Raw genomic sequence first — 134,897 nt, forward strand, 5'->3', positions numbered from 1 at the left:
AAAATAAGGGTATAATAGTCATTCATTGCACATAAGTTTTTCTTTTAATGAGGATAATTAGATCGGAAATATAAAAAGGATTTGAGATATATTTAAGACGGACAGTGACATATATGATATATTATCTTATTTTTTATTTTATAAAATTAATATATAAATAGTATATTAATCATGGGATGAAATGAAATAAAAAAAAGGTATAAAAAATGTAATAAATAAAATTACAAATTTGAATGGTCATGAAAACCACAAAGATTCGTGAATGCAATGTGAGGGTGATGGTTCAAAAAAGTGGTCATATTCTTGTGAGCCTTATCCAATTCAAATCTTCTTGAGGTTTCCATCAATAGTTATTTTCATCTCATAATTTAAAAATAAAAATAAATTATTAGTAAATGTTTGAATATGTAATATTTTTGTAAGTGGATAATAATTTTAATTTAAAAAAATGTTTTTATGGCAATCATGAACGATTTTTCCTTAAATCGACAAACTTAGAATGAAAAAATAAAATAATATTTCATATTTCATTCAATTTTTTTATTTAATGCTTAAATCTTATTCAAACTAACGAGGGAAAAAAAAATCAAATCCAATGGTATTTGATAAATTAACTTAATAACTTAAAGTAATTTGATAATTTAATTTAAGTCATTAAATAAATTAACATATGTTTGATAAAATAACTTAATGGTATAATTTAAAATTTAAAATAATTTTAAGTGATAAGTAAAATTAATTAATTTATTCTTAAATCTATATATTTATTTTACCTTTTTACACTTTTTTACCTTCGATTGCTTTAATTACTTTCACGATCTCTCTCTTTTATAATTTTATAACATTTATTATTATTTAATCTCATTTTCTTTAATTATAATTTATAAGAATAAATATATTAATTTAATAATTTTAAATTAATTTTACCAAATAACCTTTATACTTAAAAATAATAATTAATTAATAAATTTTAAGTCAATAATTTAAATATAATTTAACTTAAATTATTAAGTAATAAATATTAAATTTTATCAAACGTCCAAAACTAATACGATGTTATTTTTATTTTCTTTTTTTCGTGTGTATGCAAATATGTACTCATAATTTGGAAATAATTAGGCCAAAAAGAAGATATTTTCACGCCCACAAAAAATGCAAATTTAACAGCAATTTCTAGCATCTTCCTCGAAAATATCTACAAGTATACAAAGAAATTATCAAATGTCAAGTTGTAGGACCATCCCCACCAGTTTCCTTCCCATACCACCTTCCTCCCCTTTTGGAATATTTTAAATACAAACTTTCACTTTCAAAAGTTAATTTCTTTTCCTCATTTATTTGGCCCTTGACTTTTTTCAGTGGATCCAAGTGTTACTTCCATATCAATATATGCCCATGTCTATGCCCATAGCCCAACCTCAAAATATTTTCAAAATCAGTGGCTTGAAATTGATTTTCAGAGTGTGCTATATATATAAACAGTCTATTTTTTTCAAAATAAAAAAACCAAAAAAAATATGTATAATAATAAAAAAATATTTTTTTGTTTTTATTCTTAAAAATGAAAATTAATATATTTTCAGATAATATATTTTAATTATAAAGTATTAAATATAAAAAATATTTTTAAAATATATTTAAAAATATTAAAAATGGATTAATAACATTTTACGTCTCAAATATTTTTGTTCTATAAGATATAAAAGAATAATTTTTAAAAATTATTTTTAAAAATAGTTACTAAATAATGCATTAAAGTTTTAATGTAATTTAAAAATATATATATTTTACAATCAATTTAAATAATTTAAAAAAAAATGATTCTTAAAAATTTTACGTCCTCTAAACTACAACAGAGACATGACTTGGGATTTGATGTTGTGCCATTGATAATATCAAGCCACAAAACAACAAGCTTATGTGGCTGATTCCACTTTATCCAACGGTCCAAATCAAATGGGACCCACAGGATTTTATCACCACCCCATGCCACACATTCCCTCGATCGTCGAACCTTTCGTAGTCCGCCACCCATTCCTCTCTGCAACACTATCATCACCACTGTTTGTGGCCGTTATTTTCATGCGCTCCCATACCTCCACGACAAAGACGATAACGGTGTCATCTTACGTTACGTATTCGTGAATCGTGATGGCGTTGACGTAATTTCGATTGGGATTTGTGGGCTTTTTGTTGGGTGGAAAAAGTCTTAATTTATTGAATTTTTGTATGGTGGTGAGCTGCTGGGTTGGGTCGAAGATGACGGCGATGGACTGTTTGATCGGGGTAGGACCCACGTGGCTGGCGAATGGACGGTAGACTTCTCTTTTCTAGAAAAAGAGACCTGTTCGGCGGTTTCCTCTAACGTCTATGCACTCAGATGAAAGTTTTGGTCAGCATGTTCGTTGACACGTTGCAACTTTCTATTGGGTTATACAGATTCTCCCTTCAGTCAGGAAAAAAAATCATTCTTTATTTTTATAATATAATAAAAATAAATTTTATTATAATAATAAATACCCAACCGGGAACTTTGAAACCAAATTTCACCCACTTACAAGTTACAACATCCCCAGTACTATAACATAAACAAATCTATAATATAGCAAGGTTTTATAATTTTAATAATTTAAAACATGAAATATTTAAAAAAATTAATCTTAATTATTGAATTGGGTCATTTATAACAATATAGTATACAAGTTCCTTCAGGTTAAAGTTTTGACGGTCCAAATGTGTTGAAGACAGCTGGGGTTTTGAAGAGCTTGTGGGTCCCATGACCTCCACAAGCCTCCCAAACAAATACTTAAAAAAATAATACACAATATCTTTAGAATCTGAGATTTGATTGATCCTGGGCGCCCACCATTTTATTTTCAAATCACGTGCGTTATATTAGGCACCGAGGACAACTGTGAGTTTGGAAAGTGACATAAAGCCTGATGGCCTCAATGAAACTAGGCAGAAATGAATTGGCATTATGGAAGTTGAGGTGTGTGGGAACATAATGGTCTCGCTTTGGAAGTAAGTCTCGTAACCCACTCAAATGATCTTTCTTGAGTTGTCTTGTCTAGGTGCTGCTCGAATGATCCTTTTTTAAATTGTCTAAATGTGGCATGTGAGTTTAGAAAAGACTCAAGTTTTGATGTTTTTATAGAAAAAAAATATAAATTATTTAGTTTAATTATTTTTATGATGAAATAATTGAAAAAGGAAAAACGGAAGGAAGTAATCGAAAGTAAAAAAAAAATTATTAAAAAAATAAAAAAATAAATCTTAACCCATATATCTTTTTAGTATATTCCTCCAATATTAGTGGAATTTGTGATATTAATTAATGTAAAATAAATTGGATTTTGGTAAAAACCCTACATATGAGTTTTCTTTTCTGATTGTCAGTTGTTATACTTAATGAGTATTGTTTGATCTTTGTTTTGCTCTTTGATATAAATGTAATGATTTTATACTTGAGCTAACTTTATAGCGCACTATTAATTGCTGTTAAGGTACGATCTCATTCACGTTTCGCTTAGTCTGATGCATGATTCACTTTATTATTTTATTATTTCACTAGTATCCATTGATTTTCCCACTAACTGTCACATCTATCTCACCTTATTTAGTAGAGACCCGTTTTTAAGACTTAGAGGGGTGTACGGTCTTTACCGTACCTTCCTAATAAGTAACCTGACTCCCGAACCTCGATTTGGTTTTTCACATACCACTCTTTCCAAATAAGGAGTCACACTTAAGATTTTTTTTTTCTTATTTTATTTACCCTTTAAAAATAAAACAAAAATAGGTGACTCCAAATCATTTTCTAATAAATAAATCATTTTCAAATAAAAATCGAACTCACCATCGAATGGAAGCGCATGAGCCGAAATGCAGGGTCCATAATTAGTCCTTTGTAATATATAAATAAAAAAATTTTAAAAACATATATTTTAAAATTTTAATAGAGTTCTCTCCTACTTGTCAAGGTATTTTTTTTAATAGAATTATTTATGAGAATGCGATTTGACATTTTATGTTATGTTGTCAATGCTCACAATTTCAAAATGTATTTACCTAGAAAAAAATATAAATTATTTAGTTTAATTATTTTTATGATGAAGTAATTGAAAAAGGAAAAATGAAAGGAAGTAACTGAAAGAAAAAAAAAATTATTACAAAAATAAAAAATAAATCTTAACCCATATCTCTTTTTAGTATACTCCTTCGATATTCCTCCTTTGTAATATATAAATAAAAATTTTAAAAAACATATATTTTAAAATTTTAATAGACCTATCTCCTACTTGTCAAAGTAATTTTTTGACATTTTATGTTATGTTATCAATACTCACAATCTCAAAATGTATTTACCTAGAAATTTATTACATATATAATGTCATAAAATTTTTTTCTTATCTTATATGAAATGATGTATATACAAAATATTAAGATGGTATCATGTAAAGAAATCGTTACAAGCATAAAATCTAGTGTATGTAAATAAAATAAGAGGCTTGGATCCTCCACCAAGGACTTGGAGGGAGTTGGGGGATGGACAACTATGACTTGATTAATCAAATACCCTTGTGTTCCGACTTTGGCATATCCGTGACTCAGCCCATCATATTTGCTTTGAAATTTAAGCCAAAAGACTTTGTAATTGTGGGGATGACATTTGCTCGTTCATTTGTCACTATCAATAAAGCATGAGCGTGGTGATAAGTACTTGGGCTTGAGGCCTCTCTGACTCTTGTGAATGAAGTTGGTGTCATCTTCAAACTATTATCAAACAGAATGGAAATTATTTTGTGAGTCTATGTTTTAAAAAATAATTATATAAATATAAAAAAATGGTTAAAATTAAAGAACCTTAAACAAAGATTATTTTTAAGATATATTTTAAAATATAAAAAATATATTAAAAATATTTCAAATTTTCAAATTGACTTGTATTCTATAAAGTATTATACAATCGTCATAAAAATTGTTTTTCTGAACCATTTTTTTAAAATACTTTTCAAACAAAATCCAATGTTTTATTTGTTAAATGTTTTTAAAAACAATTTTTTGTTTTTGAGAGAGAGAAAAAAAAAACATGATTTATAATTAGGAAATAAAAAATATATTTTTACTTTTAAAAATAGAAAACAATGTGTCTAGTGAAAATATTTTTTTTAATTATTTTCAAAATATTTTCATTTGTTTTTTGAAATTTGTTTTAAAAATAAATATTTATATAAATATAAAGCATAATTAAAAATAAAACACTAAAATAAAAGTTATTTTTAAAAATATTAAAAATAGAAAAAGCAAGTTAGAAACATTTAAGTTCCCTACCAAAATTTTATATTACAAAACATTATAAAACAATTTTCAAAAACTTTTTTTCATAAAGGTTTTCAAAAACACTTCCTAAGCTTATTTAGAGTGTGTTTGGAACCCAAGAGTTCTCCTAATCATGTTTTGATGATAACAAACTATGATTAAGTTATTAATTGGTTTGAACTATAAAGAATTTCAGGTGTTAATTTGGAAATTCATCAAATGACTTAATGGATGCAAGATCAAGACTTTCGAAAGACCTTTTAATCATAGGAAACATTGTAAGATGAATGCATGGGTGCACTTAGGCTTTACATATCATCTCATGCATCTTTGAAAAACTCGGTTTATGCTTTAAAGTTATATTTCCATCAAAATCCGAGTTCTATAAAATGAACCTTAGGCAAAACGTTTCAAAATTGACATATTATTTTACCTAAAGACCTTGCCTAAGTGCTAGAAGCAAAAAGACCAGAAAAAATAGGTTTTCAAGCAAAAAATGGTAAACCGATTGAGACACTAACCAACTAACTAAGGTACTGGTCGACGTGTTACTCCTTCCTAATCGAGGTTCAGTCGAGGTCCGGTTGAGGGTAGCAGTCACCTGCCAAGCATTAAATGCTCCAATGGTTAATGAACCGGTCGACCCCCAGCTCGACCGGTCGATGCTATTTTTGGTTTTTTGGCTCCCAATGTTAGAAACCTATAAATTAAGAGCTCCACTTCATTTATGAGTAAGAGAACACCTGCATTTATTTGTTTACCTACTTGTTATTGCCATAAAAACTCTCATTCATTTTCATTTACATATTCTTTGGTGCACCCTTGTGATTCATTCTAGCCTTGAGTTATATTTGAACCATTGTTGAGTTAGGTTGAGAGACTCATACTTGTTAATTGAGTGTTAAAGTCTTCAAGTGAGTAGAGACTTGAAGAGATTGTGTAAGAGCCCATTGAAGCCTGAATCCAAGTGTAAAACGTTATTAGAAACTTGGTTGAAGTTTAAAGTATAAGTGGAACTCTCACTCGATTAAGAGCTTGAGAAGAGTGGATATAGGTAAGGAAGTGTCAAACCACTATAAATCTAAGTTTGTTTTCTATATTATTATCTCTTTATATTTGTGTTTCTTGTGTTTATTTTATTGTGTTTAAATTTTTTTTTTTTAAAACTCTAATTCACCCTCTTCTTGGGTTTTTTTATCCTTTTTAGACTAGTCCTTTATTTTCTTAGTAATGATTCTAAAAAATGTTTTTAACCATTCTAACACTTAAATAATAAAAATTTTCAAATATTAAAAATATTAAAAGTGTTTCTTAGAATCACTGTCAAATGGGCTCTTAGTTAGACTTTAGACTAAAAGAGAAAAAAATTACATTGACTTCTTGTTTTTATTTTAAAAAATATAAACTAGCAATTAAGAAAAACGAAAAAAAAAAAAAACTATAGAAAACAAGAAGAAAAATACATTAACAATTTTCCTCTACATTTTTCTTTAAGGTAGATTGAGAAGAGTTTGTTTGATGCACCTTCCTCGAGGATATATTTAGTCTCATGAAAGTTTGAGGGTAAAAAAAATTTGGGAAAAAATTGGAAATAAAAAGAAATAATAAAAAACTATAAAATTCTTCTATTATTTTTTTTTCATAAAAAAATTCAATAAAAGAAAATTAAATTATCAAGAAATACAATTCTCTTATTTTTTTAATAAAGAAAATAGATTTCTTTTTCTTTGTTATTATCATTTTCATAATATCAAAATAAATAAAATAATTTTCTTTCATATTTTTTCTTCATTGAGTGTTACTTTTACGCTATATTTAGTTTATCAACAAATTCGAGAGAAAATATAAGAAAAATATAGAAATATATATATATATATATATATATATATATATATATGTGTGTGTGTGTGTGTGTGTGTGTGTGTGTGTGTGTGTAGACCCCCATTTTGGGGTGTATTTTTGCAGGTTAATTTTTGTCACATGTCAAGACTTTGGGAGCCACGTATCGCCCCAGGATTGGTCATCAAGTAATGCATCTTGCTTGTTGGGAGAGAAAGTGGTTTGGCTGAAGGGGGAATGAGAGGATGATAGGTGTTATGGGGAATATTCAGAAACGGTTTTTTTGGGATTTGGGAGGAACGTATTTGGACATGGAGACAGTAAGGCCGTTAAGGAGGGCAACCTGTTGGTAGCTTGGAGAGGAAGATAACTTGAGGAGGAGGGGGGGAGGGTTTTGTTGGTTTCAGAGAGAAGCGTAGGGGGGTTTCTGGGGATTCTTTGGAGGTAGTTACAAAAGGAGCGTAGGTTTTTGGGCAAGAAAAAACCAGCTGAGAATGAGAGAAGAGGGAGAAGTATGAGCAGAGGAGGGGAGTTTTTGGATGAACAAAGGAGTGTGTCTTGTTGTTAGATGAGCAAGGTTGCTTAAGGAGGAAGAGAGTTTGAGTAGAGAAGAAACTGAGGAAGAGGAAAGGAGCGTTCTCTAGTATGATGTTGTAGACTCCCTGTTTTTCTTTATCATCTTACAGTTCCATTTCTTTTCTTTAGTTATTTTTTTGGTTACTTTTTCTTTGATTTAGATATGAGTAGCTAGTCATTTATATGTCTTTGGATGAGGTCTAAGTTATCAATGGGCTTTGATATTGTTGATTCATGTTTTGTTCATATAACTCTGTTTGTGTGTCACTTGGTTTTGCTAAGATTTTGTTGGAAGTTTTGCTACTGTCAGTATTATCCTTAGATCTATTTTGATGTCCCCCCTGGTTCACAAGCTCAAGATTGCTTGTTTTGGGTTTTTTTTTTTATTTTATTTTATATGCGTCCTCCCTTACTTTGGTTTCTTTTCTTTCCTTCCTTGGAGTATGTTGCAAATAATATTTCCCTTGAGCCTACTGCTCTAAATTGTAGTTGCCAAATAAGCTTCAAGGTCTCTAGGAAGCAATGTTTTAAAAACTAGACCAAACCGGCCGGTCACCGTTCCGGTCCAGCCCGGTCATTCGGATCGGATGGGGATCGAACCGGGGTCGGACCGCTTGAACTGGCGGTCCAACTGGTGAACCGGACGAACCAACCAGTTCAATTTATTTTAATTTTTTTTAAACAACATCAAAACGACGTCGTTTTGATGCTTCTGGCATCAAAATGACTCCGTTTTGGAGTCCTATTTAACAAAACAAAAATCTCCAAGCTGCGCCGCTGCAACCTTTCAAACTCCAACCCTTCCTTCTCCGCCCGCTGTCGACGCGTCCCAACCATAACACCAAGGGTCCAAGATAGATTTCGTCGACGGCCTGCAACACCCACACAAGTCTCGTCGGCGGCCCACGACACGCACACTGGTAGCTTTCCCCATCTCTTTCGCTGCCCGTCGACGCATCCCTGCTGCGACACCAAGAGAGATCTCGCCGACGGCCTGTGACACCCACACAAGTCTCGTTGGCGGCCCACGACACGCACACTGGTAGCTTCCCCCCTCTCCTCTGCCCGCCGTCAACGCATCCTGCCGCGACACCAAGAGAGATCCCGTCGACGGCTTGCGACACTCACACAGGTCCCACCTAATATTTTGTAATATTTTATGCCTGAAATTGTTAAAGATTATTACCAATTGTAGCCTTAAAAAAAAAATTAGTTGTGTTTATGTTTCTAGTTGAACATTTAGTTTTACACATCGGTTACCATCAGCATTCCTATGAAGTTTGTAATGTTTTGGTACATGGCAAATTTTTATTGCGGGTCTCCACTTGGGAATTTTATTTTTGAAAAATGAAGAAATTGGAACTCAATGATCATTTCCAAGGAGCATTTTGTTGTGCATTAAAGGCCATGGTTCTTAAAGCAATATTAAGTGGCTATCTTCAAATGATTAGGGGTCCTCCGGAACTTGTCTGAACTTTGAAAAGAGGGAAAATCAAGTGGGTGAACTAATATTCTCCTTTGTTTCTATGCTTGAATGATGAACATATTCTTGTTTGGATTTCATTTACGGCATTCTGCCAAGTGGTGAAAGCCATAATCAAATACTGTTGTATTGCACTTTATTTTTGTTGTTGCCGCTGTAAATAGGAGTAGAAATCTGCATGTTCAAACTGGAAACTTAATGTCTTAAAATTCCACGCAAAAATAGAAAATTATTCAGCAACTTAATTTTATTTAGAAGTTGTGATGGACGGCTCTTCATTTTGAAAATGGAGAATAATTTTGGAGTAGAAACCCCAATCAAGATGGGAGAGAGTAATTGCAGGCTGTCCAAATGGGTTGTGTCTTACATTAAAAGGAACATAATCAGCATCCTTCAGTCCCTCTAAGTACTGTCGCGGTTCCCCACCTGGTCCTAAACAAACCCATTAAGTTGTCGACTTCCAAGTAATTTGTAAGCAAAATTATTAAATGTTTTTACCTAGGGTTGTATCATTGGCATTTCTGTCGTGTAAGGAAAAGGAAAAATTGCAGTACCAGCCAGCAATAAGCCAAAAATAGTAATAATAATTAAAAGTTCACGGAGGTGTATATGCTTGTTTAGATATTTGTGGAGTTTGCCCATCAATATATCTCTACAAAATTACTTTAGAATTTAGATAAATTTATAATTGGATCAAAACATGCTTGTTATAATGACCATTATTCCTTTAGATAAATTTACCCATTAATATGTGATTGTTATAAATTGTTGATGACTTGATTATAAATCATTAAATTGTTGATGACTTGATTATAAATCATTAAATTGTCGATGACTTTCATTCTCTACGTTAATGTGAGATTTTTGTTTCTAATTTGATAGAGAAATAAAAAAATGGAATCAAACTTGACTCCATCCTCTGGTCAAGATTCAACTACCGATTCTCAATCAACTAGAAGTAAGACCGATCCTGCATGGGAGCATGTTTCTGAAGAAAGATATGCAAATGGAAGGAAATCTCTTATTTGTTTGTATTGTAAAAAGATTACAAAAGGTGTGGGTATTCATAGAATGAAACAACATCTTGCTGGAGTGAAAGGAGCTATAGGTCCATGTAAATCGGTTCCTCCTGATGTAAGATTTCGAATGGAAAATTCTTTGCAAGAGTTTTTGAATTCTAAGAAAGCAACCCAAGAAACATATGAATGTAGAAATCTTTATGGTCTTAATGTGTCACAATTTGAGGGGATATGGTAGAAGGTGAAGAAGAGGTTCAAGAAATGCAAAGTCCTATGGCAGCTAATAGTGGAAAAAAGAAAAAATCAACAGTGGATAAGTACTTTGCACCAAGAAATACTCAATGAGCTCAACCTTCCATGAGGAGTGTACTAGCTGAGAAAGAAGCTATTTGGAGAGCGGATATGGCAGTTGAGAGATTCTTTTATGATACATGCATTCCTATTAATGCAGTGAATTCCTTCTACTTCAAGCCAATGTTGGATACTATATCTGCAATTAGTCCTGAATATAAGGGTCCAAATTACCATCAACTACAGGTTAATATTTTAAAGGATGCCAAGAAGGAAGTTCAGTTACTTGTTGACTCTTATCGTGCAATTTGGGCAAAAGTTGGGTGTACAATAATGGGTGATGGTTGGACAGATAATAGACAAAGAACACTCATCAACTTCCTTGTGTATTGTCCTGAAGGAATATCGTTTGTGAAATCCGTTGATGCTTCGGACATTGTCAATGATGCAACTAATTTGTTTCAGTTATTTGTTGAGGTGACTGAATGGGTTGGTCCACTCAATGTAGTTCATATATTCACTGATAATGCAGCAAATTATGTGGTCGCGGGGAGATTGATTTCTCATAAGCATAAACACATTAATTGGTCACCTTGTGCAGCTCATTGTCTTAATTTGATCTTTAAGGATATTGGTAAGATGGACCATGTTGCTGAACTTGTAAGACGTGCATCAAAGGTGACAATTTTTTTTATAATCATGTTGCTTTGTTAAGTTGGTTGAGAAAAAGAGAAGAATGGACAGAGATTTTGCGACCTGGTGCAACTCGCTTTGCTACTACATTCATTGCACTCAAGAATTTTCATGATCATAAACATGACTTGCAAACTTTGGTGACTAGTAAGTTTTTTGTGGACTCTAGATATTCAAAGGATTATAAAAGCAAAGTTGTAGTTTCCATCATCTTGGATAATAGATTTTGGAATGATTGTTTGATTGTTGTGAATCTTATGTCTCCACTGATGCGCTTATTGCGTATTGTTGATTGTGATGAGAGGCCTTCGATGGGATATGTGTATGAAGGCATGTATAGGGTTTGTTTGGGCATCAAGAAATTGTTTAACTACAACGAAAGACTATACAAGCCTTATACAAAGATCATAAAGCAACGTTGGGATCAACAACTAAAGAAAAGCATTCATTTAGCAACTTATTGGTTGAATCCATGTTTCCAATATGATTAGGAAAACTTTTGTAATAAGCCAAATGTTATTGGAGGTGTCATGGATGTTATTGATCAGAAAGTTCTGAAAGGCAAGCTTGAAACAATGAATAAAATGAAGTTATTTCGTGATCGATTGGGAAGTTTTGGAAGAGAACTTGCTTATTCTTCACATAAAGTACTTCAACTTGGTAAAATATTATTTTCATTTATTAGTATGTTTATTCTTTTTTATTAGTTACCTACTTACTATTTAATATTTTAAACTTGCTAATGTGTTTTATTTTTTTCTTATTTTTAATGTGAAATGGTAACTAGATGAATGGTGGAGGCTACATGGATATAGTGCACCACATTTGCAAAAGTTAGCCATTCTAATATTGAGCCAAATCGCATCGTCTTCTGGATGTGAGAGGAATTGGAGTGTCTTTGAACGTATACATACCAAAAGAAGGAATAGATTGGAACATCAAAAGCTTAATGATCTTGTATACGTTCATTACAATTTACGCCTAAAAAATCGGTATAAATGATTTCTTAGTTGTTTTGAATTTAAATTCTTCTATTCACAATTATGAATAATTATATGCTCTTTTTTTTTTAGGTTCTATAACAAGAAAAGAATCTATGATCCCATTGACTATGCATGCATTGATGAGACCGATTTTTGGGTAGTTGATGACGATCACCCAACAGAGTTAGATGTTGAAGAATTGGAAAATCTTCTATATGAAGAAGAGTCAATTCCAATAAATGAAGTGGAAGGTTCAAGTTCTCACATTGGTTAGTAAAATATTTAAACTTATAAAAGTTCAATAATTATATTTTTTTTCTTCAAAAATGATTTCTTATTGATATATATTCAATATTTCTGTAGATGATGAAGATGGTGGTGACGTGGCTATAGAAGGGCTTGATGTGGAGAACTTTGGTTTTCCAAATGCTCATGTTCAATCTCCATATTCCAATTTCCAAAATGAATGAAGACATGAATTTTATATTTATTAGTATGCAAAAAACTTCATGCATATTCAAACATTGACATGTTATATTTTTATTTCGAGTAATTATTTAAGTGTTGTGGACCTATGGTTGACATTTGTATTATCTATTATGGACAATGTGTTAAGTTAACAACTCTTTGATAATTTGGTTATTATAGGATAGTAATGGTTTGATTATTTGATAAATATTGAGTTTATTGACATTATGAATGTATAACATCTTATATTGTGTTATAGATATCATATATGATCATGAATGACTTCTACAGGTAAAAAATTTTGTGACAAAACTCAACAAACAAAGTAGATGCTGTCAAAATTTACATAGAATTTATTAATTTTTTAATTTTTTATAATATATAAAATAATAAAATATATTTATGACGTCACAAGTTCGATAGCGGTTCGACCGCCGGTCTGATCGGTGAACCATGAACTGGTAACTTTTCCGGTTCAGTGACCGGTCCGGTTCTGAAAACATTATTAGGAAGGGAGTCATGTTATCTAAATCACCTTCGACATATCAGAAATGGCAACACCCCAGCTCTTGACCACAACACTGCCTTTGTTTCTGCTAAGTTGGTTGAGACAAACAAACACCCAGAGATAGAAAGTGAGTAGAAAATAGGGAAGAAATGTGAATTGTGGGATGATTTCGCTCTCAACAATGCCTTTGACCACACTATGTCCTAGCACAAGATAATGGTTATTTTGTTGTAAATGATGTTTTCAGATACATGAATGAAAGAGAATCGCTCATGGTTGAAGCCATTGCAGTTAATGATGTAAATGAAAATGCTCTCAGTAGCAACAGTACCCCACTAATAATGGTGCCCATTGTCAGCAGTCGATACCCATTCTACTACCTCCTCCCATTTATTCCACCCCAAGTCCTCATTCTACAAATCACCATATCCTAACCTTTGTGCCCCCACCTCCAACTTCATGCTCCACCATACTCATAACCATACCCCTCTTTGCCACCATACCCATATCACTATTTTTTAAATGCCCACTCGCCCATTTCTCTCACTAGCTTCTTCACCGTTCCCACCCGCTTATTTTTTATCTAATCCTAACACAGGTGACCATTGCGTGTATGGTCATCCAAACTCTTTCAAAAGCCCTCCGCCAAAGCCTTTCCTCTGTTAAACCCATATCTCAAGCCAATCTTTTCCATGTCCAACATTTTAGGGCAAACCCACCATTCGGTCATCCTTGATGTCCATCAAACTCACCACCATGCTCCTCATTTTCGTCCCATATTCGACACCACATCCGACATCATCATTTTTTTCAAGCGTTGGATAGGAAGTAGTAATGATTTTCTGGGCATGCTCAGAATGGATAGTCAAATGAAGAAGTAATTAAATGACATAGTTATGGATGAGTTGGTACCAAAGAAACGATATGAAGAATGATCGGTAACGACGGGCAAAGATTCTTCTATTATGCGTGATGAGAATTTGGTTGCCCATCATGTAGATTCATTGCACTCATTAAAGAAGATGCATCAAGACATGGTGATCACACCGAGGCTCATCATGAACAACTACAAAACAATCGATGGGCGTAGGGTCAATGTCCACATTGCTAAGGGAGTATGCATCACTATTCGTTTTGTCACGATTGTTATAATTCATGGTCTTCACATTCATGACTGCAAGCCCATTGTGAACGCCATGGTGAGGAGTCCACCAAGTCACTTTGTGGTAGAGGGCGGCCAGTTGGTTTCGAAAGCAAGTAAAAACAGACAACAAGGTTGGGGAATTCAAGCAACGGGTCTGCTATGTCTAATGGTATAAATTTCACGCCTCATATTATCACTGTTAATACTGGCTAGGATGTTACTATGCAGCCGATATCATTTTCTCAACAAGGACCTTGGGTTGTTTGTACCCTATCGGCTAATGGAGTGATTTCAAATGCTACCTTCGTCAGCAATATTCTTTTGGGGATACTTTGACTTATGAAGGCCGCTTTGAAATACCTTCTTTGACTAAATCATTTGCCCCTACTGAAAGCGGAGAAACAAGGAATCGAGCCGATGAGATGAAATGTCTCTTTAACAAGTCCAGGTGGTCAAGTTGTTGGGGAGGATTTGTTGGACTTTTGATAGTTGCTAATCCTGTTCTAGTTGTGGTTGGGAATTTTTATTTTTTTATCGGGCAATGCACAAGTACAGAAGCCAAAGAAGATGAAATTTGTTTCTACACAAACACCATAAGAATGTGTACACCTTAGTTGTTTGTGTGTTCTACAACGACTTATAGCTTCTGGTTGGTTACCACATTATGCTGGAGCTCTTAAAAGCAGAGGTTTGGTGACAACGTGGGCCAGCTTCTCAATCTGAACCATGTCTCGCCATTGAAATCAACTGCAGTCAGTGACCAACCTCTAAGGCAAACACATGCATGACCTCATTTTTGCATGGCCACCTTTGGGCCACACGCCATCTTCCATTTCTTCATTTTGGAATTTTAAAAATAATTTCCCAAATCCCATTTTGCAAAATAATTCTCCCAATTCAAGTTTTTTTTTTCAAATAATTTTAACTCTTCAATTTTTCATCCTTAGATTTTTTTTTTTAGGTCTTAAAAATCCATTTTTCAATAAAATTTGTTGTCATTTTCTTCAGCAAGCAATTTTCACATTTTCCTTGGTTTTTAAAATGTTTTAAAATAAGCGCGAATTTAATTTCATAATTCTAAATAATGAAATTTATGAAATTAATTCATGCAAAAATAAATCGGGCTTTAGTAGGGGCCTAACATCAGTGAATGTTTGCTTTAAAAATAAATTTGAGTGAAGCGTCATATCTGTTAGTGATGACCTCTTACTTTGTTTAGTGGCATGTGTGACATACTTCGTGTTCATTATTGTGCACTAACCCCATTTCATGATAGCATGTTATCGTTTGCTGCTAAGGTACGCATGCACTCTCACTTTGACCATTCTCTATGCATGTTTGGCTTCTAGTGTAATATCATTTTGGTATCTCTTGATCTACTAACCAATTGTCATGCTTACTTCATTTTATTAGTAAAGACCCGTTTTTTGGGACTTAGAGGAGTGTTACAGTCTTTAACGTACCTTCCCAATAAGTAACCTGACCCCCAAGCCCAGATTTGGTTTTTCAAATACTGTCTTTTTCAAAATAAGGAGTCACACTTAGAGTTTTCTTTCATATTTTATTTACCCTTTAAAAATAAAATAAAAATAAGTGGTGAATCCAAGTCATTTTCTAAAAAATAAATCATTTTCAAATAAAAAAAAAAAAGAGTTTGTCATTGAGTGGAAGCGCATGAGCAGAAATACATGGTCCATAATAAGATTGATCATAGATTCTCATTTCACTCCTTTAGTTTGATGTACATTTCTTGGTGTAGAGAATTATATATATTAGGTAGAAAAAAATCATAATTATTTTTTAAATTAAATAAAAGATAATTAATAACAAAATAAGATATGTCCCGCATTAAAAACACTAACATTTTTTCTTCAAAATTTCAAAGATTAAAAAAGTTAAGAAATTTTATTTTCTTATTTGGATGTCATGCATGGAGGTAAAGCAAAAATAATAACCAAAATTTAAGTGAAAATATTAAAGCATTTGTTTTCATCTCTATTTCCTTTAAGAAAATATGAGAAAAGTATGAAAGAAATAAAATCTTCGATAATTTAAATTTTCTTCTCTCAATATTTTTTACTTTAACATATTCATAACCTAATCTATCAAACATAGGGACGAGGACAAATCATTTTGTTCCTAATCTTGTCTCATTTATTTATATTTATTTTTATCCTCACAAAAAAAGAAAAGAGTTAAATTAAAAGTGGAATGGACAAGTGTAAGAGATTCCCTTACCCACGTCTTGCTTTGTTTAATTTTATTTCAATTTTAAATTTTTTTAAATTGCATTAAAAATAAATACAATTTATAAATAAATATTATAAATATTTTTATAATTTATTTTTATGAAAAGTAATATTTTATATATGTTTAAAAGTTTGACTCATAACAGATAATATTTATTCATATCGTTAAGAACAATCGAGTCGATGGTTGCAATAAGATTATATAAAACTTGGATAAGGTAAGATAGACCCAAACCCAAACTTGCCTAGAACTCTAACCCAAATTTAATTTAATTTTTTTTTTAAACCCATTCTAAATCCGCTTATATTTATCCCAATTTTATACTACTAGGTAGGAAGCGTACACGTGAAGAAAATTATCCCATTGTCATCATTGATCAAGTAATATAAATCACAAGAATTATTAAATTTAAAATATTACTTTATTTGATTATTTTCTACTCGAGAACATGAAAATCAAAATCAAATCAACCAAATCGATTTTCGCGATTCTCAAATTCAACCAAGTTTCATGATTATTAAAATCGAATCGATTAAGGGAATTGTTACGACCCTATAATTTATAGTATATATTTATATATATAAAATAGGAGACTTGGATCCTCCTCCAAAGACTTGGAGGGAGCTGATGTAATCAAAGGACCTTGTATTCTGACTTTGGCACATCCATTACCTAATGCATCCTATTTTCTTTGAAATTTAAGCCAAAGACTTTGAAATTATGGGGATTACATTTACACGTCTGTCACTACCATTTAAATATGCTTGTGGTTGGTTACATGTATATGGTCATGCATGTATTTGGATTTAGGGCTTTTTCTCTAGGGAATGTACTTGATCTTATCTTCAAAGTATTGTCAAAGAGATTGGAAAATTTATAAGATATTACGATGTCTTGAAAGGAGAAAAGCTTCCTATCAATATATATATTGATCGTGTTTAATAGATGATGTTAAATTTTAATTATGCTCATTTCTTGCAATTAATTTGAGATAGCTTGGATTATGAAAATTCCCCGAGAAGGTAAAAATGTAGAACGGAATCTTATGGTATGTCTATGAGTTGTTTTGAAAAATAATTTTTTGTTTTTAATAAAGAAAAAACATATTAGAATATTTTAAGTTCATAAATAAATTTTTATTTTATAAAATATCATAAAACAATTTTAAAAAATTATTTTAAAAAATAATTCTCAAACAAACTCGTTTTAAATCTTCAATCATAAGGAATATAACCCCTAGCAACCGTAACAAATATTCTAATGGAAAATTATTTTAAAGATACTTTTCCATTAGAATATTGCATGAAGGTGGCTAGTGGCTGCCTTCATTATGATACTAAACAACTCATCTCAGGAGAAGATAAAGATGGCGTTAGAAAATGTAGGAGAAAACTGAGGGTGCAAACGAGGAAGCCCAGTCAATGTTTTATATCCTGGTTTCTTATGGTTGTTCCAATGGATAAGAGTGGTTCTGACTTTAAATCTGCTGATGTGGGAAAGCTTCTGTTTGGGTGTCAAGAAAATAGTCCCTTTAATTATTGTACTTTTTTTTTTATATACTCTATGATTCAATGATATATATATATATATATATTTCTTCATATATCTTATCTATTCACTAGGTAACTTGATCACAAAGCAAAATCAATGTACAACTTCTTTAAGAATATTTGAGATCTTACAAGGATTATGTCATAGGACTAAAATATTGTTAAAAAAAATTATTTTCTTTTTATTATAAAAAAGATATAAAAAAAATTGAATTAAAATTAATAAGAAATTTATATATTTTAAAATTATTTAATCTTTATTTAATAAAAAAAATTAAGTAAATGAATTTAAAGAAACTTATAAAATAATTTATAAATTTTGAATTTATTTTTATTTTATTTTTTTTCTATTTTCTTTTTCTTATATTTTTTCTTAAATTTTCCCAGAAACCAACAGCCTAAATTAAAAAGTTAGGAGACCTATGCCTTTTTTCTTTATTAAAATTTATAAAAATATTAAAATATTTTACTTTTAATAATAATAATAATATTTGAAATCAGCTCTTATACATAAAATGAATGGCAGCAACTACTTTTTAATTTTCCTACTCCTAGAAGACCTTTAAAATTGGAATAACCAATGATGCTTTTACAATGCACTTTAATTGACCTACGCGGGGTTCTATTCCTATTTAAAAAATCATTTTTAAGCTTTATTTAAAATAAGCAAGACTTTCAATTTTTTGTTATTAAAAATAGAAAATAACTATATTTTTTATATAAGAATTCTTATACAAAAATATAAACTTACTTTATGTTTCTAAAAATTAATTTCCAAATTTTTTATATTTGAATTAATAAAAAATTTTAAATAGCTTTTAAAATAAATTTCTAACATGCTATTTATTTTTTTACTAAATAAAAAAATTAAAATATTTGTTCAACTAAAAATAATCTATTGATATCGATTAATATAATTAAACTTAACTTATGTATATAATAAGTTAAGTTTAATTATGTTGATAGATATCAATAGATTATTTTAAATTTCAATAGACCATCTATCTATCCTAAAGTACCGTGATTTTTATAATAGTGAAAACATAAATGATTATTTTAAAATTAAAAATTACATCTTCTCCATATTTTTAATTGTTAAAATCTTATTATTATTAAAACATAAAAAAAATGTTTTTCTGTAATTAAGAAAAACCCTAAAATATTTTTATTTTTATTTATTTTTTTGTTTGGTTGTGTCATTTATAAAATCAACAAAAACTTTCAATCTAGTACAAGTCAGGAAGGGCTAATGACCCTTGGTGCAGCTTGAGGGCTGGGTACATGGGAATCTACATATCTAAGGAATAAAGTGGTCAAAAGCAACTCATCCCAACCAATTCAAGAAAAAACAAACAAATAAATAAAAGCTCATGATAGCTTATGACTCCGCATAAGAAATGAGTTGGATTGATGTGGACCGAAAAGTTGTCTATTTTTAGAGGTCTATATGTTTGGATTAATTAATACTTTTGATTGACCACACTTTTTCCATTGTTAAAGTATGTAGGAGAATAAATAATTAGAAATATTAAAGTTAACTTAAAAGATGTGTTTGATAGTGATTTTAATAAGTGTTTTTAGTATTTTTTTTATACTTGAAATTTTTTATTTTTCAAGTATTAAAAATGTCAAAAACATTTTTTAAAATTACTATCAAACGCACTCTTAATTGACATAATCCTCTTTCCCTCCTCCCCTCTTGGTGGACCTTTGAGGGATTGAACCTCTTCTTGTTTCCATTGATTTAGTGTCTATCTGTTAGGTAATCGAGACAAAATCTCTGATGCCTCTTTTTTCTAGATGGATAGATATTTTGATTGTATTTTCTCTTTGCTCTCCTGCAGAATGGACAAACACTTTATTAGAACTTCCTCATTCCCCTATGCCAAGATTTCCACTTTTGGTTCTTCCTATGGGGAGCTAGCAAGCTCCCCTTCAACATTAATGACTTACACAACTTATTGCAACTTATGGGGATGACAAATTAATTACAACCACGGGGTAGGGCAAGAGAATCAATTATGGCAAGAGATAGTGTTGACAAGCAAATTGAGGTGAGAAGCAATTATAGGATTCACAGTGGCGACAAAAGCTTGTTGGATAGCTTGAACGATGAGCACTTGCTTTTAAGTGATGGGAAGAGTAGTGAATTAGGTCAAGGGAACCTCCAAGTAGTTTATGAGCTCTCTTGTCATCTATCTCCCTAGGGATACTAGATCTATGCGGTAAAAGCAATTTAATTTTAAAATACTAGATTTAGGTGCTAAAAAACATTACCTTCAATTTGAATGTTCTCACATCTAATCTAATCGATATAAAGAATCTTAAAGATTTTGTGATCTTTCGCCTAATGACTCTTTTCTAGACCTTGGCACTAGAGAATGGTGAGATTTTCTCTTTGTGGGGATGGATGTTATGTCTCTCTTTTTATGGAAGATGGAATGAAGAATGTGTCCAACTATTAACTCCAAATAGAGTTTATATAGACTTTCTTGTGAGTTTAAGTCACTTAAGCTCATATTTTAAACTCATTTTAGGTTTAGGTCACTTAATCCAACTTATTGGATCCTAATTAATTAATTAGCTCTATTGAGAGTTAATTAATTAATTAGCTCTATTGAGAGTTAATTAATTAATTAACTCAATTTAGAAATACTATTCATAAGCTTTTGTACAAACTTATATATTCACAAATGCTCTTATGCACACATATAAATAAAGAACTGAAATAGCCCTCAAATAATGTACTACAAAGGAATAATGAGCTTGAATGAAAACTATTAAGACCCATAGGAAAATATCAGCTCCCTCATAATCAAATTTTGAAGTTGATCCAATATCCCACTACAAAGAGTTAATTACGCTTCAATATATTATATTATATTATATCAAAATATAAAGCTCGAATCCATGACCTACTAACCACTATATGCAAGCTCCCTATAAACTAATGTTTGTAATCTGATGAGGTATAAGTCATCATCCTCTTAAGATTTCCTCTACCATCCTTTACATGCAAACTTCTCATAAATTGATGTTCATAATCTAATAAAGTATGTACAAGTCATCATTCTTTTAAGATTACCTTTAGTATAATTGAGTCTTAGATCCTCATATTTTGTGATTAACTAGGATAATCTAGCTCACTAAGAGGAAGTACCAAATTCCATTAAAGGAATTACTATGTCATATATTTTATGATTACAATTCCTTAGGATCATCCAAGATGACATACTATTTCAAATTCATGAGGTATCATGGTGTCTATCTTGAAAATACTTGTTGTCACCTACCTTAATTAATAGTAACCAAATCCATAAGGAATATATGACCACCTAAAGGTCTCATATGTAGGTTAAAACCATTGATAACCTTAATACTAGCTCAATATTCTATCAAGGATAATAACTTATGCAATAGCAGCTTAATGAGGTCATGACTACTAGATAATTAATGTCATGACTCATCGTACGTTGTGCTCAATGTATAACTATAAATACTAATACACTCACTATGGGAAACTCATTTTGATGATCAAGATAAATCATCCTCCAATTAGAAGCTAGTGTACTATTACCTAAGATGGATTACCTGATTCCATGAACCAACTATGAACAATTAATAAACTTGCAAGGAATCATGACTTAGATCATTTGTGCAAATCCTAATAAATCCAAGTCATGTATAATGCGAGTGATGCAAACTTAAATGATCAAATCAATCATAATGCATAAACATGATAGTAAAGGGATACCAAAATCATAAATATAAATGAAATTATATATTGTTACATCATGTTATGCTTTTCAAGGCTCTATTCTAACACTTTCTTCATGCTATGTTTTTTAGACACTTTCTAAAGTCCATATATTGCTTTGTTTTCTTATAGTTTCCTTAAGTGTTCTCTCATTTTTCATTTTTCCTCCTTGCCTTTTTATATCCTAAGAGGTCTAACAAAGAAAATTGAATCCTCTCTATAATCCCCTCTACAAACCTTTTAGGTTACTACCTAGAGATGACATAGGGATAAAGATGATATAACAATGGATTGTCCATTACCTCCTAAATACCCTTAACAAAATAGGATTTTGAAACATCCTCTTATTGATAAGAATATACAAAACCTTAATTAGCTTATCATAGTCAACCTTATCTAAGTAGTAAACTTTGCAACCCTATTCCTCGATAGTCAGCTTGGTGAGATGATAAGGTAGTAATTTCTCCAAGTAGGATTCATTCTCTAGGCACTCCCATTAGTGCAAAACTCGCACAAATTCCATTTCTTATTAGCTTATTGTAATCAGACAACCCTTCTATGATTCTAAAGGCATCATATTCCAATATTAGATAAAAGTATCCATTTTAGAAAAACTTAAACTAGTAGATAAATAGTACTCTCCAAACCTTAAGATCGAATCCATACTTGAGGTTTAGGCCAAAGCAACCCATCATAATGTAATAAAAATTTAAGTGGCAATAAGCTGAGTGGACACTAAAAAAGTGGAAAAAGTCCATCACAATAGCAACAAGGGAAACATGTAAGTAAGCATAAAATTGTTTTGAGGTGAAGAAAATCTCATCTCTAGTTGATCTATGAGTACTTTGTAATCGAATCAATGGGGATGGAAAGCTAGACAAAATAGAAAAAGTGGTCCCAAAACATTACAGGTTGGATAGATCATCCCCTTTGTTGTCTAAAGGTGATATGGACAAACGGCTCTCTATGCAAAGCCTTTGATTCATTCCCTTTACTTTCCTAGTACTCTGGTTCCCTGGGCAAAGGGCACCAGATTGTGCCTTAAAGCCCAAAAGAGACATATTGGAAAAGACCTAAAGTTCATTCTTTTTTAACAACTAATTGACAAACAAGAAGAACCCTCTCTCCCCACCCCCTCAAAAAAAAAGAAAAAAGAAAAAAGACATATTGAAGGAAAAATAAATAAACTTGTTGACTAACTCATAAATCAATGGGTATAAACTTGTGGAGTTGTGTGATAGACAAGGCTTATTACAAAAGAGAACATCTGTAAATCCATTGGGCCATGAATCATAAAGGGCCCATTATTTATTTCTTCTTTGGTAGGGACGGGCATAAAGTTTTGGATCCTTGGGCCGTGAAATCATATTGGACTGGATTGTGAGGCCCAATTCCTAATTGGAGGGAACATTAATTAAGAGTTTGTTTGGGAGTCATTTTGACGAGAGATTGGAAGCATTTCCTTATAAAAATAATTTGTGTGATAAATTTTTTAAAATCACATTATCAAAATACTTTTTTTAAAATTTGTTTTCAAATATTAATTTGTCAAACACTCATCTACCTTTTTTTTTTTGTTATCCATTTTATATGGAATATGTTAATTTTGTGATAAGATATAAAATATGTATATCCCATTTATTATAAATTTATTTTTTTATCAAATTTTTTATGTTTTCTATACTTATTTTACAAAACAAAATTTTTTTATTATAAATTAAATTTATAATTAAAAAATAAAAACTAAAAAAATTATAAACTAACATTAATATATAATTATGCATTATTTTTATATATTAAATAACATAATATAAACAATTTTATTTATAAAGTTTAAATATTTTAATTATGAATATTGTTAAATATAAAAGAAAATTCATTTTTTAAAATAGAAAATATTGAAATAAGATATAATTTTTATTTTAAATATTGAAAATAATATGTATTTCATATTATTATTATTTATTTTATAAATTAAATATAAATATAATATATCCGTTGAATATGATGCATATATGTATATATAAGGATACTATATTTGATTGAATTTTATTCTTTCTCACCAACCAAATGTGATCTAATTATACTAATGAACTACTTTTATTACTAAATTGGAAAAAGAAATAAGCTTATTTGGACCATTCGAACTAATTTGAAACTATTATTTATTGAATAGGCCATCTATTTTCATAGTTGATTTAACATACAAAACAATAAAAATGTTTTGATTAATAATTTATTAGAATTGGTTGTCAAACGATGAAATGGAATATTGTTTTTTTTTTTTAGATTAATTGATTAAAAGGTATAAAAATATTCAAAATTTATAAAATTAACTTATTTTATTTTTGAATTTAAAGAGTAATCAAATTTTGATAATATTTCGATTATTTATATATTTGTTTTAAAAAAATCATTATTTTTATAAGAAATAAATAAAGACAGAATATTTAAAATAGGTACTTTCGAGGATGAAAAAAAATTGGTTTTCAACTTTTGTCTCAAAACGGTACCGTTTCACTGGTAAGAATGCAAGAAACTGCTAGCAGAGCCACTGTCACTGGGAAAGAAACGGATAGACCTCAAAGCTCATGAGAATAGGAATCGAATTCAATTAATTTCCCTAATTCCTAACCCTAACTGTGAAAATCATCTCGATGCCGATCGCCTCTACCTCAATCTTCCGCTACAGCAATCCTTCCTCACTCCTCCTCCTCCGCCGTGGCGCTGCTGCCTCTTTCCGCCACCTCTCCTTTGTCGCCAAACACCAAAACCCCATCTCCAGAAAACCTCAAAACAAGAATCTCCTCCGAGCAAAACAGACAGTCAAGCACCTCTCCTCCCTCTCGCCGACGCTCCCGGTGAACCATCGCCCCCTCCTGTCCGCCACTGATGCCGTCGGCATGGTTGCTGCTGCCCAAGCAAACTTCATGCGAGTCATAGTCGAAGATTCTAGAGTCGCAGACGGCGGCGGCGACGGAGATGGCGATGGCGATGCCGTCAGGGTTGGGGTTGAGCTGCTGTGTGTGGTGAGAGCCGTGTTGAAGAAGATCAAGAGGAGGGTTTTGGTGGGAGATAAGGTGTTGGTTGGATCGATAGATTGGGTGGATCGCCGGGGCGTGATTGAGAATGTGTTCTCGAGGAAATCGGAGATTCTGGACCCTCCAGTGGCCAATGTGGATCACCTGTTGGTGCTTTTCGCGATGGAGCAGCCAAAATTGGAGGTGTATTCGCTTACTCGGTTTTTGGTGGAGGCTGAGTCCACTGGGATTCCGATCACACTCGCATTGAACAAATCGGAACTCGTCGACGAAGAGGTTTCAAGACTTATTCTTCTTCAATTTCATATATTCATATCGTAATTTTGTATATGCATATTGTGTTGATTGTAATGTATGGTTGCAATATCGTAATGCAGTTTGATGCTAATCTATGTGATTTCTTGAATTGGTTGTGAAGCCATGAATGCTTTGTGTTGTGATCATGTGAGACTGTTCTGTGGCGTGGATTCACTTTTGAGATGTTGCAATGTGATTGTGCTGCTTTAAATCTTGTATTTTATTTTATTTTTTTGATAGGTAAATAAGAATTGTATTAAAAGAAAGAAAGTATACACGTCATATGCAAAGAAAAAAAAGAAGACAAAAAGGCGCGAAGACACAAAAACCCGTTATCGCACCCTATCGTGAGCCTACCCAATCCACAAAATCTAACAATGATAAAGATCCGCTTTTATTGTACAATCTAACCCAATCCCAAAATAGATATAAAAAAAAATTTTAATTGCTTGATTCGTGCTTTCATAGTTGTCAAAAACCCTCCTATTTCTCTCCCGCCATAAAGCCCAAAACATATACAACGGAGCAACCTTCCAAGCCTTATTCCTCTTTTTACCCACAAAGGACCCGTGCCAACTCATAAGGACCTCTCTAACTGAACAACTCAACACCCACCGAATGCCAAAAAATGCAAAGATCAACTGCCACAACAAAAAACTTTCAAAGAATGGATGAGAATATGGTCACCAGTTTCTTTAAATCCTGTATTGAGTGCTTCTTGGAGCTAGTTCATATATTGGTCTATATACAGCTGCAGCATAACTGAAATTCCATTGCAGTTTGATTTTCGTTTGAGTTTTGAATGCATTGGCTGTTGCTTTAATGCTTGTTTGTGCTAGTTCATATTTTGGTTATGTAAAGTTGCAGCATGTTGAAGTTGAAGCAAATTTTTCATGCCCTAATGCAACTGATACTAAATGGCAGTTCTTGAAATTTGATTAATCTGAACCTATTAATCTTTTTGCCTTTTTTCACTGCTCAATAGATAATCATTTGGCCAATGGGAACATGAATCTATAGATCTTTTTTTGACTTACCTGAGACTATTTACTAATTATTAATATGATTCATGATGCTTGTTGAACTTGCTTGAGTTGTCAAACACACATGAGACACTATTCAGTAATGCTGTAACTGAAATTTGTTGTATCTTGACTTGTGTTGGATCTTGAATGCATTGATGTTGCTTTAAATCTCATAGCTAAAATGGTTTCTTGATGACATCTATTTCCACCTGTCTTATTTGGTGCTTCGGCTAATTCAAGAGACATATTTAGGGAGCTAAAATTTGTTATACTCTGCTGCTAGGCTGTTTTCATTCTACTCTACTTTTGCTTGTTTTTTTATTACTGAAGCTTGTTGTTGTTATTGGCATATGCAGACACGAGTTGCTTGGAAATCAAGGCTCCGAAGTTGGGGCTATGGGCCAGTTTTTTGCAGTGTTGAATCCAAGTTTGGACTTGATACTCTTGCATTCAGCTTGAGAGAACAAACAACTGTGATTGTAGGTCCAAGTGGAGTAGGGAAGTCTAGTCTCATAAATGCTTTGAGAAGCAACCACCCTCTTATTAATGTTTCTTCTGAAGAGAACAATTGGTTTGATTCTGTGGGTTTGTGCTCTCTGCTTGTATATTTTTGAGATTGTTTCTTCAGCTATTTGTTTAGATCCTATATGTCCACATGTGAGTGTGTCAATATCCTTATGTACAGTTTTGCGTATGCACCATTTTCAGATTTTAGGGAGCAAATTGTTAGAAGAACAGCGTGTTGGGGAAGTGTCAGTAAGAAGTGGGAGAGGGAAGCACACTACTCGCCATGTATCCTTACTTCCGCTATCTGGAGGGGGATATCTTGCTGATACTCCTGGGTTTAACCAACCAAGCTTGCTGAAAGTAACAACTCAATCTCTTGCACAGACTTTCCCAGAGGTTTGTGCTGTTTACCCGAATGATGCTTTAACTTTTGTGCACATCAAGTTCTGAACTTACAGTGAATTTATTTGTTTCAACTGTCAACTGAAGATCAGGAAATTGCTCAGTGCTAATGAACCTGAAAAATGCTCATTCAATGATTGCTTGCATCTTGGTGAGCCAGGGTGCGTTGTGAAAGGAGATTGGGAAAGATATCCATACTATTTTCAACTGCTTGATGAGATAAAAATCAGAGAAGAATTTCAGTTGAGGACCCTGGGAACCAAAAGAGAGGGTGATGTGAGGTATGTTTGAAGGGTCTATGATCTTGAATTTGTGAGCTAAATGATTGTGGTGCAGAAAATCCTACTCTTACAATGTCATGGTAATTATTAATTGCCCAACCAAGGACAAGTTTACTATATAGAAATATGCTGATATGCTAGCAGTAACCTCTTACATCCATTATGACAATATATTTGTTATTTCATTAATATGTACAAATAGTACATATAAAAAATGGCAACTTTTATAATGGCTATTATAATAACTATTTTGATGGTTAATAATCGATAGTTATGACTAATTAAAAGAAGGAAAAAAAGAATGTTCTTTCAGGCTATTTGACTTGTAATTCCCTATGTTGCATTGCAATATGTTGGAGCTATGAATACAGACCACCAACCATTTTGAAGGATTATTATGTTGCCTAGATGCTCGTTCACCAATTCTACAGTCTTCTCTATATCTCCTTTTTTCGAAGTTCAGAATTATGATCTTCAGTAAATTTCTTGATTCATGATTTATTAAACTGAGCAATCATCATCATCTTATTTTCTTCTCCTAAGAAGACTACTGGGATGAAATTATCTTAATTTTTCATGAAACACTTTTTGTTTTGGTCCAGGATATGTAACTTGATTTATATTATTAGCGAATTATCCATAAACATTGCATACTATTCCTGAAACATTTCTAGAATTTTTTTAACTTATGTTCATGGTGTATCTATGGCATCTCTCCTTTGTAATTTTTTACTCACCTAATTTCTAAAAATCTAGCAGAATTCTATTGTTAGCTTTGATCCCTAGTTTTCACAATTTTTATTGATTTAATCTGAATCACAAATTTGTTACTATAATTCTAGGTACAAGACAGGTGATATGGGTGTCAAGCAAGCAGAACCACGACTTGAGCCTAAGAAGCACAGAAGACAATCTCGCAAGAGGATGAACCAGTCCATCCTAGACGAGTTGGACGACCTTGATGATGATGATAGCTTATTAGATGCTGAAGGTGACTCGATTTTAAATGAAATAGGCAATGAAAATCAGTAGGGAGCATGCTTGGCTCGTTCATATGCTGTGAACAGTTCTTGACCAGCTCTTTTGTTATAAATCATGAAGAGGTCACAAGCACATGGCTAAAAGTGGAGTTCCAAGTCTTTTCTGCTGCTGTGAATGTGAATGTCTAGGATCACAGTAGCTAACAACTTGAGGCGTGACTCAGAAAAACAATGTCAATGTTTTCTGTCATGCTTGATCCTTGTGATGGAGGAACTGTTAAGTCTCATTTGCCTTCTTCAGTAGAAATGAATATAGAAAATTCCTTGTATGAAGCTTACAGTGAATTGAGGTTTTGTGCAGAAAGTTGTAGTCTTGCATCATGGTTGATCCTGGTGGCTGCAGCATCCTTACTACATTTCTAAATTATGATTTGACCCGACCCATTTTCCAAATCTCCATTTGGCAGTTTGTAAGACATTTTGTGGCCTATTGGAGTCGAGTGAGAGCAGTGACACCACCTGCGAGATCAAGGGAGGATTGAAAAGTTTATCTTTCACAAGGGTAGGAGCCTTTACTGATTCAGTCACACCATCACAGCTACTATCACTTAAGAATGTGTATTCATCCCAGAGCTCCTGGGCAAAGAAAGTCAAGCAGGAGTGGATCCTTATTCAATTGTAAGTGGTGCTCTTGAGTCTTGATTCAATTCCACCAAACCTGAAAACAGTTCCATAGGAGCTTGCATTTGAGGACTTCTCTTTGTATATGATGTCACTTCTTTCCCCTGATTTTAGTACAGTTCTGAGCCTGGGTTCTATCTCTAAAACCAAAAGTCCATCCCAGCTGTCAACAGATCTACGTGCAGATAAGAGGCTTTATGTAGAAGAGTGCAGTTATGTGTAATAACGTAGCACACAAGCTCATGGACTTGCAAAAGGTAAAGCGAAGGCAACTATAGAGATTTTATGGTCTACAGTTCGGTCGGAGATTTTATGATGAGGAGGTTTTCTAAAAGCAATAAAAATAAGTTGAAGGGAAAGAAAGGTGGGGGGCGGGGCAGGGCCAGGGCGGGGGCGGGGCGGGGGGTTGTTGTTTGTTTTCCGGGAGTAAGAGACAAGTATGGGATTAGATTATAGAAAGCCATGAGGAAAGTGTGGGAGATTATCAATAGTAGAGTTTCTTTTTTCTAAGCAATGGGAGGAGAAAGTTTTGGAAGGATGAGCCTTTATATGTTTCTTTTTGCTCCTTATTTTCCATGGCTAATTTGAAAGAGGTATTGGTGGCGCATTTGTGGAATCAATCTAATGAAAAGGGTTTTTTGGACTCCTTTCTTCTCTAGGCATTTAATCAATTGGGAGATCAAGATTGTGAAACATCTCTTTTTGAGGCTTCAAGAAAAGGAGATAAATAAAGGAGGAGAAGATAAAGTGATTTGGTTTGAGACAAGGAGTAGAACTTTCTTTGTCAAGTCCCTCCACTCTATTTTAGAGCTTGGGAGATTAGCACCTTTCCTAGTAGGTGTTGTTTGGAATTCATGGGTTCCACCTAAGGTAAGTTTTTTTGCTTGGGAGGAGACTTTGGGGAAAAGTTCTAACATTAGATCAACTTCAGAGGAGGAGGTAGATGCTAACTAACATATGTTTCTTTTGTCATCCAAAAGGAGTTGATTGATCACATCCTGGTGCATGTCGCAAGATGGGGTTTTTTTGGCAACTATTTTTCTCTCCCTTCGATGTATCTTGGTTGTTCTCTTCCTCCGTAAGAGAGATCCTATTAGGTTGTCATGGATTCTTTGTTGGGAGGAAATGAAAAAAGGTGCAAAAAGCATTTCTTTTGTGACTCTTTTGGATAATTTGGAAAGAGAGACATGGAAGATTGTTTGAAAACAATGAGCTTTTGGACCAAAGATAGAAAAATTTGTTTCTTTGTAATCTATTATCTTGTATATAGTTGAAGACCCAATATTTTTATCTAACCTCATTAATTGGTTGGGACTCTTCTAGAGGGAGTAGTATTTTGTTGTCCATTTTCCTTTTTTCTGATGCCTTTTTACTATCGTCATATACATCTTGTTAACTTTTATTGCACTCTTTTTGCCACTTTTTATTTAATACAATCTCTATTTACCAATAAAAACAAAAAAAAAGGTCATATGAAGGTGCATGGAAGGATCGCTTTGATGCAGGAGCTTGTTTGAATGTGGAATTGCAGTTGAAGTTCCACGGGTTTGAGGCTTCCAGTCCCATCCGCAAGTTTTTGAAGGCCGCTATCCCAAATCTCATAATCACCAAGATGGAATCCTAATGAAATAAAGTCAATTGCAGATTTAGACAGGAAACTGGTACAAGACGGGAGGAGGAAAAAACCAAGTAAATGTGGCCTTTTTCATTGACACGATTTAGAATTTTCAGGGACTCCATACGTATCAAGAGAGAGGCCTATACAATCAAGAAAAATAACTTCACTAACTTGTACCACAGTACACTAATTTGAAGCTTCACTGACCCCTTTACCTCTCCCAGCACAAACCAAATCTTTAAGGGAATGGAGCTGGCTTAGAAACATATTAAAACTCGGTATTGCATTTCATCTTGTCCTTGTTGTTGGGTAAGATACCAATGTGAAGTGCCAATGAATTTAAGTTAAATTTCCTCATTTTTGGACAAAATTAAAATATATGCCCAAAAGCCATGACTGCTTGACTAGTAAATATTTTCTTTTACAAAATCTAAATTTGCAGAAAGGGCAAAATATTTTACACTCTTACACCTTTTCCCTTTATAACACTTGAACATTCATATTGACATATACTAATCAAAACTTTGAAACAAATGTTAAACAAGCATGGTCTGTCAATGCTTTGCATAAATGCTCTCAGCAAGAGGCAAGAGCAGCTAAAACATTTTCATCCACTCCTCTTTCAAAAGGAAAGGATGTGCAGAATACTCTGGCCAAATCTCTGTATGGAAAACAACCTGGAAGTCACTCAAGGACCTTTCTTGTTGGACGGTTATACCTTTCAGCCCAGCATACTTATAAACTTATCAAAAAAATAGAAAAAATTATATATCAAAAAACAAGTTGCAAAAACTGTTCTCAAAAGTTGCTTTTTAGAACTGTTTTAAAAAATCCTTCTCAAGGAAAGCCTAACTGCTTTTAACCCAAGTTTCAAAATGACATGGTCACATGATAACCATTTTTAACTTGACACAACCCAGAAAACCAACAAATACAGAACTGCTACCATTAATTAAAAACCAAGTGGTTCCTACATGACAAAAATACACTGTTCAGTTCAGAAGCACTGCCAAGAGTATACCCCTCCACCCTCTGATACCTAGCAACTGTTATATACCAACTCTGTGCCCTTGTTTTAATTGACTGGGGACTTGGAAACGTGGCTAGGATTTTCAAAAAGAAGATTAATTACATAAATTTCTTAAATATTGGAATGTTTTCAAAACCTTCATTCCAATTGCCAGAGCACCAGAGCCCTGGCCTTAGCACCTAGTTCTATTAGCTGTCTTCCTAGTAGGGAGATTCCGAGATGATGTCTTTGAAGTCCCTTACAAGCTTTATGTGTCCATGTGAGACCTAGTCTAGAGGTTAAGCCTGCTATAGTGCTATTTACTTACAACTATGCAAAGAAATTGGAGAAAGAAAAAAAAGGGGGGGGGGGGGAATTCAGACCAGGCCCCCAAGTGAATGAGTACTTAGGAACTGGACTCAATCATTACTAACAAAAGAGCATCAATAACCATTTGGCATTTGCTAACCATTTCGCTATAACAGAAGTTTTAGGAATCTCAGTTGCCAGCCGTAATCTTCTAGCTCACCCTATATTGCTCTTTAACTTATAGCACAGGCTTAAAGAAAGAGAGTGTTAACTTAAAATGTCAACACCAACTAAATTTCCAAATCCAAGAAGGCAGAAACAGGAAGATGGTTGAAACCCTATAAAGTTTTTAACGTAATTCACCAATGTATGTAACCTTAATAAAAAGTTCAATTACAACTGAACCAACTATTGGGAAAAAGATTGGAGATGTATAGTTGTATCACATTCCTTGTAGCATTGTTGTCAATCCTATTTCACAGATGAGCAACCCAGCTACTCATGGAAAATGCTGTCAGTTCACCTGCAGCAGATGGCATTACTGTAGACAAGGCACTAGCATATTCAACAAGGGCATAATTGGCACAGCATAACTTTTTTTTAAAAGGCATATCCATAGCATAACATGACATAGTAGAAAGTCTAAGCTCTGGTTAACCACAGCTGGAAATGATAGCCGAGTCTTAAATTCCATATATATAGTCATCCTGTAACCCGTCTTTTAATGTTTAAAAAGAGGCATTTGTTTCATCTAATAGAATAGCCAGACCAGAACTTTCAATCAGAAGCAGAATTCTAAGACAAACCATGCCAAGGTTAAAAAAGTGCACATTTCAAAAGATGGAAGTCAGAGACAACAGGATGCGGATTTTTCTTTGGTTGCGTTATCCCCTTTATGCAGTTGGAGGCCCCATCAGATATAAACTCTACCTCAGAGCAAAAGAGGCATTCGAGGACAGGATCACAATGGCAGAATGAGTACCAGAGACAGCAAACCCATGAATCCATCATTAATATTCCCTCTTGTCACCTAAATATAGAAAGTGTGTCCTTGCCCAAGCAAGAAGGCAGGAAACACAAGAAGCCAAAATATAGAGCTTCACCACTAACCAATAGAAGAATGACGCACATAAATCTTTCCACTAAATGAATCACAGGTCACATAAAGCTAAGTGGTAACAGCTTTTGGAAGTTGGACACTCCATCTATGATCATACCTAATCTCTATATCAATGAAGCGTTTTCAAAAAGCATTAAATGCCACTACCCCAAAACCATACATGAAACCAATATAATTATGAAGACATCAAAACCAATACAATTTCATTGACTAGTTGTTTTGACCTTAATTTGAAGCTCATTGCATGCAATAATGAGAACAAATGCACCTTCAACAACAAAACAACAATTCCTCACTGAATTAGTCACAAAATAAAATCAAAATGATAAAGCAACTTCATAAAAAGCTTCAAGAAACAAGTAGAATAACAAGAAAAAAGAAAAAAAAGCAAATACCGATGACTTTAATTTATGTGCAAAGCCAAGTAATTATGAAGTTCTTTCTCGAAAGGGTATGAAATTGAAAGCAAGAAAATACACCAAAAATCCACTGAATAACCAAAACCACAGAAAGCCTACCAAATGCCATGATCAGGTTAGGTAATGGCAAAATTCTTTCTAGTGTTTGTCCAACGTTTCCCAAATTTAGGGCAGGTAAGTGCACTAATATTCCTCTGAAAAGCTAAAATCATTAAAAACCTAGAAATGGCAAGATCAGATAGAGGAATGAAAAAAATATTTCTACGGATTGTCCAAAAATCCCAAAATTAATAACAAGTACACCAAAAATTCACCGACCCACCAAAATCAAGTTAAGTAACGCGAAAATTTTTTCCACCAATTATCCAAAGGATAAATTTAGGGCAAGCAAATGCACTAAATGTGAACATAACAACCATTAAAACTGTAGGAAATGCCAAAGATCAAGTTAAATAATGGAAAATTTTTTTCCTGTATGATCCAAAGGGTCCGAAATTCAGAGAGTACATTTAAAATCCATTGAACAACCAAAACCATTAGAAACCCTAGACCAAATGCCAAGATCAATCACCTGACCTACTTCTGCTTTGTAGGCTTCTTCTTCGATTTCACTGGCTGGGGCTTGGGATGACGATCCACTTCACTGGAATCCAACCACTTGAGGGGGTGGCGATTGTAGAAAGGCCAATTGGGCACAGTGATCAACGTAGTGAGAGCAACACCACCGGCGTATATAAGCAGCATCATCTGAAACGAACCAAGCGAATAGCCAGCCACAAAAGCCACCACCGCGAATGCCAGCAGCAAAGTCTGCATCAACTGCTCCGCTAGCTTTTGCCCTTGCCAATCCATCTACGAATTTCAAACACCAAATCGTTAACCCCCGTCGCCAAAATTAAAAACCCAAGGTCTCCGCTTGTCTCCAGAGAAAAATCGTGTTTTTTTCCTCGATTAATCATAATCGATCGAATGCATTCACTTAGCTTTGAGAATAACCGGAAACAATTCTATTCTCTTTCTCTCTTAGAAAATTTTCTCCGGACATAAATTTTCCGATGAAACAAACAGTAAAAATTGGAATAAAAATTAAACAATTAGAGATCAAAGGGAACCACAAACCTATGAATTAATGATGAAGTTCGAAAGGGTTTCGAGCAGGGAAGTCAAAATGCGAAATCCAACACCAGAGACTCAGACAGAAAAGGCCGGGTCGGGATGGGAAGACTTGAGGAGGATTTCTATATGGTGGAAACTGGGGGGCTTGCTAGCCGCACGATTACACAATTCAATTTGCAGGACGAAAATAACAACCGTTGGATCGAGTAAATTGCAGGAAAGGTAACCAAAAAACTTGCATTCTTCTTATGACCTAATAACCCCCCAACCACCCCCCGTAATAAAAATAAATAAATAAATAAATAAATCACTTAATAATATTTTTAGTTAAACAAATGAGGAGAACATACGATGTTATGAGAATAGGTTTAGGCTTAATTTTAAAAAATTTAATTACGAAAATTTTGCATTTCCCAAAATATTGGGTGTAAATCCTATCAAAATTGATGAAGAATCCCTATTTAAAAAGTATTTTTAAACTGCTTTTCATGAATTTTTCGTGGAAGTATTTTTAGGAGAATTATTATGAAATATTTTTTTATAAAATGTTAGAAGAGATTTTTCAATGTGAAAAGTGATTTTTAAAAATTTTAAAAATATTTATTAAATTTTATCAAATACTTTATCTTATTTCAAAAATACTTTTTAGATTAAAAGTATTTCTTAAATCATTAACAAATGGACTCTTCTCTAATGAAATGTTTTAAAACAAAAAATTAAAAGTACGTTTGATAGTGATTTAATAAAGTATTTTTAACCTTTTTAATGTCTTAAAATAAAAAATTTCAAGTCTTAGAAAATCTGAAAACACTTGATAAAATCATTGTTAAACGCACTTTTAAATGTTAGAACAAAATTTTAGAAACACTTCTAAAAAAGCCGAAAATTCATTTATAATATTTTATGTAAAAACACTTAAAAAATGTAATTCTCCTAAAAATACACATAAAGAAAGCAATTCCATTAAAAATACTTTGTAGAAAAATGAAAGTGAGTTTGATAATGTTTTATTTTTTGTAAAGTGCTTTTAAGGAAAGCATTATTTTCTTAAAGTATTTTTAGTAAAATTACTTATCAAGTATTTTTCCAAAAAAGCATTATATCATTTTTTAATTTTTTTAAAATGTTCTTTTAATTTTATCAAATACTTGATTTTTTTTTTTAAACATCTAAAAATACTTTTTAAAAAACATTATCAACATTATCAAACGAACTCCAAGTTGATTGTTGATTTTCAAGAACCGTTCTTAAAAATTATTTTTTAGGATAATTCCCAAATAGAGGCCAAGGTACCGACGTGTTAACTACCAAACTTCCCAATCTCCACCCAAACTCAAAAAAATCTAAACCATTGAATGAAGTTACAAGTAATGAGAACAAAATGCCAAACAATTCGACCTAAATGCACATGATACATGACCTAATTAATCGCACTTTTTGATTCAAATTGCACTTCTCGATAGGAACATCTTCTATGATATAGCCGAACGCAATGTGACATGGAAATGCAGAGATCAGTAACAACCATGCGAGCCATGAATCAAAGTTCATGATTACTTGATCCCAATCAAAGATTTATTGGCCAAAAACTAAACTTTCTAGCATTTGCCAATGTTGCATGACTTGCAAATTAATTGACTTGATTAGGTCTATTTATAAGAGGAAAACGCTAAGGTTGTTTAATGGGGACGAGAATCTTAATCTAAAATTTCCATGACTTCCCAAAATACTTAACAATCTTCATAAAACAAAACAAAGTGGCTCAAAGACACTCCATAATCCATCACTTTTATATAAAGGCAACAAAACTCATTTTCAAATGAAAGCGGGGCAAATCAAATTTGACATGAAAACTTCTGTTCTTTTTTGGATAAAAATGACATGAGAATTTCTTAAAGCGTTACTGGCTCTATCATCAGCCTGCCATTCAAGAAGATGCACCACCGCGCACTGCATGAGACTTCTTGGACTTGCTGGTAGCCAACTGAGTTTCAGGCTGCAAAACCAACAAGAGTAGTGCATAAGATGCTGAACAAAAGAAAGGCAACTAATTTCACCTATATTTCTCCCCTTGGGTTCTATTCTTGATGCAATGACTAATGAAGTACCTCCTTTTTAACAGGTTCTTCCTTTTCGGACAAAATCAACTCGATATGGCATGGGGATGACATATATGCTGCCAAACAAATAGAAGGCTCTTATCAACATTTAGGAAAACGACCATACACAAAAGATAAATTTGAAAGGAAACAAACATACGGTTGATTCTTCCATGAGCACGGTATGTGCGGCGCCTTTGTTTCTGTGCCTGGTTCACTTGGATGTGAGATATGTAGAGTGAATCAACATCCAGACCTTTCAACTGTAAGAATTGACATTTATTAGTAGGGGCAATAAATAAAGCTATCTATCAAAAGGGCCTATAAATAAAGCCGAGAATACATGGTGAAGGGCAATGGAATACATACATCAGCATTACTCTCGGCATTCTTAAGCAAATCTAGGATGTATTTAGCAGATTTGACAGGCCAGCGTCCTTGCCCATTTGAATGCCTGTTCTTTGCCTGAGCAGTTCGTCCAACACCTCTACAGAAGCGGGTGAAAGGTATGGCTTGCTTGTGGACCAGAACATCCTCCAAATACCTTTTGGCCTTGGCCAAAGGCAACTTCCTAATGGCATGAGCAGTCTCCCTTGTGTTCTATTGAGACAGTATGGAAATGAGATATACAATGATTTAAGTTCACAATAAACTCAGATTCTCACATACAGAAGGATATAAATAATGAACAACATGATAACCAAAACTAGAGATGGGCAAAATAGCAGGTGACCCGGTTGGACAAGCAGGATCTGCAACATAATACCAACCTGGACCTAGCCTCTGGTAAAAAATCTATGCATGAAACCAACCAAGTCTGACCTCAAAATCCAAAACAATCTGGTATCAGTGTAACTTTTTTTTTTCTTGGCCTTCTTTATGGGTAACAAACAGACCACAATTAATCAAACTGATGCAGGTTTTATAACATAATCATATTTCAGATGAGCAGAGAAAAAAAAAATCAAAGATCTAACTGAAGTAACATCTAACTTGATACAGGCAGTGCGAATACCACAACTTTTTAGTTTGAATAATGAGTTCCTAGAAACACCGTATTAGGCAGCTAACAGAACTTCTACTAACAATGTTGCTATGGCAATGTAGCTGGTGTAAAGGAATTGTATTATCAGACATACGATGGAGAAAAAGGTCATTTTTTTGCCACAAGAATGCAGCAAAAACACTAGTACAATTTAGAAGGACTCATCCTACACACCACTTAATGGAAGGAGTGACATTCATTTGAGAACTGTAAGTATAGTCAAACTCATCACAATGTGCCACTATTTATTGAACCTTCCATCACAAACAACTCCAGAGGTTCACCCAATAATAATGAAACTGCTTTCCCTGAAGTTTATGAGAGAAATGCTGACAAAGGCAACAGGTCCCTGCTTTTTATCAGGTTTCACAAACAAGACAACAATTTAGATTTGAACAGTTAAAGTAAAAATCATTTATCATCATTTAATGATGGCAACCATCAGAGTGTGCCATTATTTACTGAGCCTTCCATCACAAGCAACTCCAGAGGTTCACCCAATAATAATGCAACTAATTTCCCTGAAGTCTACGAGAGACCTGTTCACAAAGGCAACAAATCCCTGCTTTTTTCATCAGGTTCCGCAAACAAGACAGCAAATTATAGTTGAAAAATTAAGCCAAAAAACCAGTTAACAAGAAAATATCAACACCATTTACTCCTAAAATGTAATGGATAAAGATTTTGCAAAGGGAAATGCATAGAAAAATGGATACAACTGCAAATGGCAAATCTAGCTCTTCAACCATTTTTTTTTTAATATTTTAAGGAAAATTTTAAATCCCAATTTATCAGAGAAACAAATTTACCATGATTTACTGAATCTTCAATCACCAAGAACAATATGGGTTCACCCATGAAGAATGTCAGGATTTCCCTGAAGCAAGCAATAAGCCCTTTCATAAAGGTAATAGAAATCTGCTTTTTCTCATCAGGTTTTACAATCAAGAAAATACAAAACTGATCATTTTTTTTTCCTTTTATTTGGTAGCTAAATTGACGATAACATGCCACAAATATAGGTTTTATAAGTTACATAATATGCAGAAAAGCAGGGAAATTTAAATTTTTGTACCCAAAAAAAAGGAAGGAAAAATGAAGCAAATATCAAACCAACCCTGTCATGATGTAACTGGATTGGAAATGAACCTTATTCCCAGATATCACAAATAAAAACCCAATATTTTTGCCATGAAAAAATTTCAGGAGAACCTTAGTAAAACTTGGACAGAAATTAAACTCAAATACCACTTTAAAGAAAGCATAACACTCAGTTATGAACAACAATCAGTTGATGAAACTCATTATAATGTAACACTATTTACTGAACCTTCAATCACAGACAAAACTCAAGAGGTTCACCCAATAACAATGCAACTAATTTCCCAGAAGTTTACGAGAGGACCATCCATGAAAATCGACAGGCCCCTGCTTTTTTCCTCAGGTTTCGCCATAAACACAACAACACATAGTTAAACAACCCAGACAAATAAACCAGTTACTCAAAAACATTGATTCTATAGCTCATGCCATGCAGTGAACAGTCCGTTTAAGCATTCTCATCATCTTTAAAAATTCAAACACAAAAATTACATGAAAAACTCTGCCACAAGAGAAATAGAAGGAACGAAAAATCTGAAGAGATCATAATACCTTGAAGTGAACTCTGAGATCTGAGCCCCTGGCCTTGCAAGCTGTGGCACCAAAACAGCAATCATAAGATGCACAGAAAACAACACTACGTAATTTTAGCTATTGAATCAGACACCCGAGATCCCATCTCAGGAAAACCAAATGTTCAGAAAACAAAACACAAATGCCCTGTTTATTCGCTAAGAAATTGCGAAAAAAAAAATTTTTTTTTTTAAAATCTTGAATTCTTAAACCAGAAAATCCAGCTCCAAGATATAACAGAACTCCGAGTTTTTATTTCATTTCCTCTACAGCCAAACAGGTAGAGACATTTGCAAAACGCAAAAAGGCTAACAAGAAATCGAAGTGCTTACACTTGGTGGGATTGTCTGGCTCTCTGGAGTACTTCACCTGAAAAAATACGCCAAACAGATGATCATTTTTAGAGCTACATGGAACAAGAGGAATGAATGAGGGAAAAAAAAAAAAAGGGGCACTACCATGGCGGCTTATGATGCTGCTGCTTCCTCCTCCCTCAGACAAGTCGACGATTTTCCTCGAGAAGACGAGCTTAAACCCTAACCCTTCTAAACTGGGCTGGGCTGGGCTAAATGGCCCAAAATGGGATCTTCGTACTTAATAGCATTACTTAAAATTAAATTTCCTTTAGATTACATTTTCTAAGTTGTGCCCTCATCCCAAGATGATGAACCTAGGAATAACTAAAATTGATTTTGAATATATTCATTATATTTTAAGCATGAAATTTCAAATGCATTAGGGATCTCAAATTTAAATGGTCCAATCAATCCATTTAGACCAAATGAAATTACCCTCAACAAGCTTGATTTGATTAATCTTTTTCATCACCAAATGGGTCCAATGTTCCTTACAATATTTAATATTGATGCATTAAAATAATTGTAATCTCTTAATATTAATGCAGCACTATTTTTGACATGTCATTATATCATCATTCTTAATTTTTAAAAGTATAGAATTAATTTTTAATATTACCATATTAATTAATATGCTATTATATCAATTTAAAACAAATATAATAATTTGGTAAAAATATTTTCGTAGAAATCTAGATTCATGGAGAGGAAACAAAAATGTGTTACCCATTTTTTGTTGTCGAAAAATAAGTTTTCTCAAAATCAAAGTGAAACCCACACTTGTATAATTCTCGAAGGGGAATAAAAAGTTGGTATCCAAACAAAAGGGAGGGACCTTTTTCATTTCATTCCATAGGAATGAATCCCACTTCAAGCTTTTAATTTTAGTATAAACCAAGCATCTTGGAGGCCAATCTTTTCTCACAAGGAACTCTGCAATGAAGCTCAGCCAATTGAAAGCGGCAACCCCACAAAGAAAATTGAGTCAACCATGATCCTCATATATGATGAATGTATGTTTAGTGGCTTAAATGAAAGTAATTTTTCAGAACGAATTCATTTTTATTCCTATGCTCCTTGCAAATGATCCTATTGTTTGTTATAAACAGGCACATTTGATTACAAAGGCTGCATGTAATTATCTTATTTTCGCAGTAAAAAAAGTCAAAATGCTGGCACAAAGTTGAGAAAAATAATATGAAAAAGGACAGCTTATGCAGAGATGAGAAATAACCATGTGAGCATTGAACCAAACTTCTTGATGAATTGAACCAAATGAAAGACTTTTTGGCCAAAATAACCATGGTTTGCAATTAATCGACTTGATTAGGTCCATTTATAAGAGGAAAAAACTAGGGTTATTAGAGGGGGTATCTTCATCTAAAATTTCCATAACTTTCCAAAATACTCAACAAAATTCAGAAAACAAAACAAAGTGGCTCAAAGACTCTCAATAACCCATGACTTTATATTAAGAAAACAAAACTCATGTTAAAATGAAAGAGTGACAATTAAAATTGGCATGAAAATTTCTTGCAGAGTTACTAGCTCTATCATCAGATTGCAATTCGAGTAGAAGCACCACCGCGCAGAGACTTCTTGGATTTGCCGGTCGCCAACTGAGTTTCAGGCTGCAAAACCCACCAATAGTAGTAAGATACTGATCAAAACCAAGGCAACTAATTTCTCCTATATTGATCTCCCTTTGGGTTCTATTCTTGATGCAATGACTAATGAATTACCTCCTTTTTAACAGGTTCTTCCTTTTCAGACAAAATCAACTCGATATGGCATGGTGATGACATATATGCTGCCAAACAAATAGAAGGTTCCTGTTAACATTTAGGAAAACAACCATTACACAAATGCTAGATTTGAAAGGAAACAAACTTACGGTTGATTCTTCCATGAGCCCGGTATGTGCGGCGCCTTTGTTTCTGTGCCTGGTTCACTTGGATGTGAGATATGTAGAGTGAATCAACATCCAGACCTTTCAACTGTAAGAATTGACATTTATTAGTTAGTTGGAATTATAGACAAAGCAGAGAATACATGGTGAAGGGCAATTGAATACATACATCAGCATTACTCTCAGCATTCTTAAGCAAATCTAGGATGAATTTAGCAGATTTGACAGGCCAGCGTCCTTGTCCATTCGAATGCCTGTTCTTTGCCTGAGCAGTTCGCCCAACACCTCTACAGAAGCGGGTGAAAGGTATGGCTTGCTTGTGGACCAGAACATCCTCCAAATACCTTTTGGCCTTGGCCAAAGGCAACTTCCTAATGGCATGAGCAGTCTCCCTTGTGTTCTATTGACACAATATAGAAATGAGAAATACAATGATGTGAGTTCACAATAAACGCAGATTTTCAGAGAGAAGGATACAAAAATGAACAACATGATATCCAAAAAAAGAGATGGGAGGAAAAGGAGACCCTGGTTGGACAAGAAGCAGGTGTACAGTGATCTGCAACTTGATACCAGCCTGGACCTAGCCTCTGGTCAAAAACCTATGCTTGAAACCAAGCAAGGCTGACCTCAAAAGCCAAAATAGCCTGGCTTACAAATTACATTATATAATAATATAATGATATAGTACAATTAAAATTTGCATCAGTATCTTTTTTTGGCCATCTTTATAGGTAACAAACTGACCATAACCAATCAGACTAATCCAGGTTTTATAATGCAATCATATTCAGAGGAGCAGCAACAAAAACATCAAAGATCTAACTAAAGGAACATCTAACTTAATACAGACAGTGTAAATACCACAACTATATAGTTTAAATAACGAGTTATTAGAAACACCATGTTAGGAAGCTAACAGAACTTCAAATAATAATTTTGCAATGGGAATGCAGCTGGTGTGTGAAGGAATCATGTTAACAGACATACCATAGAGAAAAGGCCAATTTTTTGCCACAAGAATGCAGTGAAGACACTAGTACAACTTAGAATAAGAACTATCCTACAGACCACTTAACAGAAAGAGTGACATTCATTTGAGAATTGTAGGTATAGTCAAACTCATCACAATGTGCCATTATTTACTGAGCCTTCCATCACAAAAAACTCCAGAGGTTCACCCAATAATAATGCAACTAATTTCCCTGAAGTTTACAAGAGACCTGTCCACAAAGGCAACAAGCCCCTGCTTTTTTCATCAGGTTTCGCAAACAAGACAAAAATTTAGATTTGAACAGTTAAAGTAAAAAACATTTGTCATTATTTACTGATGGCAACCATCACAATGTGCCATTATTTACTGAGCCTTCCATCACAAAAAACTCCAGAGGTTCACCCAATAATAATGCAACTAATTTCCCTGAAGTTTACGAGAGACCTGTCCACAAAGGCAACAAGCCCCTGCTTTTTTCATCAGGTTTCGCAAAACAAGACAACAATTTAGATTTGAACAGTTCAAGTAAAAACCATTTGTCATTATTTACTGATGGCAACCATCACAATGTGCCATTATTTACTGAGCCTTCCATCACAAAAAACTCCAGAGGTTCACCCAATAATAATGCAACTAATTTTCCTGAATTTTACGAGAAACCTGTCCATGAAGGCAACAAATCCCTGCTTTTTTCATCAGGTTTTGCAAACAAGACAACAGTTCAGATTGGAACAGCTGAAGTAAAAACCATTTGTCATTATTTACTGATGGCAACCATCACAATGTGCCATTATTTACTGAGCCTTCCATCACAATAAACTCCAGAGGTTCACCCAATAATAATGCAACTAATTTCCCTGAAGTTTACAAGAGACCTGTCCACAAAGGCAACAAGTCCCTGCTTTTCTCATCAGGTTTTGCAAACAAGAAAACAATTTATATTTGAACAATCAAGGCAAAAGATCAGTTAACGAGAAAATATCAAAACCATCTATTTATGCAATTGATAATGATTTTGCAAAGGGAAATGCAGATAAAAAGGGATTCAACAGCAAAAGACAAAACTAGCACTTCAAGAATTTTTTTTAAAATATTCTAAGAATAATTTTACATACCAATTTATCAGAGAAACAAATTTAGCATCATTTGCTGAATCTTCAACCACCAAGAAAACAGGTTCAGCCACGAAGAATGTGAGGATTTCCCCCAAGTTTACAATGATCCCATTCACAAAGGTAACAGAAATATGTTTTTTTCATCAGGTTTTACAATCAAGGAGAAACAAAACTATTGATACTTTTCAGTTTCCCTTAATCTGGTAGCAAAAATTTACCATAACATGCTAAATCTAACTATAGATTTTATAATTTAATAATATGCAGAAAGACAGGGAAACTTTAATTTTTCTATCAAAAAAATATAAGCACAGGAAAAAACAAAGCAAAGATCAAACCAAGCCACATAAACTAAACATAGATAATAGGAAAAATAAAAAAACTTGTATTCATATAAATGATGTCTAGCAACGCTATGTCAATCAAACCATACCAGAAGAATGCAGACAATAGTATTGTCATCACAATATAACCAGATTGGAAATGATCCTTAGTAACAAATGTCACAAAGAAAGCCCCAATATTTTTTTCATAAAGAATACCAGAAGAACACCACTAAAACTTGGAAGAAATTTAAAATCAGATACCGCTAAAAAGAAAGCAACACGCACTTAAGAACAACATTTCAGTTGATGAAACTCATCATAATGTACCATTATTTACTGAACCTTCAATCACAAACAATACTCATGTGGTTCACCCAATAACAATGCAACTAATTTCCCTGAAGTTTACGAGAGACCCATTCACAAAAGGCAACAGGTCCCTGCTTTTTTCATCAGGTTTGACAAATAAACCAAACTAAGGGAAAAAAAATCCAAATGCTCATCAAGCTAGTGGAAGTAAATTAAAAGGTACAAAAATCAAATCAAATCAAATACATATAAAAATACCTTGAAATGAACTCTGAGATCTGACCCCCTGGCCTTGCAAGCTGCGCATCAAAACCAGGCAACTATAAGATACAAATAATGAAAATGAGAGCTTTCTTCGGTCCTCAAAAATAGAAAAATAGATGCATCTAAAATAAAGAACCATTAATCTACTTCACATACGCCAAACGTGATAGATCCCAGAGATCCTATCGCCAAAAACCTTATATTTCAAGAAAAAATGCCTTGTTTGCTCCCTGAGAAATTGTCAAATGCTACTTTCAAAAACCTTAGTCTCATTTTCTCAGCAACCAAACAGACGGAGAGACTCGTAAAAGCAATATGAAATGCGAAGGTGCTTACACTTAGTGGGGTTGTCCGGCTCTCTGGAGTACTTCACCTGAAAAAACACATAAAAAATAAGATGTTTCAGACATATGAAGCAGAAGAAAATGAAGAAGAAGAAGAAGAATGAAAATAGACCACAGTGCGATACCATGGCGGCTGATGCTGCTTCTGCCTCACTAGAGAGGTTGATCTCTTGTTCTGCTGAGAGAAGAGGCGAAGGCGGGACTTCGAGGATTAGGGTTTGGCTTTATAGAGTGGAACCCTAATGGGCCTGCTCCTAAATTATTTAGTCTGGGGTTGGGCTGGGCTTGGACGGCAAACCCTGGTTTACAGTCCGAATTCAGAAGGAGTAACGGGTCCAAAATGAAATAAATGCTTTGTTAATTTGAATTTATAAAAATAGTCCTAAGCATAATTGGATTTTAATTTCTCATTTTTTAAAAATTTAAAAATAAATAAATTTGGATGGATTTGTTAGCATTTTCTTATGTCAATTTTTATTTAAAAATTATAAATTTTTAAAATAAAAATAAGGTTTTTTAGGAAGAAATGAATTTGATTTTACGTAAATTGAATGTTGTAGAAGGAAACGATAGAATTAATATAATGCATGATTAGCTTCCAATGATGATGGATTTTTTAAATCTATTATTGTTTAGGAAAAGTCTAGATACCAAAAAGGTATTAATACAATTTTATATCTTAATCAATGAAACTACATGATAAAATATAAGGCATCGAACAATGGTAAAGACGATGGACTCTAGATATAAAACAATAGGATTGGACTTGATATAAAATAATGTAATTTGACGTGATGTGATTGATAATGATTTTCGATACTTATCAAATGGAGTTTATTATTGGATCCTATGATTGATCAAACTTTATATAAAATAATAGAACCCATCATACATCTGATATGATGTGATTGATCATAATTTTCGATACTTATCGAATGAGTGTTATAATTGGATCATATGATCATATGTTTCTTAATTTTATGATTTAATTCATTGTTGACCATGAATTTGATTTTTTTTTTTAGGAATTTGGTGGTTTTGGCCGCTTGTTTGATAGGTAACCAAAATAGTTTGGGACTTGAAAAAGAGGCAATCCGGTAAGTATAAACAAGGTTGCTTAGTAAAGAGAAAACACCTGTAGTGTCTAATTGATGTTAAAAAAAAATGAGGTCAAAATCAATTTCTTCTTTCATGTGAACTAATGATTTTCACATGTATGATATAAAAACATGATTAGTTTTGGAACTATTTTCAAAAATAATATTTATTACAAAAAAAACAGTTTTATGTTCTAACAAAATGCTTTCAAAAATCATATTTTAATTGTTTTTACTTATTTTTTAAAAACTATTTTAAAAAATAGTTATACAAATATTGAGAAAAATTAAAATAAAACATTACATATAAAAAAATATTTTTAAAAAATAAAAAATAGGTTAAAAACATTTCAAGTTCCCAAATAAACATTTGTTTCTTAAAACATTTTTTAAAAGCTACTCTCAAATATTATTTTTTAGAACTCTTTTAAAAAATAATTATCAAACAAAACCATAACCTTTCTAACTCTAATAAAACTTAAAAATTTTACAAAAGCTAAAGGTTATGGTTTGTTTTAGAGGTGAAGGAAAATAATTTTCTTATATTTAGTTTATCTATCAAAAAAAATAAAAGAAAATTAAATATAATTAAAATACTCCATCTTTACATATAAAAAAAAAGTGAAAAATGAATTTAAAATAACATATAAAAATAATTATTAATTTTAAATTTATTCTTTACATTTTCTTTCTTCTTTTTTTTCTCTCTATTTTCCTTTTCCCATATATTCTTTCAAATTTTTCGAAAACCAAACATATTCGAAAACTTATCATTTAAATTATTCTTTTAGACGATGAGTTCATTATTTTGCACATTCTTGCTAATTCTAGAAGGCAATTTTGTGCCATTGAGATTTCAGAGTAAAGTTCTCCTTTCAAAGCAAACCCACCCAACTAAAAAGAAATTTTGGTTACGTTTGATTGGGAAAATACGAAGGAAATAAAAACAGAGAAGAAAAAGTGACTGAAAGAAAAAAAAAAAAAAAGAAATAATATGTTTTGACGGAACGTACCAAACCCTCTATGTACCATACCCCTGGACGAGAATAATGGGTCAAAATAGCCTTCCGCTGAAACATAATGTTCAAAATGGCCTACTTTTCAAACAATTGTTCAAAATAGCCCTTTTGAGTCCACGTCAGCATACAAAGTAATTTTTTATTCTTTTTATTTTTTACTTTCCCAAACTTCAGCTGCATTTTTTCTTTCCCAATCCCAAACTTCCATCTGAGCTGCTCTCTTCCCCCATGCTCTGCGTGTGGTTTTTTCGTTAAAAACCCTAGCCCCACCAGTGGGCCACTTAGGGAGACGTTAGAGCTACAACTTCCATCCGAGCTGCTCTCTATTCCCAGCCCGTGCTCATTTTTCCTTAAAAATCCTAGCCCCACCAATGGGCCACTGAGGGAGACGTTGGAGGTTGAGGTTAGTGTTAATTTTTTTCAGATCTAAGCTTTTTTTTATCATGTGTTGTTAGTATTTTTATTTTTCCCGTTGGATGCTGAGAAAAGTGGGAAACGAGAATGAAAACAAAAAGAAAAAAATTCTTGATTTTTCCTGTTTCTCAGTTTTGATTTAGGGTTCTTGAAATTTAAATCCAATGGCACAACAGCAAAGAGACCCCTAAAACGGATCCAGAAAACACAGAGAGCAAAAGAAAAGCAATTTTTTTTGTTTTCCTTGGGGGTTTTGCATGGATTTTCTCGGAAATCAAACGAGGATGAATTTTCCCGGAAATCGAATGGGGCATGGATTTTATTGGGAATCAAAGGGGGGTTGCAAAAAAATAATAATAATAACATGATTAGATTAGTACCTGCGAGGATTGAGAGTGGTAGAGTGAGAGAAGGGCTTTTTTAGGGATTCTCCCGGCTGGAGGGCAACTTCAGAAAAGGGGTTCTTCATGCCCGAGTGAGAGAAGTGGGTAGCCTTTTGATTTTTAGATTTAATAGAGTTAAAAAAAAAAAAAAAATCATGAGAACAATTTTATCTCATCTTAATAGAATATATTATAATTTTTAATAAAATTAAAGATTAAATAAAAAAGATATTAATAAAAATAATTTTATCACATTATTATTATGAAATTTTCCTATGGAATTATTATTATGGGTTTGCTTTGGTATTGGTACATCAACTTATCACTTTCCTATGGAATTAACTGAATTTACTAAATTTATATTAATATTACTAAATTTTCCTATTGATATTAAGTAAATTACTAAATTTATAAAATATTTATATATTTGAATATTTAAATGAATAAATGAATATAAGAATTAAAGTTTGAAGGTGTAGTAGAGTCATTTTTATAAATATATCATATTTAAATACTTCACTTTTAAATAAATTTTATAAAATATAGTGTTATTCATTTTTATTTTCATATTTTCAATTGCTAATTTACTTAATATCTTGTTTTTGTCAAAAAATATTATTTAATTTCATAACAAGTCAACATAATACCACAGTTATGCGTGATGTTCATTAATCAATTATCAAATTTCAGTTAGAAAAATTTCTCTTTATTTATCAAAAAAAAAAATTCAATTAGATAATTGCTGGCTTTTGAATAAGACAAGGGGACCCACCCTAGTAATTGTTAATTATTCAAATCAAAAGGGTAGTTGGTTGGTTTGAAATTTGAAACTTTGGAATTGGAATAGTTGTTTTATTGTTTGTTTTTTATATTGATTGGAAAAGTCAAAGTAAATACTTAATAATGGATGATAATAATATAACTATTGAAACCTTGGAACATCTTGATTCACTTGAGGTAAGCTAAGTTGCTAACTAGTCATGGTTTCACTTTTTATTTATTTTTCATCCTGCTTAGAACTCTTTGACAGTGTTAAGTTCATCAAGAAACTTATTGTATCATCATGATCATTATGAGCCATTCAAAAGATGAAAATACGTACTTTCATTGACATTAAATTTCATTTGTGATTTGGTTGGTGATCTTTTGAATGCTGTGATTACATTTTGTGTGTAATTGATTGCTTGATATTTGACAACACTAGGATGGTTTTCTATAATCAAATAGGCGGACTAGGACTTCAATCTTTTGAGATTTAAGGAGAAGAAAGATAAAATTATAATAGTAGGGAAAAAATAAAATAAAAAATAGGAAAAAAAAAATAAAGAAGCAATCTTACAAACTTACATAGGCCCTAGGAGTCTCACTTAGAAGTAAAATAATTAAGTCCTACCATGAAAATTGCAAAATTTGCACCCATAAAAAAATAAAAATAAAAATCTTTGGATCATCAATCATCATCCCCTTTTACATCCATTAGCCTTATTTATAAAGTTTTAGAACCCTTAAAACTAAAAAAAATTATGGAAAGCAAACCTAACCTATGTAGCAACTTGTTAGGACTATTGTTCATTTTTGAGAACTCCTAAATCTTTGAAAAATAAAATAAAAAAAAAAAAAACAAAAACTCCCTTTTTAGAATTAACATTCTACTTTATAGAAACACTTTCGAATAAAATTTCTAATAACAAAGACTTCAAAATTCTGAAGACTCAAACTAGAAACTTAAGAGAAAAGAGATTAATTTATAAAATAGAAAGTTTAGAAATATTGACACTTCTTTTAAGAAGAAAGTTTCAATAAAAAAACTTTTCAAATTATGAATACAATTCAAGTACCAATTTTTGACTAATAACATTAAAAAACGCCAAATCTGCAAAATTACCTAAATGCACTTTATAGAGTAATTTAGGATTTCATTTAATTCCTTTCTTTAGCAGGTATTGTCAATTCATCCACGTCACTGTTTCACTTTCTTTGTATTATTTCTTATCCTCAACCTAAATTTCAGAATATTTGTATCTTCATCTTAGGTAGTTCTCGTATTGGTTGATTTTTTTTCTCATTACACATTTGATTTTGTGGGGATCCTAATCTATGGTTGATTGTGTGGTTAGGAGGTACTAGAGTTCACTATTCAAAATCTGTATATTCTAAAAATTATTCCTTAGCTTGTGGACTAGGGTGGATTTCTTGCAATTACTAAAATCTCATTTTTTATTTAAAATAACATATTTAACATATATTTATTTTAAAAAATATATTTAACAGATAATTTTGAGTTGTAAAAGAATTAACATAATTAACACATATTTATTTTAAAATTTAATTTTTAATATAAAAATATTAATTTCATTTTATCAAAAAAATATTAAAAGTTAATCTCATCCTAATTATGAAATTAGAAAAATAAATTAAATGTGTTTGTAACCCAAACACATGTAAAACATTTTATTGGACCACAAAAATAATATTAATTCATAATATCATCATACTCTTTACTTATACACTTATTTGCTTATACATTGCTTTCATTTGAGTTGAACTTGGTATTTAGACATGAACTTTTGTTACATTCCAATATTTATTAGGTTTATTATTGTATTTTATGAATCATTGACCATAAAATATTATTTTTTACTTAAATAAATATAATTTTTTTTTTTATGTAATAACCTTTTGTTATTATTTATGTGAAGACGATTATGACTGATTCCACAGTAGAAGTGCTATGTTATTGGAATGGAACAATTTTGAGGACAGAAACGGACTTGAGATATATTAGAAATAATGTAGAGATTGAGTCTATAGATGTGCCTATTCATATGACCTTTGTGAAGTTGTTGAAGATGATATATGATATCATTGGTGTTGACAGAGACGATCAGTTAGTCTTGAAATGTCGTCATCCAATTGAAATGAACAAATTTCAACCATTAGTGGTGAGAAATGATCGGACAGTTGCACGTATGCTACTGGTGCCATCAAAGTATGGAATGTCTTTAGTTCAATTATTCATAGAGCAAACTCCCAACCATTATCATTTGAGTAATGAAATGGGTCATTTGACACGATTATCAACAGGTGATACTGATGTTGATGAGGAAGATGAGAGAGATGAGGAAGATGATAGAGATGATGCAATCGACACAGATGAGATTCATTTACCTAATGATGATGAAAATTGTTGTCAAACAAAAATATTGATTTGGTGATGGTCCAACAAGTTGTGGAATGTGAAAGCACAAGATTTGTGAACCTTGAAGTTGGTGATAGGTCTAATAATCCTGAGGTTGAGTTTGAGGTTGAAAACACATCACTAGTTGCCTCTCCACATGGTACCCAATTTAATATCTCTAATGACAACCTATAGGAAACATTTGTACCCGTTTCATACCATATGCCACCTACACCACAATTTTTAAATATGGACGCGGCAATTAATTGTGTTGTAAGTGATTGGACTCCATGGAAAAAGCCAACTTTAGGAAATGTTGATGGAGAATTATCAATTGGCCAAATATTTTCCTCAAAATCAGATTTGCAACATGCTGTGAAGATGTTTTCCATAAAGGCGCACCAAGAGTTTACTGTTTATAGATCAAATGCAAGTGTGTTAGTTCTTCAATGTAAAAAAGCACCAGAGTGCCAATGGCGACTAAGGGCAATGACAGTGAAAGATACGGGTATGTTTAGAATCACAAAGTACAAAGGTCCTCATACATGTGTCAATCCATGTATTAATCAAGATCATTCACAGTTGGATTCTAGCTTTGTATCTAAGTATATTGAAACATTGGTGAAGGCAGAAATGACCATTACAGTTGCTGCAATTCAAGCTGTTGTTGCGGAACAATTTGGTTACCAAATTTCTTATCAAAAACAATGAAGGCAAAAAGGAAAGCAATGACTCGATTATTTGGTGATTGGTACAAGTCTTATGCAGAGTTGCCTCGTTTCTTCCTTGCCTTGGAGCAGTCAAATCCTGGATGCATTATGTATTCCAAAATGGTTCCTAGAAACAATTCGAATGAAGAAATTTTTCAGCATGTTTTTTGGGCATTCGCTCCATCTATTATAGGGTTTGCACACTGTCGACCAGTTCTCAGTATTGATGGGACACATTTGTATGGAAAATATAAAGGGACTTTGCTGATTGCTATGGGATGTGATGGTAATAACCAATTGTTTCCACTTGCATTTGCCATTACAGAAGGAGAGAATACAGATAGTTGGAGTTGGTTTTTGGCATGTATCCAGTTGGAGTAACACAAAGGAAAGGGTTGTGTCTGATTTCTGATCGTCATCCTGGCATTATAGCTGCTGTCAATGAAACATATTCGGGATGGACTCAGCCAGATGCTTGTCATAAATTTTGCATGCGTCATTTAGCGAGTAATTTCAACACAAAGTTCAAAGATAAGACTTTAAAGGATCTCATGTGTAGGGCTGCTATGGAGAGTAAAGTTAAAAAATTTATTTCTCACATGGATACAATTGGCCGGATAAATGCCGAGGCTAGAAATTGGTTGGAGCAAATTCCTCTTGAAAAATGGGCACTCTCATATGATGGTGGGCGGAGATATGGGATTATGACAACTAATATGTCTGAAGTTTTTAATGGTGTCCTTAAGGGTGCTCGTAACTTACTAATAACAGCTTTAGTCCAGTTAACTTTTTATCGGGTTAATAGTTACTTCACAGTCAGGCGGGAGCATGGTGCCAGTCGGCTCGCTTCAGGTGAAGAATTCACTCCACATATTGACGCCAAGATAAAGGCTAAAGTTGTTAAGGCGGGTGCACATGAGGTTCTTTTGTATGATCATGTGGTGGGACGTTTTCATGTTAAAACTAGACACTCTGTTGGAAGCAGTAATAGGAAACCTCGCACATATCATGTTACCCTTCAAACGGAGTCTTGCACATGTAACAAAACACTTTTGTTAGGATTCCCATGTTCGCACATTCTTGCTGCTTGTCATTGTCGAGCAATTGATTTTCGACAATTTGTACAAGGTTATTACACCACACGTGCTTACCTATCAACATGAGCTCCCTTGTTTTATCCCATATTTGATGAGTTGGAGTGACCTCAATATAATGGACCGATAATTGTGCCTTCAGACTCAATGAAACGGCTAACTTCTGATCGACCAAAATCAAGTCGTTTGCATAATGAGATGGATGCAAGGGAAACTAGGACTCCACAAACATGTGGACTTTGCAAGCAATCGGGTCACAATCGGCGTTCTTGTCCTAATAGAGAAACCAATGATAGGAGGAGTTGATGTACTTCATGAACATCTTATTGTACTGTTTTTTTTTTTTTAAATTTACTAGTATTGACCTTAATCGTTTTAAGATATATGTAGAAACTATCTTATTGAACATCTTATTGATGTTTGTTTGTTTGAAATTATTATTTTTTGTCAATTCATTCTTATTTTGCTTATATCAGGTTACATGAAAAAAATATTAATCTCTATTATTTAGGGGAGATGCTGTTCAAATTTTTAAAATTTTAATAATGAAATTAATGTTGTTAGAAATTGTTGTTTTTTTTCAATTCATTCATATTTTACTTATATCAGGTTACATTGAAAAATTTTGAATCTCTACTATTTAGGGGAAATGTTGTTCAAATTTTTACAATTTATTTGGGATGAAATTCATGTTGTTAGATATTATTGTTTCTTGTCAATTCATTCATATTTTGTTTATATCATGTATTGATGTACATGCAGACATGGATACTCCGTTGTTTCGTGCTCGTCCTGACCCTGAGGATACATATGTGCTTACTCTTCAGCATCGACATCGATCATCCACCATTCGTGTTGATCCAGATATGGGTAGTGTTTTGACTTGCCGACATAGGATGCTTCGAGAGTGGGTTTTGGATGATCGTGTTCGGCCATACATTATACAGTCAGGATTTTATGTCTTTCATCGAGTGGGCCATGTTAAGGTTGATTGGCCTTTGATTACTGCACTGGTAGAGAGATGGCGCCCAGAGACGCACACATTCCACATGCCAGTTGGTGAGATGACCATCACATTGCAGGATGTAGCCATCTTATTCGGATTGCGTGTACATGGCCATCCTGTCACTGGTTCTACAGATATTGATTGACATGCACTTTGTGAGGAGTTATTGGGTGTTCGACCGGCAGAGACTGATATTCGTGGAGCATCCCTTACAGTTCGTTTTATTACTACCCATTTTTCCCGCTTACCACCAGGGGTTGTAGATGAGGTTACGTTACAGCACCATGCTAGAGCTTATCTTTTATTGTTAGTTAGTGGTTCATTATTTACAGATAAGAAAGGGGTTTACATCCAATTAGCAATTCTACCCATGTTAAGAGATTTTGGTGAGACTGCACAATATAGTTGGGGCACTAGCACATCTTTATCGGGAGTTATGTCGAGCTAGCTTAGATAGTGCAGAATCTATTGCAGGACCATTACATTTGTTGCAGGTATAACTACTAATCTTATTAATTATGTAATTTTGTCATAATTATGTGCACTTAAACATAATTTTACTTCATTTTTAGCTATGGTCATGGGAGCGATTACATGTGGGTCATCCTAGTAGATCACTTCCCCATGTACTAGTGCCTATAGATGAGAGATTCCCACCAGATGCACTAGGGAGTAGGTGGAGAGTTCCCTTATCTCATACAGACACTTCTCATCATGTGTTGGTGACATACAGAGATGAGTTTGATAGACAGCGATCTGATCAGGTTTGGGCTAAATATTAGTATTCTTTAACATGAACATCTTAATATTAATAATATAATTTATACTTCATTAAATACATACTCATCTATGAATATATCAGGTATTATGGCAGCCTTACACAGATGATATACTAGCGTTGCTTCCAGACATTTGTTTAGTTAATCAGGATATTTGGCGGACGATGTCACCACTTATTTTTTTTTATATTGTTGAGTGGCATCGTCCTGAGCGTGTGTTGCGACAGTTTGGACTCATAGAGGGTATTCCTTCGACACCCCCTATAGATTATGACCTTCACTCCATAGATCGACGTGGTCGACCTTAGTTTGATTGGAGGTTGTATCATGAGCACTACGTGGTATTATGGGAGGCTAGGGGGGGACCACATTGTCACTGCGGCGCCTATAGGGCCTCATATGGACTACCATGCTCCGTACATGACATGGTATCGTCGTATTACACGTCGTTTTATTACACCTATGAGTGATTTTGGACCTATGCGGTACCAGGCTACTGCTTTATCTGCCCACTTATTGGTTCGTATCACTTTAATATTATGTACATATTCTGTATAATATTTATTCCAACAAATAATTATATATCATTTTATGTGACAAATTGAGACTATGACATCTATCATATCTCAAGGAGGTCATGCATTGGAGGACTCTGATACTGATGCTTGCCGCACTGGTATTGTTGATATTATTCATATGGCCACTGATGTTATGTGCATTATTCGGGAGGATTATCGTCTCCCACATGTAGAGCATGGAGGAGATAGGTCACCAGCTCAGTCGATAGTTGCTCGACCACCACTTGTTCGAGGTCGGTCGACATCTCGAGGGAGAGGTAGATATAGTAGTTGTCAGCCCATCACATCGTCAGTATCAGCATCATTACAGCCCCCTACCTTTTTATCCTCACGATTAGTACAGTCACCATCTCTTCAGACGTACCATCAGTGCAGCACCCTACTTCTTCAGACCCACCATCAGCCCAACCCCTTACCTCTTCAGACCCACATCAGTACAACCCCCTACCTCTTTAGACCTACCTCCATCACAACCTCCTACCTCTTCAGACCCACCATTAGTGCAGATTGACACATCTACTCAGCTAGATTTACCGCCAGTCATTCCGAGGGGTAGGCGGGGCTTACGTCGACCTAGATTGCTACCTCCTCCACCACCTCTATTTCCAGCTCTAGCCCCATCACAAACAGATGTTCTTCATGTGTCACATGCAGTACCTGCTACAGTTAGAGAGGGGCGTCCAAAAAGGAAGAGAGTACCAATTACACATAGGTTCTCTCCTTATGAGGCATGTGAGATTATATATGTTTTTTATTTTCCACTATATTAATGTTTAGTGGATATTTTTTGTGACTTTAATTAAACTATTAAAAATTACATTTTGTAGTAGACTTTTTGTAATTAATTTCATTAACTAATTTTGTAAAAAAATCTATATATGATAACTACGGCTTAAGAGTATGTTATTATTTTGTTAAAGATAAATTGGTCATAATACAAATAAATTAATATCTTAAAAATTAACAAATTAAATATCTTAAATTAATAAATTATACAATTTTATATATTATTTATATGTTATATAAATTTATTATTTTAAGATTATTAATTTATTAATAAATCAAATATTATTTATAATATCTTCTATTTATCAATTTATGTTTGTTGAAATAATACTAGATTTTTAAGTTTAAATATAAATAATTTTTTATTTAAGTATATTTTTAAAATTTCAATCATAAATTGTCATTTAATAGTTTTTAATTAAATTTGAAAGTAAAAAAAATATTATAATTGAAATCTCAGTTATTAACTACTATACTATTATTTCGATAAAGATAAATTTATCATAATATAAATAAATTAATATCTTAAAAATTAACAAATTAAATATCTTAAATTAATAAATTATACAATTTTATATATTATTTATATGTTATATAAATTTATTATTTTAAGATTATTAATTTATTAATAAATAAAACATTCATTTATAATATCTTCTATTTATTAATTTATGTTTGTTGAAGTAATACTAGATTTTTAAGTTTAAATATAAATATTTTTTATTTAAGTATATTTTTTAAATTTCAATCATAAAATGTGATTTAATAGTTTTTGATTAAATTGGAAAGTAAAAAAAAATATTACAATTGAAATCTCAGTTATTAACTACTATACTATTATTTCGATAAAGATAAATTTATCATAATATAAATAAATTAATATCTTAAAAATTAACAAATTAAATATCTTAAATTAATAAATTATACAATTTTATATATTATTTATATGTTATATAAATTTATTATTTTAAGATTATTAATTTATTAATAAATAAAACATTCATTTATAATATCTTCTATTTATCAATTTATGTTTGTTGAAGTAATACTAGAATTTTAAATTTAAATATAAATAATTTATTATTTAAGTATATTTTTAATTTCATTCATAAATTGTAATTTAATAATTTTTTATTTAAATTTTAAATTTAAATAAAAATGAACTAAAGTCGCAGTTGCCAACCGCGGCTTTAGTTAAAAAATGAAGCCGCGTTTGGCAAATGCGGCTTTAGTACAAAAATGAAGCCGCGTTTGCCAACTGCGGTTTTAGTGCAAAAATGAAGCCGCATTTCCCAACTGCAGCTTTAGTACAAAAATGAAACCGCGTTTCCCAACTGCGGCTTTAGTGCAAAAATGAAGCCGCATTTCTCAACAGCGGCTTTCACTATAATGACGAAAAAAAAATATTTTTTAATGATGTGGCGCCTACGTGGCATCAAAGAGGCCATTTTGAATAATAGTTTCAAAATGTGCCCGTTTTCAACATTAAGTTTCAAAAATGGGTCATTTTGACCCAAAACTCCCTGGACGACTCGCCGGCATGCCTAGTATCAATCTTGAATTATGATCGGACTTCTTGCCTGAAAATGTCTAATTTGCCTCATGAATGGACAAAGTGATTGAAACATTTACCCAATGCTATCCAATTGATAATATCAATTGCATAAAGAAAGAGACATTTACTTGGGCTAACTTTCAACCATTTGTTTTTGACACACTATGCTAAACACCATTCTTAATCCTTCTAAGATTTGATTGCACATGAATGATGAATCAACAAACCTTCAAATAATTTTAATTCTATCCCAACTGGCCTTCATCTCTTTCACATTCCCTTTCCTTTAATTTTCTCAGCGGCCGAGGGCATCAGAACTTCACAGAGGGGAAGAAAACGAAGGAGATTCAAATCAAATCACATTGCTAATATTGTATCGTCTCATGGAAAAGCTGTTGCTCACAATAAAAGCAGAGGTCACCTTTTTATTTTTGCGAGGTTACCTGAAAAAACCTGTGTGAATGGAGGCTTAGAAGACATAACTAGACAAAAAGCTTGAATAAGCAGTAACATCCACCCAGCTCGGAAAAAGGCCCTTTAACTTCTTTGCTGCATCCACCATATATTGATCTAATACAGCAACTTCCACCCTTATCTCTTCAGAACTGCTAGCCTGCAAATTCTCACAGAATTCAGCAGAGCAGGGAAAAGGATTATTCGTAAAAATAAGAATAACCCAGTTATAAATCTCGGAAATTAACCCCAGAATATTAAAAAATGTGATACAGACGAGAGCTATACCTCCAACCAGAAGGTCCAATTCTCATGGCTAGCTCCACTGAGTCTACAAATGTATGAAGGTGGACCACCACCACGTGATTCAGGAGCTGTAAACAATTTCATAAGGTTAAATTACAATGAAGACATACAATTACCAGGAATAATGTATAATAATTAGTAATATACTTACCAGGAAGTACATTATCTGCAAATGACCAACTGGATAAAGGACCAGTAATGTTAAGGACTGAAACCCAAACCTCCTCTAAAGAACTGGGAGAAAAAACGTCACATATAGCTATTAAACCTTACAGCTAACTTTTGAAAAAGAAATACATAAATTCTTCAACTACATATCAAACAAACAAATTATACTGAGAACTAGTGCAATAGCATTTTTCCTTGCAGCATTCTGTATATTTTATTCATCCCCTTCTAACAATATGACAAAAACATGTGATCGGTTGAATACAGGCTAACATGGAACAGAAGATGAGTTGAGAGCATTCACAGACGTTCACTTTTGATTTTTAACTTTCTGTACTGATTCATTCATGTGGAGAAACATTAAACTGAAGCAAGTGAACGTTATCTATGCCCTAAGTATGACTTCTACAGACCCCTGGTAAAGACTTTGTATCCTCCCCACCCAAACTGAAATTTTTGTGAGTATGCAATATGCACTAATATCAACATAGAGCACAACATTGATTCCTGTGCTTGTCAGAATCATATCACTGTTTAGCATTTAGACATGTAAAAAAGTCCGACAAAGGCATGCACATGGCCTACAAACTCTTGAAAATCAGAAGTTACGCAAAGCAACTAACTAGGAAACTTTAAATCATCCAACAAAAGTCCTCATTTCCTTGCATATTTATGACCTAATTATCAGAGGCCTGTTTGGATTGGCTTTTTGAAAGCCAAAATTTCTTCTCTAACTCCAACAAGAATATTTTGTGTTTTGGATAATTTCAATATTGTGTTTTTGGCTTTAGGAAGAGCTTAAGATTGAAGTAAATACAATGTTGCCCCTTGTGGAAGCTTCTTTTAGCTTATATGGGACGTTGTTCCATGTTTAATGAAACCGGCATAATACCAAAATGGCCTCCTTAAAATCATGGCTTTAGTTTCAGCTTATATTTCTAGCTAAAGCCGATATCAAAAGCAAAACCTATCCCCAACAAGGCCTTCCAGGTATGACAAGGTCTGCTGCTTGACCCTGTTGCAGTGCCCCATAGTAAAAAAGGACAAATAATGAAAAACACACCAAAATGTTCATGCATATATATACAAAATAACATCAATTCTTAGATAGCACTTGCATTTTATTATACTTACCCTAAGTAAAATTCTAAATGAACCCTACGAGATCCCCCATCATAAAGGGTATGTGGCTTATAAGCAGACAAATGGGGAAAAGAGCTGTAGTGTTTCAACATATCATCACTTCTTGCAGGGAACTTCAAGCTTCCTGAAAATAAGAAAGATACTGGAAAGAGCACCTGCAAAAGAAACAGACCCTTAAAAAAATTTCATACCTCAGCCCATGATAACCATGAATTTAAGATCTTTGGATTGAATATTTGTCAGGGAGTAGTTAGCAAATAACACCACTCCAAAAATGAATAACAAGACCAGACATTTCCACAAGGTGGGGAAGTGCAATCACTAATTCTTAAAACCAACATTCTTAAGACCAAAGAGTGCGCACACATGGCTTGCACAATAGGACAAAGATCCCATCATTCTCAGGATGAAGTTTATATGAAAAATATTGACCATGATTCATTTCTAAGGCATAAATTATACAAACAAACTCAGTATATGTATCTGGCAGAATATTAGCTTGAAAGTTATATAGCTACATACCATCCAAGTCTGTCGAGGAGAGTCCTTAGTGGCTTTAAATGACAACTCTGAACCCATGTTTAGTTCCTTTGCCACTTCGGGGGCATGTTCAAAAAGAAAAGGCAAAGAATTGGAATCAACCACAGAAAAATCATAACTGGAGCCTACTACCCGACTTGCATCTGTCAAATCAGAAAACAAAAGAGGTTTTAAGAAGATATCTGGAATGGCAAATTTTCCCAGAAAAAAAAAAATCAAGAAGAAAGCTAAGGAACTACTTTGTTTTTTTGATAGGTAAAGAAAGCTGAGGACCTACACAACATGTATTCCTGTAAATGCATTCATATTAATGCATTAAAGATGGTCAATGTTGATTGTAGTTGGTCACTTCACTAACGATAATATTTGGTCATAAGAACACAATTATTACAAGTTCCACAAGACAACGGGTGTTTGCACACTACAGGTTTCTTTGTTATATAATATGTAGCGACAGATACTTTAATCCCATTGTAGCCATAGAAACAAATATATCTATTAGGAAAAAAATAAATTACTCTCACATGAATTATCTAATAAAAGTATGTTATTTGATGTTCTAGTTCCCCTCAGTTGATGGTGTATATATATGTACACCCATATGAATTTATTGTTAATGTATTAAACATCATCTTTGCATTTGATGAGCTTCTTAGGAAAGAATTTCGCATCGATAACTTACACTGTAGGTGTTTATCAATGTGTTGAAACCCATGCAAAAATAAGATTTCTTTACATATGTGGTTCACAATCAATATGGTTTTAGATGACAAGATGAGCCAGAATTGAATTGGAAAGAAATGGTGATAGTGGAGGGTTTAAAACAAATTAGATTGATAGAGGTTCGGAAAATACTATAACAAGAACTTATATCACAAAACATTTGGACAAAATAGATCAAACCAAACTTTCTTCTAGGTTATTAAATAACCAATTTATTCCAAACAAACTAAAGGGAGGACAATAAGAGGGTGTTTGGTAAATCAACTTAATGACTTAATAACTTAATTTAAGTCATTTAGTAAATTAAGTATGTTTGACAAAATAAATTCATATCACAACTTAAAGTTAGAAATAACTTTTAAAGTATTAAGTCAAAATGGTAAATTTCACTTATCTCTCATCAGGTTTGAGCTGAATACACTTAGTCACCACACGTTTGAAATTTCATCATACACCTCCATTATTTTAAATCAAAGTGTAGGTGAGTAAAAATAACAAATAAGAAAAGGAAGGAAGGTATTTGATGAAATTTCAAATCAGTGGTGGTTAGGTGTATTTAGCTCAATCCTTAAGAAAGGTTAATGAAATTAATCCTAAGACAAAACAATTAATTTATTCTTAATCTCAAATCTTTTTTACCTCATTTGCCCATATCTAGGGAAAGCATATTTTATAACTATGAATTCACATCCATGACTCATTTTTATAGTAAATATTTTGTGGTTATCTTATATATCTACAACAATTTAAATATAATTGTTTAACAAACAAATTTATCGGTTAAGATTAAAGAAAATAAATATTTGTTAAAATTAATGAGGATAAATATTAGTTAAAATTAATGAGGGTAAATATGTTAATTTGATGATTTAAAATAAATTTTAAGTTAACTTCACCTAACAACCTTAATACTTAAAGTGAAAATCAAGGAACAAGTTTTAATTCAACTACTTAAAAATAATTCAACTTAAGTCATTAAGTAATAAGTATTAAGTTCACCAAATACTCTCTAATGGAAGAATTAAGAAAACAATTAGATCAACTGTACTTCAATAAAAAAAACATGTTGAACAACTGACAAATAGTTTGTTCACTAAAATTAAGGATGTTGTAAAGTTGTTAAGTAGTTATTATAAGGCAAAAACTTGTAAAATATTAAATAAAAGATGAGAGCATTTATGACAAATGCAAGATAAGTTCCAATATACTACAGATCCCTTCCCAAAACCAGACATGAAACCAGAAGTTTGTTCTTCTTCCACTCCTCTGATAAAAGTTTGCTCAGCAAAGGTTTCTCAACCACCCCTGATTACTTTCCAAATCCTACTCACCACTGGTCCTCTGCCCACCTACAAACACCATCACTTTCCAATTCTACAAACTTATCCGACTTTCCTCTCCAATCTATCTCTTTCAGACATGAATCTCCACAGTGATTCACCCAGCAGGGCTTTATTCAGGAGCAAATTTCTCAAACTAAAACTATTTCCCTTCTCGGTGGAATAAACAACCTCCCACTTAACCAAATGAGTCTCTACTACAATAACAAACCAGTGACAAAAGAAAAACATGAAAAAGAAACTGGCAAACTAGACAGAGTGTCTTCAATGAGCATGACTCAACCTCATATGGAGGCATTGTCTCTTCCACTAAGCTAACTGTCCTTTGATAGATTCCACCACTGGTTCCCAGTTACAATGAAGTAAAGGAGCCTTAAAGAATGCTATTTTCCTCAAGCGACTTATAATGGCATAGACCTGGAATCCCAATTCACACCACATCATGCTCTAACTCAGAAAGCTTTGAGCATTTTTAGATCCTTTGTTTCCACCTATTATTCTGAGTCCTATTGGTGTGTTGCATTCAATTACCTGTCCGTCCACTCCCACCTATGACTTACTCTGCATATCCTAGTATAAAGAAAGCAATAAATGTGTTTATCCTAGACACAAGAAAGCCCACTAACAAGCATCCAATGCACTAATAAATATTAAATATTATCTGATACCTACTAAGCCCAACAAAAGCTCCTGGAACACATCTTTGTATCAGTTATGATGAAATCCCAGAAAAGAATATTAAAAAACAAAAAATTCAAAACTTGGAACAAGTGGAAACTATTTAATGCTTGAAGAGAATACAGTTTTCATTTTTCAATGCTTTTGCAAGGTTGTAGATGAAAAGTTAGTTACAAGTTAAGACGATATGAAACCTTCCCACTAAAGAACCAACTCATCAAATTAAACCAGGTGTGATAAATACGAGCTTTGATCCATACCAAAAAACAGCTGAAAGTTTGAAAGGAGAGCATAAAGAAATTAAAAATATTTATATAAACCTAAGCCCCCAATGATCATTTATAGGAGCATGTGACATATATAGCATAATAACTGTTGTTTTATTTAGTACCTGCAGTTAGGAATGTATGCTGAAAAACAACCCTCTTAGGAGCAGCAATGCTATAAGGAAAGAACTGCGATGACAGAGCCAAGGCAAGCACACTAAGCTGCAACAAGAATTTCAAGATGGATGATCTGGCAAGCCAGTGACCACAAATAGGTATTAGCGGGCCCACACACCAACTGGTTACTAATCCTATTACTGCTGCCACTATAATATCCGGAATGAAATATCCTGCAAATGAAGATTAATTTGTTTGAAATACTTGTAAAGCAACTAGAATACTCAGGTAAATAGACTTTTCCGCTTTGAGATTTTCCTATAAAACTGCCATCATCATAAAGAGATAAGTTTGAAGTATATATGTGCTTACTCATGTTAATAATTTTCAATACAAACCACTTCAAGTACAAGCAACAGGAGAGCATATAAATGAAAGGATCATCCATTTAGCCAGAATGGATGTTATAAAAGTGATACATCAATGCACCACGACCGTCCATAAATGGGGTTTTCCCCATTTAGAGGGGAAAAAAAAAACCCTATGCAAAAGATCGGAATATTGTTTGAAATTTGTATAAAGAAGCACAAGAGGTTTAAATATGAAACAGGTTGAATATACAGTCAAGTAGATTTTTGAGCCACATGTATCCAATTGCATACTCCGTGACTGATTGCTTCAGCCAGATTTAGTCAGACACAATACTCTCATTACTGTCTCAACAAGAATATTTCTAACAATAAACCAATTGAAAGTGACATGAGGTTGTTTGGTGGATCAACTCTTAATGACTTAATAACTTAATTTAAGTTATTAAGTAAATTAAGTTTGTTTAATAAAATAACTTAATATTAAAACTTAAAATTAAAAATAACTTTAAGTATTAAGTCAAAAGAATTAACTTATTTTGAATTTCAAATCTCTTTGCCTTATTTGTCCACACCTAATGATAGTCTCTTTTATATCCATGTCTCCACATCTGCAAATTATTTTTTATTGTAAATATTTTGAATTTATTTTATGTGTTTGCAATACTTTTAATATGAATATTTAATAAAAAAATTTGTTTGAGATTAATGAAGGTAAACATTAATTACAATTAATAAGGGTAAATATGTCAATTTGATAATTTTTAGCATAAAAATTTTAAGTTAACTTTACCAAACAACCTTAATGCTAAAGTAAAAATCAAGTCATAAATTTTAAAATTTAAGAGTAATTTAACTTAAAGTCAACTTAACTCATTAAATAATAAGTATTAAGTTTTACCAAACACCCTTTGAATTGAAAGGTTATTACATTATACTAGCATTGGTAACAATAAAAGTATGGAAAGACTAACCATAGGGGGGTGGGATAGAACCCATCATACCCATCTTCTCAATCAAGAATTGGGCAAGAAACCCACCAAAGTAGACAGAGTACGTGATGCAGGGTATTAGAGGTAACACGTAGCACATTGCTGATCTGGAAAAAATATAACTTCTCACTCACACCATAATATTGAACAATATCAACAAGATTATTATTAGAGAACCATTTTAACTTGTACCTAAGTGATTGACAATCAAAAAGCTTGACTGCAAAGTGAAATGAGATCCATGCAGCAAGCATAGAAACTGACAGAGAAAAAGTCAAGAAACCTCCACTCAATCCAGCTACAAGATAGGCCTGCTTTCACTAATGTAGTCTTAGCCATTTCAAGTCTTACAACTGTATAGAATTAAGCAGAACAGAAAAACCCACTCACTCATTCACTCACACACACAGACAGAAAGGTTACTCATCTCATATTCGTTTCCCAAAATAATTAAATCCAGTTTTATGTAGGGATCAAATTGCATACCAATGTCAAGAGAGCATAAAACCCAAACACCCCCCAGAACCTTGGATCATCAGATAGTCCCTGAGGAATATGCCAAATCATTAGTTCACCCTCTGGTGGTGAAAAATGTTATGCAGATCAAATATAAGTTTTTGATTGAAAAAGATGGATCTAAAAACCTTGAATAAAACATTATGCTACCAAGATTAGAGTGAAAAATCTCTATAACAAATGCATCTACAGAAGAAACAAATAAAGACGAATGCAACATGCTTATAATTCAATTTCTTATCCTCTGAGGGAAGGGATAAAGAAATTATCATCACATGGAATAGGACAAAATAGAAAGATGCAAGAAAAACAAACTCCAGTATCCAAGCAAACTTCTAATGTGTCACCAGTAAGAAGGCCAAAAACAAATAAATAAATAAAAATAAAAACTTAATACTAGGTTGCCCAAAAGCTGGTGCAATAGGCTCCAACAGTAGGAGAATGGCAGAAACAATACAAAATGCTAAAGTAATCAAATTCCTACAATGAAAATAACAGAAAACTGAAAGTATACAAATTTCAGATTTGAACTTGCCTGTTATTTACGGTCATAAAAGGAGATAAATGGGAGTTTGTGTTCCCAAAGCATGGTTAGAAATAGGGATAAGATTACCTTTACACAATACGATAGAAAACTAATTGTGACGAGGTGAGGATCACACATTTGGTTGTCATGATTTAAGCAAGGAAAAGGATGATAGACTGTGATTTAACACAAAATGGCTCAATCTAACCGATAAGAATTCATGTATTAAATCATGAATAGTTGTAATAAGGTTCAGATGAGTTTATTGTATATTGTCTCAAATTGCAGGAGAAACATAGAAGATGCAAAGAGAAGCAGCACAAGAGTGTATAAATGTAACCATAACCTCTTGGAGGCAGGCCAACATATAGTACAAGCATAACAGAATCTCAGCAACCAAATATACAGATATCTTAAAGAAGCCTGCATGGAAACAAGGATTGCTGCAGTTTGGAGAAATCTGGTAATGGATGAGGTTCAGATGCTAAAAAATTGAATTCTAGATCAGGCAACCCAATAATTTCTCTATTTCACTTTTCCCAAGAGAACCAATATTTGCACTCCACCTTTGATTCTGGGAGTCCACTGTGTATGAAAGGTACCTCTGCAAGTGCACTATAGGTGCAATGCAAGAAGCAGAACAAGGGGCATAAATCATTTTGAAATGAGTTACCAGTAGGAGTTGAATCTCAAACTCTCCCCACTCCAAAAACCAAAGATTTTATCAATCACAATTAATGATGTGTAAACATGTCAGGCAGAACACACGTTTACAATGTACATCAATCACAAACCAAGAACAAGGCACATGCACCATACATATGAAGTGGAACTCGAACTCCAAACTAGAATTAAGATCAGCCATTTCAGCCCAAGTACAAATAATATGAACACAATGTGAGGGTGAAAAACATCATTTAATTCCACAAGAGGCACAAAAGCCTGTAGTAAAATTGGATGCCATTGCACACCTATGCATCCAACAACCAAAAGCAATAACAGCCTCCATTGCATGAAAGGAACAGTTTGACGATAGATCAATTGTAAAATTCTAACTGATCATTTTGTCATACAAAAGAATTCCATTGGTTGTGTTTTGCACAACTATTAACAAGTCACTGCAGCCAATGAAAAAACAGTTCATCACCTAGTTAGTTTTTTTCAATACTTCAGCTACGTTGACTTGATCTGTGAGTAAGTTATACAAACACCAGGTGCTAGCCAAAATAGCTCTGCATCTCATTTTTTCAGTTCTCATATGGGTGGAATAATGCCAGAATCACATTTTGTCCATCAAATTGCTTCATCTATCCTGTGCGTTCACTACAATGGACTTTGAAATGTGTCATCCATCTCATTGGTCCATATCATCAAAATTTCAGCAGAAAGAAAATGATTTATGAGATTTTATAAATTCAATTTAAATAGTCAATTTATGAGCATTAATCTAATTGCTAATTGTGAAAGTAAAATCAGCTTAGACAATTACATATTATAAATTTAGTCACCATTAACAATAATTTAAGAAGATTAGTAAGGAAAATTATATAACCTCCTTCGACGCTTGAAGACGTGAAACACCATGTGTGAGGGGAACACTTCTCCAAACAACTCTTGGAATCAAAACACCAACAAGTGAGCAGGGAATAAACATCATGAAAGCAAGGTAAGGGCGAGCAAACCTGCATTCAATCAAGCATGTAACTAAGAAATTCATTATTCAGAAGAGCATTAATGTCAACATATTAAACTACAACTTCAGCTTTAACTTCAACTGGTATAGATCTGGAAGAAATTTCATGGTTACTGAAGTTTATAACTAGAACATCATTTCAAAATTCTGAAACATGGCTGAGTGCAACTAGGAAATGATGTAGGTTGAATCTTTTGACCATCCACCAGGAGGTCCAAGAACCTGGGCACATATCCTGGCTTTGCAACACCTAGTTCAATAGTATCCCGCCTGTTAACCTGGGATAGGATGATTTTGATTGTGTTGCAGAGAATGAAATGAAAGAGAAAAACAGTTCTACAGGAGCAATACTGAGTAGCCTCTGCTTCATTCTATTCTCTTTAAGCATGACAAAACTATTTGATTAGCTCTTTTTTTTGTCCCATGCAGCATTATTGCTCAGGATATATGTTCTTTTCTTGACCCAATAATAACTCCCCTCCAAAGGACATAATAAAGCACAAGGTTTAAACCAGAGAAACAAAAGGCTGTTTACTTCTCACTTTCGCTGCCTTGCACAATGCAATAGAAACAGCTCTTTCATCAATGAAACGGTTAGCTACTAAATTGAAGTAACTTGCTACTGGAGAAAAAGAAAAAAAAAAACAACTATTAATAAGCAAATTTGGAGTTCAAAAAACACCAAGATCAAAGTTATAAAAAGTACACCTGCTAGAGCAACCTTACAGACAAGCACAAAATGTTTCATGGTAATATGTATGCACACAAACACACGAGTACATGTGTATGTGTATGTGTTACACATCTGTTAATTGAACATTATATTGTAATACATAAAAACAAAATCATAATAGATAAGTAATTCAAAATGAAAAAAACGCCTACCAGCTCATTGCATGATTAGAAAACAACAATCTCAGGATGGCAAAGACAATTGGAACGACAACTGCCAGCACAACTCCAATAATATGGAGCAGTAACCCTGCAAAGTTAACAAATAGAGCAGCATTATATGGGACTTTCAATAGGTTCTAATTCTTAAGCTTAAATATTAATATATACTACTGAGAGAGAAGGACAAAAATTTATTGACTTAAAAAAACATGATAGAGCAAAGAAATAAAGATCTTCAAACATAAAAAGCACATGAGAAACTTTGAAATGCACAGTAAGAATTAGAAAAAACTAAAACAAAAAATAGATAAAAGACCATTTACCTTTAAAAAAGTCACAGAATGTTGAAAACCAAGTACGTTTTCCGATATTCAATACAAACAGAAGAAATGGCATAAGAAGGAAGATAGCAATTGGAATAGTATGAAGCACCACAGCTGCCCTTCTTGAGTAGAATATCTAAAAAATTTTAAATGGAAAATAAAAGGAGAAATATTATCTATCACTTAAAATCAAACTTACTTGACAATCAAAATATGAAAATGACAATAAAAGAATAATGTAAACCATGAATAAAAATTATAAATAAATAATGTGGCACACCATGAACCATGCTAAATAATCAAAGAAAACAGCTCGCTCATCCTTGGGTTCATTGGCAGCAACTTTAAGAGATTCTCGTTCATGAGCATTCAATAACTTAGAGGAATTAGCAAAAGCCCTTGTTATGCTTAACAAATTTTCTCCACGCGCTTGAATGCTTCCAGGTCTGATTTATGAATATTAGTATTTATCAGAAGTGTCATGGATGAAGTCATATTAAACCTCCACTTAAGTGAATTTGTACCAAAATAGCAGTTCTAATGCATACAATAGTCTCTCCATTGTATCATAGGAGGTATGATAAAAATAACCACCAAGAAGAAATATAATATCCAGCCCAGGAATGTCACCGTAATCTTCAGCAAATATTCTATAATCTGTATCTCCAGGAATCACAGGGAAAACATCCTGCATAAAGAAAGAAAAATATCAAACAGAACATACTGAACTACAAGACTACTACTGGAAAAAACAAAAGAATAATAGATAGCAAGGGAAAGGAGACCACATAATATAGTTGAAGATGAGGTGAATATAGCTGAATTTTTCCAACCTCATTATGAACGTTCAAAACCAAGTAAACATAGTAGAAGAGGAAGTAGAAACAATATTCAATGTTCTAAAACAAAAACAAACACTGCTTACTAGACTGTTTTTATTACAACTAAGAAAGATCAAGAACAGAACCAACTGAAAAAGCACACGAAAATGATATTAAATCGGTGATAGGAAGACAACCTATATCTTTGAGTACAAACATTATCTGTATGATGCTCAAAAAGACCTGGCCACAAGTTATTTCTCATAAAATTTCTACTTAATCAGTTATGTTGAATATAATGTATTTATAGTGTATAACCTTTCCTTGTTAATATAGGACACATATATGGTAGGACACGTGTATGGTAGTTAGGACTCTTAGCCTTGTATATATATATATTACTCAATTGTAAGTAGATCATTACATTAATGAGAATTAAGGTATTTCTTCTTTCTCTCTCTCTCAACATGGTATCAGAGCCAAGGAAGAAAACCTAATTCTTTCCTGTTTCCTGTGTCATCAACTCCGGGAAACCTTCCGATGACCGTGTTTCATTCCGGTCACCTACCGCATCTCCCAATACTTTCCGATCAGTCGGATCGTCGACAAAAACCACTCACCGCCGGCAAAATTTTCCGGCGATCTTTCCGGCGAACTTCCGGCGACGTATTTTTCCGACACCGACCATACCAGAAGGAGCGCCTGGAGGAGATCTACAACTTTTGTGAAGGCACCGGCACCAAAAGCTCATCCACGCGCCGTCCACGCGCAAATTTCCGGCCGGCGGCTGCATCTCACGCGCCGGAGCGTGAGGGCGCGTGAGGCCTTTTCCGGCGACGCGCCTCCTCCTCCAGCTTCGCCTGACGCCGACCAGCCTCCCTACCTCCCTGGTTCTCCCATCCGAGCCCTGCACGTACCTCTTTTGGGGATTTTTGTCTCCGTCGGCCCTCCAAACAGTCTTTCTGGCGAAGCTTCAACTACTTTTTCTCCACTCCAATCCCTGCACGTGCCTTGGGAAGTGTTCTTCTACCTTTCTGGTGGTACCACGCCGCGATCAGAGGCCGTCTCCCTTTTTCGGTGGTGCCACGCCGCAATCTGAAGCCGTATTAGGGCTCTCTTCGATCCAAACATACTTCATTCTCCAGATAAGTAGATATGACTACTAAAAATTCCATTTTTTCCGCTGTTATATCTGGATCTCCTATGATTACTTCGGAGAAATTGGTTGGCAGTGACAATTATCTTTCCTGGTCTGCCTCTGTTGAACTTTTGTTTATGGGTCAAGGATATAAGGATCACTTGATTACACAGGAGGCAGATATCCCTGAGGTTGACCGCGTACAGTGGAGGAAGATAGATGCACAGTTATGTAGTGTATTATGGCAATCGGTTGATCCCAAGATTCTTCTTCATCTTCGGGCCTACAAAACTTGTTTTAAATTTTGGACTCTGGCCAAAGGATTATATACGAATGATATCCAGCGTCTTTATAAGGTGGCTTCTGCTATTGTCCATCTCAGCCAACAGGACTTGGATCTATCTACTTATATTGGCCAGATTGCCTCTCTTAAGGAGGAGTTCTTGACTGTGATGCCTCTTACTCCTGATATTGGGGCTCAACAAACACAGCTTGACAAGTTCTTCATGGTTCTTACTCTTATTGGCCTCCGTCCGAATCTTGAGCCTGTCCGCGATCAGATTCTTGGTAGTTCATCAGTTCCGTCCTTGGATGATGTGTTTGCTCGCCTCCTCCGTATCTCCTCCACTCAGACTTTGCCATTTGATAGCTCTTCAGATTCTTCTGTGTTAGTTTCTCAAACTAACTCTCGAGGAGGCCGCAGTGGTACCCGAGGTAGAGGTCAACGTCCTCATTGCACCTATTGCAATAAACTTGGCCACACTCGCGATCGTTGCTATCAGTTACATGGACGACCTCCTCGCACTGCCCATGTGGCCCAGTCCTCTGATTCTCCGCTGCCTCAGCCTCCGAGCTTTTCCGCATCTCAGGCTTCTGTTGCCTCTGTTGCCCAGCCTGGTAATGCCTCTGCCTGCCTTACCCACACATCTTCTCTTGGACCCTAGATTCTAGATTCTGGAGCTTCTGATCACTTATCTGGTAATAAGGATCTTTTCTCCTCTATTACTACTACCTCTGCTTTACCTACTGTTATCTTAGCTAATGGTTCTCAAACTGTGGCTAAAGGTATTGGTTTGGCCCTTCCTCTGCCTTCTCTACCTCTCACTTCTGTCCTTTATACTCCTGAATGTCCTTTTAATCTTATTTCCATCAGCAAAATCACTCGTACTCTTAATTGCTCTATTACCTTTTCTGATAAATTTGTGACCTTGCAGGACCGGAGTACGGGGAAGACGATTGGCATAGGACGTGAGTCTCAAGGCCTCTATCACCTCACCTCGGATTCATCTCCTGCAGTTTGCATTTCCACTGATGCTCCTCTCCTCATTCACAATCGTCTGGGCCACCCTAGTCTCTCCAAGTTCCAGAAGATGGTCCCTCGTTTTTCCACTTTATCGTCGCTTCCGTGTGAGTCATGTCAGCTTGGGAAACATACTCGTGTCTCGTTCCCAAAGCGTTTGAATAATCGGGCAAAGTCTCCTTTTGAGCTTGTCCACGCTGATGTTTGGGGTCCTTGTCGGACTGCGTCTACTTTAGGATTTCAGTATTTTGTCACTTTCATTGATGACTATTCTCGATGTACTTGGTTATTTTTAATGAAAAATCGAGCTGAGTTATTCTCTATTTTCCAGAAATTTTATGCTGAAATCCAAACCCAGTTCAATATTTCTATTCGTGTGTTACGCAGTGACAATGCCAGGGAATATTTTTCAGCCCCATTTACTTCGTTTATGTCTCATCATGGGATTCTTCATCAGTCTTCTTATGCTCATACTCCTCAACAAAATGGGGTGGCTGAACGCAAGAATCGACATCTTGTTGAGACAGCTCGTACTCTCCTCCTCCATAGTAATGTTTCTTTTCGTTTTTGGGGGGACGCTGTTCTTACCGCTTGTTATTTGATTAATCGTATGCCCTCCTCTGTCTTACATGATCAGATTCCTCACTCCCTTCTCTTCCCTGACCAACCACTTTATTTCCTTCCTCCTCGTGTCTTTGGTTGTACTTGCTTTGTTCATATTCTCACTCCTGGACAGGACAAACTTTCCGCCAAAGCCATGAAGTGTCTCTTCTTGGGATACTCCAGACTTCAGAAGGGTTATCGTTGTTATTCCCTTGAGACTCATCGATACTTTATCTCCGCTGATGTCACCTTCTTTGAGGACTCACCATTCTTTTCCACCACTTCTAAGTCTTTTCCTGTTTCTGAAGTCTTGCCTATTCCCATTGTCTCCCCACCTGATGCTATGCCTCCTCGACCACTTCAGGTTTATCATCGTCGCCCTCGTGTCGTTGCTCCTCTCCCTTTTGCTGAGGCACCTGCTGACTCACTTCCTATCCCTTCGGCTTCACCTACCCCGGCTCTGCCTTCTCCTAATGACTTACCCATTGCTGTTCGGAAAGGTACTCGCTCTACTCGTAATCCTCATCCCATTTACAATTTTTTGAGTTATCATCGATTATCTTCACCCTATTCTGCTTTTGTTTATGCTATATCCTCTGTTTCTCTTCCAAAGAGCACCCATGAAGCTCTTTCCCATCCAGGCCGGCGACAGGCAATGGTGGACGAAATGGCTGCTCTGCACTCTAATGGCACTTGGGATCTTGTTGTTTTACCCTCAGGTAAATCTACCGTTGGCTGTCGTTGGGTCTACGCAGTTAAGGTTGGTCCTGATGGTCAGGTTGATCGCCTTAAGGCCCGCTTAGTTGCTAAAGGCTATACTCAGGTTTATGGTTCTGATTATGGTGACACATTCTCTCCAGTTGCCAAGATTGCTTCTGTCCGTCTGCTTCTCTCCATGGCTGCCATGTGTTCTTGGCCTCTTTATCAATTGGATATTAAAAATGCCTTCCTTCATGGTGATCTTGCCGAGGAAGTTTATATGGAGCAACCTCCTGGTTTTGTTGCTCAGGGGGAGTCTGGTTTAGTATGCAGGTTACGCCGTTCTCTATATGGCTTGAAACAATCTCCTCGAGCATGGTTTGGCCGTTTTAGTTCTGTTGTTCAAGAGTTTGGCATGTTTCGCAGTACAGCAGACCATTCAGTTTTCTATCATCATAACTCTTTGGGGCAGTGTATTTATCTGGTTGTTTATGTGGACGACATCGTCATTACAGGCAGTGATCAGGATGGTATTCAGAAACTAAAGCAACACCTTTTTACCCACTTTCAGACCAAAGACTTGGGGAAACTCAAGTATTTCTTGGGAATTGAGATAGCTCAATCCAGTTCTGCTGTGGTCCTTTCCCAAAGGAAGTATGCTTTAGACATCTTGGAAGAAACCGGTATGTTAGACTGTAAACCGGTAGACACACCTATGGATCCGAATGTCAAACTTGTACCAGGACAGGGGGAGCCTTTAGGAGACCCCGGGAGATATCGACGGCTCGTAGGTAAATTGAACTATCTCACCATTACTCGTCCAGACATTTCTTTTCCTGTGAGTGTTGTTAGTCAATTCCTACAGTCACCATGTGATAGCCATTGGGATGCTGTAATCCGCATTCTTCGATATATCAAAAGTACACCAGGCCAAGGTGTGTTGTACGAGAACAGAGGTCATACTCAGGTTGTTGGTTACACAGATGCAGATTGGGCTGACTCACCCACAGATAGACGTTCCACTTCAGGGTACTGTGTTTTTATGGGAGGTAATCTAATATCTTGGAAGAGTAAGAAACAAGATGTAGTGGCCAGATCTAGCGCTGAAGCCGAGTATCGAGCTATGGCTTTGGCAACATGTGAACTCATATGGTTGAGACATCTTCTTCGAGAGTTGAGATTTGGAAAGGATGAACAGATGAAACTCATATGTGATAACCAGGCCGCATTACATATTGCATCCAATCTAGTCTTTCATGAAAGGACCAAACATATTGAAGTTGACTGTCATTTCATTAGAGAGAAGATCGCATCAGGATGTGTTGCTACAAGTTTTGTTAATTCAAATGATCAACTAGCTGACATCTTCACTAAATCTCTCAGAGGTCCTAGGATTAAATATATTTGTAACAAGCTTGGTGCATATGACGTATATGCTCCAGCTTGAGGGGGAGTGTTGAATATAATGTATTTATAGTGTATAACATTTCCTTGTTAATATAGGACACATATATGGTAGGACACATGTATGGTAGTTAGGACTCTTAGCCTTGTATATATATATATATTACTCAATTGTAAGTAGATCATTACATTAATGAGAATTAAGGTCTTTCTTCTTTCTCTCTCTCTCAACAAGTTACAAAAAAGAAAAAGAAAAATAAAATCCTAGTTAACCTGACTTACATTTTTATGATTTCTTCTACAACACAAAATGTCTAGTTGCAACTTGCAAGACAAACAAATGAATTATAAAACCTGCTTCAACATCTGTTTATCTGTATACTGTCTTATAGTATCACACCAATCCATTCACCATAGGCACCCAATATTATCCCTTCTTTATTAAAAACAAACGTATTTATTTCAGTAATGGTACATACAAGTGCAAGGGTTCTCCTAATTGGGTTTTGATGATTATAAAACAAGGTTAAGGTTAGTAATTGTTCAAATCAAGTTAAGTTATTCAGGTTTACTTGTGAAAATTTAAGGAAAGCTCAAGCAACAATGGAAGAAGATCAATACCATGAAGACTTGGGTTCCTTGAAAACTTGAAATGACCTAGGATTAAATGTAAGATCGTATTTGTTGGTGCAATTTAGTCTAAATCGTTTTCATGCACTTACAACTTAATTTTCATCCCTCCTTAAGCCTAAAACGATCTTTTTTGTCAAAGAAATGGATGAATCTTTGTTTTAAATTAAAACCTTGAACTAAATTTTTTCTAAACTTATCTTAAAAGGTTTTAAGAAGGTGTACACAAATTGCTAGAGGTTCCAAACCTTAAAATGGGTCATTTTAAGCGCTTTATAATGCAACTGGTCAAGGGGGTCTGGAAACCAACTCGACTAGTCAATGGTGCATTTTTATCTTCTCTCTCTTCCAGTAGCTGGGGTGTAGGTTGAGGCAAAGCCTCAACCAATTGAGGTGATTGCCTAAATAGTTGAGGGTCTAAACCCCAACGGTCACCTGCAATGCCTTAAATGTACAACGGTTAGTGAACCGATTAAACCACCAGTTGCTCAATCAGTTGAGGCCCATTTATGACTTTTGGGGTCCCCAAGCTAGAAACCTATAAATTGGAGAGTTTTAGAGCATTTATTGATAAGAGAACAACTGTATTCAATTGAAAAAACATTCTTTCTTCTCATTCAAAGCTCTTCTACAAGTGCATTGAATTCTCAATTTGCAAATCTTTTTCCACACCTTCAAATCCACTTAGTTTCTTCTTGTATTGAGAGTTGAACTTGCTACTAGGTTTGGAATTCTTGAATTCTTTCTTACCTACTCTTTGTGAGAGATTTATTCAAGTAGGGTGATTACTTGAAGAGGTCGTGAAGGTCTATTGAAACCTTGAAATCCAAGTATAAAGAGTTTGAAGATTTGCTCTAAAAGTCATGAAGATAGTGGAACCCTCACTCGGTTAGGGGCTTGAGGAAAGTGGACGTAGATAGCTTACCGACCACTATAAAAGAGTTTGCATATTTCATCTCTCAACTTTTTAGATTATTCTTCCTTTGTTCATCATTTCTCATATAATGTGCTTTTAATTGTTGGGTTTGGACAAAGTTTTTAACACTCAATTCATCCCACCTCTTAGGTGATTATCTTAATTTAATTAGCTGTTTTTCACAAAACAGATATAAAAAATTACCCTATGATCCCCCTCTCCAAGCAGAGTACTTCTCATCCATCAATTTATGTCTCCTTTTCTTCTTGCTCTTGCTTTGTTCTTTTTCCACCTTCTAAATGAAATCTTTTCTACCTTTTCTACATATCTTGCATTTCACTTACATATATTTTTCATTTCTCATACAGGGAAAGAAGACCTCTCCATTTTTACACTGAGGGTTCCACACTTCAACATAAGTGCCTTAAATTTTGAAAAGCTGGGAGCAACTTCACCAACTCCAATATATTAAAATCCTGTGAACTTCATAAACAGCAATTTTAGCTATCCATTCATAATGGTATCTCTCAGTTAGAATGATTTCTAACCATTTTTTTCTGTTTCCTTTTCTTTTTTGAAGATATATTAAATGTAAGGGGAAACCAAACCTGCTTTACTAGGGCCAAAAACAAAAGTTTAACCACTTCTTTCCTCAATAACTTTCATATAGTGTCATGACATGGGAAGAAATGGCAAGGGAAGCAACTTAACAAAGAAAGAGAGGGAAATGAACAAACAAAAAGAAAGTGGACAAAGCAACTCATGATAAGAGGTGGAGGAAAGAATATCAATAGCAGTTGCCATTGGTTTCCAACAACCAATAAGATTTTTTTTTTTTTTTTTTCTGTTAGGTAAATTTTTGCCCCCATTAGGACTTGAACCTAGAACCTCCCACAAACTCTCCCTATCCCTTTACCATTTGAGCCAAGCCTCAAGGGCAACCAATAAGATTATATCATCTTCCAATAAATCTTAGTAGCTTATGCCTAATTCATTTATGATTTCTGAAATTCTTTAAAATGGGAAAATCATATATCAATTTCAGAAAATTAACATCCTAACATATTTAATTTGAATAACTCATTAAACCTAAGATAAAAATTTCAAGGTCCAACTCTCAAGAAATAGTGCTTCATTATCAGCTAATATAACAATGCCAAATTAATCAAGAAGTAGAGCTAAAACCTGAGCTGCACTATGTGCCATGGGGTATACTGCAGACTGAGCATATACAAGGGAAGGCCAAGACCCAGGTCCAGATTGGCAGACTAAATCTGTTAATTGAACAATTAATAAATTAATAAAGAGATCTGCACCACCATAAATGCAATAGAATCACAAGAAAATGAAAAGTCATTCCATTAGGGAAGCCATGCCCCAAGTTAAATGATCAAGCAGATTTTCAAGTTAGAAAATTTTTTATTAGTTCAAGGGTTTTAATGTTAGGAGTCAGGAAAGAGCAAAAGCTTTTAGAAGTTCCCTTATAAGTGATAACAAGTATTACTTTAAAAGAGAAATCACATAAATTACAAGAAACGTATAGATTCAAAACTTTGAAATTTTGTCGTAAGGATCACACCAATTCAAAATTGAGTAAGAGAAATAGATTTTAAATATTTTTGGAAGTTTCTATTATCATGTTAGAACATAGCAAATTAAATCTGACTTTTCAAGGTCTTGATATCAATAATCCAAGTTTCCCACTACATGTTTGATTTTAGCCCATTAGAAGTGTAACTTCTGTCAAATTAAATAGCGGGTGACATTCCTATTTTAACTTATAAAAAACCAATTCGGCACACAACACATGCATTGCAATTGCAATATTCGACCACACCATGGCCCAATTTGTGAGTTGTATTGACAATTTCTAGTCCGTTACTTGGTCCTCTGGTTCTTTCCCACTTTTGAGGGGGTAATTGAGCAAAACATCTAAAATTTATGCCAATTAAGATTTTATAACAAGGGTTCACCATTCCATGACACAATGATACCTTGTTTTCTTATTATTTAAGTTATTTGATAGTCAAGCAACTTTAAGAAAGTTCTTCCATATTTTTTTTGAAAGCCATTCAACTCACAATAACCCACCAAAATAGAAATTTTATTAAGTAGTTAGTTCCAGTACTGAGTTTTAGTAGCAACATAAAGTATACAGTAAGACTACATTTGGTTGACAAGATAGAATATGATAGGATGTGCATATCCTAGGATATCATTTTCATTGGATATAGTATCCAAGCATGTGAAAATCAAGCAACTTTAAGAAAGTTCTTCCATATTCTTTTTGTAAGCCATTCCACTCACAATAATCCACCAAAATAGAAATTTTATTAAATAATTAGTTCCAGTAATGAGTTTTAGCAACAACATAAGGTATATAGTACAACTGCATTTGGTTGGCAAGATAGAATATGATAGGATATGCATATCCTAGGATATCATTTTCAATGAGATATGATATCCTTGGATATTATATCCGATGAAAATGATATCGTAGGATATTATATCCAATGAGATATATTATGACATGTTCATGTTTGGTTTGTAGAGAGAATAAAAAATGGAATAGAAAATATATCACATTTAAATATATAAAATCATTATATATATAATATAATACTTTCTATTAGTATCATTTTAGGTTGTATTATTTGCATTTTTTTTTATTCATTTCCTTTTCAAACTGATATTTAATTTTTTAATCAAAAATTCTTTTTTTTTTTTTTTTTTTTTTTTTGTAAAATGAGTAATATAAAAAAATTGAGAAACAAACAAAGAAAATGAATGAAGGATAATTTTATTATCCATGGGGTATGCATATCTCATAACTCAATTTAGGATTATTATATCCTATGTAAAGAGGTATAAAAAAGAGGTTGGATAAGTTATCTTATCACTTATCATATTCTATGTATGATTAAATATGAGCTGAGATAAATGATGGGATAACTTATCCTATTCCATCTCCAACCAAATATGGAATAAGATATGTTATTCATTCTCTTATCATATTTCATGTAATATCCAACCAACTAAACAAAGATTAAGAATTATTGCAAAAGAAAATATTAACATTAGATCAAGTCCTACCAAGACCTCCCGTCCCAGATGCTTCAATATTTATAAAAGCTCCAATTGTATCACTCCATTTATGTGTCTTCATGAATCCATGTGCACCCTGAAACATGGTAAACAAATAACCAGTCATAAGCTTAAACACATTGGAATGGCAAACACAAAATTTAGATAAACTAAATACACACTTTTCTACCTTTAACACACATTATCAGGTTAAATCCAACAGATAATACCCTCTTCTACAGATCAAAACAAACGTTTTATATTTCTTTCTCTATAATCTACAACCAGACTGATACCTATCCACATAAAAGAAAAGATGTTGTAGTTTCTTTGAAGGTTGACCATATCTTTCATCAATTTAATTTGGAAATAATATACAATTCACGTATTATAAATTTTCATTTATTTAAATAGAAGATGTTATATTCTTTTGCAGCTGTAGACTGTGTCAGATGGACACTCCACAATGCCTAAGTTCCCTTGTTGCACAAAACAAAAGCAGGGTATAGGAAAAGAAAATGTATCTGAAAAGCATGCCAGACACAACAAAGCCACCTGATCAGGTCATGGAATGTCGTGGCAGGCACCCAAGGACACAACCAAAGGATGCTTCATAATGAGAACAATATGGTAAATACAAACTTAAGACCCTGTTATGAACACTCTGCTCTTTGAAAGGTACAACATGCTGTAGTCCACTTGAAAAACAATAAATCTGGTATTTCCCAACTTCATTGCCCTAGTTTTATTCCCCTTTTTTATTTATCTCCATTTAAAAACTTACAGGTGTGTCCCAATGAATGCTAGTCTTATGAATAGCCATGGATGAGCATTGTTGGCAAAACATATAAGGAGAAGTAAAATTAGAAAAGATGTATTCTGCCTTGATACAAACTAAGATATCTTCCCACTCAGAACAAACTGAATACTCTAGGGGTCTAATCTTGAAGATTACCCCATTGCTGATTGGAGTTCAAGATTCCAACTTACATTTATTTGGAAGTGAACACAGATATAGAACATATTACCAGGGCAAAAAAAAATCACACTTGCATCAATGGAACAAAACAGAAATATTAATGATGAATTGAACTCTCTAGAGGTCAAATTTTTTAAGCACCATTGCTAACTAGAGTTCAATAGCTAAATTGATGTATTTGCTTGCTAGTGAGGGCAGATATAGAACGTGATACCCAAACAAAAATTAAATAACGACCCAAAAAAGAAACGAGAAATGTATTACTGAGTAATAATAACAGTGATAATAAATAACCACACTATCGATTATTCCCAAACTAGTAAAATAATTTCTTTTTCTCAAAGTAATGCAACATTTGCTTACCAACAGAAAAAGTTCTTCAGCGCCATTAAAAAGAAAAATAATGGGACGAGGGGGGACCCAGCCAGAGTCAACAGTAAGTCTTGCCATTTCAAGCATTGATGCTGTAAAGAGGAAAATTACACAGGAATTAATACAATATGTGGAAACATGGTCATGACATATCACCCAGGTAGTAGAGATTATTAATGAACCCACCAACACATGAACCACAATCACCAGCACCCGGAGAACCAAGCGGACTATCAAAATGGCCATTCAATAAAACTGATGGATCAGTCTCTTGCGAATTTACAGATGATATCCTGTAACTCGATTTAAATTAATTTAGAATTACATTTTCCAAGAAAATAGTCAGATTCTAACAGTAATTCTTCAAACGCTCAGATCATTTAAGAATTAATCAATGTCTTTTACAACAAAGCATATTTTTCTGGAAAATTAAAACATGATAGATTGGCTAAGAATTTTTATCATAATGCAACAAAATATGCTAGTTTCCTTTTCCCCTTTTCCTTTTGTTGGCTTTTCTTGCGGTTCACTGTAATAATTTTTTTTTTGATAGGTAACAGTTCACTGTAATATAAACTCAACCAGGATTCTGTGAAGTACCTCATGATAACATTTGTATGATTTCTATACCCCAAAGATATGCTATATCCTAAAAATATCATGTTGAAGGAGCCATCAACAATAGTTTCCTCAATCTCAATCCTGCAAGTAAGACAATTTGAAAGTAGCACAGGGATTTACTGACAGGCATAAGAAGAAGGAAACCCTTTGCATCAAATATGTATATAGCTTATGAAAGTGAAACTTCAAGCCTCTACTTCACTAACAAGCCTATAGAATAGTGCATAACACGAACTTAAAATCACAGAAATTGGTATAACATACCAACCTAATATTGGAGCCAGCTCTCTCCTTCAACACTTCCAATTGTGCTTTAATATACCGAGCAGCTTCTTTCAAACCCGGACTCCCTTCCTAGCAACAACCATACTATAAATAATTGAAACAAAAAAGCACAAACCTTCCTCCATATGGGTGTTTAAGTTTAACTCTGTATGGTTGCCGATATAACAGAAGCAGAGAAAATAGATCAATAATTTTTTGCTTTTGTCTTCCAAAATATAAAACATAGAAATAAAACAAACTAAAAAACAGACTTAAATAAGCTAAATACTGGTATTCAACTTAAATAAGCAGATTTTTTTTGTTTTCTCCGGTCCTTAATACTGAATTTTCGAATTTCAAATTTTTTTCCTTCCCTACCGTTCCCAGCTACTAATCCGATGTTCCTGAGATAAATATCTTTCCATCGGAAAGACGGAAAAAAAAACTGAGATTCTAAGTCCACCATATTCAGATCATATCGTTCAAAAAAAATGAAAACAAAAATAAAGAAATTGGGAAAAGTCAACCCAACTAGATAAACCACTACACATAATTCCGTGGGAACCGCCATAATGATGAAAAACCATTAACAAAGTCACACGCTTTCATTTTCTTTGCTTTGCCCACACTTTCTCAGCAACCAAACGGACGACGGAGTAAAAGAAACTCTACCACCACAAAATCAAATCAAAACAGGCCAAATAAAAATTACAAAGAAAGACAGAAACACAGAGTGGGAGAGGGAAGGAGAAAGGCAAGAGAGTTTCTACTGACTTGGCGGCTGCCAATCTCCTGGGACAACACTCGGAGGTGTTGGAGAGCTCTTCCCTCAGAGAAGCGATCGAGAGGGGCATCGATCCCCAGGGGCGTGATGAAATGCATGTGGACAATGGAATAGACCAGCACAGCCATTAGTCCGTACATAATCGCCATGGAGAACAATACCTTGAACCCGGTGACGTCGCCGGAGCTGAGCCTGAACGCCATTGTTGACCGCAATCGAGACCGATGAGAACCCTATTTTCGATTGCTATATATATAGAGAGGGATATTGGTTTTGAAGGTGAGTGGAGGTGTGCTGTAAGATGCTTGGTTTTTTGTATGTGGAGTTAGGAGACAGAGATATCCAATGAAACGCTGCGTTTTGACTCGGCGGCCTTTGCTCTGGCCTCTAAGTCGGAGGATGCCCTGGGCGACCCCAACTAGAGTGGGGCCCATGAATTTTAAATTATAATTCGTTTTTTACTTCCTCGGTTCCACCGAAAATCTACCGGAAAGTCGTCGACTACATTTTTCGGAAGAAAATTTTATTTAAAAATCCAAATTTAAAATTATAAATTCCTAATAATGTTTTTATTTTATTTTTTGGAAAAAAGGTGTAAAAATAATATTTATAATGGAATAAATTAAATTAATTAAATTTACAAATACAAATAAGACATTTAAGTAGTGTTTAGATTTATTTTTATTTTATAAAAAAATTATAATTGAAATTATTTTTTAAAAATTAAGAAAGTAAAAAAATTTTACTTATCAAGTTTTTTTTTTTAAAAAAATAGGTATATTTTATTTTTTATATGAAAGTTTGTATACTTTGCATAATACTTTCTACTTTTAAAAATAATAAATAAAAAAATGTATCCAAAAATAACCTTATACGGGATTGTTTTTCATGTGAAGTTTAGAAATGTGTGTAATATCCTCTGCTTTAAAGTCCACCTAGACCAATCATGGCATAATGTGGGTCCAACACGTGACATGTAGGCTCTATTATGACACAATCATGATGTTTGTTGATGTAGTGTGGTGTATTATCAATCGTACTAGCAAATCTTGTCTTGACTCTTGATCTCCAAATTTATGTGTTTGGAAATTTTAATATATATTATTAAGATTATTTCATTAATTTGTAGGTTTGGAAAGCAGATCAAATCTTAAAGGTTTATTTTTTACAAATTAATTAAAATTATTGATTCTTGTAAATATTTAATGAGTGTGAATTATATTTTAAAGTTGATAAAGAAAATAAAAAATATTGTCAAAACCGATATTGGATGCTTATGATAAAATAAATCTAAAATCAAAAGGACGAGTTGTTAAGTTATCATTTTATATTTCCTCGTATTCATATCTTTCTTTTAAGTTTGGGGTTTCATGTCCCTTATTGCCATATTTGAAACATTTTATTTCTCTTTACTATATACCTTTAAGAGGTATATGTCTTTATACTCTCTGTCTGTATTTCAAAATTTTCAACTTTGGGTGGGCGGATGGACAGGTCACGTGGGCGACTTATGCATGAAGACAAATCTATTTTCAGTAAATTTCAAACCGCTTCAAATATGTGGACTTTAAGCTTTTTCAAATCCGCAAACTTCAAGCTTCTTTAAATCATTGGACTTCAAGCTTCTTCAAATCCACGGACTTCAAGCTTCTTCAAATGTGCCTCCAAAGCTCTGTATAAGGGACATCTCCTTTCATTGTAAGGCATCAACCAAACTTGAGAGAGCTTGAGTAAAATCTTGTGGTAAGAAAAGTTTTACAATGAAAAACTCCACTCAAAGAAGCTCTACTCAAAAGTTCTTGTAAATCTTCAAATTTAATTTTACAAGTTTTTTCCTATTTTTAATAATATTTCAAATTCCAAATTCAATTTCTATCTTTTTTTCTTGTTTAAAATATTTTATTTGAATTCAATAAACTCTATTGAATCTTTATTTAGTAAATTGGGTTTTAAGTGAATTCACTTGTGACTCCTATCTTTATTGGGAGAATTCTTCAAAGTTCATGTTGATTTTCAAATTTGAGGTCTTTCATCTTCTTATTTTTATTTTTGTTTCGACCATACTCAAAGTTGGTATTAGAGTCATGTCTTGTTTCTTTTCTTTTACAAATTTGCATTTTATTATATGTTTATTCGTTTTATAATTCATCATATTCAAATTCATTTGATCAAACAACTTCAAATGAAACAAGTAGTGAGGAACAACTTCTTCTAATAGGAGAAAACACTTCCAATTACTAAGACAGTACTTTGTCACAATCATCTTGTGATTGTGTAGAGAATTATCTTTGTGGTGTCAAAACTCTAAATGTGTTAACAAGTGAACAAAATCTCTTAATAGAAATGATAGACAAAATTCCAAACCCACAATTTCAACAAGAATACATAAAAAAAAATATGGAATTTCAAAAATAAGAAAGAGAAACTAGAGAAGAAAATACAAATCTATGCAACCTGAAAACTATATTAGATCAGTTCTATAAACCTAGACCAACCAACATTCAAGATCTTCAAAATGAAATAAGTCTAGACAACAAGCTTCAAAAGATAGGAAATAATCCAATTACCTTCAAACAAAAAAAAAATAAGATAGAAGAAGAAGTAGAAACTTCTAACTTATTTATTAAAAGTATCACTAGGATGAAATCTCAAATATAATATGTCAAGATACAACTTCAAATAAAACTTGACTTCTCTAAAAGATTCCTACCTCTTCTAGATTTGGAGTAGACTTAAATCGTATACAAGAAGGACTAGTTCCTATTGTATATTTTGAAAAAACCACTCAAAGAGTAGTAGGAGCAAATCTACTACCCTTAGATATAGAATATAAAATTTCAAATGTTCACATATGTAATCAAAATATATGTTACAAAACCTATCTCTTTTTTGTAAGAAATATGCAACCAAGGGTTGTATTAGGAACACCCTTCTTAACTCTGCTTTATCCTTTTAAAGTAAAGAAAAAAAGGAATAGAGACCGAATATAAGGGATAAATAATCTGTTTTCAGTTTGTTAGTCCTATCCAACTCAAAGAACTTATAACCTTCTCCAAAATAATGAAGAAAAACAATCGGCTTTAATTTAAAAGAAAAAACACCATATCAAATTTCTAAGCAAAGAAATCCATTATCAAATAATATAAGAAAATATCAAATAATATAAGAAAACCTCCTTAAAAAAGAAATCCAAGATAGGATAAGTAAAGTCAAAAATCAAATTGAAACAAAATTATGTTCTTTTGTTCCAAATGTTTTTTGGAATAGAAATAAACATAATTTTTTTTTTTTTTTGTCTTACATAGTAGGATTTGATGAAAATCAAATACCTATTAAGGCAAGACCAATTCAAATGAATCAACAAATACTAGAATACTGTAAGAAAGATATACAAAATCTATTAGATAAAAATTTAATAAGAAAAAGTCACACCTTGAAATTGTGTGGCTTTTTATGTTAAAAAACCTTTAAAAATTGAAAGAGATGCTCAAGAGTTGTAATCAATTACCTAATCCAATTAAGGACCTTATTTAGGGGCTTGAAATTGATTACAAGTTTTGAAGCATCTCTTTCAATCTCTAAGGCTATGTTTGGTTCTCATAAAATTTTAAGAAAAATGCAAGAGAAAGAAAATAAAAAATAGATTAAAAGTCGATATTTTTTTTTTGTTACTTCAAACTCATTTTATTTATTTTAACTCATCAATATAAATATTAAATAATTTAAAAATACATAAGTTTTTAATTAGTTTTAATTATATTTGGTTTTCTTTTATATTTTTTATAAGGCAACCAAACATGAAAAAATCATTTTTTTATATTTTTTTTCTTTCCTTAGTATTTTCCGGAATCAAACAAAACCTAAAGGTTTTTTTAGCATAAAAAGTTGTATAACTCCAAGGTGGGTGAATGATTTTTTCTTATTAATTTTTTATTTAAAATATCTTATATTTGTTTCTTGCTATATTCTAACATTTGTTAATTCATTTGAATTGGTCTTATTTTAGTAGGTATTTGATTTTTATCAAATCCTTCTATATAAAACAAGAAAACTTTATATTTATTTCTATTTCAAAAAGCATTTGGAACATAATAAGATAATTTTGTTCATATTTAATTCATTTTTAGGTTTATAAAGTGCATCAAATCTTAAAGGTTTATTTTTTAAAATATTAATTTAAATTATTGATTCGGGTATATATTTAGATGTGTAGATTATATTTTGAAGTTGGAAAAGAAAATAAAAAATATTTTGAATAAAAATACTTTCAAAACCGACATAGGATGCTTATGATAAAATAAATAGAAAATCAAAATAAATACTTGTTTTAAGCATTTAAAGTCATCATTCCATATCTCCATGTCTCTAAAGTTGTCATTCCATATCTCCATGTCTCCACGGATTCATATCTTTCTTTAAGTCACTTCACAGGGTCTAATAATGATTGTTTCTAGACCCAAATTGTGGGTGTTGTAAACTTTGTAATCAAGGAGGAAGGGAGTCCAATCAATAGTGCAATTGTCTTCACACCTCCTGGAATTTGCTACGGTCTTCAAGGGCACGTGTTCTTCTTTCCCTATGAATGGACGGAAAGGGTCTGCCATTTATCATTTATGGCGTTTAATTTCCTCATGGCATTAAGTGCACGGTAAGAGGGGACCATCAGGAATCAATTGAGTATTAAAGTGTATGCGAGCTACGTGGCGGGAGGAATGGGTTTCCGCTTCCCGTTTCCCGTTTCCCGTACATAAGAAATGGATTTCAATACCTGAAATTAATTCTAGTTGAACAAAAATGTACTTATCATTTAATATTGGTCAGGTATTTATTTAAATATTATGATAGTATTTTAAAAATTTTAAGATTTATATTTATATAACATGTTTAAAATAATTTGATTTTTTTTCTCTATTAAAAAAAAGGAAAATATTTATCAAAACCATACACTTTAAAATAAAATAGATAAAAGTATTTATTTTAGAGGAATGTGAACGAAGATCTCATTTATTTTTTTCATTTATTTCCCTAGATATTTTAAATAGATAATGGATTAAAAGGGACAAAAGAAACATGATATATATATATATATATATATATATATATATATAGATAGATAGATAGAATATAATATTCAATAATATTATATCTCATTAAAAATTATATCTTAAGATATATATTTTTTATTAGATATGATATATTAGGATATATATATCTTATCCTATTAAATGTGATGATATTTTTTTTTATTGAAAATTATATCTTAATATATATATATATATATATATATATATATATATTCTATCAAATAAGATATGATATCTTATAATATACAAATCATATCCCATCAATCAAACGTGGTATCATTTCTTATCGAAATATGATATCTTAGATATATATATCCTATTTTATTTTATCTTATCAACTAAACGAAGGCATAGGATATCGAGGAGTGGGTCTTGAAATTTTCCTATCTCATACCAATTATTCAAACCTATTGTTATTCTCGGACTAAAATATATGAGAATTTTCCACTATTTTCTATTTATTTATTTGTATTATTTTTTAAAATAGCTCAATTATACTTAAAAACAAGTATAATTTATAAAATATTAAATATTATATAAATTTATAATTTAATTTTCTAAAAAGTGATTTTTTTTTTTTTAATTTGTAGAAGAGAAAATTATAAAAATATATGTTTTATTTAATTATTATATAGAATTGGAATGGTGCGGAATGACACTAAAACTCACCCAAAGTTAAAATAATAATAATAATTCAAAACTCACTGAGGCCTCTCCCAAATTGTCATGTCAAAGACAAAAAAGATTGGTTCTAAAAATGCTTGACTCATTATCATCATTAGTCCTCAATAATGACATAAGATTTTTTTAAATAATTAAAAACTGTAGTATTTAAGGAAAAGAATTTCACTCGTTGTCATCATTAGTTATCGATAATGACATAATTTTTTCTTGAAAGATTTTTGATAGAGAAAATTGAGTTTTTACCTATTAATTTAAATATATATATATAAAATAGCTCAATTTTTATAAAGTTGTTTTATCTTCATGGGTTTATCGACAATTTCATTTATTTTTTTTTACCATGAGAATTGATCTAAAATCAATAAAATAAGAAATTTTAAGAATTAAAAATATAATTAAAACTAAAAAACCTTTAAAGTCAAAAACATAAAAATAAAATATCAACTTTCACTTTACTAAATCATACTAATATAATTAGTAGAAAATATAGATTCCAAAAAAAGTTAGAACTACATGGGAGCCAATATTTTACTTTTTTGTTCTAATTGTATTTAACTTTTAATTATTTTAGTTTTAATTGTATTTTTAATTTTAAAAAATTCCTATTGATGAATTAACAAAATTTTTATTCAATTTTTTTTTTTTTTAAAAAGAGAAGATCATTTATGTGATAAAGGATATAAAGTTATTATTAATTAGGGAATTAGAAAAAAATTATTCATCACCTGACGATCTTAGAGAATTTTTTTTTTTTTAAAATGATTTGTATTTCACATTATATAATAAAAAATTTATTATATATTTATTTGTAATATACTTTTATCAAATTAAAATGAAAAAATAATTTTTTAATAATTTTATTTAATATTAAAATGAATATTTCACGAAATAATTATTTGACTTGTGAAAATATGTATTTTAAAATATTTTTAAATGAATTGAGATAAAACTGATTTATCTTTTTTTATATCTTTCTTTTCAAATTAGTGAGTTAAAACCCATTTTTTCATTTTTTATATACCAACAACAGAATCCGATATTTGGAACAAAAAGACCATACACGTTCTCGAAATATTTGCAAATGACTTGTCATATGGCCATACAAAAGAACAAGCACACATGGACCTTTTCAAAAAAAGAAATTTTTATTAGACTTAAGTTCACTCAAAAAATGGAAGAGCTTAGCAAAAAAAGAAGAAAAAAGTTATATCTTGATAATAACAAATAGATCTCTAGCGGTTGTTCTGACATGTGATTCACCGAATTAGCTATATAGCATTCTTTCACAGGGGAGGTGTGATGGCATAACCTACATGTTGAAAGTGGTAGGGACCAAGAATTCAAAATGAGCAAGTATACAAGGTCAATTAGTTGTTAAATTAGGAACGATCTATGAGGTTTACTTTGCCCACACTTCATTTAAATTAGACTTTTCAGAAAAGATGGCTTCCACCATCCGATGGTGCACCTAATCATATTCCTAGCTAGAAAAGATTTAAAGACACTCCTTATGCTGGTAAACTTAACTTTTAATAGCATCTACACGAGGTATCATTTATTCAACTTTACTCAACTTGTACAAATCTATTGAAGTAGCTTTGCCTTTGCCACAATTTTCGACAAAATGCCTAATATGAAAAGTAAAATTTCAAATTATCAAATTTATTAGTTTTAATTAAAAATATTTTATAATCAAATGCTACTCTAATAATTTAAATAAAAGTTACATGTGGTTCATTGGGAAGAATTTATATGTTGGTATAAGGTGTGTTGTATTCCATAGGTAAGACTTTGTTATTTAAGTTCTTATCATGATATTATTTTTTTCAATATTACATACATATAATAATCTTTAAATATTTCACTTCTAAATAATAATTTTTTTATATAAAAACTAAAATTAACATATGTATTTATTTCTTATACATATGTGAGAAGTATGATATTAGTAAATGACATATGGTCCTGAGTTTGAATTATACCACTAATGATATCTTAAATTTACTCGATATTGATTGTTATGGGATGATTAGCACTCTGAGGTTTGGATCCTCATAAAAAGTCCTAATGGTTTGACCATGAAAGATTTCTCTGTAATTGAAAAAAAAAAAAACATATGTATTTATTTCTTATAGCCACGTAGATTTTTATTTAATCATTGTTTTAACTAAATTGTTAATAATGATGAAGAATTAGTATTATTATTTTAAATGCATGAAACTTTTTTAGATTATTTTTTATCATATTTAATGAAATAATTTAAATTAATTAATTAAAATAATATATAAAATGACATGATATACTAATAATTCAATTAAGAATATGATATTAATCAATAAATAATATTTATAAATATCAAATATATTATCCAGTAATATTTTACCATATAAATAAATTATTATTTTTTTGTAATTTTCGAGATTTATATTTTAATATTTGAAAATTAATCTTAATAACTAAGTTGTGTTTGGTTTGAATATAGTTTTCTAGTTTTAATTTTCTATTTTCATTTTAGCTTTCAAGTTTTATTTATTTATTTATTATTAGGTTTGCTTAAGAAAAGATGTAGATTTTAATATTTGAAAATTAATCTTAATAATTAGGTTGTTTTTTGTTTGAATAACGTTTTTTAGCTTCGATTTTCCATTTTCAATGGGTTTAATTAAGAAAAGTGAAACTTGTTTTCTGAAAAATAAAATTTGTAAAATCTTGTTTGGTTTTAAGTTAAAAGATTGTGAAAAAAAAATATAAGTAAAATTTTATATATAAATATATATAAAATGACAATATTAACTCTCAACACAATTATCTTCACTATACAATAATAATTGAAAATTCTTAAAAGATATATATTTTTTAAATTCTTAAAACATATTTTAAAAAAATTTTAAAGACATTTTTTTTAAATTTTTAAAAGTTTTTTTTTTTAAAAAAAAAAATTCTTAAAAGATATTTTTTTTTGAAAGTTAAAGATATTGTTTGTGAAAATTCTTAAAAGAAAATTTTTTTCTTGATGTTATTATTTTTGGATTAAATAAAAATAAATATAATCACTAATAAATATTTTAAATAAATTTAAAAATTATTTATTTATTAAATAATGCTGATTTTGAAATCTAAAATAATCCTTAAAATGAATAGAGTGCATCTTTAATACTTCAAAATAAAATCCCATCAAAATGAAATCCAATACAATCAAGATTAATCCCACAACTCAATGTACTAAGTGCAGCAAGAGAGCAAGAAGAGAAGAGATCATAGAGAAGGCAAATTGTCAAAAGAGAGACATGAAAACATGACTCAATGTACTAAGTGCAGCAAGAGAGCAAGAAGAGAAGAGATCATAGAGAAGGCAAATTGTCAAAAGAGAGACATGAAAACATGAGTGATAAAGTAAAAATGATGGTAACCTTAGAAAAATAGAGCAAAGACTCTAATAGTATGAGAGAAAAATCACAACTATAAAGAAAGAAACACCAACATCATCGGAGGAAAATCACAACTATAAAGAAGAGGAAGCACCAATTGCATTATAGAAAAATCACAATTACAAAGAAGAATGAACACCAATCCCTTAAAATCCGAAAACCCTTAAACCCTTCAAAAAATGAAAATAGATAGAAAAAGGATAAAATATATAGAATGAGAGAAAACATAAAGAACCTTTAAAAAAAATGAAAACATCTAGAAAAAGGAAAATATATAAAAAGAAAAATAGATAATTAAAATGAGAAAAAGTTAAAGGGAAAATAGGGAACGTAGAGAATGCATGTAGGTGAGGGGTTTCTAAAAGGCAATGTGATAAGGGAAATTAATTGTTGTCAAGAGAATCAAAGGTGAAAAATCCAAAAGGCAAAGTTGTTGGAGGAGCAATTATGGGAAAGTGTAAATTGAAAAAGAAGACCAATTTATGGGTAGGTATTAATTGAAAAATTAATGTATCAATGACAAAACTCAAAAAGGCAATATGGTGATTGAAGGGTTGTTGTTGGAGGAACGTAATGATAGGTGTCAATTAAGAAATCAGCATAAGTGTTTTTCTTGGACTTATAAGGTAATAAATTTTTTTGAAGGGGTTTTTTAGATATCAAAAGTTTTACAACTCAAGTTTATATATATATATAATATTGATTTGCCTAGAAATGGGATATGATACCCTTTTATGGTTGGTTCATTAGAGGCAATGATCAATTAGAGTGATTAGAAATGTTGATTATTATGGGACGATCAACACTCCAAGGTTTGGGTCCTTATAGAAAATCCTAATGGTTTGACTATGAAAGGTTCCTCAATTATTGAAAAAAAAAATCACATATATTTGTTTCTTATAGTCAAGTAGATTTTTATTTAATCACTATTTTAACTAAATTGTTAATGATGATCAAGACTTAATATTATTATTTTAAATGCATGAAACTCTTTTAGATTATTTTTTTATCATATTTAATGAAATAATTTAAATTAATTAAAATAATGTATAAAATGACATAATATACTAATAATTCAATTAAGAATATGATATTAATCAATAGATAATATTTATAAATATCAATATATTATCCAGTAATATTTTACCATATAGATAAATTAATTTTTTTTTCTAATTTTAGAGATTTATATTTTAATATTTGAAAATTAATCTTAATAACTAAGTTGTGTTTGGTTTAAATATAGTTTTCTAGTTTTAATTTTCCATTTTCATTTTAGCTTTCATGTTTTATTTATTTATTTTTATTAGGTTTGCTTAAGAAAAGATGTAGATTTTAATATTTGAAAATTAATCTTAATAATTGGATTATTTTTTGTTTGAACAACCGTTTTTTAGCTTTAATTTTCCATTTTCAATGGGTTTAATTAAGAAGAGTGAAAATTGTTTTCTGAAAAACAAAATTTGTAAAATCTTGTTTGGTTTTAAGTTAAAAGATTGTGAAAAAAATATATGTAAGTAAAATTTTATATATAAATATATAAAATGACAATATTAACTCTCAACACAATTATCTTCACTATACAATAATAATTGAAAATTCTTAAAAAAAAATATTTTTTAAATTCTTAAAACATATTTTAAAAAGATTTTAAAGACATTTTTTTTAAATTCTTAAAAGTTTTTTTTTTTTTAATTCTTAAAAGATAATTTTTTTTTGAAAATTCTTAAAAGATTTTTTTTTTGAAAGTTAAAGATATTGTTTGTGAAATTTTTTCTTGATGTTATTATTTTTTGGATTAAATAAAAATAAATATAATCACTAATAAATATTTTAAATAAATTTAATTTTTTTTATTTATAAAGTAATGCTAATTTTGAAATCTAAAATAATCCTTAAAATGAATAGAGTACATCTTTAATACTTCAAAATTAAATCCCATCAAAATAAATCCAATACAATCAACATTAATCCGACTACTCAATGTTATAAGTGTAGCAGGAAAGCAAGAAGAGAAGAGATCATAGAGAAGGCAAATTGTTAAAAGAGAGACATGAACATTTTAGATTTCATGTTTTATTTATTTATTTATTTATTATTAAGTTTGCTTAAGAAAAGATGTAGATTTTAATATTTGAAAATTAATCTTAATAATTAGGTTTTTTTTTTTTTTTTTTGTTTGAACAACGTTTTTTAGCTTTAATTTTCCATTTTCAATGGGTTTAATTAAGAAGAGTGAAATTTTTTTCTAAAAAATAAAATTTGTAAAATCTTGTTTGGTTTTAAGTTAAAAGATTGTAATATATATAAGTAAAATTATATATATAAATATATAAAATGACAATATTAACTCTCAACACAATTATCTTCACTATACAATAATAATTGAAAATTTTTAAAAGATATTTATTTTTTAAATTCTTAAAACATATATATATTTTTTAATTTTAAAGGCATTTTTTTAAAAATTCTTAAAAGTGTATATATATTCGAAAATTCTTAAAAGATATTTTATTTTTTGAAAGTTAAAGATATTGTTTGTGAAAATTCTTAAATGAATTTTTTTTTAATATTATTATTTTTTTGATTAAATAAAAATACATATAATCACTAATAAATATTTTAAATAAATTTAAAATTTATTTATTTTTTAAATAATGCTAATTTTGAAATCTAAAATAATCCTTAAAATGAATAGAGTACATCTTTAATACTTCAAAATAAAATCCCATTAAAATGAAATCCAATACAATTAAGATTAATCCGACAACTCAATGTACTAAGTGCAGCAAGAGAGCAAGAAGAGAAGAGATCATAGAGAAGCCAAATTGTTAAAAGAGAGACATGAAAACATGAGTAATAAAGTAAAAATGATGGTAACTTTGGAAAAATAGAGCAAAGACAGTAATAGTATTAGAGAAAAATCACAACTATAAAGAAAGAAACACCAATATCATTAGAGGAAAATCACAACTATAAAGAAGAGGGAACACCAATAGCATTATAGAAAAATCACAATTACAAAGAAGAATGAACACCAATCCCTTAAAATCAGAAAACCTTAAACCCTTCAAAAAAATGAAAATAGGTAGAAAAAGGATAAAACATATAAAATGAGAGAAAACATAAAAAACGTTTTAGAAAAGGGAAAACATCTAGAAAAAGGAAAATATATAGAAAGAAAAATAGATAATTAAAATGAGAAAAAGGTGAAGAGAAAATAGGGAAGGCAGAGAATGCATATAGGTGAGGGGTTTCTAAAAGGCAATGTGATAAGGGAAATTAATTGTTGTCAAGAGAATCAAAGGTGAAAAATCCAAAAGGCAAAGTTGTTGGAGGAGCAATTATGGGAAAGTGTAAATTGAAAAAGAAGACCAATTTATGGGTAGGTATTAATTGAAAAATTAATTTATCAATGACAAAACTCAAAAAGGCAATATGGTGATTGAAGGGTTTTTGTTGGAGGAACGTAATGATAGGTGTCAATTAAAAAGTCAGCATAAGTGTTTTTCTTGGACTTATAAGGTAATAAATTTTTTTGAAGGGGTTTTTTAGATATCAAAAGTTTTACAACTCCTCATATTTTTAATGTAGTTTATATATATATATATATATAATATTGATTTGCCTAGAAATGGGATATGATACCCTTTTATGGTTGGTTCATTAGAGGCAATGATCAATTAGAGTGATTAGAAATTTAACCATAGGCTTGTGATTTAAACAACAACACCACACAAGAAAGGATAAAGGGGCTATAGCCTTTCACTTTGGCTAGATATGATTTACTCATGAATGAAATATGATCCCACATTTATGGATTAGGAGTTCACTTTTATGATGATTTTAATTATGTTATCCAAACTATGTTTGAAGTTGCTCAATAAAGTTATTTTTTGATCGGACTTCACTGATATTATTTGAAATTAATTTATGTCTAATGAGGTAGGTCATTACCCACACAAGGAGTCTTTGTGACTTGAACTCATCAGCCTTGACTTTGACAGATGGAGACTTTGACTATCTAATAAGAGCAACCAAACAACACCAATTCTTGAAATGAGAGTTTGATCTAAGAGCACACCAACGGTCTCTCTCCAATAGAATTATAAAAAATAGATTAAACTTTTTAGAATGTTTAACATCTCTATAATTTGAGTGACTCATTCATAAACTTAAGAAAGACATTATTATATTCCAATTGACGAGATTATATATTTCAAATACGTGTTAATCTTGATGATTTTATTTGAATTGAAGTGTCTTCAGATGATAGTCTCACATTTCCTATATTTATTGATCGGATGATATTCATTGATTCTTTTTTCTTCTTAATTTTTCTCAAACTCTTACAAACTTAGGTGGTTAACTTGCATTTCATTCTATAGTTAATCTTTTGATAAAAAATGAAATAAAAAATATTAGAAATAAAACTCATTAAAAAAAAAAAAAAAACTTTTCGTGATATAATTATCAATCATCTAAGTACTCAATACCCAAAACAAACACCAATTGTTAAACCGGCTCAGAAAATCGAGATCAAATATTAAAACGAGTCAATTTCAATTCTATTATTTATATGACCGTGGACAATCAAAACACAGAACGTGGCTCCAAGTCTCCAACAATCTCGTAGATCGTTATAAATTGAAGAGAAAAATAACATTTATGTTTTCCAACAACTAGTCCGGTAACATAGCCTCGATCCACTCAGCGGATAAAATACTTCAAAGGTGCAACATTCTCTAACGTCAGATCCAATCTTCCCCACTCTTTGTATCTCCTCATTCTGAATACGGCCAAAAATAAAAATCGGCCGGTTTACCGTTTTAACTGTCGAAACACAACATTGAAGGGATGAATTTTATCTGATCTTTATCATCAGATCGGTGGAAAATGGTCGGAAAAGCAACAATTTCTGTGCTTATCTTGGCTCTCCTCCTTCTCACCACCTCCATCTTCATCGCCACCGTTGATCTCCGATCCTACTTGTACCCCATTCTATCTCCAAGGCCGGGTGGCCGCTTTCCATGTTCAACGGGAGGAGGTCCTCTCATGGTCTACATGTACGATCTCCCCCGGCGGTTCCACGTCGGGATGTTGCGGCGTCGGAGCCCGGTAGATGAGTCGCCGGTGACGGGGGAGAATTTGCCGCCGTGGCCGTCGAATTCTGGACTGAAGAAGCAGCACAGTGTGGAGTATTGGATGATGGCTTCGCTTCTGTACGATGGGGGTGGCGGGAATGAGACCAGAGAGGCGGTTAGGGTTTGGGATCCGGAGATGGCTGATGCGTTCTTTGTGCCCTTTTTTTCGTCGTTGAGTTTCAATACTCATGGGCATAATATGACAGATCCGGATACGGAGTTCGATCGGCAATTGCAGGTACTTGGCTGTGTTTGCTGTGGTTTAGAGTTTTTCTTGGTATGTTGAACCTTGTTTTCTTAGTAGTTTAGTTGTTTGTGGAATTTGGTGATTTGAATTTTAGGAAGTTTTGACGACTGTTTTGGTGAGATTTTTAATCATCGTAATCTTGTAGCAGATTAGCAACTATAGTAAAATTGATTTTGCATCTGGGAGATTCGACTAAATAAATGCAAAAATGTTATAACTTTCTGACAGTTGTTCTAGTTAGAGCTATTATTGATTTGGTTAGTGAAGTAGGAACCTGTAGGTTTAGGGAGCACCAAACCCATCGGCAGTCTAAAGCTCTCTGAATGATGCCTTGCTCTGGTACTGAGCCCAGTGCCTGACAGTTGGATTCTGTATGGATTGCCATTCCATCAAGATATGACTAAGAATTTTATCCAATTGGAGATTGGGATTATACTTCCTAATTGCAATTGAAGCCTTAAAGAATGGCATGTTGGCTAGAAATGGACAGGTAATTTCAAGAGCAAATTAAATGCTTCTTTTCATCTTGTTTGGTTATATGTGAGATTTGGAATTCTCCTAAGTGGTGAAGTAGAGAGAATACCACTATTTTATAAAGGGTTTTATGCAATTTGAAAATGGAATTATACCTGGGAACTAAGTTGAATCACTGGCATTTAGATTTGGAGATGGATGGATTTTTTTTAAACAAAGCTAGAATCAGAGTTTGAAGGGGAAATTAAACAGCTCTTAGTCATTTTATTTGGTTTTATGTGGAATCTGGAGATCTTTTAGGTGGTATATGGTTAGGCTATTGACTGTAAAAGTTCCTTCAGGGTTCTCTAGGAGTTCAGCATTTTAATGTGTTTGGTACTAATAAAATCAGCTTTTTGATTTCCAAAGCCCTTTGTGCAGGATGTTGAAAATGTTGCTATTGCTTGGCAACTATTGTTGAAAACCCACCTTTCTTTCTTTGCCTGAAGTCTGTCAGTCCACTCCTGAGTGTTATCTGTTGCTAAATTATCATTGTTATGTGGGACTAATCAATCTCTTTAAATGCCATTATCCGGAGATTTTTTTTTTATATATATATTTTTCCATGTCTTCTGTATTTTATTGATAATTGGGTATGGTTTGCTTTCAATTTCAGATTGACATACTAAAGATTTTGAGGGAATCCAAGTACTGGCAGAGATCTGGAGGCAGGGACCATGTGATTCCCATGCATCATCCGAATGCTTTCAGATTTTTTCGGGAACAGGTGAACACATCTATTCTTATTGTTGCAGATTTTGGACGCTATCCTAAAGAGATATCAAACCTGAGGAAAGATGTGGTGGCCCCTTATGTGCACGTGGTTGATTCCTTTACAGATGATAATTCTCCAGACCCGTATGAGTCCCGCACCACACTTTTATTCTTCAGGGGGAGGACAATCAGGAAAGATGTATGTTGGTTCTAGAGGTGATCAACGTATCATCATAATTACTTATATTTGGAACTAGAAATGATTTTGATCCCTGTAATGTTGCAGGAAGGAATTGTTCGTGCTAAACTGGCTAAGTTGTTAGCTGGGTATGATGATGTCATATATGAACAGAGCTTTGCATCGGGAGCAAATATAAAAGCGGTATGTACAATATTAATAGACTTGGTGAGTTGGTGTAAAATTGATATTGTTATGTGCATATCTATATACTGAAATACCTACTACTTTGCAAGCATTAGGAGATTACTGATAGTATCTTTCTGCTTGATCAGTGTTTTTTTCTCTGAAAATAAAAAATATTGTTTTGGTACTGTTGAGCCATTATGATGGGTCCCCAACGCCCCCCTCCATGAGTGCCGCCAATACTGATATTTTGTTTGTCATCAGTGATTTCCATTTGATTGTTTGTTGATAACTTACATTTCTTTTCAACAAGGTTCCTGATATGCTGAGAAGTCTTTGTCAGTTGCCTTGCCATGTGAGATTGATAAGTATATGAATGGAGCCTTTGGCTTGCATGCATAAGGGTCAGCCAGACAGCAGGGATGGTGCTGCCCTTTGTTTGATGTGTATGCTTAATGCTTCTAGGGATCTTTCTAAGAGATGTTTGTTTATTAACTACTATTCTTTTTCTTCATGAACTTTGGAAGGACCCCATAGTTCTGTATTACCTGGTTTGCAGTCACATTACATGTGATTCATGTCCTTGCGTCCTGTACCTCACCATTGGTACCAGGTAGATCTGTTTGACTATCCTATTGAGGAGCTCAGCCAATTTATTCTCAAAATGCATGTTTCATGTGTTAGGAAAATTCTACTTTTGAGAATAAGAGTTGGAGCTTTAGAGACGTTCTTTAGACATTTATGTGGAAGAATACCCCTAAGAAGGATCATGATGAGATATGACTGATGTCCTACAAGTTTATAGCCTAACACATTATTGTTGAAAATCAAGGGTGGCAATTATGGGACTTAACATAAACTCTTAACAGTTACTGTATTCAACCTCACCTTGAAGCAAGTATGTTAGAAATAAGGTAAAGCTAAATTTAATGAGGAAAATTTAAAACTGTAATTCTCAGTACCTTATTTTTACGTACTGTCAACCCTCCTAAACTATCATAAAAAAATTGTAAAATAATCCTGATCTTTAGTTTAGTCATTTGCTGAAAGTTCAATTTTTGAAGGGAGTGTTATGGCTGTTTATTGTATTGTGGTGGGTTGGTGCTTAAGGTGTAGAAGTCTTCTTGTCAATAGCAATACAAATAGGAACCACTGTCCTTTGTATAGTAGTAGCCAAACATCATCATCTTGTTGTAAACTCAAAATTTTCTGCTATGCAAGAAAATTTCTATTGTGGAACTTTGGCAGAGCAAAGAATTGATCATACAGGTTGTCAAAGCAGCTGGATTTTTATCTAAACTTTGTTCTTGTCAACTTTGGGGTGTGCATGTTTTTCTTTTATTCTTTTCAAAGAGGACTTTCATTTATATTGAGGTCATTGAAAAGCCAAGTCCCTGTTTACTGAATATGATAGAATCCATGCTTAGAAATTAGAGACTCCCAAAGTTAGATACCATGATCTTTTGCATTTTTCAAGTATTTACAATTGCATTTTCACCATCGATCTTATCTCTCTTTTCTGGTATGACAGTCCACTCAAGGGATGCGATCATCGAAGTTTTGTCTGCATCCAGCAGGAGACACCCCTTCATCTTGCCGCCTGTTTGATGCTATTATGAGCCACTGCGTTCCGGTGATTGTGAGCGACCAAATTGAGCTCCCCTATGAGGATGAGATTGACTACACACAGTTCTCAATTTTCTTCTCTGATAAAGAGGCATTGGAACCAGGTTACATGATAGGACAGCTCCGGCAAATTCCCAAAGAGAGATGGGTTGAAATGTGGAGGCATCTCAAGTACATCTCCCATCACTATGAATTCCAGTACCCCCCAAAGAAAGGAGACGCTATTGATATGCTATGGAGACAGGTAAAGCACAAGCTTCCCAGGGCCAACCTTGATGTACATAGAAGCCGAAGGTTGAAAGTTCCAGACTGGTGGGACCACAGGAGATAGTTTCAGCATCCTGCTTTCATTACCTTGTAAATCACAAAATCATTCACAGTGACTACAGTTTTAAAGGGGGAACAACCAGAGAGTTATATGCAACCACAGCCGGCAATACTTGCACAAATGGTATAATGGTTCATTCTGTTTTCCTTTTTCCCATCCCAGCAATTGAGTGAGACTCCCTGTTGTGGGTTCAGTTTCTAGCGATGATGCACTTGGGTTAGTTTCTCACCCAGACACAGGCTGATGCAGCTCATCTTACACTATACAGAAGTGAGTGAGAATTTAATTATGTACTGCCTGTGTGCATCCATATTTCAGTGATGAGCTGTTTCTGACTGATTGTAATTGTAATTTTGGCCATTTTATTTGGTCATTCAATAGAAAGCGACAAGCCCATATTACCTATGAAAGCCAGCTTTTGTAGTGTGGAGAAGAGCACATATTGATTGATTTTCATAAATATTTTGCTTGCTGAACTGCCCTGATATCTGCTTTGTTCTGCGCATTCAATGAATAATGAATCTCTGTAGGCCTGCAAGGGAGGATTGGTTCAATCCTGAATTTCAAGTTTTTATTTTTTCCCTTGATAGGCATCGAGAATTTGAACCTTTGAGAACAGAATAGGAGATGATTCTGACCAAAACAACGGTTTCTATTGATCAAAACTGAAGCCAACACCATGCAGTGACAAACTTTTAACATCCAAAAAATTCAAGATTGTGTAAGCTACAACGGCAAATTCTAAAAATTCCCCATTTCTGGCGGCAGAAAGATCATGGCCAACACCCCCCTTGGTCATTATGGTTCCTCATTTACCTTCATACTGCATAGCTCGATGTAAATCAAATCAAAAGCCCATTTGAGTAGAGCCATAATGCAAATGCACAACCCAATGATATGGACAAACTTCTTCCCTATTTCATTTTCCATTCAAACAAAGGGAGATTGAAGTGAAACGGTACTGTTACTCGATATGCCAGTAGAAGGTTGCAATTTGCATAAATGGAAAAAAAATAAATTTCGGAACTCAGTAAAATCTATATTAAATTTGAAGGATACATTTTGTTCACCACTTTCAAAGATCATAACTGGAGATGCCATGCAGAGTACACGACTATACAATCCTGATATGTGAAGAAGTTTCAAGTGTCACAGAAAAAGAAGAGCATCCCATGGACCATGGTGATCCATTGTTAAGATCTAGTTAACCACATACTTCAGAATTAGATTGCGCAAAGATAATATATGTTAACATTATTGTCAAATCAAATTCAAATGTTCTTTGTAATCAGTCTTGCCAGTTTGTGGTACAAGCAACATTATTATTATTCTTGTCATTTAAGTTTTTGTTTCTTTGTAACAGGAGCAAGACCAGCAAAGCCTCAAACAGGTCAATCCTTGAAGGCAAGCCATCAGCAGCTCTTACAGACATGGCGGTTCGGCAAAATTTTCCATGGTGACATTTGTAGCAGCGCCCATGTTTGGCTAAGGCACCAGCTCTGTTGTTTGCTTCCCTGAGCGTATGCATGATTTTCCATTGCCATCAACCTAAGGTTGGCTGTTTGCAATCCTCTGTGATGGCTATGGGAGGATGTATTTCTTCAATGACATTCTGGATCATGGTAATTGCAAACTCTGAATCAGGAATTGGTACTGAGAGCCCAACCAAAGAGAAGATCATACCTTAAGCTCCAAACTCCATTGTAAGGCTGTCACATCCCCAACAAATCCAGCAAAACCCTGGATCAACCTTGCCCACAAAATTCCTCTTCAAGAAGAATCATCTTTACTAGTGCGTATGATTGATGCTTTTTTGTACCTCAACTTGTCAATCTCCTTCCCCAGAAAATCCAGGGTTGTGTCTGTAACATGATTGGGGGAGCATCCAGCATCCAACATCAATTTTAAGAACTTGTATGCAGCCTTTAGTTGACCTGCCTTGGCATGAATTTCAATAAGTGTATTAAAAGTGACAACATCGGGATTTATCCCACTGCTCCTCATTTGCTCAAAAAGCTTGGTTGCTTCATCAATCTGCCCAGCCTTCCCGAGAGCATTAATCAGTGAATTATACATCACAATGTCAAGATATCCACCTTGCTTCATTAGCATATCGAGAACAGCACTAGCTAGATCTGCTCTTCCCATCTTCCCCAAGCCTTGAATTATCACATTGTATGTTGCTATGTCTGGTGGGCAGACCTTCTCTCCCATTTCATGAAAAACGCCCCATGCCTCATTGAAATAGCCCTTCTTGACAAACGCAGTCATCATGGAATTGTAGGTGTAAATCACAGGGTCGACACCCATATTGCTAAATATCTCAAACAACTTGCAGGCTAAGCTCAGCTTTCCTTTGGCCAAGAATATTGATAGGTAAGTATTGACCATATCAATGTCAAATGAGTCTATCCCTTTTGCCTGGACTCGTTGCCCTCTGGATAATGAGAACAGTTGAGAAGAAACATCATTGGACTTCAATTGACTGGCCAATTGATCCATATATGGGGATGATGACCACTGATCCTCATGTTGAGCCACATCCTCTTCTGAACCAGGGCTGCCATCCATCCCCGTGTCAGCAGAACTAATTAAACTCATGATTTCACTCAAGTTACCATCAGATGGGAACATTGGTGTATAATCTTTTCTTCGGCTTTGTGGGGCTTTCATATAAGCCTCCATATTGGCTTCCCAGTTGAGGACATTTGGTACTAGATTACCATCCCTAATGTGCTTCATGAGCCTCTCTGTCCAATCCCACCTACCTTGCTTATGGAATCCAATCAAGAGGGATGTTATGGTAACAAGATCAACAACAAACCCTCTAGCCTCCATTTCCTCCACCAACTGCAGTGCTTCCTCAAGTTGCCCCTCCCTACAAAGCTGCAACACAACAATGCTATACGTGATTCCATCCACAAACTTCCCCTTCTTTTTCAAGTCACAAAATAGAGTGTAACCTGCTGCAGCCCTCCCATTCCTGAACAAGCCACAAATCACAATATTATGAGTCCAACACGATGCCCTTACCCCATCCTCAACCATCTTCTCAAACACTTGGCAAGCTTCCATAACTTTCCTGGCTTTAAATAGCCCATCCAGTAGAGTATTATAAACAATGGTATCTGGACAGAATCCATTATACTGCATCTCATTGAATATCCTCATCGCATCATCCATTCTATATGATTTAGAGCACCCTTGAATAAGGATTCGGTAAGTGAAAGCATCAGGCTCATGCCCAGACCCTTTCAATTCCTCCCAAACAATGAGAGCATCTTTCACCTTCCCGACCAAGCACAGCACACGAATCAGACTATTATAAGTGCACAAATCAGGGCCAAAAGAACTAGAATTCAAGCTCTTATCCTTCATCTCTTTGAAGAGGTTCAGAGCAGTACCCAGATCACCCCAACACCCAAATGCATGTATGCATATGTTGTAACCCTGTGTATCCAAGTCAAAATCCTTCTTTGCTCTCAATTTTTCAAACACATTTCTGAACTCAATTTTCATGTCTGCTTTTCTCAGAGCAACCAACAACTGATTACAGGCATTGGATTCAGGAACCGGGACACCTCCCTGTCCTTCATCACCACCCAATAGCTTGAAAAAGAGGGGCAAGGCCAAACCCAATTGGTTTTTTCTAATTAAAGCAACAAGAACAGAGTCATACACATAGGAGTTCAGGCCAGTCCCCAATTCCTCTATGTGATCAAGAATTTCAAGTGCCGAATCAAATTTACCCGCCCGAATAAGAGAATCAAGCAGGAGTTTGAAGGTTTCCTGGCCAACAACCACTCCATCATCCTTCATGGAGCTCATCAGGAGCGGGACTTGGTCCAGAAACTCAGCCCCGGCTCTGCACACAATTCGGAAAATGTCAGAGTAAGCGCCCACCGAATGTTTGTAATTATGCCTGAAAGAACACCACCTGAAAAACTCCACCTTCCTGGAGACATCAAGCGAATTTCTCCCAAGAATTTGCACAACAAGAGACTCCGATATTGGAATGGACTCGAGGTCAGGGCTCCGAGTCCCGCGCTCAGATAGTGTTCTCGAAATGGAGGCCACTAAAAGCATATCTCCAAGTTTAACACCCGCACCAGCAGCCGCCGAAGAAGAAAGTGTTCTTCCGTGGCGCATTGCTAGAACAATAAAATACCAATTTGTGATGTAGTTAAGTGATGAGCTGCTGAAACCGAGGCTTCAAAATTCTGGGAAAATGTTTCAAATTCCGAGAAAATGTTTCCACGCATAGAAAAGCAGCGTCCTTGAATAGAACTTGTATCCTTTGGTCCCAAGCCCAGATGAGGAGAACATCCAGTGCATGGCATAAAGAAGAGAAACTTGTGGTCATTCACTTTTAGAGTAAAACACCCACCGCCAATCACATTTTATTCTGCTAGAGCCTTCTTGCTCCCCTGCTGGAACGCTGCCAAGCTCATGAAATCTGAGATCTCAAGGCATCAAAGCTGCTGTGCCGTCAAATCTCGAAATTTATAAAAGCTCGTCGCGGCGAGGACTCGCGCGTCCTCTGAAGTAAAAAACATAAGAGAATTATTTTATGATCCCTTGCGGCTTCCAATCGGTACGAACTCAAAAGTCAAAAGTAGAACTAATCATAATATATGTTTTGGTCTATTATCTTACGGAAAATTCTGACTATCCCACAGGGAAGTACCAAAGAAATCCTTAGGAGCATTCGATGTGGAAGATGAGATCTTGGCCATCCATTCTAAATTTTAAAAAATAGTTATATTTGGATTTATATGAAATAAATAGGACATGAATATTGAGAAAAAAAAAAAATAGATATAAAATAAAAAAGAAATCCATATAAATATTATAAAATGTATTTATTAATAAAAATACAAATTTCATCGTATACCATTTTTGCTTACTTTGTTATTAGCAAGGTAATTATAATGTTTCTTATGTTAAAATTCGATTATATTGATATGATTGTATTAAAATTTCAAAAGCTTAGATATAGTTTTTAAAATTTATTTCTTATTTCTTAATTGATTTAATTGACATCGTCTAATGTTTTATGTCCATCAAAATATAGGTTTGAATCTTCAACTAGGCTATTTTAACCCATCAATGAGAATTCTACACTGGAGATAACAATATGACCAATGTTTGAATAATGTGATAAAATTATGAATAATTTTATCAATGTATGAAAAATATGATTAAGATGTGAATATTGTGACTAATGTAGAAAAAATGTGATTAAGATACAAAAAAATGTCACCAAGATATGAAAAATGTAACCAAAATACAAAAAATGTGACTCAAATATGAAAAGTGCCGAAGTAAAAGAAATATTATTAAGGGATGAAAAATATTATTTTGGTATGAAAAATGTAATCAAGGTATGAAAAATATGATTAAAGTGCGAAAAATGTGATCATAATACGAAAAATGCAATCGAGGTATGAAAAATGTTATTAAGGTATAATAAATATGATCAAGATACAAAAAATTTGATTAAGGTACGAAAAATGTGATTAAGATACAAAAAAATGTGATTAAAATATAAAAAATATGATCAGTATATGAAAAAAGCGACCATCGTATGAAAAAATGTGAGTTATTGGTCAAGGTATGAAAAATGTGACTAGTTAATCAAGGTATGAAAATTTTGATCAATGTAATAAAAATGTTATTAAGGTAAAAAAAAAATAAATATAATCAAGGTATAAAAAATGTGAGTGAAAAATATGATCAGGGTACAAAATATATGATTATGGTACAAAAAATGTGATTAAGGTATTAATTATGCAACTTGAAATGAAAAATATGATTGGTGTGAAAAATCTGACTAAGGTATAAAAAATATGATCAAGGTATGAAAAATGTGATTAATAAATAAAATTAGGGTACAAAATATGTGAGGTATGGAAAATCTAGTAATAATAATAATAAATTCATTTATTTTCTTACTTTTTCTTGTTCACTTTTCTCAAATTTTGAAAATAATTTTTTTTCTATATTTTTCATGTCTTTTTTCCCTATATTTTCCTAATCTTTTTTATTTTTCTACATCTTTCATGTCCTTTTTAATGAAGTTAATTGTTGATGTATTTTTAAATTTATTTAACATTGTTTTAATCTACTATAGAAATACTATCAACAATTAAAAAGATGAATTGTTAGAAAAAAATACTATCAAAATGCATTTAATCCTCTTCATATAAATATTAACTAAAATAAATATTAACAAAATAATTACAATCTACATGCATTATTATATATAAAAAATGAGCATTAGTATCTAGTAACATCATTTTGAACAATAAATGAATTAATATTATTATTTTTACAAACAATATAAACTCTTTACTAATATATTTTTTAAAAAATGTTTTTTGTTACTTTATATTTCTATGAAATAACATAAAATTAATTAAAAATTTTCCTTTTAAAAAACATTATAAACTCTTTACTAAATTAAAGAAAAAATAATTTTTTTTATAAATATAATCTCTAACTCATAACTTTATATTTGAATTAAAAAAAAAAAAACATTCTTACCTTAAAGAGTATAAAGTCTTCAACCTTTTTTTTTTTTGTCCCTTTTTGAAATTTTTTATTATTAAATGAATCTTCAGCCGCTCCATTTTCAATCTTTTGTACAAAATGATTAAAAAATATATAAATATATATGTAAATCCCATTTTAATTTAGTTGTGAGGTGAATTAATTTATATATTTATTTTTTACAAACAAGATAAACTTTGTACTAAATATATTTTAAAAAATATTTTTAGCATAATCTTTGAGTTACAACTTATATTTTCATGAAATAACATAAACTAAATTAAAATTATTCTTTTTATAAATATTATAAACTCTTTACTAAATTAAAAAAATAAGTTTTTTTAACATAATCTTTAACTTATAACTTTAGATTTGCATAAAATAAAATAAATATTCTTACCCTAATAGTATAAAATCGTCAACTTCTTTGCAATTTTATTTTTATATACAAAATGATTTAAAAAAAGATATAAATCCATTTTAATTTGGTTGTTAAATAAATTGATTTTTATATTTAATTTTTAATCCCATTTATACAAGTCATTCTTAAACATGACAATGAATTTATTGTTATAATTTTTTTTTTTGTTAATATTAGGTAGGATACATCAAATTTTAATTCTTAATCAATGAAAAAAAGGTTGTACAAAAGATAGAATTTTAGGATGCTTACAATTGGTTTTTATTTAATTTTTTTATTACAACCTCTTTACGGATGTCAATATCCCATTTGCTAAAATTTGAAGGTATGGTATTGAAAAGTTGCTTAGATGGCATAGTTTGATCCTTGTTTTATACTTGTGTTTCATTGCTATTTATTTTAATTTCATTTTTTTATAATCTAATCTCATATATTTATACTCATGTCCGATAATTTAAATTTCATCATATATTTTTAATAATCAAGATTGTAAATTCTAAAATATAAAATCGATATCCTATAATTTTTTTTAAAATTTATTTAATTTGAATAGGACTCTCATGAGTTAAACTTCTAGGACTTGAATACTATTCATTCATTCCTTTCATAATTTATGCATATCATTTGGGTTCAACTACATAACGAACTCGATATCTATTGAAAAATATCATTAATAGGATGGTATGAACTTGCAAGTCTTATTACTTTATACTCAAGTTTCATTACTCTATCACTCATGTGTGGTCTCATTACTTTATACAGTTGATACATATTTTTGTATCTTGATCCATCATTTTATACGTTCATCCCAATTTTTAATTTTTTTTATGCATTAGTTCTATTTGTTTGTAACTTGATTTCATATATTTATACTCTTATTTAGTTATTCAGATTTTATTATACATTTTAACAATCGAGATTCGGACTTTGATAAGTATCGATACATTATATTGGATTTTTCCAATTGAATGTCATTGAATTACATTAAATTAACATAAAATTGATACCGAGCAATTTAATATCTATTATTTAAACACCCATTTGACAATTATAATTGGTTTAATCGATTCTTTAAGTTTCAAATTTATATCAATTATATAAATGGACTTACCTTTTATAAATAATTTATAAAATTAATATAAGCTATTAAAAAAAACCTTATTTTTTTAAAAGAAAAAAATTATAAAAATAGTCTATTGAATTTATGCCAAATATTTCAACATAATGTCCACAAAGAAGAGAGGAAGAATATAATAAAAAGGCAAATTCATTACTTTGTATCGCCATTTCCATTCAGAATCAATCCATATCCAATGAAGAAAGCAACATTTTGGAAATTGAAGCATCTAATTATAGTGAAGAGTCCCAGTATAGAGTGAGGTGATGATGTAATGGAATCAATAGGAGAAAAAAGGTGGTAGATTCCCTCTTGAATGTCTCAAGTCTTTTTCTTACCAAATTTGCACCTGTGAGTAAGTTTTGCACTATTCACTTTCCTTTTATGGATAGTTCCTTTATATATATATATATATATGTAATTTATTTTGTTTAATTTTACTTAGAACTTGAAGTATAAGGTTGATATTATTTAGTTTTTATTAAATATAAAATTAATTTTTGTACAAGTTAAAATATGATTTTTACGGTTCTAACTTCTATATTTGACATTTTTCTAAAATATAACTCTATATTCGACATTTTTTCGAATTATAAGTTTTTCTAAGCAAAATTAATCAAATAGGCATAAAAGTTGGTATGGACAATATGTTTTTTTTTTCTTTGATATCCGTAGATGTCCGGGTTAGCTTACACGCACCTCGACTAATCTCACGGGGCCCTGAAGTTAACGACGGAGTAAGCCTCCAATGACCTTGAGGGGACTCGAACTAGTGACAACAATATGTTGAAACCTAATTGCACATTATTATGTAACTATTAACAAAATAAATCCATTTTTGTCAACTTTTTAATTATATTAGATTAATAAATTTATTATTCTCATTTAGTTATTAAAATATTTTTAAATATTAAAACTTGAGTTTAGAGTTGTTATTTGATACATCAACTTAGTGACTTAATAACTTAGTGATTTAACTTATATCAATGTCAAATTTTTTTTGTAAACATAATTTTAGATGCAAGTAAAAGTAGGTTAGTTATTTCGATTTGATACTTAAAATCATTTTTAACTTTAAGGTGCAATATTAAGATATTTTCACAAAAAAATTTGGGATAGATATAAACTAATTCATTAAATTACTTTTAAGTTATTAAGTTAATTTATCAAACACCCTACTAATAAAAACTCATAAGAACTGAAGTTGCCCATATACTTGGCGGAGATTATGAATTCCCAAACCAACCATGAGTTGGGTTTGACATGGATTGGACATATTCATAGGTTGAGTTATTGTGTTATCGCGACACATCGAGAAATCCTTTTAACCATGTGAGTTGCAGTTATACTATATGTTTGCCATATAGCTCCTACTTGATGGGATTTCTTCCTTTTGGCTCACATACACACCAGTAAATATAATTCCTAGAATATGATGGCATGTAAAGAAGATGTTTCTCTGAATTGGAATGAAAGATCAGCATCATCTTTCACCCTCAAGTTTTTATATTCATTGCTTTGTACAAAAAGATGATCCTTCAGTGTTAGTTACAGTGCCCAAGAATCATATTGTTTCAATATTTGCAATAATTTATTTGTAAGATTTGACACATTGTTCTTACTTTGAATGTAACAGTAATGAGGAAGGGATAGCTGGTAAGTCCATTTCTGAAAGTATTAGATTCTGAGAAGAGGAAATGGATGCTTGCCTGCCCTTATCGATCTCCCATCACTTTCTGGAGATGCTTATGATTTGTTTAGTATTCTCTTGTGATTAACAGCTGAAAGGGTCACGTGGGGATGGAGATCATCACCTGAAAATGGTAAAAAAAGGGAAATGAATACTCGGAACTCGTGACGATCTCTCAGGCTTCGCTATGCTGATGCATGAATATGAGTTTAACCATGGATTCTGTCATCCCCAATTGCTGAAGACTGTCCTCCAACAAGAGGGAAAAAAAAGGGATTTGTAAAGTTGATGACATGACTTGAGAATTTTCTATTGCCTAATTCCCTATTTTCTTGGGGTTGTTTGCCTCTCTATGTGTGTAGATATATATATATATATATATATATATATATATATATATGGAAGTATACAACCTAAGGAGTTAGAAGAGGGGTGTCAGAATATACTTACTGGTTCAGTGCTGAAATAACCATATAGTAGAGATGAACTGCCATGGACAACTCAAGACTGTTGCTGCAATGGTGGCTGTTAATTTTGGATTATCAGTGGCGAATGTACTTATTAAGATGATCCTCGACCAAGGAGCAAACCATTTGGTTGTCATCACATACAGACAGTCTATTTCTACTGTTTTTATATCCGCCGTCGCCTTCTTTCTGGAAAGGTATATTTGCCATTTGCTCAATGCCTAAAGCTGGCTAGCCAGCTAGCTTCACTCAGTATATAAAGATCTCATGCAGATAGTATGTTTTTCTTGCAGGAAAAGCAGGCCAAAGCTCACATTTCGGATTTTATGTCACCTTTTTGCTAGTGCCTTACTCGGGTTCGTTGTACTAATCATCGATCATCTTGAATTACTACTCTCTGTATTGTTGTTTTTGTTGAGAGCTTCTGAAAAGTACTGTGTTTTTCAGGGCAACTCTCACGCAATACTTCTTCCTTCTTGGCCTTAAATACACATCTGCTACTTTTTCTTGTGCTTTCATCAACTTGGTGCCTGCAATCACATTCATACTGTCATTGGTATTCAAGTAAGCATAAATCATTAAGGTATTCTTGTTCTTATGATTGTCGAGGGAAAAACAGTAGTTGTAATTGTATTGAGCTCTTTCAGGCTAGAGAAAGTGAACTTAGGAAGCAAGTGTGGGAGAGCTAAGGTGTTGGGGACATTCATTTGCATTGGTGGAGCCTTATTGCTGGGGCTTTACAGAGGGATGCCATTAACAAACCCTGCATATCCCCAAGCCGAAATCCCTGGAACAAGCCATGCCAAGACCAGCATTTCATCCCACAGGACAAAGAGCTGGGCCACCGGTTCAATGGTTTTGACAGCAGCAAGCCTCACTTGGTCTTCATGGTTCCTTCTACAAGCCGGAATTAGCAAGAAGTACCCCTGCCAATATTCTAGTACCGCGATAATGTCCTTCTTCAGTGCCACTCAGGCAGCTATCTTAAGTTCAATTTTGGATAGGGACCTCTCCTTGTGGATTCTGAAAGGGAAGTTAGAGATCTCTAGTGTCATCTTTGCTGTAAGTATTCCCTCACAATCCAAGTACTATTAAGAAACCGGTATTGCTTCATGTGCTGCACTACACTGTTCTTTATGACAATAAATGGTTGCAGCATACTTACAGATTTCAAAAGCTCATCATTTCATGTGTGGATGCAGGGGATTGTGGGATCAGGCTTGTGCTATGGGTTAATGTCATGGTGTGTAAATCAAAAAGGCCCGGTCTTCACTGCAGCATTCACCCCTTTCATACAGATATTTGTAGCCATCTTTGATTTCTCTATCCTGCATGAACAAATCCACCTTGGAAGGTTTTTTTTTTCCCTTCACCATTCTCGAAAAAACCACTCATTTACAACACAATTACACCTTTCTAAGTTCCTAATATCCTCTACATTTGTAATGGACAGTGTTCTGGGATCAATCCCAGTCATAGCTGGTTTGTACATTCTTCTGTGGGGTAAAAGCAAGGAGGAAGAGGATTGTGTGATGAAGCAGTCCCAAGTAGCTGAAGAAGATCCAGAATGTGATATGGCCCCACAAGTTGTCCCAATCACTGGAACTCAATGAACCCTGAGTGAACCCGGGTTTTCAAATAGCATGTGCTTGATGTACAAGAAAGAAAGATTATTATGTGGCCAACTTGAAAGGACCTGCCATATGAAGATCATGATATCGATCAATTTCAATGCTAACAATATTCCAGAGCAGAATCACCATGACACGTGCTTGATATACTAGAAAAAAACACAAAATAATACTGATGCTGACTAGTATCTTATCATTGAATGAAAAATCTTCTGATTTGAGCCATGTTTCTGACTGTTTCCACATGAACTAGAATCCTATGCCATGAATTGTTCAGTATTCCTCTCAGGACTAATGGCTTACTGCTTTGGCAACAATGACACATTGGCCTCAGCCTTGAAAAGCACCCATGCCCATTTGTCATTGCTTATATCATCAGCAACGCATGGGATTCCAGTCTTTTAGTGCTTGGATGCCTCCACCCATGTCTTGCCACACCCACATCCAGAGACAGCATACCCTCCTACTGTCTTTATTTGGTAGATAATGATGAGGAGGAGGAGGACGAAGAAGGGATGTAGCAGGATTCTTTATAGCATATATGGATATCAAATCCAAATAAAAAATAGGAAAGAAAGCTTGTAAAAGTTTCCTGATGACGTTCACATACATACATGCCTGTAAGCTCACTAAAGTTTAAAGAGACGGCTAACCTTTCCCACCTTTAATTACTGCATCCAGATCCTCCAAGGAACAAATGTTAAAATGATAAAGAATGGATGCTTGAGAGCTTTATAAACTAGATGCTTATTATGTCATTGTATATGTAAAACGCTGGCCAACAGTCTAGATGTGAATCATGTTCAGCCATCAAATATTTTGTAAGTTAATCTAGTAAAGAATTTATGCTTCCTTCAAAACTTTATGACACGAAGATAAACTTATAAACACTATACATTATGGATAGATATATGAAGAAGAATGAGACATATTCGTTAAATGAAAGGAGTAGAGAAGCATGAGATTTTTCTAGACTCGATAATTTAATTTAATTTTTTGCCTTTTATAATATTCTATATATTATAATAAAATGATATTTTTCATTTGTGGAGGTAGATATGATTAATCGAATCCCATGAAGACCTCGTGCATTTTTGGATATGAATCATTTTATCTTTGTATTTTTACTTTTGTTGACATAACATCATAAATCATAATTCTTTACATTCTTTACATGTGTAGATGAATTTATAAAAACTATATATATAATAAATAGAGATATGATAAAGAATGATAGACAATTAACTAATGAAAAAACAAAAGATATTTCAGATTCAATAATTAGATCTAATTTCTATATTCTTATTTTCTATAAAATAATAGAATCATCTTTCTCATATGTGACAGAAGATGATATTGATCCGATCATATTAAAACCTTGCACATTTTCATGTAAATTATTATTATTTTATCTTTGTAACAAAACATGATAATCCTAATTTTCATGTGCATCCATTTTTTTGAGTTTTGGGTCAAAATGACCCATTTATTAAAAAAAAAATATAAGATCTAACCATTTTATGAAACTCATGTTCAAATTGGCCTTTTTAGTGCCACATAAGAGCCACGTCATAAAATATATATATATATATATTCATAATTTTAGTTAAAGCCTCAATTGGCAATTGAGACTTCATTTTTGAAATAAAGCCGTAGTTGTCAACTGAGACTTCATTTTTGAACTGAAGTCATAATTGCTATAAGAGGCTTTAGTTTTTGAATTGAAATCGTAATTGTCAATTGAGACTTTATTTTTAAACTGAAACCTCAGTTAACAATTGATGCTTCATTTTTGAACTAAAGTCGCAATTGCCAATTGAGACTTCAATTATTTTTTTTTTTAAATTTAAAATTTAATTAAAAATTAGTAAATTATAATTTATTATTGAAATTAAAAAAATACACTTAAATAATAAATTATTTATATTTAAACTTAAGAATCTAGTATTACTTCAACAAACATAAATTGATAAATAGAAGATATTATAAATGAATATTTTATTTATTAATAAATTAATAATCTTAAAATAATAAATTTATATAACATATAAATAATATATAAAATTGTATAATTTATTAATTTAAGATATTTAATTTGTTGTTTTTTAAGATATTAATTTATTTGTATTATGATAAAGTTATTTTTATCGAAATAACAATATACTTTTAAGTCGTAGTTGCCAACTGAGATTTTAATTATTTTTTAATTTCAAATTTAATTAAAACTATTAAATTATAATTTATTATTAAAATTAAAAATATAAACTTTAATAATAAATTTTTTATGTTTAAACTTAAGAATATAGTTTTACTTCAACAAACATAAATTGATAAATAGAAAATATTATAAATAAATATTTATTTATTAATAAATTAATAATCTTAAAATAATAAATTTATATATATAAAATTGTATAATTTATTAATTTAAGATATTTAATTTTTTTTAAGATATTAATTTATTTGTATTATGACAAATTTATCTTTATCAAAATAATAGTATACTTTTAAGCCGCAGTTGCCATATATAGAATTTTTGACAAAATTAGTTAATGAGATCCATTAGAAAAAGTTTACTACAAAATGTAATTTTTAGTAGCTTAATCAAAGTCACAACAAATACCCATTAAACATTATATAGTAGAAAAAAAAACTTATATAATTTCACATACCTCCACAAGGAGAGAACCTATGTGTAACTGGTACTCTCTTCATTTTTGGTCGTTTTTCTCTAACTATAGCATGTACTGCATGTGACACATGAAGAACATCTCTGTGATGGAACTGGAGCTGGAAATAGAGGTGGTGGTGAAGGTAGCAATTTAAGTTGACGTGGGCCCCACTTACCCCTCGAAATGGTTGGCGGTAAATCTAGCTAAGTAGATGTGTCAATCTGCATAGATATAGAGACAAATATAGATGTCTTTGGTGATGGTAGAACTGATGTCCTAAACTTAGGTCCTAATGGAGTAGCTAAGGAAGCATTTATGTGCAATAAAAGATGATCGACATATGGGGTAGAAGGCACTGAAAGTGGGTCTAAAGAGGTAAGTGGTTGTACTGATAATGGGTTTGAATAGGTAGGGGACTGTATTGATGGTGGGTCTGAAGAGGTAGGGGGTTGTAATGGAGGTAAGTCTAAAGAAGTAGGAGGTTGTACTGATGGTAGATCTGAAGAAATAGGGGGTTGAACTGAAGATATGTGTAAAGAAATAGAGGGTTATACTGACGATGGATCTAAAGAGATATGGGGTTGCACTGATGGTAGGTCTGAAAAGATGGATGATTGTACTAATTATAAGGATAAAAAGTGGGCCTTGAAATTAACCCTAACTTGAGAAACTTGTCTTAAATTCTCCACCGGAAGGCTTCACCCTCAATCAATTTCCAAACCTCATTATCTTGAGAGGGACACGTGGACGAACCCTCACATGTGTGGTATACAACCCCCATTAAAAGTTATATATATGCCTACCCCATTCAAAGTTTCAACTTCCAGTGGGTGGAATAATGAAGTTATATATGTACCTACTATTAAAAGTTATATATATACCTACCTCCATTCAAAGTTTCAACTTCACACTTTTTTTTTTTTTTTAATAGGAAGGAAATGACTCACCTTTCTCAAACTCCGTAATTTTTTGATTTTCTAAATCACCTTAATATTTGAAGAATAATTTTTAATAAATCTAAATATCCATAAAAATATATGAATATTTAAAATTTGACCTTCATATATAATCAAGTCGTAACTCAAAGAGAAAACGGTATTATGTTTTGATAATATTTTAAATAATATATTGTATAATAAAAAATAATTTTTATACAAACTTATATTTAAATTACGACACTGCCCTTAATTTGTATTTATTTATTCATTTTTATACATAGGATAATGCGCATCGACTCTATGATAGAAGAAACGGTCCTGAAGTCTCCTACTCCACCCTTCTTTTGGGCCGACAGAAAAGAGAACACTCCTGCTTAAACTTCAGACTCCCTCACTTCTCTCTCTTATAGTCACATCGTAGAAATAAACCAAGCTCCTCATTTTCTTGTACGGCAGGCTCAATTCAGTCTTCAGCCATGTCCAGCTCAAGTCACAAGGGGATTCTCAAAACTGAAGCCCTCACAAAGGTAGGTTTCTATCTTATATTTCTATACCGAAGATATGTCTACAAGGTCTTGAATTGAAATGAAAAATCTGGATTCCTGATGATTAAAAGGTGGATCTTGAAGTAATCAACATGCTGAAGTTTTTTTCCTTTGTTGTGTGACAGTATATATTGGAAACAAGTGCATACCCAAGAGAGCATGAGCAGCTGAAAGGCCTCAGGGAGGCCACGGTAGAAAAGCATAAGTATTGGTAATATTCATATATATTAATAATCTGAGTTTATATTTGGAAGATCCAAATTGAGGTATAGAGAAGGGATATTATTTAAAATTAATCAGCTTGAATCCTCAAAATTATTATTATTATTTTAATTATTTTTAGTCCTTTTCTCAAACCTAGTTTTTTCCCCCCTTCAATTTGAATTATGGAAAGTGCAAGAAAAAGAGAAAAAAAAAATTATTTAATGAGCGTTCAAGAAAAATGTTTTTACTAAAAATATTTCAAATAGAAACATTATCAAATGTGTTTGATAGTGATTTTAATTTTTTTAATACTTAAAAAATAAAAATTTTCAAATATTAAAATGTTTATAAATACTTCTTAGAATTATTAAACGCATTCTATTGTTTCCAATTTTTTTAATACTTGAAAAATAAAAATTTCTTAATGTTACAAATATTAGAAACATTTTTTAAAATTATTACCAAATGCACTTTAAGTATTTTTTATCATTTATTAATTGATACAAATTTTTAATTGTTAAAAAAGTTTGGAAACACTTTTTTAAATCACTGCAAAACGGACGCAATCTCCAAATATCACATTTTTCTTCAAACAATTTTCTCCTTTTTGTTTTTTTGTTTTTTTTTTTGTTTTTCTCCCAATAAGTTGTTTTCTTCTCTATTTTTCAATTTCTCTGACTTATTTTATAGTTTGGACTGGACCTCAGCCATTGGATTGGCCTCAAAATAAGCCCAGCCCAGCCAAACCGAGTCCACTAAAATCTCTGGCAATAGGCAGGCATAAAGGTGATAGGCATATATTAAGGGAAACTGTGATATTTATTTTTATTTTTATTAATTTTTTAATAAAAATGAGAGTAAGAATTAAAAATTAGCTATCATATAAATCAAAATTCATTTTTTCATCATTTTATTTCCATTCCACAATAAATAGGAATGGAAACAAAAATATTCATTCTCATTCCCAATTTCTGAGTGCCAAACAACCCCTTAATTCACTCTCATTCTCATTCTCATTCCTATCCTAATCTACAGTGCATTAATAATTTAATTCCTATGTGGCATGCAGGAGCCTGATGAATGTCCCTGTCGATGAGGGACTGTTCATTTCAATGCTTCTAAAGATCATGAATGCCAAGAAGACAATCGAACTCGGAGTGTTCACCGGTTATTCTCTCTTGGCAACAGCTCTTGCCCTGCCTCAAGATGGCAAGGCAAAGCTCTCTAGAAAAGAAAATAGTTTTCAAATTTAGAAAACATCCTTGAATTTCAGACATAAAATAGTTTTTAAAGAATATATTCTAAAAACTGTTTTTCAAATAGGATTTTGTTCTCGAAAACAAGTGAGAATTGTTTTCAGAAAGTGTTTTTTGTGCAGATAATAGCGGTTGATCCAGATAAAGAAGCGTACCAAACTGGAGTGCCATTTATCAAGAAGGCAGGTGTGGAGCATAAGATCAACTTCATTCAATCAGATGCAATGACAGTTCTAAACGATCTCATTGCCGATGTAAGTGTCCTCTGCGTAGCTCGAGCCACCGCTACCTTCAACCAAACACCTCTCTATTTGAATGAATGAATGTGTGCAGGGGAAAGAAGAAGGGACATTGGACTTTGCGATGGTGGATGCTGATAAGGAGAACTACCTCAACTACCATGAGCTGCTGCTGAAGTTGGTTAGAGTTGGAGGCATAATCGCTTACGATAACACTCTATGGTTTGGTTCAGTAGCGCGATCTGAAGAAGAAGAAATGATGGATTTTGAGAGAGCAGGCAGAGTCCATTTCATGAAGTTGAACAAATTCTTGGCATCAGATCCCAGGGTTGAACTCTCTCACCTTTCTATTGGAGATGGCGTCGCGCTCTGCAGGCGCCTCTATTAGCCTAAATCCCACTACAAGAAAAAAGAGATACGGTGACATTTATAACGAGTCACTATAAACATAGGGTGTCGCTACAACATAGCGTCACCTTATCCACTGAGGTTTAGGGTTTGCTTATGGTGTTGATTTTTCAAGGAAGTCTTTTGACGGATTTGTATTTGTATTTGAACTCATGTCCAGACTCTGTTTTGGGAATGAATTTCTGCTTCAAGTTTCAATTGAAAATTTTGGACACTGCCATTGATGTATCTACTTCAAGTTTCATTCATTCTCCCTTGGACGACCTCTCAATTTGGTTCTTCAAGCCATGTCGAAGAGTGGCTTAGATGTGGGCTTAAAAAGACTTTTTATGGTCGGAACTTATATGGGCCTAGCACAACACTGTCGACTTATGATATGAAGGACTTGTTTGGAAACATTTTAAAACAATTTTTTAGAATAATTTTAGAAAACAGTTTTTTTATTTTTTTTATTTTATGTTTTCTATAATAAAAAATTGTTTAGAAACTTAAAATATTTTTAACCTATTCTTATATTTTAAAATAAATCTTAAAATTAATTTTTAGATGTAACATTTTATTTTTTAATTATTTTCTATATTTATATCATTATATTTCAAAATAACCCTAAAAAATAAGTGAACAAATTAAATATAATTAGAAAATACTCTATTTTTAAAATACATGGAATTTTTCATAAGTGGGATAATTATTATCTAAAATGACTTTTTTATTTGTCAGGTTGATAACATCAATTGACAATTTAAAATATATATATATAATACAATTAAAAATTTTAAAAAAAACTTTAAAATAAAATATTGATTTTCACTTTGTTAAAATACACTAGTAGAAAATATAGATATCAAGAAAGAGTTGAAAATATAATAGGAGCCAATATTTTATTTTATTTTTAAAGTTTTTTGGTTTTAATTGTATTTAATTTTTAAGTATTTTAGTTTTAATTGTATTTTATTTTTTTTAAAAATATTTTATTATTGATGTCAATTAAAAAAAATTTATTCAATTTTTATTTAAAAAAATGAAAAGATGAGTGAATTTATATAACACAGGATTTAAAATCATTATTAATTAGGGAAGTATAAATATTTTATTTATGATTTGAGGATCGAGAGAATTTTTATAGAAGGATTTGTATCTCATATTATATAATAGAAAAATTATAATATATTTATTTATAAGATACTTTATCAAATTAAAATGATGAATTTTTTTGATAAATTTATTTAATATTATCAAGTAAAAAGATATTTCAGGAAATAATTATTTGATTTATGAAAAAATGAGTGAATTTTAAAACATTTTAAAATTGATGAAGATAAAATTGATTTATAAAAGTTGGAGTTCTTTTTTTTATATATTTTTTAAAATTAATGAGTCGAAACCCAGTTTTTTCAATTATTATTATTAGTATTAATATTATTATTATTATTATTATTATTTTAAAGTATTTTCCTAAAGTCATTCCAACTAAGTAGTCGGCATGTTATTTTGAGTTTTGGGGTAAAATAGTCATTTTATAAAAAAAAATATATATATAAGGTTAACCACTTTGCAAAATTTTTGTTCAAATCAATCCTCTTTTATTGTCATGCAGAGTCCAATCATAAAAAATATTTTTTTTTTTTCAAAATTTATCTTGAAGTCTTATATGCCAAGTAAGGCTTCATTTTTTTAGCTGAAAATGAAAACAAGATGGAGAGAATGGGAAAGGTGGGGGAAAATTAAGTAAATTAAAATAATTAAAAATAAAAATTCTGATTGACGTGATCCAAATGGGCTAGTTTATAAGTTTCAACAGCAGTCCGATATGCATGCAAGGAATGATAGTTTGGTAGATATTTTGAATGTAAAAGAGGAAGAAAAAGACTATATATATTATATTAGGGTGGTCTCTGGCAATTCTAACTCCCACAAATTGCTCCTCAGATCTCTTATTTTGGTTGGATCAAGTTGATTCAACTTGACTTTGACACCCACCCAACTCTAACAATTATAAAGATTAAAAAAATTATAATGAAAATGTTAAATGAAATTATAAAAAAGTCTAAAATTAAATTTTAATTTACTTTTTATATTATAGACATATTATAATTAAAATTAAATTAATTAAGATTTTAAAATTTAAAAGTTAAAAATTAAAGCAATTAAAAGTACTATATTTATAAATTTAAAGTTTTAAATAGATTAAATAAGTTAGAATCATGTTAATAAGTAAATCGAGTTAGAATTTTTCATTGAATTCAATAGATTATAATTGTATTAAGGGACTTAACACGTTAAAATTTTGTTCACGGTTTTCGGGTCAATTCATACTTAGTTCAACTTAATCTCATCAATAAAAATGGATTAAATGAAAAAATTGTATTTATGTCAAGTTATTCTAACATGATTATGAAACAGACCCTATTCGAAAATAAATTTTCATTATTTTGTAATTATCAGAACAAAGGATGAGCATTGTTACCCGTAATCCTCGTGTATACCAAGTGCAAACAACCTTCCTCATTGCAGTCCATTTCCAATGGGAGAAGCATCCCACCGGACGCCTTTCACCGGCTTTGTTTTGCTCATTGCAGTCGTATTAATAAATCGAATGGATGAGGTCAATATTGAAGTTGAGACATTAAACTTACTTGCAGAGTAGCTGTCACATTGTAGTATTGTACTTGGCTAGCTTCCTGCAATTTACAGCAATTCATATAGAGCCATGAATTCCTCATCTTTACCAACAAGCTTCCTCAAAGCTAAATCAAAATTTGTATCACATTCCAATATATACTTGATATCTTCCACTTGAGAGTTCCATGGGATTTTCCACTAGACCTATAGAAACAAGTTTAAAATTCATTTAAAACTTATTAGATGTTGTAGTACAAAGAACTTATGCTATGTTTGCTTCTCAGAAAATTTGAAAAAAATTATTAGAAATATTTATATGACATGAAGATAAACTTCTGAACACTATACATGATAAATTGATATATGAAGAAGAATGAGAGATATTCATTAGATAAAAGGAGTAAAGAAACATGAGATTTTTCTTGACTCAATAATTAAATTTAATTTTTTTCCTTTTATAATATTCTTTATATTATAATGAAATGATATTTTTTTATCTGTGTAGATATGATTAATCGAATCACTTGAAAACCTTGTACATTTTTACGTGTTAATTATTTTATCTTTATATTTTTATTTGAGTTGACATAATATCATAAATCATAATTCTTTACATTCTTTACATATATGTAAGGGTCTCCAAAAAGCCCGCGGCCCGCTTTAGGCCCAGCCCGACCCAAGCCCGTCGGGCCCGAGCCCATTTTTGGGCGGGCAGGGCCGCAGGCCTAATTTTAGGCCCGGCCCGTAGGCCCGTCCTTAGGCCCGCCCCTTTAAAAAAAAACTACAAAAATAAAAAGTATTAAAAAAAATATTCATTTCAAAATTTTATTCATTAAATGTATAATTACATTTGAAAATGTGGGAAAAGTTTACATCACTACAAAATAAATACATCCCAACTAGGTTGGCACCTATTTATTTGTCAATCATCTGTATTTTTCAACCACAAAAAATAAAAATAAAAATATAATATACATTTAGTCATTATTTTCTGGCGGTGATGGTGAACTATCATGCATCCATGAAGATCTTGATAATTTTAAAGATTCCATATCGGCAAGCATCTCTGTTTCTCGAATGAAATCGTACATCCTTTTATATGCTATTTCTCAATCTTTCACACATATCCCTACTTCAATAACATCTGGCGCTAAGTTGTATCGTTTTTTTACTAACTACTCTTCCACCTGCACTAAAAGCAGCTTCTGATGCAACTGTACTCATAGGAACTGTTAGTACATCACGAGCAATTATAAAAAGCACAGGATATTTGTGTTGATGTGATTTCCACCATATTAAAATATCAAAATCTTCTTGATCTTCAAATGAAATTATATTAGTATTAAGATATTTATCTAAATCAGATGTATTATTTGGAGAACTATTTGTTGTCTTTTTTCGACTTTTCAACATTTCTAGAACTCCTTTATAAAAAGATGAGGAGTTTGTAGATGTAGGTGGTAATTTAATAGTATTAATATCATTACCATATTTTTCTTTATAATAGTTATATAAATTATATAATAATGAATTTATTTCATTTTTAATTTCTTCAATTTTTATTTGGTCACTAAAATAAATAATTGTTAACCATTCATCCAAAGCTTCAAATTTCAATCTAGGGTCCACAATTAAAGTAATATAAAAAATTAAAGGTATTTCTCCCCAATATTTTCTAAATTTTTCTATCATTGCAAATATTGTATCATTAAATATTTCAAAACTTAAATATTTTTGAAGTACAATAAAAATATTAGTTATTTGCATAATAACTCGATTTGAAGTTGAATAATATACACCACAAAAAATGTTTGTTGAAGTATCAAAAATTTCAAAAAGATCTCTTAAAAGATCCGCAATATGCCAATCATAATCATTTAATGTATAAATATCTGCTTCACAATCATTGTTAATTAATTGTATTTCATATAATTCGACTACTTTTCTATATTTTGTAATATTTTGTAAAAGTTTATATGTGGAATTCCATCTAATGGTCATATCCAAATTTATATTTTTTCTTTTCATATTTAACACTTTGCAACAATAAAAAAAATAATTCATGTTTTGCTTGAGAACTATTAATACTATATGCAATGCCTCTAATTTTTTCCAATGTACTATCAACATTTTTTAATCCATCCTTTACAATTAAATTTAAAATATGTGCACAACAACGCACATGAAATATTTTAGCATGATCTTCTTTTACTTGTCAATATCGTTTTAGTCTATGTATTGCTGTATCATTATTAGTAGCATTATCTAATGTTATTGTCAATATTTTATCACGAATGCCTAAATCTGTAATTTCATCATTTATTAAAGATGCTATATTTTTACCACTATATGGAGCATTTATTAATTTAAATGAAATTATTCTTTTATTTAATTTCTATTCATTATCAATGTAGTGAGCAGTTATACATAAAAAACCAGTGTGAGTTAAAGATGTCCAAATATCAGATGTTAAACAAATATTTCCTTCAAAATTTGCAAAAAAAAAATTTTTAATTTCTTTTTGTGTATAAAATTTTTTCATAATATCTCTTTTAACTGTATTTCCAGACCAACCTTTAAATTGAGGATTAATACCTCGTTGAATTGTTCCTGCAAAATCATGAGTTTCCATCATGTTGAAAGGTTGTTCTGCTCTTATTATATAATCAATCATTTCTTCACGATAGTTAGATTCATCATAAGAAAATGTTTTTAAATTTCCACTTTCATTTTTACCTAATTGCATATAATTTCTACTATCTACATTATTTTTAGTTTTATAATTTTCATGATGTCTTTTTAAATGACTTGTGCCTACATTTGAGCCACTAGTAAGAAATTTATTACAAATTTTACATTTTGCTTTTATTTCTTTTTTATTATTTTCTAAAATTATTTCTATTCTATCAAAAAAATTCCATATATTTGAAGTAAATTTTTTGTTTGATGATATTTCATCACATGGACTAGATGGAGAAGGACTTGTCATATTATAATTATTGATAAAATATTATGCCAAAAATAATAAATATAAAAAAAAATGTAACAAAAAAATAAAGTAGTAGGGGTGAAGTATGTTACTCAATTAGAGAACTGATGCAGAAATTCCTAGCAAATTTGAACTCTTGGAGCCACCAATGCTTGTTTTGCACCACCAACAATATTGTATAATTTGAGGGAAAAATAAAAGAATTTGAAACATTGTAGAATATGAGAGAAATAGAGAGAGAAATAGAGAGAATTTGATGAAAAAAATGAAAAAGAAGAAAATGTATTTATAGGAAGGTTAAAAAAAAAATTCAAAATTCAAAATAATTGGTCATGTGACTGTTGGAGGCTTAGCTCCAACGGTCACATGACCGTTGGAGCCTTTAATTTTTTTTTAAAAAATAATATACTTTATTTATATATATATATATATATATATAATTAACTCAATTAATAAACATAAAAAGAATGTAGTTTAGCTGGTTAGACCCTTAAGGTTTAAGCATGAGGGGAGGGGTTCGAATCCCCCCCTCTCCCTTCCCTTGTTTTTTTGAAAGCCATTTTGGCTTAATTCAAAAAGCCCGGCCTGCCCGCCAGCCCGCCAACCCGCGGGCTTATAGGCCGGGCCGCGGGCCTAGCATTTTAGCATGGCCCGGCCCAGCCCGACCCACCCATTGGAAACCCCTACATATATGGATGAATTTATCAAAATTATATATGATAAATAGAGATATGACAAATAATGAGAGATAATCGTGAAATACAAGTATCGAAGAAAGAGAAATATTTTGGATTCAATAATTATATCTAATTTTTACATTCTTTAATATTTTTGATAAAATAATAAAATCATCTTTCTCCTATGTGAAAGTAGATAAGATTGATCCAATAATATTAAAACCTTATGCATCTTTTTGTAAATTATTTTATCTTTGTGACAGAACATGATAATCATAATTCTTAGGTGGTGTTTGTTTTTTTACTTAATTATAAATAGAACCTTAATGGTTAATAGTGTTAAATATTAGGTTATTTGTTTTTGTAGTATTTTATTTCTATTAAGTATTAAAAAGTATAAAAAATTAATATGTTATTTTTTCTATTTAAAAAAAGTTACATATTTTGACTTTTTTTATTCAGTAAAAAATTTATAATAAGTCATGAAAAATAAAAAAAACAAACAACCGACATTCTGAAAACAAATTATTTGAAGTAAAAAACCAAAAAAACAAACACCACCATTCCACATTTTCCTTGTTCATTGCATGCAAATATAGCTTCCAATGCCATTAACGCTGTTGATATGCTTTTCAATAGGCGATGGATGTACTTTTTCACCCGGAAGACATTAAAAAGGGTTGAGTGAAGTCAAGCTAGAGTCAACTCCAACATTCAAGGCCACAAACATGTGCTAGTGGAAGTGAAGTTATACCAACACGCTGAGTGGAACACTCTTAAACACCTCCAGGATCCAGACGCCAAAAGCCAATCTTTGATGGAGGACTGACTAGAAGATTATTCCTCCTTCCATGCATTATTTTTATTGAACTATCACCACTTAAACCCCCATAAACTCATTCATCTATCACAATTTCTCCTAACCTTCAATTCTCTTCTCAATGATCATCCATCTCATACAACTATTCAGAAAATCCCATCTCTCATTTTCTATCCTCCTTTTTTTTCTTTTTTTCTTTTACTTTCTTGTAGGAAGGGCTCTTCAGCCAGGAAGGAAGCTCAGATATGAGTATGACTATCCCCAACCAGTGAAGCTCTTCAGAAGGTTGATTTCTTTTGCTGCACTTCTCTTACAATGTAGTAACTTAGAATGGAAAATGTCCTCTCCTTTTTTCTTTATAAAATCAAGAATGTTTATTGAAATTTGTAGAAGGGAAAATGTCATTATTTTTTTCTGATTAAAAAAAAAAAAAATTGAGGAGAGATTCCTCTCCCTTAATAACACTGCACAATCAACTCCATTTATGGCTTCCATTAGAGTTTTTAATATTTTTAGATATTGAATCCATCGGTTGATGATATGAAAGCCATCTCGGATGGAGATTATTTGGAGTTAGTTTTGGTTTACAAGTCACTTGAGATCGATTATTGTAACTTCATATATCTATGCTACGTATGATTGTACAAGTAGGTCTATATTTTTTTCTTTTCAAAATGCCCACCGGATATCAATCTATTCCCTTTCTAATCTATTTCTCTTATATGCATGGTGACATTGGTAATTCCTTCCCCCTTCTATGGTGACTTTTCAATTCATACCTGCATTCCTTTCTATGTTCATTAATATCGGTTCATTCCTTTTGTTTGTAATAACTTTTTAATTTATATTTCTTACATAAGTGACACTATCATCATTAAAGGTGACATTATCTCCGTTGAAATCTTCAAAAGAGGTGAAGACTAAGATATCACTCATTAGGGGCTCTAACTCTAAGTACAATAATAAAGACTACATTGCACTGGGTCTGTCATTTCTTAGTTAAATTTATTTAACCTTAGGTGGAGAACTAAAGGAGCTTTTCATAGGCTTAGTGTTGTTTTTCTCTCTTCTTAATATTTAGAATTTAATTTTTTAAGAATTTTGACTCACTCACTGGTGCAAAAGGAGGTTATAGGGTTAGAAGCTTCCTCTTGCCCTTAACAAAAACTATTTCTTCATTAGTGGGAGTTTTATGATTGAATCTATATTGTTTTCACTTATTTTCTCAATGAACCCCTTCAAGGGGATTAGGGGATTTGAACCTTTTCTATAAATAAAAGGAGAATTTCTTTGTTACCGTTAGGCTATAAATGCTTTTTGTTCATTCCCACCCACACCTGAAATAAAGAGTTAGACAATTGCCCTCTTCAAGCCATTTGGTAGCTTTGCCACTAGTTTTAAAAAATAATTAGACAAATATGGAAAATGATGAAAATAAAAAACTACATATAAAGGTTATTTTTAAAACATATTTAAAAACATAAAAAATAAGTTAAAAATGATTCACATTCCCAAATAGAAATTGATCTATCGATTTTAAAACAGCAAAAAACAAGTTTAAAAAATTATTCTCAAAATAGACATTTGTTTTATAAAGCAGTAGATATAGGTTTCAAAAATTGTTTTTAAAAATTATTTTTTACAACTATGTTCGAAAATAGCTACTAAATGAGGATTAGTCACGTGGATCATTTTTCCTATTTTGTACTTGTCATGCAAGAGAATCTTTGGATCCCAAGAACTTCTTTGAAGGATTATTTTTCCTCAATCTTATACTTTCGTGAAAGGGGAATCCTTGACTTCCCAAAAATTTCTTTTTTCTCAAAAGAGGAATGGTTATGCATGGTTATTCTTATGACCCAAGAAGAATATGCAAAATTGAGAGAACAATTTTTTCTTATTAAGAATAGTTCATCATTGTTTTTTTTCTATTACATTCCCCCTATTTATATAGACTACAAAATAGAAATAGAAACCAATAAAAACTCATCCTAATAGAAACTAGAAACCTATTGAAAATAGAACTCCTAATAAAAACTACTAATTCTAAGGATTTGTTATTCCCTATACTAAATAGAAACTAAATAGAAACCAAAGATTGAGGGATTCTAAGGATTCTAGGGATCCTTTATTCAGGTTGTAACATTCACTTCTCCATAAAAAAAAAGCCTTGTCCTCATGGATAAAATTGTGGAAGCTTTTGTTGAACCATGTTGTGTCTTTTGGAAACAAGTTGGACAATTGCCCTGTTGTTCCTTTTCAACTTCACATGTTGCTTCCACTTCACTTTCATGACCATCTAATAAAAAAATCTGCTTTGTTTTACATTTATGACTAGGTTCATACTTTTCATCACAATAATAACAAAGCATTTTTTCGTCTCTCTTGCATCTCTTTGGCTGAAATCCTCTTAATGGGTGGTAATTGGTTATTTTGATTCATTCTGATTCCCATGGAGTTCACTATACTCTCCTTACTTTCGTTAGAGTCCTTGACTTTTTTTAGGATTGCCTCCATTATCCCTTCTTGTAGCAAAGCTAATCTCATGGCTTGGGATAGTGTGCTTGGGTGAAACATGGTGACTTGATTTTTTATTGCTTCTTCCAAGCCACTAATAAAACATTGAACAAAAAACTCCTCCGATAACCCACTACTTTTGGTCATCAATGCCTCAAATTGCTCTTAATATGCCCTAACTGTAGCAACCTGTTTTAGTTTGGTTATTTGCCCAATAGGACTATCATAAGTACTAGGGTTGAACTTAGAAACCACATCTATAGAAAAATGTTGTCAATGGATCTCCTTATTACCAACCTCGTACCCTTGAAACCATTCTAAGGCTCTTCCTTCTAAATGTAAGGAAGTCAATCCTACCTTCTCATGATCTCCAATTCCATTAAATTTTAAAAAATCTATCACATTTCTAAATCCACCTACTTGGATTCTCACCTTCAAAAGTTGGGAAATTGAGTTTGGAAAACTTAGTTTGAAAAAAGTTTGTGCCTTGTGAGTGATAGCTTGTCTCATTTATGTTGATTGAAGCACTATCCCCATTCCCAGACTCCTCCTTTCTAGAAGTCACCTATTTGAGTTTCAGGTTTATTGTTGCAACCATTCTCGATAGTTTCTTAATTTTAGCAACTTTTCTTCTTCAAGAAGTTTTACCAACAACAAGAAGATAATAATAATAATAATTATAATAATAATAATAATAATAATAATAATATAGAGATTAATTTCTTTTTTTAGGAAACTTATCCATAAGAGAATATCTACATATATATTTTTTTTTATTCTTTTCTGACTTAGAGACCTAATTTCATAATCTTTCAAATTTGTGCAACATGTCTAATAAGCCCAAATTTTATTGAACCATAAAATTACCTTTTTTATTTTAAGATTAAATTCAATGACAATTTAATTCACTCAATTTTTTATGTCTACAAATACGTGTCAATTACATGAATTGACATGTGCATGGGGTGGGCCTTGAAATTAACCTCAATTTGAGAAATCTGTCTTAAATTCTCCACCAGAAGGCTTCACCCTCAATCAATTTCCAAACCTCTGTATCTTGAGAGGGACACGTGGAGGAACCCCCACATGTATGGGTTGTATACAACCCCCATTAAAAGTTATATATATGCCTACCCCCATTCAGAGTTTCAACTTCCAGTGGGTGGAATAATAAAGTTATATATGTACCTACTTCTATTCAAAGTTATATGTATACCCCTCATTCAAAGTTTCAACTTCACACCCCTTTTTCTTCTTATTTTTTGTCTTTTAATAAAAGGAAATGACTCACCTTTCTCAAACTCTGTAATTTAATTTTTTTTAAATCACCTTAATATTTGAGGGATAATTTTTATTAAATTTAAATATCCATAAAAATATATAGATATTTAAAATTTGACCTTCATATAATCAAGTCGTAACTTTGATAGAAAGCAGATTTATATTTTCGACATTTATGTGCTAAAATCTTCACCCAATCTTTACTCATATAAATTGGTTTGACTTGAATGTATAATAGTGTTCAAGTTTTAATATTTAATTAAAATCAAAATAATATTTGACATTTATACAAACAAATTATGACCTTAATGTTATATGATATTATACTTTTAGGCTTAAGTGTTAAGGTTTTTATTCATGCCAATTGACCTAACTTAAATGCATATTGATGTTAGACTATAAATACTTTTTGTTCATTTCTCACTCACACCTGAAATAAAGAGCTAGGTAATTGCCCCGTTAAGGCTTTTTGACTATTTTAAATAATAATTAGGCAAATATGAAAAATGATAAAAATAAAAAAGTACATATAAAAAATTATTTTTAAAAACATAAAAAACAGGTTAACCAAATGAAAATTGATCCACCAATTTTAAAACAATAGAAACAAGTTTAAAAAATTATTCAACAAAAAATTGATTTTTGGAGGACTAGAAGCCTACTTAATTTTGAAAAAAAAAATTGATTCACAAAAAATTAAACATTCAACAAAATTTTAAATTATATTTAAATTTTTAAATAATCTCTTTAATTGATTTGTTTGGATTAGATCTCTAACTATTTCAAAAATCACATTTTAATTGTCAAAAAATTCTTTTAAAATATACCTTTTTGCACTTCTTTTTAACCAACATATAACAACAATAATAATGTTTACAAAAATATAGGTATTATTTGGTAACTATTTTTCCAAAATATTTTTTTAAAAATAATTTTTGAAAATTATTCTTTAATATTTTATCAAAACAAAAGTAAACCTAAGATGTTGTTAACCCATTTTTAATGTTTTTAAAAATAATTTTTATATTCAATATTTTGTTTTTAATCATTCTAATGGCTTTTATAATTATTTTTAAAATAGTTTTTAAAAAATAAATAAAAAATATTATCTAAAAACATCTTTCACAATAGTCGTCAAATGTATTTTCTATTTTTTTATTCTCAAAAACAAAAAACTATTTAAAAAAATAATTATAAAACAGGCCCATAATACCCTCAAAGACTTTTCATAATAATTTTAAAACTTTTCTAAAAAAATGGAAATATTAAAACATTTTCATCATATCAAATTAAAATAAAAGCAAAAAATTATACTCAAATCAAAACAGTGTTTAATATGAAAATATTATAAATTAAAACCGTCTTGACAGAAATGATTGGGAAAGTTATGCTTTGAGCTTCCCATCCCAAAATAATAACATTTTCGAAACCCAACTTTGCACAAAAAAAAAATACCTACTCTGATGACAAAAAAATTAGGGATTTCATGCACTCTACTGTGAGGTGTTATTTCATTCCGAAATTGCCCTCTCTCTTCAGCCACTTCAGCATCCACATCAGAAGGCCTACAAAACCAAAAAAATCACAGTCTCACTCGCTCGATTATTGTAAAAAGGAAGAACTTGTTTGTGGAGAAACATGTTGGGAATAAATTCAATTATTTATAATATAGAATAAGTTCGTTGCTTCTTTCAGCACTTGGAATGATGTTAGAATCATTTTAAGTGTACCAAAAAAATGTAGATCTTAAATGTTATCACTAAGGTTGTGGTGCTTAAAAATATCCTATATTTCTACTGGGAAATCAGAACATTTGTGGGCCTATTGAGAGAGAATTTTCAGTGTACAATAGAAAATTTGTAGGACTGGACCTTTCTCATCATATATTGATAAATTAAGGGAAAATTATGTTTCGGGGAGGCCCATTTCAAGGTAATATTGTTTTCGAAACCCAAATTTGCATAACCCAAGATATGTCCACTATTTGAAGAAAATTTTTCCTTTTCATGCATTCTGTTCTTAGGTGTTATTTCATACCGAAAATGGGTCTTACCCTTGGGCCAGCTCAGCGTCCACATCAGGAACCTAAAAAGCCCAAACTCCATGTCAGCAGCCAAGATGTAATTTAGTAAAGATTCATATGTGAACTGGAAAAAAAAAATGAAAGCTGAAAGATAATCACAAAAAAGACCCGAACCCGGCTGAGCTTTCATTGATTTTCAAGGGCATGAGGTCTGTGGGTCATCGTGAATCATGTTTTTCTTCAGTGGGTATGGATTATTTTCGAAGTGTTTTATGATCTTCTTGCTCTTAACATGGGTTACTTCGGAAACTTGAATGATAATGGTGTTGGTCTACAATATTTCCGAAATTGTCGAATGATAGTTTGGTTGCATTCTTGTGGGGTTTTTCTATTTGTTTATTTTTTCTTTTATTAATTGTGTTGCAATTTGTGGTTTCGATGCTGCCAATTTTTTCTTCTTGTGGTAGGATCCCAATTCGAAGCATTTAGGAACCACGGTTTGGGATGCATCAATGGTATTTTGTGAAATTTCTGGTAATGTCTATTATTCATTTGAGAATTTTAGCATTATTTTCATCCATGGGTTACGAATTCAAAATTGTTGATCTGTTGAGTTGTGTTCAATTTCTATGCAATCTGGGTCTTGAGGGCAAGGGCAGGGTTTCCACCTCTTGGTTTTGTAGGGGGCTCAACCTTTGAAGTCCTGTTTTAAGTGCCTTTAAGCCATTAATCAGGATTTAGTTGCTTATTCCCAGTGAGGGGAAGAACTAGAGTCTTAAGAGAAAGTTGCTAAAATCAACTGTTATATTTCCTGAGAGAAAGAGTTGCTTAAAGTTGTTTTCTCAAGTTGAGAGTTGCCCAAAGTAGTGCCCTTCCTCTCCTGTGCATGAGAGTATCATAGCGATAAGAGAAATTCCTGGTGTTCTTGCTGATTTGCTTATCATAATAGCAGTTTTTGGATGCAATCCCTTTTCTTTTGATCTCTTTTTTATGATTTTATCTTAGTTTTAGATCTCAGTTTGAGTGTTAGCAAGGAGTCGTACCCTATAGCTCCCAACTCTTAGTAATTGGGATAAGGCCTTGCTAAGGTGTATTCTATAATGGAACATTGCAATAATGAAATTGCATAGATGGATTCAGGCCTCATTTTGCACAGTTTGTATTCTTTTTTTCATCAAAGCACTTTAAACAATAAGAAATTTGGGACTGTACCTTAGGTACTTGTGGACCCCGCATTTCGTGCTCATGCGTTTCCCACTCGATGGCGAGCTCGATTTTTGCTTAATTGAAGAAATTTGATTTTTATTTATTGTTTGAAAAATGACTTGGAGTCGCCACTTATTTTTGTTTTATTTTTAAAGGGTAAACGAAATAAGAAAGAAAAACCCTAAGTGTGACTCCTTGTTTTGGAAAAGGTTGGTCTACGAAAAACCGGATCGGGTTCGGGGGTCAGGTTACTTATCGGGAAGGTACGGTAAAGACCGTAGCACCCCTCTAAGTCCCTAAGAACGGGTCTCTACTAATAAAATGAAGCAATCGTGGCATCTAATGAAGAAATCAATGAATACCCGAATTGATCATGCACGTATGGGAATCAGTACATGTATATAGAGTGGCCAAAGTGAGAATAGGTGCGTACCTGGGCAACGAGCCGTTATGCGCTATCAAGAAGTGAGGTTAGTGCACAATTAAGGAATATTTTCGAGCATGCTGTAGTGCAGAATAACATTAAACATGCATGGCAATTAAATCAACCAATCAATCAATCAATTATGCAGTCACTTATGTAGGGCCCCCCACCAAAACCCGTTTTATTTTGCATGAATTAATTCCATAAATTCCACCATTCGGAATTACGGAATTGAATCTATGCGTATTTTAAAACATTTTAAAAAATATAGGAAGTGTGAAAATTGCTTGCCATAAAGAAAAGTGGCAGCAAATTTTTATTGAAAATAAGATGTTGAGTGATCCTAAAAATTCTAAAAACTGAAAATTTGAAAGAATAAAATTATTTGATAGGAATGGAATTTGGGAAATAAAATAAAATAAACTAAAGTCCAGGAAATTAAATGGAAAATGGGAGTGTGGAGAAAAAAAAAATAAATAAATAAATCTAAGGATGAAAAGTTGGAAAGCAAAAATTGTTTGAAGGATTTGGAAATCGGAAAATTATTTAAGAAAATAAGAATTTAAAAAAAAAAATATTTGAGAACTATGAATGTGAGAAATCAATTAAGAAAACAGAACCATGATGAAGAATTTGGAAATTTGACGTTATTAAAAAAACAATTGGAGGAATTATTAATAAAATGATTTGCGGGAAAATTATTTTGAAACTCATGGGAAAAGGTAAGTGGGTGATAACACGTGGCCCCAAGTTCACTGCCACTGCCACTATACCCACCATAATCACCAGGCTCTCTGCTAATACCTTCGTTTCTTGTGCGATTCTCCCCCATGGCAATATTGTGTCCTTGAAAAGATATCAGCTGGTCTATTTGTCACTGGGGTATAACGCAATGGAGATTGTTGAGGTTCAAGGACACGTTCTTCCTCAAAAGCAGACAGCTCCAGAGGCTGCCACTGGGACACTTCAAACTTTAATGACATAGTTGATAGCTGCTTCTTGGATTCATCGGCATCTTGTTGAGCACTTCCTCATCATCTCGATCTTCAGGCCTCTTTGCATCAGGATCCGGTATCTCCTTCGAGAAAATATCCCGAACAGAGCACAGACTACTAGTCTGTTTCTCAACGTTGTCAATGAGGCTGCTGTAGGCAGCTTCCAGAATGCTTGTCACAGAACCAACAATCATGGTCCCAATAGATAGACACATTCCACGGTAAGAATATAGAATGTTTGCCAGCAGCTTTGAAGAATCTGCAACTGAAATTCTTCGCTTATTGGCAAATTCATGCAGTCGGCACTTAATGCCTAAATTTCTATGCCAAAACTGGCAATCAGCAGCTCTTCTAGTCATTGCCAAGCATGTAGGGATTAATTACAATAATTTTCTTCATAGATTGTGATGAGCTATATCCTCCCATGCTAACGCGAGAATCAGTAGAAACCATTACACTCTCCTAAAAAAAAAAACGGGAGTTGCAAAGAAATGGAGCTCTTATCCTTGATAATGGGGTCACCAACTTCACCGCTACCAAGAAGACGCTGTGAGTGCCAATCCTGCATAACCCAAGCTGCAGCATTCCTTCATGCTCTGCCTGATCCTGAAGCCTGATTTTCAACATTCATGGGCTTCTGTCAATGAAGAAACAGGACTACTGAGCTCACCGCCACGTGTTTTATGCC

At 32.3% G+C, this 134,897-nt stretch overlaps 9 protein-coding genes and 10 non-coding genes across 25 annotated transcripts; 4 read left to right on the forward strand and 15 right to left on the reverse strand.

Annotated features, from left to right (window-relative positions):
* The first annotated feature begins 24,432 nt into the window (after positions 1–24,432).
* LOC117919568 (small ribosomal subunit biogenesis GTPase RsgA 1, mitochondrial) lies at positions 24,433–29,243 on the forward strand. Of its 2 annotated transcripts, XR_004652098.1 has the most exons (6): positions 24,433–25,200; positions 26,603–26,827; positions 26,955–27,149; positions 27,243–27,436; positions 28,279–28,692; positions 28,884–29,243. XR_004652098.1 is itself a non-coding variant. In XM_034836751.1 (5 exons), exons 1-5 carry the CDS (start codon positions 24,541–24,543, stop codon positions 28,466–28,468), a joined length of 1,464 nt encoding a protein of 487 aa, XP_034692642.1. In that variant the 5' UTR covers positions 24,433–24,540; the 3' UTR covers positions 28,469–28,869. The 2 variants fall into 2 exon arrangements, 1 of the variants encoding a protein (XP_034692642.1); XM_034836751.1 differs by lacking the exon at positions 28,884–29,243 and having other exon boundaries at positions 28,279–28,869.
* Positions 29,244–33,902: 4,659 nt separating this feature from the next.
* LOC117919586 (probable signal peptidase complex subunit 1) lies at positions 33,903–34,819 on the reverse strand. The gene is made up of 2 exons (XM_034836779.1): positions 34,692–34,819; positions 33,903–34,424 (listed from the first exon to the last, which is right to left on the reverse strand). Exon 2 carries the CDS (start codon positions 34,422–34,424, stop codon positions 34,149–34,151), a length of 276 nt encoding a protein of 91 aa, XP_034692670.1. The 5' UTR covers positions 34,692–34,819; the 3' UTR covers positions 33,903–34,148.
* Positions 34,820–36,385: 1,566 nt separating this feature from the next.
* On the reverse strand, positions 36,386–40,034 carry LOC117919579 (60S ribosomal protein L17-2). Its single transcript, XM_034836766.1, has 7 exons — positions 39,965–40,034; positions 39,839–39,875; positions 39,486–39,526; positions 37,157–37,387; positions 36,948–37,050; positions 36,797–36,864; positions 36,386–36,684 (listed from the first exon to the last, which is right to left on the reverse strand). The coding sequence occupies exons 1-7, from the start codon at positions 39,965–39,967 to the stop codon at positions 36,616–36,618; spliced, it is 552 nt and encodes a 183-aa protein (XP_034692657.1). The 5' UTR covers positions 39,968–40,034; the 3' UTR covers positions 36,386–36,615.
* On the reverse strand, positions 38,064–38,191 carry LOC117926307. Its single transcript, XR_004653105.1, has one exon. It is a non-coding gene; the product is annotated as a small nucleolar RNA snoR74 (small nucleolar RNA).
* On the reverse strand, positions 38,277–38,404 carry LOC117926288. The gene has a single exon (XR_004653102.1). It is a non-coding gene; the product is annotated as a small nucleolar RNA snoR74 (small nucleolar RNA).
* Positions 38,634–38,760, reverse strand: LOC117926314. Its single transcript, XR_004653106.1, has one exon. It is a non-coding gene; the product is annotated as a small nucleolar RNA snoR74 (small nucleolar RNA).
* Positions 39,140–39,270, reverse strand: LOC117926300. Its single transcript, XR_004653104.1, has one exon. It is a non-coding gene; the product is annotated as a small nucleolar RNA snoR74 (small nucleolar RNA).
* Positions 40,035–41,228: 1,194 nt separating the features above from the next.
* LOC117919595 (60S ribosomal protein L17-2-like) lies at positions 41,229–45,347 on the reverse strand. Its single transcript, XM_034836790.1, has 7 exons — positions 45,249–45,347; positions 45,116–45,152; positions 44,774–44,814; positions 41,941–42,171; positions 41,757–41,859; positions 41,605–41,672; positions 41,229–41,493 (listed from the first exon to the last, which is right to left on the reverse strand). The coding sequence occupies exons 1-7, from the start codon at positions 45,249–45,251 to the stop codon at positions 41,419–41,421; spliced, it is 558 nt and encodes a 185-aa protein (XP_034692681.1). The 5' UTR covers positions 45,252–45,347; the 3' UTR covers positions 41,229–41,418.
* Positions 42,900–43,027, reverse strand: LOC117926263. Its single transcript, XR_004653098.1, has one exon. It is a non-coding gene; the product is annotated as a small nucleolar RNA snoR74 (small nucleolar RNA).
* On the reverse strand, positions 43,115–43,242 carry LOC117926257. The gene has a single exon (XR_004653092.1). It is a non-coding gene; the product is annotated as a small nucleolar RNA snoR74 (small nucleolar RNA).
* On the reverse strand, positions 43,331–43,458 carry LOC117926294. Its single transcript, XR_004653103.1, has one exon. It is a non-coding gene; the product is annotated as a small nucleolar RNA snoR74 (small nucleolar RNA).
* On the reverse strand, positions 43,546–43,673 carry LOC117926275. The gene has a single exon (XR_004653100.1). It is a non-coding gene; the product is annotated as a small nucleolar RNA snoR74 (small nucleolar RNA).
* Positions 43,898–44,021, reverse strand: LOC117926320. Its single transcript, XR_004653108.1, has one exon. It is a non-coding gene; the product is annotated as a small nucleolar RNA snoR74 (small nucleolar RNA).
* Positions 44,526–44,656, reverse strand: LOC117926267. Its single transcript, XR_004653099.1, has one exon. It is a non-coding gene; the product is annotated as a small nucleolar RNA snoR74 (small nucleolar RNA).
* Positions 45,348–57,783: 12,436 nt separating the features above from the next.
* On the reverse strand, positions 57,784–82,683 carry LOC117915949 (endoplasmic reticulum metallopeptidase 1). 4 transcript variants are annotated; one of them, XM_034831716.1, is made up of 22 exons: positions 82,374–82,680; positions 81,604–81,689; positions 81,315–81,416; positions 80,901–81,007; positions 80,706–80,806; positions 79,373–79,460; positions 77,465–77,553; positions 69,317–69,456; positions 69,049–69,214; positions 68,769–68,904; positions 68,437–68,533; positions 67,411–67,540; positions 65,303–65,362; positions 65,009–65,127; positions 64,799–64,923; positions 63,465–63,689; positions 60,315–60,475; positions 59,784–59,947; positions 58,633–58,715; positions 58,464–58,549; positions 58,166–58,335; positions 57,784–58,039 (listed from the first exon to the last, which is right to left on the reverse strand). In XM_034831716.1, the coding sequence occupies exons 1-21, from the start codon at positions 82,584–82,586 to the stop codon at positions 58,192–58,194; spliced, it is 2,622 nt and encodes an 873-aa protein (XP_034687607.1). In that variant the 5' UTR covers positions 82,587–82,680; the 3' UTR covers positions 57,784–58,039; positions 58,166–58,191. The 4 variants fall into 4 exon arrangements, 3 of the variants coding, with proteins under 3 accessions (XP_034687607.1, XP_034687620.1, XP_034687628.1); XM_034831729.1 differs by lacking the exon at positions 57,784–58,039 and having other exon boundaries at positions 58,065–58,335; positions 81,604–82,267; positions 82,374–82,465; XM_034831737.1 differs by lacking the exon at positions 57,784–58,039 and having other exon boundaries at positions 58,065–58,335; positions 81,600–82,267; positions 82,374–82,465.
* A 13,545-nt stretch (positions 82,684–96,228) lies between these two features.
* On the forward strand, positions 96,229–100,991 carry LOC117924700 (probable arabinosyltransferase ARAD1). Of its 3 annotated transcripts, none has more exons than XM_034843434.1 (4): positions 96,229–96,961; positions 98,100–98,210; positions 98,484–98,603; positions 100,093–100,991. In XM_034843434.1, exons 1-4 carry the CDS (start codon positions 96,476–96,478, stop codon positions 100,516–100,518), a joined length of 1,143 nt encoding a protein of 380 aa, XP_034699325.1. In that variant the 5' UTR covers positions 96,229–96,475; the 3' UTR covers positions 100,519–100,991. The 3 variants fall into 3 exon arrangements, with proteins under 3 accessions (XP_034699325.1, XP_034699310.1, XP_034699317.1); XM_034843419.1 differs by having other exon boundaries at positions 96,230–96,961; positions 98,100–98,396; XM_034843426.1 differs by having other exon boundaries at positions 96,233–96,961; positions 98,100–98,396; positions 98,484–98,579.
* A 747-nt stretch (positions 100,992–101,738) lies between these two features.
* On the reverse strand, positions 101,739–105,094 carry LOC117911224 (pentatricopeptide repeat-containing protein At4g01570). The gene has a single exon (XM_034825501.1). It carries the CDS (start codon positions 104,662–104,664, stop codon positions 102,286–102,288), a length of 2,379 nt encoding a protein of 792 aa, XP_034681392.1. The 5' UTR covers positions 104,665–105,094; the 3' UTR covers positions 101,739–102,285.
* Positions 105,095–110,777: 5,683 nt separating this feature from the next.
* Positions 110,778–112,375, forward strand: LOC117921201 (WAT1-related protein At3g30340-like). Its single transcript, XM_034839026.1, has 6 exons — positions 110,778–110,959; positions 111,056–111,118; positions 111,210–111,326; positions 111,410–111,824; positions 111,965–112,116; positions 112,216–112,375. The coding sequence occupies exons 1-6, from the start codon at positions 110,778–110,780 to the stop codon at positions 112,373–112,375; spliced, it is 1,089 nt and encodes a 362-aa protein (XP_034694917.1).
* Positions 112,376–116,377: 4,002 nt separating this feature from the next.
* LOC117923246 (flavonoid 3',5'-methyltransferase) lies at positions 116,378–118,853 on the forward strand. Its single transcript, XM_034841469.1, has 5 exons — positions 116,378–116,530; positions 116,674–116,759; positions 117,822–117,966; positions 118,131–118,262; positions 118,342–118,853. Exons 1-5 carry the CDS (start codon positions 116,480–116,482, stop codon positions 118,633–118,635), a joined length of 708 nt encoding a protein of 235 aa, XP_034697360.1. The 5' UTR covers positions 116,378–116,479; the 3' UTR covers positions 118,636–118,853.
* The last annotated feature ends 16,044 nt before the right edge of the window (positions 118,854–134,897 follow it).

This window comes from Vitis riparia, chromosome 1, assembly GCF_004353265.1.
Source record: "Vitis riparia cultivar Riparia Gloire de Montpellier isolate 1030 chromosome 1, EGFV_Vit.rip_1.0, whole genome shotgun sequence".
Taxonomy (NCBI): Eukaryota; Viridiplantae; Streptophyta; class Magnoliopsida; order Vitales; family Vitaceae; genus Vitis; species Vitis riparia.

What these genes read in the sequence shown, in the direction of transcription:
- LOC117915949 (XM_034831716.1), bottom strand. Translation starts at nt 82,586, where the DNA reads ATGGCGTTCAGGCTCAGCTCCGGCGACGTCACCGGGTTCAAGGTATTG. An exon ending in TCTAATCATGCAATGAGCTG is followed by an intron (nt 67,541 to 68,436) that starts GTAGGCGTTTTT and finishes GATTGAATGCAG; the next exon opens with GTTTGCTCGCCCTTACCTTG. An exon ending in CATTTAGAATTTTACTTAGG is followed by an intron (nt 58,716 to 59,783) that starts GTAAGTATAATA and finishes TTTTTCTCCCAG; the next exon opens with TTCTTTAGAGGAGGTTTGGG.
- LOC117919568 (XM_034836751.1), top strand. Translation starts at nt 24,541, where the DNA reads ATGCCGATCGCCTCTACCTCAATCTTCCGCTACAGCAATCCTTCCTCA. An exon ending in CGGAACTCGTCGACGAAGAG is followed by an intron (nt 25,201 to 26,602) that starts GTTTCAAGACTT and finishes TGGCATATGCAG; the next exon opens with ACACGAGTTGCTTGGAAATC. An exon ending in AAAAGAGAGGGTGATGTGAG is followed by an intron (nt 27,437 to 28,278) that starts GTATGTTTGAAG and finishes CTATAATTCTAG; the next exon opens with GTACAAGACAGGTGATATGG.
- LOC117919579 (XM_034836766.1), bottom strand. An exon ending in TGCTCATGGAAGAATCAACC is followed by an intron (nt 36,865 to 36,947) that starts GTATGTTTGTTT and finishes TTTGTTTGGCAG; the next exon opens with CATATATGTCATCCCCATGC. An exon ending in AAGAACCTGTTAAAAAGGAG is followed by an intron (nt 36,685 to 36,796) that starts GTACTTCATTAG and finishes TTGGTTTTGCAG; the next exon opens with CCTGAAACTCAGTTGGCTAC.
- LOC117924700 (XM_034843419.1), top strand. Translation starts at nt 96,476, where the DNA reads ATGGTCGGAAAAGCAACAATTTCTGTGCTTATCTTGGCTCTCCTCCTT. An exon ending in AGTTCGATCGGCAATTGCAG is followed by an intron (nt 96,962 to 98,099) that starts GTACTTGGCTGT and finishes TTTCAATTTCAG; the next exon opens with ATTGACATACTAAAGATTTT. An exon ending in GGAGGACAATCAGGAAAGAT is followed by an intron (nt 98,397 to 98,483) that starts GTATGTTGGTTC and finishes GTAATGTTGCAG; the next exon opens with GAAGGAATTGTTCGTGCTAA.
- LOC117919586 (XM_034836779.1), bottom strand. Translation starts at nt 34,424, where the DNA reads ATGGATTGGCAAGGGCAAAAGCTAGCGGAGCAGTTGATGCAGACTTTG.
- LOC117919595 (XM_034836790.1), bottom strand. An exon ending in ATGCTGAGAGTAATGCTGAT is followed by an intron (nt 41,860 to 41,940) that starts GTATGTATTCAA and finishes CAATTCTTACAG; the next exon opens with TTGAAAGGTCTGGATGTTGA. An exon ending in GGCTCATGGAAGAATCAACC is followed by an intron (nt 41,673 to 41,756) that starts GTAAGTTTGTTT and finishes TTTGTTTGGCAG; the next exon opens with CATATATGTCATCACCATGC.
- LOC117923246 (XM_034841469.1), top strand. Translation starts at nt 116,480, where the DNA reads ATGTCCAGCTCAAGTCACAAGGGGATTCTCAAAACTGAAGCCCTCACA. An exon ending in CCCTGCCTCAAGATGGCAAG is followed by an intron (nt 117,967 to 118,130) that starts GCAAAGCTCTCT and finishes TTTTTTGTGCAG; the next exon opens with ATAATAGCGGTTGATCCAGA. An exon ending in TAAACGATCTCATTGCCGAT is followed by an intron (nt 118,263 to 118,341) that starts GTAAGTGTCCTC and finishes GAATGTGTGCAG; the next exon opens with GGGAAAGAAGAAGGGACATT.
- LOC117921201 (XM_034839026.1), top strand. Translation starts at nt 110,778, where the DNA reads ATGAACTGCCATGGACAACTCAAGACTGTTGCTGCAATGGTGGCTGTT. An exon ending in TTTGCTAGTGCCTTACTCGG is followed by an intron (nt 111,119 to 111,209) that starts GTTCGTTGTACT and finishes TGTGTTTTTCAG; the next exon opens with GGCAACTCTCACGCAATACT. An exon ending in TCTCTAGTGTCATCTTTGCT is followed by an intron (nt 111,825 to 111,964) that starts GTAAGTATTCCC and finishes GTGTGGATGCAG; the next exon opens with GGGATTGTGGGATCAGGCTT.
- LOC117911224 (XM_034825501.1), bottom strand. Translation starts at nt 104,664, where the DNA reads ATGCGCCACGGAAGAACACTTTCTTCTTCGGCGGCTGCTGGTGCGGGT.